Genomic DNA, 144179 nt, shown 5'->3' with positions numbered 1-144179 from the left:
AAACATGAAAACAGACTCAGCTCCATGACATTTCAGAGAAATGGAAATTAAAATCACAACAAGATACAACTACACATTCAACACAATAACTAAAACTAAAAACAAACAAACAAACAAACAAATAAAAACCAACAACAAAAACCCAAGACCCAAAAAAAGAAAAAGCTGAGAATTTCAATTGTGGATGAAGTTGTAGAGCAACCAGAACATTCATTTTTCCCCAAACTGGAAACAATACGAATGTCCATCATCAGGAAAAAGGATAATTGTGTATCTTCATCGTCTGGAACACTACGCAGGAAAAAACAGAGAGGGACTACACAGAAGTTGGATGAATCTCACAAACACTATGTTAAATGAAACAAACCAGGCAGAAAAGAACAAGCAATATGATTGTGTTTATATGAAGTTCAAAAACAGATGAAATTAATAAATCCTACAGCAGTCAGAATGATGGTACCACTTACAGAAGTGGGGGCATTGACTAGGAAGAGAACAATGGAATTTTATAGAGTCCTGAGGATGTTTTCTGTCTTGATCTAAAGGGTGGTTACATGGGCATTTATACATGGAATAATTTAACAAGCTATACACTCAAGATTAGTGCATTTTGCTGTATTATTTTTACCTGTGATACAAAATAATTGTGTTTTTTTTTAAAGCAATAGAAATCTACATAGTGGAGTTGGTACCTACTAAAGGAAATTTTTGCAAATGTAGAAATGTTTTAAAGACTGCCTTCATTTTGCCATAATTCTCCAGAAACACAATTCTTCTCAGTCAGAACAAACTCATTTATTTTTAAAAACAACTTGTGGGGCACCTGGGTGGCTCAGTGGGATAAGCTTCCGACTTCGGCTCAGGTCATGTTCTCAGGGTCCTGGGATTGAGCCCCGCAGCGGGCTCTCTGCTCAGCAGGGAGCCTGCTTCCCCCTCTCTCTCTACCTGTCTCTCTGCCTACTTGTGATTTCTCTCTCTGTCAAATAAATAAATAAAATCTTTTTAAAAATTAAAAAAAAAAAAAATGGGGACTGCTGGTTGGCTCAGAGGATTAAGCCTCTGCCTTCAGCTCAGATCATGGTCTCAGGATCCTGGGATCAAGTCCTGCATCTAGCTCTCTGCTAAGCAGGGAGCCTGCTTCCCCACCCCCCTGCCTGCCTCTCTGTCTACCTGTGATCATCTCCGTCTGTGTGTCAAATAAATTAATTAAATATTTTTAAAATAAGTAAATAAATAAATAATAAAAAATAAAACCAACTTGAGCCATCTAATTAGGGTATTTCCTGAAGATTGAAGATTGTTTACATAAACAGCTTCTGTCTTAAAGATCCTGTTTTTTTTGTGGCCTCAAAGCTATGGCAAATACCTTCCCCAGCCTTCTGGCATTTTCCCTTTATTTCTCCTTTATTTCTGGCTAGCAGAAACTCAGTTTTGCTTTGTATCCACCAGTTCTCCACCTGACTTCTGGAAAGGGGATCCCATTCCTAGAGAAATTATAACTCTGTGAATTATGGCACTTCTCCTTCCCTAGGTAACCTAGGGTCATATCTAGGGAATGTACTCTTTTCACACTCAACCTGTTTCCTTACCCTAAAATTATCTCAAGTATTACTCAAGGGCTGGGGTAAGTCTGGTCAGAGCCTCACAGACACTAAGCCAATCCCCTGGAGTGCACTCGACACCATTACAGGAATCACAGTGTGGTGGAGTAGGGGTTTTGACTGCGGGCCAACACCACTTCTTTACAGCCTTGAGCCCCCGTGTCAAGATTCCCCAGACTTACATCTCCCTGGCACCTCACACCAGACCTCTGCCATAAGGACGGCTGAGGCAGCACTTGGTGGGATTAACAACCCAAATGTCGTTGGCTTATTAGGCCATTGGCCAATGGATGCAGCTGGCACTTTGACAGAGCCCTGAGGCTGGACCCCAGGGGTCTCTTCTGCACAGCTGGGAAGGCAGCTCTGCTAGTCACCCAAAAGAGGCAGGACGGCAGTCGTCTGTCTTTCCGACTTGCCACCCGACTTCCTGCATTCCGTAACTGTCACCTCTCTACTACTTCGGCTACCTCCTCTCAAGTCACAGCTCCATTTTCTTCTGAAGTTGTCGCTCTCTATTATCTCAGACTGCATTTCTTTCCTAATTAAACACAACTTCTGACCTGCCCCTACGCTTGCTCTCTTCCTCCCTCACAACCCTGGGAGGCCTCCCAGGAGACTGGTCCACCATCCCCCCATCTCCCGGCTCCCCTCGGACCGGACGGTACGGTCTTCTCCTTCCCCCTGCTCCTGCGGGCGTATGTGGATTGTTATGTACTGCTGACGTGTGACCTGCTGACGGGGAGATTCGTTTGCTGATCTAAAAGAACCTAAAAACACATATAAATCCATATACGTAGATGGTGGGGATGGTTGCAGGATGAACATACATGATACCACTTAACTGTCCCCTCAAACATGGCTAAGAGAGTAAATGTTATGTTATGTGTATTTTGCAACAACAACAACAAAAATCAACAAAAAAAAGAAATAACATGTTACAGAAGTACATAATAGGGAGAAAAATGTTGACAAATTATGCTGTTTTAAAGATGTTTTTGACAACAAATAAATAAAACCAAACTTCAGATGACCTTAAAAAATAAGTAAAAATAAAAAATAAGTTAAAAAATGTTTTAAATGTTTGTTTTTAAGATGTTTTTGATGACAAGTAAATAAAACCAAACTTCAGATGGCCTTAAAAAATTAGTTTAAAAAAAAATATATATATATAAAGTAAAAAAATAAAAATCAAATGAAAAGTAAAAAATAAAATACGTCAGAGAAAGGAAATGCACCATTAAGTTCTTCTTCAAATGGTTACACCAGTCCCGTGCATAGACAGCTGCACACTGTGGCTTCTGGGTGGCTGGGTTGTCCTCCCCATGGAACGGAAGAGAGGCTCAGAGGGCTGGATTCAGAAGCCTGAGCTGGCGAGTCCCCCCGCTGAGCAGGAATTTCATTCTGTGCTCAGAGGAAGATGAAAAAGGAACCTGCCTTCAGCCTTCAGAGTGCCGGGAGAGACTGCGGGTCAGGAATGATGTCAGAATATGTATTCTAGGCTTGTCCTTGGAGGAAAAGTCTGTATGAGCAAATTATATTAATTTCCTTGTTGGTGCCCAAAGTCTGTGGTTCAGTCCTTTATAGAAGAAAGGAGATGTTGCTGTATTTACAAATGCAGCAAGTGTTCTTGCCTCTGGAGTCCCAGAGGCTATTATTAAAATGATAAATTCCCAGGCTGGTAAAGTAAAATGACACTCTGGGTCAGGAGAAGGGATGACTTTTCTGAATAATGCATTACACAAACTTGTTTACTTCCGACTCTGGTACCAAGACTGGCTTTTTCTTCCTGGGTTTAAGCGTTGTCTGTTCCCTGGGGAAGTCTTGCCCCCACAATCGGAAAGATGTTTTTAATTCCATACTTTCTTGGGTCCTGTGGTTCCTTTGAGCAATTGGCCTCTGTAGCAAGAACTCCCCAGGAACCGGAACGGGCAAGGGGATGGGGAGACCCAAGTTCTGTCCCCGCCGCCCTCCCTGGGACCTGGCCTTAGGCTCCTCTATGCCCCTCACTGGCCTTGCTCGCCCTGGTGCTGGATGGGAGCGAGATCTGACTGGGTCTGCCTCACAGGCTGTTCGCCGGGGGGAAACGGTGGTGAGGGTGGAATGTGATGCCGATGAAAGGTACTCCAGGATTCCTGCAGGACCAGCTGGCGGCCCAGGGGAGGCTATGAATACCCAGGAGCTACTTTGTCTGGAACCAAGAAACCATGTCCTCAGCTCCTTTGGGGCTTTAGATAAAGGGCTCCAGGCCCCCTTCCGCGGCCATTGTGCCCAGTTACACCCCTGGCAAACCACCGTAAGCTGTGGCTGTGGGACAGACGCTGTGGGGATACACAGTTCCTGCATTCAAGCAGCAGTTTCGCGGAGGAATGAAGACACGCGTATGTGAAGCGTTCATGGCGGGTGGAATCTGGTTAATGTCTTTGCCTGGTGTATTAGCTCATTAGGGCTGCCATGACAGCGTACCACAGACTGGGGGATTGAAACAAGAGAAATTTACTTTCCCGCAACTCATCTGATGACCTTGTTTTAACTGAATCATGTCTTTAAAGACCCTTCCTCCAAACACAGTCATGTTCTGAGGTACTAGAGGTGGGGACTTCGACATAAAAATTCTGGGGGTGTACATGATTCATCCTCTAACACCTGGCTTCTAAATGTTATAGAATCTATAAAGAAATGATCTAATTGCCTTTCTTCCTTGGATGTCTACCAGGCATCTGGACCTAACTTATCTAAAACCAAGCCCCTGCTCCTCTACCCTGCCTCCCGATTTCTGCTCAGCCACTCATCTCTCTCTTCTCTGTAAATGGTACCACTCACCCACGCCCCCACGCCCCCGTCACTGTCCTCTGGTGCAACTGATTACACCTGAAATTGTGCTTTTATTTTCTTAGGTGGTTTCTGCCTGAATTCCCTGAACCAGAGTGCTTACAGGCACTCACCACGTGCTTGCTTGAATGAATTGTCAAAATAGTTACATAGCCAGTCTGCGCACAGAGAGGGAGATTTCCATGGGCTAGGGAAGTAATGGTAGGGTCCAGGCAGGGGTGCGCTGGAAGAAGTTGGCTTAACCCAGCCCACGAGAGACAGCTGTCTGATTTTCAGTTGTTAAATGAAGCCATTATTGAAAATTAAGTTAAAGAAAGGTACAGCTCAACTATATGAAAATAAAGGTGATAAATACATGACTCATCATTTCCTAATTATTTCACTTTCTTTTACTCTTATCTATGTTCTTAAGATTGCCTAATTTTATTGTGCCTGATGATAGGAATAATGTATAACTGTGTGTGTGGCTGCTTATCTCTTCCAATTCTTCATTCGGTGATATCGCACTAATAGACTGAAATGACCATAGTGGGAATATTTACTCCATGGAAATCAGTATATGCCACAAATCAGTTTGCCTGCTTGTTTGTGTATGTGTGTTCCTGGGGAGCTGGTTGTGAAATATTTAGCAGCACACTACAGCTTCCTTGTGATAGGTGTCTTTGAAAGGTAGTAAAGATATACAGGGATTCAAACATAAACAAAGATCCTAAAGGAGCAATAGTAATTCATATTTGGAGTGTGGGGTGTGTGTGTGTGTGTGTGTGTGTGTGTGTAGGAATTTAGAGAAGATGAGGAATGGAACCACCCTGGCAGGACCCACAATATGAGACTCGGGGGGTTGGATTTGGATTCTCTAAGCAATGAAACACCACTAAGAAATTTTGGGTAGGCATGTGAAGTGATAAAGCAAAGAGCAAATGCCTAGTCAACAGCCAAAGAAGGGAATGAAAGGGGGAACTTTTAGTACAGAAAACACTATTCATAGCTCCTTCCCTGCTACCGAGTCTGTAAAGAATCTACACAGGCACTTGGAACATGAGAGGTGCAGGTTTCACCACGGGGGAGAATTATTCTTTCAGCTAAAACTTCTCCAGATCTTTGCAAACAGAATGAAATCAAACTATGGCTGCATTTAGGCTATAGATGGAGACCTCCTTCTCCGTGAATAAAGAAAACTCATGGAAAACTAGAGCCAAAAGGTGGAGCAATCCGTTTGATAAAAAGTTCAACGTGATTAACTGTAACCATGAGAGAAAAGCCACCATGACTTCTACTGCCAATAAATCTGCTAATATACCCCCTGCGCTGACCTGAAGAGGTGAGCAATTGTAGTGGTCAGTGTGTTTACTGGGGGTGGGAAGGTGTATGTGTTTCTTTCTACAGTGGAAGCTCATTAGCAGCAGCTGAAAGTAATTAGAGGGCTAATTAAAACAGGGTAATGAGGTAAGTAAGCACAAATGGTATGGTACTCATTGTTACCCGTTCAATGGTGCCCTGTGTGTCTCTCATCAGTGACCAGGGAAGAGCATGTACTCTACTACATACAAAAGGGTTCTACCATTTTTATTATACAAACATCACAATTATGCACCCAGAAAGAAAATGTTGAAGAAAGTAAACTTGCTACCTCTCCCTTTCCATAAAGTGAATAAATTTGACAATGGATTTGAATCCTAATGGCTAATCTTCCCTTTTTGATATGAAGATGGGCATATATGGGAAGATAACAAACAAGTTAAATGGGAATGGGAGAACACAAAGACCTTGAAAATGACATGAGTGTATTTGTGAGAGGAAAAAGAAAACATAAGGCTTGAATAAACAACATGACTGCTTTTGTCCAAAAGGACGTGTTCAATCTCAGAATAATGAAAACACAAAGAAACTTTTCTTTGTTATTTTTCATTTAAGCTCATTTGGCAATATCGATATTGCCTGGTAAAAAGTGTTATGTTGCAAATATTACTTTTCTGAAAATGATAACAGTAGCAGAGAAAATTACCCCATCATTTCGAATTTCAAAACAAGAGTTCGCGTATACACTTTTATAAAAACCCACCCCACAATTTGATGGTGATGATGACCAGGATGTCCCTATTGAAATTTCCATGGAAATGTATAGAATATGACCTAAATAAAGAAACCCACCTGTTGTAAGACTCCTTCAAAATCGGTGAACACTTTGCAAATAGAGAATTCTGAGTGATGGAAACACCAGCTAACGATCTCACAAGAGTTTAGCAGAATTTGCCCAATAATTAATCCAACCACAGGGAGTTTTGGGTCCTGAACATTTTAAGAACTTTCTTGACAAGCAGAGAAATCCCTGAAGAAAGATTAGTTTGATCTACCTAACCTAGTTCATATGATCTGACAGGTTAGAAAGATCATCACATGCTCTCCACTCTCGTCACGCTCCCGACCTCTTGTTCAGCCCCAGGTGTCTTCCTCGTGCCTGTCACATCTCAGACTGGTCATGACAAAAACTCTTTGGTTGCTTCCCCTTCCTTCACAATGGTCAGTTGGTAGGCACGCAAGTCTCTCTCTCACTTAGCCCTTCTCTCAGATTACCTTCTGATGTCTGCCCTCTGGTCTTTGCCCCAGGTAAGCTAAACTACAGCAAGATGCAGATTTGGAAGAACTTTGTTCTTTCATGCTTTCGCATACTAATACTCTGTTCAAAATGGCTTCTCCCTTGCTTTTTCCCATACAAACTCCTACTCACACTATAAGAGTCTGCTCAGGTAACATCTCTTTAAGCTTTTCCTTATTTTACCCTCTCTCTGGTCTGATACCTTAAACACCTAATTATCTCCTTGTTTTTTCTGCTTTTACACCAAGACAATGGGAGACTTGAGATCTTTGAACATTCAGCAAATATTTATTGAGTGCCTACTATCAGCCAGGAGTTCCTCTAAGTGCTGAGGATACAGTCATGAACAAAGTAGATCCCTGTCCTCGTGGAATCTCCATTTTAGCTGGGAAAGGCTGATTAAAACAAAAAACTACACAGTGTTTCCTAACGTTAGGGAAAAAGATCTGGGAATTTCAGATTCTGAAGAGGCAAGATAAAACCTTCAAAATTTACTCCCTGAATGAATCCGAGGACACCTTTTCTAATGACCTTATTTTCATTTCATTGCAAGGAAACCTAAGGCAGAAATGTGCATGGACTTGTTCAAGGAAAGTCACATAGTTTATTGGAAGCAGAGGTGGATCCTCAACCGCATTCCTGACTCCTGGTTGAGTGTTGTCTTAATTCTTCTAAACTATGACAACTCTCAGGCAACTCATTCATGGTACAGCCTTGACTGTAATCAGGATTTTTTTTTTTCAGTTTTATTGAGATAGAATTGACATATAACATTGTTTCTGTTTAAGACATACAACATGCTGATCTGGTACCTGTGTGTTGGCAAAATGATGACTGCGGTGGCATTAGCTAACACCTTTATCATGTCACATTATTAACATTTCTTTTTGGGGGTGACAGCATTGCATATTGACTTAGGAACTTTCAAGTATGTGATACAGGATTATAAACTATAAGGACTGTGCTCTACGTTAGAACCCCTGAACTTATTCATCATAGATCTGGAAGTTCATTTTTTTACCCAAATCTCCCTACTCCCTCCTCCTTTCCCCAAACTTTGGTGACCACCATTCTAATCTCTATGAGTTCAGCTTTCTTAGATTCCACATATAATTCATTCACATATAATTCATTCCACATATAATTCCACATATAATTCAGTATTTGTCTTTGACCATCTGACTTGTTTAGTTAGCATAATGCCCTTAAGTTCTATCTATGTTTTTGCAAATGGCAGGATTACTTTCTTTCTTGTGGCTGAATAATATTCCATAGTATATAGATAGATAGATATAGATATATGTATATATAGATAGATACATATAGATATATGTATATATAGATAGATATAGATATGTGTGTGTATATATACATATATACACTGCATCCTCTTTATCCATTTGTCCATTGGTGGGCATGTAGGTTGTTTCCATATCTTGGCTATTGTGAGTAATGCTGCCCATAACATGGAGGTAGAGATAAAATCAACTCAAAGTGGATTAAAGACTTGAACATAAGACCTGATACAATAAAACTAGCAGAAGAAAACATAGGGAATAATCTTTTTGACGCTGGTCTTGGTAATGGTTTTTTTGCATGGGACACCAAAAGCAAAGGCAATGAAAACAAAAATAAACAAGTGACGGTATAAGGTTATTTGCATGAGTTCAAGTATGGAGTCCAAAGCCCCGCTGACTTGCCAAGCTATGGCTTAGGCAGAATGATTGGCTTCCTGTTAGGGTCACTGCTCTAGAAGGTCACCTTCTTTCTGGAGGAGAAACAATTCTAGAAGGTAGTACTCTGAAATGGTAGCTGCATCTGCTGTATATCTCATCAGCCCCATCATCTGAGATTCTTCTGACGGCAGTGCTGGTTGCCTTAAACACTGAGTGTTCACAGAGAAGTCTGGGCTATATCCTGCAGGGATATCTTCTTCCTCATAATCACGACAGGTGGTTGTGTGAGATTTCTGGTAGAAAAGCAACCTGAATGGAGACTTACACTTGGCGTTCTTTTTCTGAGTCACTGATTTACACCATCTCTGTGAGGATTTGGATGTGCATTTAGTAATAAAGGTAGAGAAGAAGGGACACCTGGGACACCTGGCTTGGCTCAGTCGGTGGAGTACGAGACTCTTGATCTTGGGATTGTGAGTTTGAAACCTCCATTGGGTTGTAGACATTACTTTAAAAAATAAAATAAAATAAAATCGTAGAAGAAGAAGAGAAGGTCTCACCATCAAGCATTTTCTTGTGTGATTCTTCTGCTTGGAATGCCCTCCTTCCTCTACTCATTCAGGCAAATGTATCTGTCCTTCCAGGGCCGCCTTCTCTACAGTGTGCTCAGACTACTCTCGTCTATGCTGAACATTCCTCCCTCTGAATTACTGTTTCTTTATAGCTCTTGGAACATAGCTTTTGTTTTTCATTTAAACAAGTTTTCTTAACCTCAGCGCTGTTCACTATTTGGGCCACATACTTCTTTGTTACCCTGTGCACTGTAGGATGGCCAGCAGCATCCTTGGCATCCTTGGCCTCTCTCCACCAGATGCCAGAGCACTGCTTCCAAGTCATGACAATCAAAAAATTTTTCTAGGCATTGGTGATGTCCCTTGGGAGACAAAATCACCCTGGATTGAGAGGCATTGATTTAAACTTTCATTCGCCAAGGCACCTCACTGGCTCCAACAATAGAGCATGAGACCCTGGATGTCAAGTCTGTGAGTTCAAGTCCAACATTGTGTAGAGATTCCTTAAAAAACAAACAAAAAAAAAAAACTTTAAAAATAAATAAATAAAATAAGCATACTTTTATTCATAGCAACAACAGGAATAGTGCATTGAGAGTTTATGCACTAGGTAGTATGCCAAGCACTTTACTAGATGGTCACTCTTGATCTTCAGATAGGGAGTATCAGATAAAGAATAGTGGTCCCATTTTACATATGGGAACATCGAGGCTAACTTGCCCAAGGTCACAGAACTAAAAAGGGGTGGAGCAGGGATGCAAAAGCCTTCATTCTGACTTTAGGTTGGTTACTTGTAACCGCCATTCTGCACAGCCTGGTCTCCCCTCCTGCCAGCACCCCCCCAGCCACATGGCTTGTTCCTGGCAAGGGCAGGTTTTCCAGAAGCAGCAGGTTTTCCAACACTCCCGGAGCCACCTTATTGTACCACCTCAGCTTCTAACACCAGTCCACCAGTGCCCCCTCCTCCGAGCTGTGGGTCTAAGATCCATGGGGCCCCACCGCTAGGCTCTGAAATAACAGGATCAGCTGAGCAGTGTCCCCCCACTCAGAGATCTGATTTACAGTTTGGCAGGAGCTCTTTCTCAAGCTTCTAAATTTTAAGAATCGCAACCTCTTCCCTTTGTTTTCCCAGCCAAGGTAGTAGCTGCTTCCTGCTTTGGCTGCCTCTGGGATAACTTATTGTTCTCTTTCTGACTCTTCAGGTACCTAGTTAGCAATTCTTGTTACCTAAGGAAGCCTGGGTGGCTCATTTGGCTAAGTGTCTGTCTGTGGCTCAGGTCATGATCACAGGGTCCTGGGATCAAGTTCTGCATTGGGATCCCTGCTGTGTGGGGAGTGTGCTTCTTCCTCTGCCTGCTGTGCTCCCAGGGCTTGTGCACTCTCACTTTTTCTTTCTCTCATTGACAAATAAGTAAGTAAAACCTTAAAAAAAATTCTTGGTGCCTAGCTCACATAGAGACTATGGTACAAGCAATGATGGAAATGACTTATCATCTCATACTATCCCACTCTTCATGGGGGAGTCTCCGAAGACGCAGGCAGCAGGCAAACACAGCACACCGAGCAGGGCAGCTGAATCTAGAAATGAACTTAAAAAAGAAAAAGACACATTTGGTATAGCAATAAATGACAGGCAAGAAACTAAACCGAAGTAAGAGAATGGGCGTTCCTTGGGGGAACTCTGGATCAGCACACTAGGGAATTTCTTTAAGAAATCAATGGGGGTGGGGCACCTGGGTGGCTCAGCAGGTTAAGCCGCTGCCTTCTGCTCAGGTCATGATCTCAGGGTCCCGGGATCGAGTCCCACATCGGGCTGTCTGCTCAGCAGGGAGCCTGCTTCCCCCTCTCTGTCTGCCTGCCTCTCTGCCTACTTGTGATCTCTCTCTGTCAAATAAATAAATAAAATCTTTAAAAAAAAAAAAAAAGAAAGAAATCAATGGGGGAACATCTAGGATGATAAATCCCACCAGTCCATTTTGATTAACAAATGCTTTCTCCCCCTAGTGATGTGAGCATTAATGAGTTTTAGTTGTGGGAAAAGCACGCTTCACACTCATATCGCCAGCATGGCAGTTTTCATATCTTTTCTAAGTATTGTGCTGTGCTCCCCAAAGTTCTGAGGGCTTCAATCACATAGTTTTTGTAATAATCCCCAACTTGATTCAAAAGGCTAAACTTTTGCCCCAAACGTCCTAAATTTTCTTGAGCCGTTTTTATAGTAGTTGCTCTAAAGGGTTTCCAGAAGCTCCCTGTAGGACTAAGAATCCTGCATAAGAGAACTTGCAGCTGACACCGAGAGCTTCCTGAGGAGTGACCCCAGCCCCTCTGACTTGAGTCTCAGGATCCCCACAGCCCTGGTGGAAACCGTCTTCCCATTAGGGGCCCTTTGCAGCAACAACAAATACTCAGACACCCACAGAGTCCCTGTGTCTCTGAAAAAGGACAACTTCTCAGTGGATTAGGCAAGGTCCCCCCCCAACCACCACCACCTCTTCTCAATATTCCCACAGTATTTCTTCTTTTCCTTTAGAGTGTCACATTCGCTAGGTTTCAGTGTATACAACTTGACAATTCTCTGAGGTTCTATGCTAAGGACAAAAGTCTGCCGAAATCTGTGCTTGAAATTTCTGCAGGGATTCTAAGATTTATTAAATAAAAGAATAAAAATCATGGTCTAGAGGAAAGGGCCTGGGGTTCCTTTACTAATACTATCGCCAGTTAGTTCTGGAAAATTCTGAAAACTTCAGTAAGCTACCTAATCTGCCTCAATTACCTCTGTTGTAAAGAGGGAGAAATAATATCTTAAAAGTCCTACGACCTGAGCCGAAGGCAGCGGCCTAAACCACTGAGCCACCCAGGCGCCCCTGTTTATTTTGTTTTGCTCTTTTTCTAAAATGAGACTCACTTTTTGCCCTGGCTTCCAAGAAATTTAGAACAAATTTTATGCTTCCTACATTAATGATGCTATTTCCTGAGAATTGGTAATAGTTATTTTTCCCTAGATTACTAGTATTTTTTCCTCTTCTTGTTTCATTATTCTTTTGGAAAGTCCATGAGCTACTTTTAAAATCCTTTGAAGAGGGCGCTTGGGTGGCTCAGTGGGTTAATCCTCTGCCTTCGGCTCAGGTCCTGATCCCAGGGTCCTGGGATTGGGATTGAGCCCCGCATCGAGCTCTCTGCTCAGCGGGAAGCCTATTCCCCCTCTCTCTCTGCCTGCCTCTCTGCCTACTTGTGATCTCTCTCTCTCTGTCAAATAAATTTTAAAAAATATTAAAAAAAAAAATAAAATCCTTTGAAGAAATAGGTGGAGTATAACCACATTTTTTCATACAGAATTTGGTTACATTACATCATAATTTGAGGTGGCTGCAGTCCTTTTTGAAGGGCTTTTCAGAATAATAGGAACCATCCTTATTACTGGGTGAAACTTCCTTTTTATGCCATCTGTTCTTTCACATTCATCATTCAGGAGACAGCATTGCAAACTTCTCCAGAAGTGATGAACTGAGATGGTGGGCTGGCTCCCTGTAGAGTTGAGCTCCAAGATTTTTATGTGATTTTTCTAGAGAACAAGTCTATAATACCGTCAATAAATGGCATTTGCTTTCCCAACTCAGAAATGAATCAAACACATTGCTGTTTTTCATGATGGAACTGTCAAATACTATTTCAAAGATCTTTCAGCCTTCTTCCATTTATTTTTTTTTTACTTCCTGTTTTATATTTGAAAATAAGACTATGAAAATTCGAGCTTTGAAAATCTCTAAGGGCCTTGTCATAGCTATTTAAAAAAAAAAAAAAAAAAGCTTTAAGCTTTAAATCTCATAGTTAGAAAGGCAGAGAAATAGGAGGACGCATTTGCCCAAGATACTAGAAAGTACTTACTGGCTTCTAATACAGAGTCATCTTTGTGTTCTTTCTCATAGAAAGTGAATAGTTTGCTTTCTAGAGAAGCATAATGATTATAAGATTTAGTGTTTTCTTCATCGCCAGCCATTGTGCTAAGAACTTTGTGAACACTTATTTCATTTAATCCTTATAACAAGTCCTTAAAGTGTGAGAGTAAAATAAGGCTTCTTTTTGAGGAAGGAAAATGTGTAAGTTCAAATAGCAATATTCCTTAATGAAAGGAATCAGCTTTAAATGAAGGAAAACCAGGGGCGCCTGGGTGGCTCAGTTGGATAAGCATCTCCCTTCAGCCTGGGTCACGATCCTCACGTCCTAGGATTGAATCCCATGTCCGGCTACCTGCTCAGCAAGGAGCCTGCTTCTCTCTCCCCCTGCCTGAGCTCTTTCTCTCTCAAATAAATAAAATCTTTAAATGAACAAATATATAAATAAAGGAAAACTATAAGAGGAAAATGATTCCTAAAAGTACTTAGTTCATACAGATTCCATCCTTGGACGTGTGTGGACAATGCTGCTCTGTGGACAAGTGTGTGGACAAGCTGCTGAGTCAAGGCTGGAGATCCAGAACCCATTTGCGGATCGCAAGTAGGACTGGACTGGCTACACCATTCCTTCTATCAGTGAGACATTTGGCCCTCATGCTCTCTTCCTGGTCAATGCAAAGCCTGAAATGGTTTGATTTAAAAAAACAAAAAAACAAAAAACTGCCCTTATCTATGTTTGACTAGATGTCAAGAATTGTAGAACACTTTTTAATCGTTGTAGGAAGTCACTACTAAATTCTATATATTATCAATCCCTTTAGATATAACTGAACTTAGAGTGAATTTATTGGACTTTCTTTTCTCTGTCTCTGTCTCTATTTCTCCCATTTTTTTTCCTTCCTAATGCTGAACTCAGTGCTCTTTAAAACCATAAGGAACTCAAAATAATTCCAGTATTTTAGCTAACATCCGTTTGGTTATCTCTGCTCTGGAAATCTGTAAAAATCTAAGGCAGCACGAAGTTTTCTTTATTCTCAGAGTTAAAATTACCCAGTCGAGGAAACCAAGACCTGGAGAACATTTTTGAGAAAGTCCCATAGTAGGTGAGATTTACAATTCAAACCCAGGTCAGACTGACTTGAAAACCTATGTTTTGCCAAAAAAGCAAAGCCTATATTTTACAGAATTTATCATCTTGTAAAATGGGATAACAATAGATAACAATGCTGAGAGCTAGTACTTACTACACATTAGATCTGTTTTAATGATCTAAATATATTAATTCATTGAATTCTCACATCATCCCCATGAAATAAGTGCTATTATTATCCCCATTATACAGATAAAGTGTTGATGCACAAAGCTGAGATTCAATACCTTGCCCAAGGTCACAGAGCAAGGGGTAAACTGCAGAGTCCAGACTCTAACCACAGCGTTATATAACTTACAACAATTCATTTCTACCAGCAATAACCAACTGGAAAATGTTGTAACAGTAACATAGCTGTTGGTTAGAGGAATCAATCCAAGAAAGAAAAGATAACTATGAAGAAACGTTCTTAAAGATAATTCTGTTTTTTAAAACCCTTAAAAACGACTAAAATAAGAAATAGGTCATGTTCATGGGTGCTACCTCACAGGGTTGTTGGAAAGATTGAATAAGTTAGGGGCACCTGGGTGGCTAGTCAGTTAAGTATCTGTCTTGGGCTCGGGTCATGATCTCAGGATCCTGGGATCGAACCCCAGAAATGGCCCCCTGCTCATGCTTTTTCTCTCTCTGTGTAAAATAAATAATTTTTTTTTAAAAAGGGTAAATGAATTAATACATGGAAAGCCTTTATAGCAGCTCCCAGACATAGGAAGTGCTCAATAATACTGATGAGGGAGCATGAGGCTGGCTGAAGACAAAGCAAAAGCTTGCGCCTTGCACCCCCCCCTCTCCATCCGCTCCCCCTCAGTCATATGTATAGCATCCCTCAGGCAGCCCTGACTGCCATGAACAATAAGCAAATAGTTAACTTGCAGAGCTCACAATCCTGCTAGACAGGAGTCTCCCTTGGCTTATAAATGTCCTAAATCTCACTAACAAAGACGATTGATAGCAGGATTGTGACATCCCTCCAAAAAGTCTCCCAACTATCTTAATGTCTAAAGACAACATTGATCAAGCCACAAGGGCAAGGCCTCCAGTAGGCCTCGGATATCCTAGCACTTCGTAGGCCCTCTTTAGCATTTGAAAACTCAAACCTTCCTTCCCCTCACCTTCCCCCAACTGCAGGGTACATAACCTGCCATCCCTCACAACCCAAAGCAGCAGCTCTTCCTGCCCACGGGTCCTGTCCCCGTGCTTTAATAAACTACCATTTTGCACCAAAGATGTCTCAAGAATTCTTTCTTGGTCATCGGCTCCGGACCTCAGCCCACCGAACCTCATCTAGGTTCTAGAACTTCATCAATACCAGTTATAATTTTGGGGAATCCCACTCGCCACTTAGTATGACCTTGGACAAGGTCAAATGATTCTTTCCAAACTTTAATTTCCTCATCCATACATGGATCAGTAACCAATGACTTAGCCCTGCAGTGCGAGAATTAGATGAGCTAACAGGTTGTACCAAACTTGCCCAGGGCTTGGTACCTGGCAGGACTCCAGGGAGGCTGACTGTTTTCCTTCTCTGAGGAAAAAAAAAAAATTGTCTTATTTTTCTTCTGATTTTGCTTCTCCAGTAATCCCTTGGACTTGGAGATTTCAGGCATCGATAGTTTCTTCTTTGCATATTGGTTTCTCAGGGCTGCCATAGCAAAGTATCACAGACTGATTGAGTTAAGACTTGGTATCCTTTGTCTCATGGTCCTGGAGGCAGGAAGTCTAGGTTCAAGGCAGTAGCTGGTTGGTTTCTTCCTAGGGCTTGGAGAGAAATCTGGTGCATGCCATTCTCCTAGCCTCGGGCATTCCTTGCTTGCTGACATCCTTTTTCTAACTGATGAAGTTTTAGAATATAGGTGAGGTTCGGTGGGCTGAGGTCCGGAGTCGATGACCAAGAAAGAATTATTGAAACATCTTTGGTGTAAAATGGTGGCTTATTAAAGCACAGGGACAGGACCAGTGGACAGAAATAGCTGCTGCCCCGGGGCTGTGAGGAGTGGTCCATTATACACTTGCAAAATAGGAGAGGAGCAGAAATAATGTAAGTCTCTAAGCAATTTTGGAAGCAAGGTTTCCAGGACCTTGAGGGGCTAGCTATGGTTGGGAAAAAGGTGGTTCATTACCGGTAAGAAAACCTTTGTCTTGAGGCCCTTCAGATGTGTATCAGTGGGTCACATGCTTGGAAATGATTATCAGCGCATAACTTGGAGGGTATAGAGATAAAGGAAGTTTCCTAAAGGAACTGTTAAACTAGACTTGCAGGATCCTGGTTGGGGTAGGGGTCGGTCAGGCTAGGATTGCCCTTTGCCCTTAGCAAAGCCTTGAGGTGGAGGTAGTTGAGTCCCTAGAGGAATGTTACTCTGCCTGTTTCAAGGGCTTGTCAGTGGGTAAGGAAATTTAATAACTTTTCTTCTGCCTCTATTTCCCACGTCATTAGGACAGTCATATGGGATTAGCACCCATCCTAATGATGAAGTTCTAGAACCTAGGTGAGGTTTGGTGGGCTGAGGTCTGGAGCCGATGACCAAGAAAGAATTCTTGAGACATCTTTGGTGCAAAATGGTGGTTTATTAAAGCACGGGGACAGGACCCGTGGGCAGGAAGAGCTGCTGCTGGCCCGGGTTGTAAGGGTAGGCGTGTTATATACCTTGCGGTTGGGGGGGGCGTGGTGAAGGGATGGGAGATTTCAACAGAGTTTTCACATGTTAAGGAGGGCTTACAAGGTGCTGGGGGGAGGCCTTGCCCTTATGGCTTGATCAATGTCATCTTTAGGTCAGGCATTAACATCAAGATAGTTGGGAGATTCTTGGTGGGGTATTATGATCCTGCTATCATTTACATTCCCTTCTACCTCAGCCTTCTCCAGTTTATGGTAGGGAGGTAGACATTAGAGCTTCAGGAACTGAGAGTTATTTGCCTCTGGAAATTTGTGATATTGATAAGGTAACCTCCCTGTTTAAATCTCTAGGACATCTGTAGAGCAAGGAAGATTCCTGTTCTGCAGGATTGCGATCCCTGCAAGTTAACTATTTATCATTTTATGGCAGTCAGGAGTGCCTGAGGAATGCTACACATATGGAGGGGGGCAGGTGGAGAGGGCGTGCAAGGCGTCAGCTCTTGCTCTGTCCTCAGCCATCCTCCTGCTCCCTCATCACTAAATCTCATTTTAATTTGATTACCTCTCTAAAGGCCCTATTTCCAAGTATGGTCATATTCTGTGGTCCTAGAGGTTAAGGTTCAGCATCTTTGGGGGTGGGGGCAGAACAGACAAATCAAGTCATAGCAGTTTGATAGGTTTTGTTTTGCATGGTTTTAATCTGAGACACTGATCTCAAGTTGCCAGTGTTTTAAGTCAAGTCTTAAATAAAAAATAATGGTTATCCATCAATTCCAGCATTTTATTTAAAACATATTTAATGCTTAAAAATTGCACTGCTCTGTCCACAATAGCCAAACTATGGAAAGAACCTAGATGTCCATCAACAGATGAATGCATAAAGAAGATGTGGTGTATAGATATATACCATGGAATACTATGCAGCCATCAAAAGAAATAAAATCTTGCCATTTGCGATGATGTGGATGGAATTAGAGGGTATTATGCTGAGCGAAATAAGTCAATCAGAGAAAGACAATTCTATTGTAAGGGCCTATTTAGCCAGAGCGATTCCATCGGTTAAATGGTGACTTTGTTGTTTATGCAGTAAAACTTAAACTGACCCTGACTGCCCCGCCAAAGGAACTTACTTAAAAGCATGTCCGGGGAAACCAGTAAAATATGGTTGACCAGTCCCTGATAACAGAGCCCAAATACAAGGGCGGGTCAGATCAGGTGGAGATAACAGAGCCCGAATGCAGGGATGAGTCGGGCCAGGTGGAGACATCCAATCAGTGGGGTGCGCATACTGTCTCTGTAGCTACCAAGGAGTGTGGGCCCTGCTTTTTGGGTGCCAATTCTGACCAAGGTGATAGGCTGGTTCAAATAGCTACTATGGGATGAATTGTAATTCAGTTGGCCACCCCTGTGTGACCTAGCATGACTATGCAACTTTCTTTGTGTGTTACAATCTCATTGGCCAACTGTGTGTGGCCAGGCTCAACCACATGGCCTTTGCTCTATAGAAGTTAGTCTGTGAGGCTGGAAGGGGTCGCCCTCTCTGTAAGGACAGGTTGGTTTGATTCTCCATGCTTGGTGTGAAATAAAGCTTTGCTTGAGCTTTGCTTTGTATCAGTCTCCCTCCTTTGATCACGGACCTATCATTGGGGGAACCTTTCAATATGATCTCCCTGATGTGAGGAAATTGAGAGGCAGCATGGGAGGCTTGAGGGGTAGGAAAAGAATAAATGAAACAAGATGAGATCGGGAGGGAGAGAAACCATAAGGAGCTCTTAATCTTACAAAACAAACTAAGGGTTGGTGGGGGAGGGGAGTAGGGAGAGGGTGGTTGGGTTATGGACATTGGGGAAGGTATGTGCTATGGTGAGTGCTGTGAAGGGTAAACCTGGTGATTCACAGACCTGGACCCCTGGGACTAATAATACATTTTATGTTAATTAAAAAAATATTTTAAAAAATTGCTCTGCTCTGAGCAGCACCAGTTTTGGCCATCTGCTTTATAGAAGGCATCTGAGATGGGAGTGGAGAAGGCAGAGCCATGTGGGTTCTGGGCCATTGTCTTCACTAAGACCAGGTAGGCCCTTAATTTCTTTATTGCACATACAGGGTGGGAGTTCTGGGAAAGCCTGGAAGACTTTATTAGAAAATCTGGATGTTTGCGGCTACTCAACCCCAACAAAACACCTCTCAACCACCATTGGCCGCTGCTCTACAATACTTGCATGAAACTCACTAAATTCGTCCTGAGTAATTTTGACATGGGAAGCAGATGCAGAAGGAAATGTAGATAAAATTAAATGTCCCTATAACCCCCAGGCCGTGGACGCTCACTAAAGGCAGGCAGAGTGTTAACTTTCCTCCAGCAAACTCCCAACTCTCTTAATGGTCACTGCTTTGCTAGAGGGAAAACAGCCTTAGCTTGAAGATACAGCAAGGCCTCAGGGACCGGGTGAGTCTTCTTTCTTTAGCATATGAAAGTCCTTTTGCAACTTCCCTAATCTTTACTTCCCTCAAAGCCAAGGTAAATAATCAGTTGCTCTTCACAATGCTGGGGCCACAGGCGGTGTGGGAAATGGCAGTTCTTTCTGCCCATGGGTCCTGTCCCTGTGCTTTTTTAATACTTTTTTGCACCAAAGAGATCACAAGAATTGTTGGGCATCAGCTCCGGACCCCAACAACCCTACTCCAAAAACTACATCAATTTTGTCCTGTGTTTCTCTTTATATTTTACATTTATATAAAATCTCTTTACATATTTATTATATTTATATAAATCTCTTTATATTTATATTCATGTATTCATTCATGGTGCGTTTGAGTTTTCTTCACCCAGAGAAAACATCAGCTACTTGATGCCACGAGGAAGCTGACTTAAGAGATCTATTTACTATCCTTTGATATTAATGATATTGCTAGCTATACAGTAGAAATGGTGTATTTTAATAGTTTATGTAGCATTTAATTAAGAGATAAAATGTAATGGAATGTGGTTTATGAGCCTCATTACACTTGCTTTAGTGAGTCTAGTTGGTCTTCTGATATGTTTTTTCATCCCCTAATACATGTCTTTTTAATGAACCCCAGCCCCAGAAGATGTTTGCCAAACCATTTTCTTCCCAAATCTAAATATCTAATGAAACAACATTTCACTAAATGAGTATACTGTTGAATAAAATTCCAGCTTCAGAAGTGACTGGGATTTCATGTGGTAGAAATGTGAGGCAGGCTTTACGATAAAGTAAAATTTGTGTCTGGACTGGGTCTCAAATTTACATCTAAATCCCAGTTTCAATGCATATCAGTTTGATCTTGGGGAATTCATTTAGACTCTGAGTCACAGTTATTTTTCATATAAAATGACTATAACAGTACTCATCTTACACAGATGGTGTTTCTTAGGACGATGTCAAAATTAAAAATTTTTTTTTTAGATTTTTATTTATTTATTTGACAGAGAGAGATGGAACACAGCAGGGGTAGTGGGAGAGGGAGAAGTAGGCTTCCCGCTGAACAGGGAACCTGACCTGAGCTGAAGGCAGACAATCACTGAGCCATCCACGTGCCCCAAAATTAAAAACTTTTGCTTTATAAACAATACTGTCAAGAAAGCAAGAAACAACCCACAGAATGGGAAAAAATATTTGCAAGTCATACGTCTAATAAGGGACAGGTGCCCAGCATATGTAAAGAACCTTTTCAACTCAAGAAATGAAAACATGCGTCCACAAAAACTTGTACATGTGAGTCCACAGCAGCATTATTGACAAGAGCCGGAAAGTGAGAACAAGAAAATGTCTTTCAACTGATGAAAAGATACACAAAATGTGGCACATCTAGATAACAGAATATTATTCAAGCATAAGAAGTAATGAAGGGGGCGCCTGGGTGGCTCAGTGGGTTAAAGCCTCTACCTTCGGCTCAGGTCATGATCCCAGGGTCCTAGGATCCCGCCCCGCATCGGGCTCTCTGCTCAGTGAGGAGCCTGCTTCCCCCCCTCTCTCTGCCTGCTTCTCTGCCTACTTGTGATCTCTGTCTCATAAATAAATAAAATCTTTTTAAAAAAATAGGAATGAAGTACTGATCCATTCGATGACATGGATGAAACTCAGAAACGTAATGTTAAGTGAAAGGAGCCAGACACAAAAGACTACCTATTGTAAGATTTCATTTATATGAAATGTCAGGAAAAGGCAAATTCATAAAGAAAAAAAGTCGATTACTGGTAGCCCAGCTTGGTGGGGGAGGGGAATATGAAAAAAAATGGGGAGTGACTGCTCAAACTTTTATGATGTTTTCTTTATGTAGAGACCAGAATGTTCTAAAATTAGATGGCCATTAGGGTTGTGCAACCCTGTGAATACACTAAAATCACTGAATTCTATCCTTTAAGTAGAGGAACTTTATGGTATGTGAATTATATCTTAATAAGCCTATTTAAGAAGAATAAAAATAAACAGCATTTTTAAAGACCCTATAAGGGGTACCAGGCAAGCAGCATATTTCAGTTCCTTTCCCCTGGGCTGTCATAAACCATGCTGGTTTGGCTGATCTGGAGTACTTTTTTTCTATTTCATTAATTTCTATTCTCATCATTATTTCTTTTCTTCTGTTTCTTTCACTTTAATTTGCAGTTCTTTCCCCAGCTTTTTTAGATGAACTCTGAGCTCATTGATTTTCAACTTTTCTTCATTGCAAATATATGCATTTATGAAACATTTTTCTTTAAGTATTGCTTTAGCTATCGTCCCTCATACTGCGATATGTACTATTTTTATTATGCAGTTCGAAATATTCCCAATTTACCATGTGACATCTTAAATGTTTGGAAATACGTTTTTTTCTTTTCAGAATGTGAAAGGATTTTCTAGTTGTATTTCGTTATTGATTTTTACCTTGATTGCATCGTGGTCAGAAAATATAAGTACATATCTTTTGATTCTGAAATCAGCTCTGGCGTTTGTGTGTGTGTGTGGTGGTGGGGGGTTCTCTCTACAGCACCAAGCAATTCTCTGGACACCAGCTGGGTGTCTTATAATTCAGCTCCATTCTGACACTATCTGCCTGGAGATAGCATCAGGTTATCCAAGCTAAGAGCTCAGTCCTACCTGCCCAAGTTGTTAGCCATACTTCTGACCAACTGGCTACAAATCAGAGCTTCCCCAACCTCCTCCCCGGGCTTGGTTAATTTGCTAGAACGAGCAGCTTACAGAACTCTGAGAAAGCTTTTACTTATCAGATCACCAGTTTATTATAAAGGATATAATTTGGGAACGGCAAGATGAAGAGATGCATAGAGTACGGTTTAGGGAATGGGTGCACACCACACTCCCCCAATCTCCACGTGCTCACCAACCTGAAGGTCTTTCGAAATGGTCATGTCACTTTTTGTAGTTCCAAGCTCTTGGCTGAAACTTTCGAACTTGTCTTTTGTCTTTGTGAACACAGTAAGCATAATTTAACATTTGCATCAGGTAACTCTAGTACCTGGAGTCCCTTCCTGTCTCTGTTATCTACAGTTCCATTGGTGTTTGTTCTCATCATCTCCTAGTCTTGAATGCCTGGCTAGCACTGATGATGTACCAGGCATAGTATTTGGGAAAAAAAAGTTTCAGTAATATCTTAAAACCTAGAATTATGTCATCTTTCTCCAAGAGAGGAGTTTTGCTTGCTTCTGTCAGGGGTCAAGTGATATTAGCAATCAGAATCATCTTAATCCAGTTTCATGGATTAATTTATCTTTGCCATCCAGTTGGTTGGAATTTGGTGTTCAATCCCTGTAAGGGTTGGTTTACCTCTTTCTGATTCTTATACGTGTGGATTTTTCTTAACTGGATTCGGAACTGGACACAAATCCATTCCAATGAAATAGTAAGATATAAAACCGAAGAACTATTGGAAGCAGTATTCCCTGTCATATAGAAAATATAGTCCTCACCAGAAGTCCACAACCTAACACTCTTAAGAACAGCTAATACAGTGTTTACTACACACTTGTCCGTTTAAAGCACTATGTACATCAACTCATTAATTCTACCACAGTCTTGAGACAAGGACAGAAGTCCTGTTGTTATTTGAGTCCCTGACTCCGGATGTTTCCAGTGCCTGGCCAGATCCCTGCCCTCACTATAAAAGTCAGAGAGATTGAAAGGCAAGGTTCCTCATCTTGCAGACTTGTGTTTCCTCAGATGTCATAGGCTGAATCAGGAGTGACCTCCTCATGTCTCTTGTTCCCGCTCTGGGCCTTACAACTGCAGGGTCTGTCTTTTTTTGTAAGTAATGGCATTGCTTGCCAATTTCTGCGTTTCTATCTGTCAAATTGGCTGCTACTGACTGACTGACAGAAACTGCTGGAAACCTTTCCCAAGAAAGAGACTTTGTTGGGTTTTTTTGCTTGTTTTGAATAAATGGTCCTGTCTTATACAATACCCCTAGGAAGGCATTTTACAATTCACATTTTTATTGCACATACGACATTATCCGAACCACAAATGAAATTATAAAGAAGAGAAATCCCTCATGATCTCATTACCTTAACAGTTCTTGCATCTTCTTTGTAATTCCTTTAAGTCGTTTTTAAAACATGGTAGCCATCATTCCATAGACACATTAACTGCACTTAGCAATGAACTAGTATTTCTCAAGTTACTGATTCAAAGCACCTCCCCGCCCAAACTTTGGTGGGTACTTATCAGAGAGCCGTGAGAATTGTTTCTTCTACTGTTGGGTCCATGGTCAAAGGAATGAGACTGATTCAAAGTGAAGGTCAAGCAAAGCTTTATTTCGTGCCAAGCATCGAGAATCAAACCGACCTTTCGGGGCCATCTCTTGCAAAAAGGCATCTCCTTCCTGCCTTACAGACAAAGTTTTATAGAGCAAAGGCCGTGTGGTTGAGCCCGGCCACACACAGGTGGCCAATTGAATTATAATTCACCCTATAGTAGCTATTTGAACTAGCCTATCACTCTGGTCAGAATTGGCGCCCAAAAGGCAGGGCCCACATTCTTTGGTAGTCAGGGAGATAGTATGTACGCTTTACTGATAGGATGTCTCCACCTCGTCTGACTCATCCTTGCATTCTGGGCTCTGTTATCTCTCCCTGATCTGACACGTCCTGGTATATAGGCTCTTTTATCAGGGGCTGGTCGGCCATATTTTACTGGTTTCCCAGACCCATTTTTAAGTGAGTTCCTCTGGGGGGCAGGGTCAATCTAAGTTCACTGCATAAACAACAAAATGGCTGTTCTACCGAGGTGGGGTGCTCCGGCTAAGTAGGCCCTTACACTACAAGGTAGATTAACAAAGGGTGGAGGTGAAGCCATCAAGGGAACCAAAAATCACCAAGTCTCTACCTTCGGTCAAGAGCCTGCCTTACTCTACCTGGTCTAAATAGCTTTATTTTCCACTCCATTTCATGTTTTATTTTGAAACAAAGCAGGATGTAAATAATAGTCTTCTCTAATTGTTTTTAATTAATAAGATCATGATTCCCATTTAGAAATTTACATTCAAAAGATTACATGACTCACACTTGTTCTGAATGGTAAAGCGGGCATTTGAGGGTTGGACCGAAAGACAAAAATGTGCTGGTTAGTCATAATCACTTCCTTGGCCCCCAGAGTGGATGGACACCTTCAGAGTGCCTCCAGAGAGCACTGCAGACTTAGTAGAGAAACATATAGATCACCCATTGTAATTTGGCTTTCAGGGAAATAAGAAGTTAGTTTTTAGTACAAGTATGCCCCCAAATATTGCATGACAACCTCATCCCCATACCCCATACTGAAGATGGGCCAAAGTGGCCACTTTTGTGCAAAGAGACTCCACCAAGTCTATACATATGCTCATTCTTTTGCTTTCTGTAACTAACTAATGGCATAGGAAGCATGGACAGAGCTCTTGAGCATTGGAGCTGGAATCAGACATAGCACCATGGTTCACCAAACCATCTACAAGCTGAATTTATCGGAAGGTAGAAAATGCTATTTGTGGAGAGGAGCAGAAGTGCAGAGAAACTGAAAGTAAGAGGTCATGAGGTCACAGGGAGCAAGGCGGAGAGGGCAGCTGCCCAGCAGCTTCCAGACCTCACGAGGCTCAGTCTTGTATGTTACACTATGTTACACTAGGGCCAGAAGATCTTCTTTATCTACGCAAACTTGTGAGCGTTTCTGTTCCGTGTAAGCTAAGTCCTGATGAAGCCTCCTCCCTGCATTGTGGGAGTTCATGGCAGGTGGTGTGGTTCAGCTTTATGGCTGGGTTTGCAAGGTGGGATCCTCCATGGGCTTTGTGATGGTATGTGGCAGGCCCTGCATGCGTGTGGGCATCACAGGGTGTATCCCACCTGCTTCCTTTCTGCTCACCCTTCTAGAAACTTAAAGTTCAGGGATTCAGATGTGCAGACCAGATTCTTTAGACAGACAGAAGAGACCAAAGAAGCACAAAGGGTCAGGAACTTTCTGGAATATGTCTAGAAGTAGACACCAAGAAGTCATCTACCAATCTAGCTCTATTGGTTCAATCACATCCATACACGGTCACACGCCCACGCATGCATACACAACCCACACACAAGGGTAACACACGTACACATGCACACTGGCACTCACACACATACACAAACACAGGGGCACATGCCAGCACACGCTCCAACCATTCTTTCCTCTTCTTTTCTTCCATTTTATTAACATCCCTCCCCTCATGAATTAGTAAAGGACAATGAGGAAACCCAGAAGTAATGAAGGGTGATATCCTTCTCAGGGCACCTAAGTGGCCCAAAGCAGAAAGGTGGGTACCAGGTGGAGGAGACCCCAGCTTCTTGAAAAAAAACACCTTCCTCAAGGTCAGGTCATGGTTTCTTTTCCCAGGGTCAGGATATTGCCAGATGCTTAGCAAATGCACTTCTCTGACCGCTGAGATCTCTGTATGAGCTACTTTGCTGCAAAGAGGCAGAATCTGTCCTGGAAATGCAAATCAGCCAACACAGAGGGCATCAAACACCTGAGAGCACAATGTTCTTTTCGTTTTCACTCTCATCTGAGGTGCGTAAAGCCAGGAGGAAACTACCCTGCTAGGAGAAAAGTTTATAGGCAGCTAAGGCACGGCTTTAGCTCGGACTCTTGAAAATGAAGATTTTGCTCTCAAACTGAAAATGAACAGGCCCTCACACTAGTGGCTGCCCTTAGCTCTAGGGAGAGATGCTCACAGAATTCACAGCTACCATCATTCTATTTATACTCACTGCTTTATTCAATCACCCCCAGATCTAGGATCTCCCTCAACCTCACGGTTTCCATACAGGCGACTCTGTGGACTTTGACAGGAGTCCACTCAGCACCTGCTGTAGACGTGCTCTCTACACCTTCCTTCTTGCTTCCGGTACCTGGCTCCCTTGCAGACTCAGTACTTGGGGAGACTAGCCTTCAGGACACAGTGAGCCTGGGAAACCAGGGCTGACCAGCACATGCGCCCGTGAGACTCTGTTCACCATGCTCCTTTTCTTGAGACTTGGTACATACATGATCTACTCCAGACCAATCAGGATTCCTGCTGGGATGCTGGGGCCGAAGCTGTGCCTTTCCTCCTTCAATTCTCAAATTAGCTTCTAATCCTTCATGATCCACTCATAAATGGAACTAGCACTCTTAGCAACAGAGCAGAAAGAAGGGCAAAGAAAGTGCGACCAGAGAGAGTGCAATGACCTTGCTGAGCTGCTGAATCCATCAGCCTGCTGTTGGCTCTTTGGCTGGACTTTCCAGGAACACAGACTAACAAATTCCCCTTTCTTACTGATTCTAGTTTAGATTGCATTTTGTTACGTGCAGCTAAACATGAATACGAACTATGAATGTGAAACAACTAGCAAATATGCTAGTGAATAATGAGATGGCCATTCCAAAATTGCTAGTGTATATTCATGGTGGCCCCTAACATTGTGCAGTGTGCAACATGCACAACTATACCAGGTGGGCCCTGGGTTAAAGATGCATTTACAAAGCAAACACAGTATTTACATTTAGATTGCTTATATTTGGTTTATTTGAGGTGTGGGCTAATAGAGGTTATGCCCCCTACACTCATTCATTCCTTTAATCATTCAACACAAAATTATTATTGGATGCCTAATATATGCAAGGTCCTGATATCTGAGGCAAAGGGAAACAGCAAGCATAAAGACCCTGAGGCAGGAACAAAGTTGGCACATTTGAGAAACAAGAGTCAATGGAGCGGGAACAGAAAAAATTAGGGTGTAAGTATAGGAAATGAGGCCAAAAAAACAAGCAATGGCCAGTCACATATGGCCTTCTGGTACAAGAAAGGCGATTGGACTTAATTCCTAAGTGTGGTGGGCAGCCATTGATGGGTTTTGAGTAGGTGAATGACACAATCTGATTTAAGCTTTAAAATGCATCAACATGGTTGAATGTTCAACATATGTTGAAAAAGAAGCAAGTCAGGGAAGAATTAATGAGTCCAAAACAAACAATACAAGGGCGCCCCAGTGGCTCAGTCAGTTATGTGTCTGCCTTCAGCGTGGGTCATGATCTCAGGGTCCTGGGATCAAGCCCCACGTGAGGCTCCTTTCTCAGTGGGGAGCCTGCTTCTCTCTCCCCGTCTCTCCCCACTCACTCTCAGGACCCTTCGATCATGACCTGAGCCTAAACCAAGAGTCAGACACTCAACCAAGGGAGTCACCCCGGCCCCCTTTGTGAGTCTATTTTTTTAAAAAAATATTTTATTTATTTATTTGACAGAGAGAGAGAGAGAGAGAGAGATCACAAGTAGGCAGAGGCAGGCAGAGAGAGAGGTGGAAGCAGGCTCCCTGCCGAGCAGAGAGTCTGATATGGGGCTCGATCCCAGGACTCTGGGATCATGACCTGAGCTGAAGGCAGAGGCTTTAACCCACTGAGCCACCCAGGAGCCCCTGTGAGTCTCTTTTTAAAATCAAGGTGAGTGGAGATGGTGGTGTGGGCTGGTAGGATAGCAGTGGCTGAGAGGGAACCCCATGTGGGCCATGTTTTTAAGTCGCACTAATAGGAACTGCATATGTGTTGCATATAGGGACCAAAATAAACAAATGGAGATGGGGTCAGACTTACAGAGAAGCAGGACTGCTTGGAAGGCAGGGAAGTCTCATATCTCCACACGCCTTCAATGCTGCCATGCCAGTGCCCTGGGGTTGTAAGAGGCCTTGCAGAGAACCCAGTACCAGCAGCTGGAAGAGAAGCCCAGGGTTCCTCGGGGCCCCAGGTCCACAGACGCACCTCAGTACCCTGCCTCCAGCAGCCGTCGGAACAGCTTGAGCCTCCCCGCTGTGGGAGAGGACTTCTGCTCAGATTCCGTGCCCGTGGAGCAGAAACAGAGGAGAAAATGAAGATCCAGGAACAAGAGGTAGAAAAAGAATCTTTTGTTTTTTCTAATAAATAATTCTCTAAGTAATTGGGCTTTTAAGTTGTTTGAGCAGAGGAAGGAGGAATAAGAGCCAAAACAAACCCTCCAAACCAACACAGCTAAAACAACTTCAAGAGGGGAAGCGAGGTAGCCTCACCTTGGAGAGCCACTTGGTCAAGGTCAGAGCCCCCTCGTGGGCCTTCTGAGGGCGCTCTCACTCCTTGCTCCGCAGGCCAGTTCCGCTCATCTGGGCTGGGGCAACGGGAGCCAGGTGAGGGCCAGGCATTCACTCCCTGCTCCCACCCAACAACCACTGAAGAAGGAAGCACCCTCAGCACTGTGTCTCCTGCCCGTGGGCCAAGGGGCAGCCAGGAGCACTCATGATAGGCCATGACTCTAGGGGGCGGGATAGTGCTGGGGCCTTGATTTAAAGCTGAAGAGAGCCATGGTTCTTTGTTGGGACCACTAACACAGATTTTGTGTATGGGCATGAGGACTGAAATTTAGAAGCTCCCTGTTCCTAGAGCACACGAAAACAATAATCTGATCAACCCTAATGACGGCTACTCCTCCTACCCACCATTTATGGATCACCGTCTATGTGCGAGGCACAGTTTGTATTTTCCTTACATTAACTCATTCTGTCATCATAGCAACTTCGTGGAGACATCATCATGCTCGTTTCTCATCCAATAATGCTAGCCCGCATGTATCACAGTCTTTCCATCTTCCAGACACTCTGTGAAGGTCATGTGTTATCTCACAAGGAGGAAGGCATAACACCACTCCCAAGCCACATAGGAGACACAGCCAGGGAAGCGACACAACTTGTCCTCCAAGGGCTTCTTACAAGCATCGGATTGGGCCCCCTCCTCCCCCACAATGTGCCCAGAGGGGTTCCGTGCAAGGACTCACATCCTGGGGCCTGTCAGCCACCGCAGGCCAGAATGAAGGTGCTAAGGAGCCCCGCACCCCCATGGGCATTCCCCCCAACAGCTTTGTTGAGCTAAAACTCCCACACTCTCTACTTCTACTCCTCCCATTTGCAGCATAGGATTGCAAGTGTTTCAGCATATTCACAGACTTGTACACCCCTCCCTTCCGTGAATGTTAGAGCATTTGCGTTTCCCCCCAAAAAAACCCTCTTGTACCTTCATCATCATCCCCCTGGCTCCTCTGTCCGCACAGATCTAGGCAGCCACTAATTTACTGTCTTTGCTGTGAGTTTGCTTATTCTGGGCACTTTGTACAAATGGAATTGTACAGTATGTGACTCTTTATGACTCACTTCTTTGGATCAGCGTCATGTGCTCAAGGCTCATCCTTGCATGTGCCGTGTACCTCATTTCTTATTGTTGCCAAATCATACCCCACTGTCAGGCCGCACCACATTTCACGCATCCATTCCTGAGTTGATGGACGTGTAGGCTGCTTGCACTTTGCACCTCTTTTCAATAATGCTGCTATGGACAAACACTCATGTGTCAGTTCTTGTGTGGACCTAAGTTCTCCTTTCTTGTTGGCATTTTTTCACAGGCCTCTGAGATAATGTTAAAGACGGTCATCTGAATTTGACCTTCAGTGCTGTTGGGAAGAGAGGAGGATTTTTTTAGGATTTTTTTAGAGTACTGAATGATAGAAGATAATACTGGTTGGCATGGTTCTGGGCATGCTGAAATGCTTGCTGAAAAACTACTCTTTGAAAAATTAAAATGCTTTGGACTTGTATTGCAGACAAAGGAATCAATTCATCCTAAAGCAAGTAAGTCAAATGCATGACAGTAGTTTAAAGAAATTGCTTCTCAGATGCCTTTGAATGTCTTCTTTTAGGCCACGTATATTTGGCCCAACTTCCCAGTCTATCTTCACTCTCCGACATGGCAGACCATGCTTTTTTCATTATAGGGGGTAATTATTGATGAGAATAATTCATATCTTTTTAAAAAAAATCACAATTTTCATTTGCTAGATGTATGCCCTTTATACAATATTTACCATATTTCCATTTAGCATTAAGTTAATAGCTGCATTTCTATTTGTTATCTTAGATAACCAAGGTCAGGTAATATTTACAATATCCTGCTCAGGATTATTAACATTTTTTTTTGTTTTATTTCGTTTATGTGTTTAAAAAAAAAAAAACAAAAACAGCTAAGCACCAGAGATAAAAGAAATGTGATTCCCCAGAGGGGAGGCAGGTGGGGGGATGGGTGAAATAGGAGATGAGGATTAAGGGGGCGCTTGTCGTGATGAGTGCTGGGTGATGCATGAAATTGTTGAATCGCTATATTATATTCCTGAGGCTAATATACCACTGTATGCTAACTATACTGGAATTAAAAATTGAAATTAAAAAAGGAGGTGTGATTTCTGTGTACTTTTAGCAAATATGTTCTTCATTCTGCCTTCCCTAACAGTGCTAAGGCAGCATCAATAGTTTTTATCACTGTAGAGAAAAACTTAAGATTTTGGAATGAGTGAAAGACTACTGAATATTCTTTTAATGAAAGGCTGAAGGCTCCAGAATTATTTAATTCCTCATGGAGGTGACTCTGACTAGGCTCTTTTACAACTTTGGAGAGGTAGAAGTTAACGTAGTAGCAAATTGACAGCAATGGGAACAGTTCTTGTCTGTAAGACTGTAAATTAGATACACCTCATTGGAATAAAATTGACTATTGCTCTATGCACAGAACAAGTTTTGTAAACTCATTTCAACATTTATTTACTTCATTATAATTTGTGCATAAAATGAGTTCAAATCTTTGACACGTGTTCATCTTATATCTGAAAACCAGGATTCTTACCAATTTTTGAAAATTACCCCTTGACATCACATTTAATTTGCACAGATTTTCAGTTAACTAGTAATTGTACTGAATTGTGAGTTCAGTAATTAGCAAGGCGTAAAATAGAAATGAGTCCTTTTGCCATTTTGGTTGGCACAGCAAGATATGCACAAAATATTTAGAACTTGAAAGCTGGGATACGCTGGCCTAAAATCCAGTCCAAGTAGTGATGAGTCCTTTTCACCCAAATTTCCAATTTATTTGATAGTAATTCAATTCTTCTCTGTTAAGTCTATCTGTTAAGTCTATGGTACCATCCAGTGATGGTAACAGCTAAGTGAGCAACAATTGTCTTGGGGAGCTGGAAAGAACCTATGGAACAAAAAGCCATTCAAAATGAGACTGAGAGTTGGGGGGAAGTTGAATAAGTACAAGATTTACTGGGCTTTAACAGTTCTTCTGATGAATTATTTTATTTTGGCAATTATTTTGAATTTATTTTTTCTTTGTCATCTTTCATAACATCCTGTTCTCAATTTGTAGCAACAGCATTTTATCAAATCTTTCTAAAGAACACTGAGTAATTCTTGTTAAATATATACATAAGCTGTTCTCAGAATTAGCTTCCATGTCTTCTGGGTTCATTTTTACTCCCTCTTATTTGTATTGGACTTCCTCTTCCATCTTGACATTTTCCTCATTTGTCTGATGACTCTTGGTTGTCCACTCATATTTAAGAATGGTTGTTGAAGGTGGATGGTGTGAGGTTCTTTGCCATTGTATTGGAGATTGATTTTTCTAGTAAGTGTCTCCCTTGAATAGGAAGACTATAGAAGAGCTCTGTGTATGTGGGTAGGCCATTGAAGAAGGGCAGTGATTAGAGAAGATTGATTTTTGTGTTGTTGGGCAAGGATCTGGCTATTTGGCATGCTTACCAAGTATCAGAATGAAGAGGACTACACCGAGGCAACAGTATTCTTTCCAGGAAGTTCCTTCAGTTTATTTATGGAAATTTTTCTCTGTCTTTCTTCTGTGTGTGCATCCAACATGAGGTAGCCATATTGCATTAACATTGAAATTCTTATTATATAAAGGACCACATGCTTAACGCTTTGAAACAACACTGTGTAGAAAGCTTCTTTCAATTAATATCTTTTTTCATTAAGATGGAAGTGTCCCAAAAAAAAGACATTCTTATTGCAAAACTTACTTGTTATTCTTCTTTGGAGGTCTTAATTAGTAATAAAATGTTACCAAAATCGTAGTTGTCTAAATAATCCTCAAATTCAGAGAGATTTGGGACTGTTTGGTCTTCCCTTATTGTAACCAAAAAAAGAGGCACCTGCATAGCGGACTCGGTTGAGCGTCCAACTCTTGATTTTGGCTCAGGTCATGATCTCACGGAACTGGGATCGAGCCCTCACTGGGGCTCACTGCTCAGTGGGGAGTCTGCTTAAGGATCTCTCTCTCTGCTCCTCACCCTCACTTGTTCGCGTGCTCTCTCTCTCTCTTTCTAAAATAAATAAATTAAATAAATCTTTAAAAAAAAAAACAAACAAACAACTAAAAAGATTTTAAGCATATATTTTCAAAGACCTGAACTTTGGTTCACAATGTCCTTAATAATGAAAGCCCTTTAAGATTTTCAGAAGTAATTAACTCAATTCCTCTTGCTCTGGGCTAAAATCTTTAAACCTTTTGTGGACATCTTAAGATTATGCACTTCCTCCCTCAGTAGAACATTTCCATACTTATTACACTGTTGGGAATTTCTTTTTTACATCTGACCTGTTCCACTTTGAGCTTGTCTTCTTTCTTTTGTCTCCTGACATTTTTAAGGAGAGTGGAACAACCTGGAAGCATTCACATAATTACCTAAAGAAGTTACTACTTCATTGTCTGACTTTTGAAAACTGCCAAGAGCTATTATCATTAAAGTTGAATAATGTCATAGGATGATAATTAATTTGATACTTAACTGTTCAGTGTCATTTCCCTTCACAAAGATGCAATCAAATATAATATGTATTATACTGGTTGGGAACATGTGGTTTCATGTTGGTCAGACCTTAGTCTCTATCCTGGCTTTACCACTTGATAGCTAGGTCCCTGAGGTACTTTGCTTAACTTTCTTAGGACTCGGTTTCCTCTTTTACGGATTTGGAGAATAATGCTGCCTCCCTTGTATGACTGTGGGATTTCAACAAGATACTGGCCCCACACATACTATGTGCCCTATAACTATTTGTTTTTATTGTTTATTAACTACAATGGACCTATTTTATTAGAGCTGAGCAATGAGATATTATGTAGTAGATAATTATCCTTTTGAATTATCTAAGAGAAAATTTGTCATTCCCATTACTCCATGTGGCCAAATTTGAAAGCAATGATGAGGATTTCATTTACTTATTTTTTAAATATTTAAGTCCAGAAGAAAAGAATACCTTGAGCGTCTTTATAAACTTTAAGCAAATTTTTAAAAAGATTTTATTTATTTATTTGCAAGCGAGAGAGAGAACACAAGAAGGAGAGGGCCAGAGGGAGAAGGAGACTCCCCGCTGAGCAATGAGCCTCATGTGGAGCTCAATCCTGGGACTCTGGGGTCATGACCTGAGCTGAAGGGAGACGCTTAACTGACTGCACCACCCAGGTGCCCCAAACTTTAAGTTTAAGCAATTTTTATTCTTAATTACCTCTGGCTCTGCTCTTTTCACAGAGTTAAGTGACCTTAAGTCTTGCTGAGGGTCACTGTGGAAGATATTCAGACAACGATGCTTGTTGGGTGGCAACTCTCAACTACTACGGCAAAGTGGCTCTCGGAAGTCATTGGAATAATTCTTAGAACATTTTTTTTCTCTGCATTGGATGTCCATTAATGGAGCCTAGTAGGAAGGCAAGGTAGCTGTATAGAATAGCAAGCAAGAGCCGGTGCCTTCGGCTCAGGTCATGATCTCAGGGTTCTGGGATCGAGTCCCGCATCGGGCTCCCTGCTCAGCAGGGAGCCTGCTTCCTCCTCTCTCTCTCTCTGCCTGCCTCTCTGCCTATTTGTGATCTCTCTCTGTCAAATAAAAAAAAAAAAAAAAAAAAAAAAGAATAGCAAGCAAGATACAAAGCCAAGGGATGAGAGAGGGAGCACTACAGTCAGGCTGCCAAAGGAGGCAAATTCTCGGGGGCGAGAGACCATTGGAAGCAAGAATGAAACCTCCATATCTTTCTGCAGGTACCACTCTGTGCTCTCACGGAGGTGGGCTGCTTATGTTCTAAGAATAACAGCTACCCAGCTGGACACCAGAGGATAAAATTGGAACCCTCCAGAAACTAGGGAACATAATCGGCGTAAACATAAAATGATTATACGATGACCTCTCGCATTTGCTCTTTCTGAAATTGTGAACAGATGATGAGCAAAAACTCTACTAAAGGATTTTTAGTAGACACAGAAAATATTATTCTAAAATTTGCATAGGAAAATGAGGGTAGTAAAATAGCTAAAGCAATTTTGTACTAGAAAATAAGATGGTAGAAATTAGTAGACCAAATATCAAGACACATGCCATAGCTACAGTAATTGGGGCAGTGTGAGCACTGGGGTACGAATAGACTCATAGATGAGTGGAACAGAGAACCCAGGTAAGGCTTACCCACAGGTAAGCCCAGATAGTGCTTGACAAAGGTGCAAAAACAAGTCACTGGAGGAAAGAGAGCCTTTGCATTAAATGGTGTCAGACTGGGTGCCTGGGTGGCTCAGTTGGTTGGGCGACTGGCTTCAGCTTAGGTCATGATCCTGGAGTCCCAGGATCAAGTCCCGCACAGGGCTCCCTGCTCAGGGGTGAGTCTGCTTCTCCCTCAGGCCCTCCCCCCTCTCAAGCTCTCTCTCTCTCTCATTCTCTCAAGTAAGTAAATAAAATCTTAAAAAAAAAAAAAAATGATGGTGCCAGAGCAATTGAACATCCATGTGGGGAAAATAAATCTTGACCTAAGTGTCGCACCTTAAACAAAAGTTAACTCAAAGTGGATCATGGACTTAAACGTAAAATGTGAAAGTAGAATTTTTATATTTTTACTACTCATTTATTTATTTATTTTTAAACTTTTTTTTTTTTTGTAAGATTTTTAATTTTTTTTTTTTTTATTTGGCAGACAGAGATCACAAGTAGGCAGGGGGCGGGGGCTGGGGCTGTGGAAACAGGCTCCCTGCTGAGCAGAGAGCCCAATGCAGGACTTGATCCCAGGACCCTGGGATCATGACCTAAGCCGAAGGCAGAGGCTTTAACCCATTAAGCCATCCAGATGCCCCTGTTTTTAAACTCCTTTAGAAGGTAGGAGAAAGTCCTTAGGATTTAGGTCTAGGCAAGGCATGGTTAAACTTGAAACCAGAAGCATGACCGATGAGATAAAAAGTTTGTAACTTAGACCTCAAGAACATAAAAACTTTGCTCTGCAAAAAATCCTGTTAAAAGGATGAAAAAGCAACGTACAGTCTGGGGGGAACGTTTGTGCAAGCCACCGAGGGTTAATCTGTGATTTGGTGAGGTCTGCACTCTGTTATGAAGGTTTGGTAGTTTTTTTGTGTTTATCTCTTATGTCCAGTGGCTTTCATTCTCAGGTTGTACTAAGCCATGCTTTTTACTTAAAAAATAAGTAAAATAAGGAAGTTTTGGTAACTATTTACCTCTAATCAAATCATAACTACATATTAATGCTGTTGTCATTTCGGGAAACTCATTCTCCTCTCACAAATTTAATTACCGACTTAATCTTTTTAGTTAAAACGATGCAGGGCTATATTCAGGAATTGTCCGTACGTCAGTATCATTCTTGACTTCTGTTCCTCAACCCATCAAATGTTTCTTGATACCTTGCTGTGTTCAGAAGGGACTTCTAAATTTAGTTCAGTGGCCGCATTCCATGCATGACACTTGCTCTGTTCTGACTCATAAGGTCTGACGGAAAAAAGGACCTTCAAATTTCAGAAGTGAAATATCATTCCATATTCTCCCCAGTGGTCATTTGTCTTCTCTCCTTGTTCAGTGTTAACAGCTGAGCTGATTGGACTGCTTTCACCTTTTTTATGACAGCAGTTAATCTTCAATCATTAATGTTCCCATGTTGAGGCCCCTTGGTTCCAAGCACAGTGCTCATCAGATCAGCAGCTTGGATCCCTCACAGGAGTCAAGGATCGGTGTTAAGGGAGTGGGGAGGAATGTGTGAGAAGAAATCCTGTCCGATGTCTGCAGATTGTATATCTGAGTCTCCGACATGGATCTCCGAGCTGGAAATGACGATGTGTGGCTAGCTTAGTCTGAAAACATGGGTGCCGACTTCTCCAACTTCTTTACCAAGACGCCTTTGAGGACAGCAGAGTGTGAGTGTGTTTTCCCAGGGATCCATAGTATAACCCCATTTGAAATCCTTAAGCTCAAAAATTTCCCGAAGGCACTGTGCTATATTTTAAAAATTCACATGGCCTTTTGGATCTTACAGCATAATATTTTTTCAAATCTCAAGTAGCATTTTCAGTTACCATCTCCAGCTGAGACTGACTAGCTGTTTACCAATCCTACTTCCTTTTCCTGGGCATAGAGAAGTTTGATTCATGAGCCTTTCTTGCAATCAGTAGCATAGGGCCAATTGATTTAGGTCCCAGGCAATGGGATGTGGGTGGCAGTGATGTCCCCCTCTTCTAGGACTGGCCATAAAACTGCATACAATGTTACTCATGCTTTCTCTTTCTCTTCCAGCGACCATGGAAGTTAGGTGTTTAGCATGATAGGGACACAAGATGCAAAGAGCCAGGATCCTGGAGTCTGCATCTGGGGGAGGGGGCCCACTGTATGGGACTTTGTGACTCGGACAAGAAATAAACTTCATTATGTAACATCACTAAGACTTTAGGGATAGTTTGTTATAGCAGCTATAGTACTTGTCTTGACTAATATGAGAACCATATTTTGGTGCCAGCTGTTCTCATCCAGGTGCCGTTTCCTGGGGTTAATTTTGAAAATGGACTGAATTGAAAAATGACAACCTTATCAGATTTAGTATCTAGGCCATCTCTCTCTTCTTTCTTGCTGTGACAAAACTCTTAGACCTCAAGCTCACAATAATATGTGGATATCAAAAATTGTTGTTCTTGGGGGCACCTGGGTGGATCAGTGGTTAAGCCTTTGCCTTTGGCTCAGGTCATGATCTCAGGGTCCTGGGATCGAGCCCCGCGTCGGGCTCTCTGCTCAGCGGGGAGCCTGCTTTCCCCACTCTCTCTGTCTGCTTGCCTCTCTGACTACCTGTGATCTCTGTAAAATAAATAAATAAAATCTTAAAAAAAATTTAAAAAAAATTGTTGTTCTTTTCTTTCTTTCTTTTCTTGGAACATATCCTTCATGGATATGGGTGGGGGTAGGGGAGTCTTAAAGGAGTCAATCATCACCATATTTATCAAATGCAAAAACTAGGATTTGTAACACTCTTTCCCTTAATGCCAGTTCTCAAAATTTTTCCCAATTTTCTATGGCTATGGCAAGAATGAAACCCTTGAGGGCTCTCTCTTGCCATTTTCAGGCTTTGTGTATCCTAGACAGTTCCCTCAGCCACTCATTCCTCCAACAATCTCTCATCAGCATTTCTCAAATTTTCGTTATCCCCAAACTACTTAATGGCTTACTCAGTGTACCCTTAGACCATTAATTCTAAGTGAATAGAAAGAGACATGATAAGTATTTAAATTATAAAAGTGGAACATAATATTAATGATAAAGATAATTGTTTCATGTCAGTGGAAGAAAGATGATATCACTGCTAACCTGTCACTAAGCTTTGGCTCAATAAATTAAGCATTAGCTTCTATATGCGGTATGTTTCTTCCCTGCTTCTTTATTGCTGGTAAATTGAAGGATTAAAATTAAAATTATAGGTGATTGAGAATTTCAGCAGATGTCTGAAGTCTCCATCTGATAATTCTGGATATCCAGGTCAAACATGGACCCAGAACTTACTGGAGAGATTTAATGAGGATAGGACCTTGAAAACCCTTGAGTCCACAAGGAAACTGAGACCTGGTGGATTGACTGGTTCTAGTTAGGGGTAGTGCTGGTAATTCCTAATCTGCTCTGATTGCATTGAGTTCTGTTGAACAATTCCTCATGTCTCATTGCAGCTTTTAAACATACCTACAATTTCTTCACTTTGTTTTTTCTTTTAAATATTTTATTTATTTGACAGAGAGAGAGAGATCACAAGTAGGCAGAGAGGCAGGCAGAGAGAGAGGGGGAAGCAGGCTCCCTGCTGAGCAGAGACTTCGAGAGGCTTGATCCCAGGACCCCAGGATCCCAGGCAGAGGATTTACCCCACTGAGCCACCCAGGCACCCCACTTTGTTTTTTCTAATGAGAAAGAAAATCATCAAATATTGGGAATGAGTCCCAATTCCTAGTGACCAAGGCATTTGGCCCCCAGCTTGTTTTGCTTTGTCTTCATGCTTACACCTGATCTTCACCATTGAAAACTGGCAGTAGTCCATCCCTGCAGTGATAAAGCCAAGCTTGTCAGGGCAAATGAGGGTATTGCTGAGATGCCCCATGTGCTTGAAATGACAGACATGACCTCTGTCGGCATTATCAGTGTCATGGAGGGATTTCCCCACCCCTATTTCCCAGCTCCTGAGAGCACATTTCCCTCAGCCAACCAGCATTTGTCAGTGGGGGAAAAAGCAGGGTCTTATATTCCCTGCCCCCCTTGGTGACAGAACATGCTAACAATGTCTACACTCAGTAACTGTAAGGTGATCACAGTATGATTTTCACTGCTTCCTTAAACTCAAAATTGCAATCAGGAGGGGCTATGCTAGACGGCTAATTCATCTCTGAAAACCAAGCAACCTTTGGGGGCTACTCTTCTAGACTTGCAAGAATCTGGACGTCTGTCAGAATTGAGCACGACACATCTCCTGTCTATATAATGGCCCCCAAATTATTAATTAATTAATTTTTAAAGATTTTCTTTATTGATTTGTCAGAGAGAGCGAGCAAGCACAAGGAGGGGGAGTGGCAGGCAGAGAGAGCAGCAGGCTCCCTGCTGAGCAGAGAGCCCGATGTGGGACTTGATCCCAGGACCCTGGGATCATGACCTGAGCCGAGAAGGCAGATGCTTAACTGTCTGAGCCACCCAGGACACCCAGGTGTCCCCCCCAAAAAATTAAAAACCTCTTCTGTTACGGGTTTTCTGTAGTACAATAACCGAAAGTCAACCAGCATTTCCTTTGTACATGTGTCATACAGCATTAGCTGAAAGGGGAACTTGCTCCCCGCGTGCCACGTGTGATGCTGTCTTCCACACCACACCACCAGTATTAAACCATCTTTTAATACAGAGCAGTCATCAACACTGGGTGATACCACTAGTACGAACACCTAAAGACGGTGACCTGGGCAACATGAGGACTGGAAGGAACCCTGACGGGTCTTGTCTTCCCCCAATGACAAAATTCATCTATTTTATAGTGAAAACTATGACTGTGGTCTGAGAGCACACTGCAGATAACATGCATGGGGGAGGTCTCATGAAAGGCAATGTAGGGAGCAGTGGCTCTTCCATTAAATTAATTCCAATTTCCAGATGTCCATAGTTAAATATTCCTAGCTAGTTCTGCAAAACAATCATCTTGACAGTCCCTCCCAACAGTTCTAGATTCCCATTCTTTTTTTTTTCTTTTTTTTTTTTTTTAAAGATTTTATTTATTTGACAGAGAGAAATCACAAGTAGGCAGAGAGGCAGGCAGAGAGAGAGAGGGGGAGGAAACAGGCTGCCTGCTCATTCTGCATTTACTCCGTAGGAAGATCAGGTCACGGTTTTGATTATGTCCCTTCATTTTTAATCAACCTCTCCTCCTAAATCTTAGGGGCTCATGATACCAACTTCGAAGGCTGAAGATCACATGACAAAGAACCACATAGACTGATTAAGATGAGAATATACTAGTGCCATTTTCAGCTTATGACATTTGTCAATATCATTTAATCTTGAGAAGACAAATTCATTTAAGAAGGCATTTGCAAGCAAAATAATTATATTTTATTGAAAATTCAGAAGAGTTACAGTACTTTAAGACGGTTTTTTTCCATAGTGTAAAGAAAAATAACTTAAAAAGAATTGACTCAAGTACAATGATTTTTAGTTTTCAAACTCACAAAATAATTTTGAAAAACACAAAAATCCACAGCCTAATTTATTCACGGTATAAGCATTGACTTTCCTAATTGTTATCGATAAAATGCTAATGGAATCATTTTGGGAGTGACCTTTCAACAATCATCTTTCGGTCCCAGTTTAAATGGTATGTTAATATCAGTATCTAAATCACATGGATTACTGGTGTGTGTGTGTGTGTGTGTGTGTGTATGTGTGTGTATGCACACGTAAGAAGTAGCTAATTTTAATATGGCATTTCAAGAATGAGAATAAGTCATCATTTCATTTATCATAGGGTAATAGCATTTCCAGTCATTTCTTAAGCATGTTTTCTCATCTCCTAGGCGAAAACCAACCACTTTTTTTAAGGTGTTGAGCCAAGTAAGCACTAGGGGCATAAATAAGATTATCCATAATACTTCCAAAGTCTTAACTATTATAGTCAGCCATTTAATGTCAGGAAGGTTCTCGTTACACCTTTTAGATCAAAGTTCTCAGATTTTCTTAGGGAGGGGGAACCTAGTACAGCTGAAATGAACAAAACACACTCATTTATAGAAAAACAAAACTCATTTTACATGATCAGTGGTCTATATATTTATCAAATCGTACTCCTCAACAGAAAATACCCATTGGGCCACCTGTCTGCCGCAGCTAGATGTGGCCGCAATGCGGAACTTTAATTCACTGTCCCATTAATATTTTTATAGTGCTTTGCAGGTAGACAGCTTTCCTGTAACTATTCTGAAAATACTGAATGAAATTCGGCTCTGTTAGGAAATTTACAACATGCACATTGCATAAAATGCTTATAAAAACATTCAGTGTGTTGCCTAGATGAGAGGCAGAAATGGTTTTAAGAAAGGAGAATCCAGCAAGGAGAGAATTAAAAACATCATGTGGCACTGGCTGATCCCGTATACTTTTTTTAGTTGATAACATCATACAAATTGGTCTTTCACCAAGGAAAAACCCTAGTTCTTATTTAATTGTGGAGAGATCTGACCAGATTTAATTGTGGGGAAAAGAAGATCCTCTGATAAAAAAAAAAATCCGAGAACCAGTGTTTTGACAAGTTGACTCAAACTGGTGACACGGTTTTGAAGGTCAGAGACTAATGATAACTGACTTAGGACAAAGTCCTAAGTCCTCAGCAGAGGTCAATGAAGCTTTCCTTTCTTTCCCCCATGTCAGTGGTAGAAAAGGCTCTCAGGCACCTGATCAGCTTTCAAAGAAGAGGGCTCTTCATGGTGCCAGATGAAATGCGGCAGTCGTCCGAGCCATAATGTAACGGACCAAGATACCAGACACAAAATTTCACAGGTGCAATTGTTCTCATTTTCCAGGCCCCGAAATAAAAGCAACAGCTGGCCCCATCAAAATATCTTCTCCCAAAATCTTTAAAAAAACGTTGTGACTCATTAAAACTAAATTTTCCAGAGGAAAAATAATGCCACTGATATTTTCCCAAATAAAATACATCATCAAAAACCCTTAAGTAAGGGCGCATTTATGCTTTATACCTAATATTGTTAAGGATTAAGACCAGTCTCTACCGGTTTTAGCCCCTGCTTTCACCATTTCCACTTTTCTCTGGTATTTCAAGTGTCGATGAATAAGGGGACCAAGTACTGGCTGTGGATGCAGCACCCGCTGCATAAGGAAGCCTGGCTGACAGTGCACTCAATGTTTCATTCATGCTCAATCTCGAATTTATTTATTGCTATGATCAACTATTCAGAATTTATTGAATTTGATGAATTAATAAGGAAAATAAACAGGTCAAAGTATAAAAATAAAATTTCACGCATAGACTAGAAATATCTGAGGACAGCTGACAAAATAATAGTGCTTTCTATTAAACAATGGTTTTCAAGTCATTTTATACCAAGTTATACATTTTTTAAAAAACCCTAATTTATTCTTAGAAACACGATTATATAACAGTTTCAATGATGATTACTCTTCCTATAACTTCTTCCACATTCTCTCAGTATGACTAAAAGCTCAATAGAACAGATTTGATATAAAAGTATCACAAACAATTATTGATGACATCTAATGTAAATGTTTAAAAAAAGTTTGATTCTTATGAATTTGTACAAAAATAAAGCTTCTGATATTTTGTTAGAATTGTATTTGATGACTCATTAATGATGCAAAGCAAAAATTACTTAAACTAAGTTAACATTTACATATAAAAATATAGAATACATACACTACACTGATCTTGATGATATATTACAAATAAGAGTCCCATCAGCCTGATTAAAAAGTTCAACATGTTTCAAAGTATGAGTTTTTTAAAAAGTCAAGATCCTTCATGTTTTAAAAGTAAAATTTTTTCATTTTTCAAGTCAACTGAGACTGTTTGGGTTAATAATTGGGCTTGACGAATCTGGGGTAATAAAAGGCATTTCTTTTGAAGAAACCTGGAGTGTCTCAAGATTTAGTAATCTATCACTGCCTTGATTTTTCCTCAGCATACATTTCTTTATAGTTTTTTTTTTTATTCTGCCCATTCAGATCAGTAAAAGGCTATAACAAAGCAAGCCACAGGGCTGGAAGGAATACACAAATCCTGTATTTTGTCAGATAGCTATGTTCTGCTATTGAGAAAGACGGTGCATACAAAACCCAAAGAGGGAGGAACTAATTCAGAGAGTCCGAGCCAGAGAGTACTGGGTACCTTCTACCGGCCAGCAGTTAAACCAGCATGTGGTTTCTCTTTAAAAAAACAAAACAAAAACTTCCTTCTCTTGCTGGGGTTTATATGGCTGTAACACAGGTTTTCTAGAGTTCTCTGATCTTTATGGTCAGGTCACACAGAGTACAGAGATCCCTGGTTTTCCGAGTAGTAAAATATAACTAAACAGATGCAACACTAACGGCTAAACTGGACCTCATTTATTCTTTTTCCTGGATGTGATGTGAAAAACAAAAAATCCTAGATTGGGGATCAAAAGATCACGTTCTGTTGCTTGACCTCAAAGCTGAGTGGTCTTGACCAAGTTACTTGAACCTTTCTGGGCATGAATTTCCTTAGGTAAGAAATAAAGGAACTATGCTGGATAACCCTTAAAAAGTCTCTTCACATCTGACTGAGACACAGAGTCGGGACCTCACACAGTGCCTCAAGAGTTTTCGCTGCGCAGATCAACAACCATCAGAGAATCACGCAGCATAATTCCGGTTGTAGGGACTTCTGATGCTTACATTAGGGTAAATGAATTTTCCATCTTTCCAGGGACAAATCGTAAGTATTTGGCTCTCTAGTAAAAACGTGATTAAGACATTTTTACATTATACACAAAGTACACTTTGATATTCACCGAGATAGTGAGAAGACTGTCAACTAGGTCCTTCTTTGATTCTCTTCTTGTTAGATCCCCGTTCCCTCCTCAACTGGGTGGGGAAAGAGGAGCATGGGTCAAAAAGAGAATCTTGCTTAGAGTATTTCTGATTGAATGAAGAATAGCGGAAGTCTTTTTATTCTTGAATTTTTCTACATTTTAATTTTTAAAAATTTCAAAACTAAATATTTTGAAATTATTGCAAATACTTAAAACCAATAATCTGTCATGATTTACCACTATCAGTAAAGAACTATAGTTGACTACTAAAATGCCATTATTGTACCAAAAGAAAAGAAAATTTGGTTCTATTTATAAGCTCACTGCAATGTATTCTACTAGTTCTTATTTGTATCATTTCCAGAGTCAAGAGAAAAGGAGAAGACTCACGGTTCTGTTTCCACTATTTCAAACCAGATGTAAAGCATGTTGAATTCAAATTTAGAGAAGGATTTTGTGGAACGCCAGCTGTAACTTTAGGAGTAGGATAAATGATTTCTTCAACAGTTACATATGTACCTAAGAAGAAACCAACAACTCCAGTGAACGCTATGGAAATATTTTTCAGGATCATCCATATATTGTAGTGTTCCTTAGAAAATGTAAGAATTTCAACCAGAGGTGGTAGAATCAGGGCCAACGTGCTGCTGCTCACGGCTCCAACAAAGGAAATCACAATGTCCAAACGAGGAATCAGAATCGCTCCAGCACCTAGAAAATGAAAATACATATAATCCTTAATTAAATACCTAATACTTAAATGAAAACTAAATGCAGACAGTGGGTATGATTACTTTCTTTTGTAACTTTTCTGAGTTATTTCCAGATGAAATTAAAAAAAAAAGTACCACTACTTCTGACCGATTTTCTTCCAAACTACTGGCAAGCTTTCTGAAAAGCTCTGATCTTGTATTTTCTTAGTCCTACTTACCCTTCTCCTGCTGAAGGTATCAACAGAGAGTTTGTGAAAACTAAGACTCAGTTTCCTTTCTCCAATGTCACCGATCGACTTGCTGAGGGTTTGGAGCGGCCACCAGAAATAACGCTAGAGTCTGCTCATGGGCAGGCTATGTCAGCTGTGCCCTCCCCCGCCCCCCCCCCCAAACGATGAGGATTCCGTCACCACAGTTCTGGCTTTCGGGACTCCACTGACACGTGCATTGGCTGTCCCTAACTTGTCTCCTAAAGCTATCATCTCCCCTCTGATCTTTTTTATCCCTCTCTTTTTAAGATTTTTATTTATTTTTAGAGAGAGAGAGGGAGAGAGAGACTGTGAGCATGTGTGTGTGAGCGGGGGAGAGGCCAAGGGAAAGAAAGTCAAGCAGGCTCCCCAGATGAGCATGGAGTCCAATGTGGGACTCGATCTCAAGACCCTGAGATCATGACCTAAGCCAAAATAAAGAGTTGGGCGCTCAACTGACTAAGCCACTCAGGGGCCTTTATTCCTCTCTTTTTATTCCTAAGTTTACATACTTCTGTCTTCCTCATTTCTAGCCTCTTTGTCTCTTGCTGAACTTTCCTGCTGTATATATATAATTTAACTTGGGCTCTGGAATGAACTCTTCCATTTCCACTCCTTTATTTTTAGGTTATGGGTTTTTTTCCTTCCACTATTCTTTTTGTGGCCTCAATGCTTTCCAGGAGGATATGGTATTAATCTGGAACTACTAGGTTTCTTAGAAGTACTTGTTATTTATTTAATTTCTTTTGAAAGCTAAAATGCTACAAATTATTTTGAAATGATAAACCTAGCCTCACACCTAGAGGACTGAAGTGTGGCAAGCTTTCCTAAACAAGACACTTGACTCTGAAGGAGTTGCAGCTCTAAACTGGAAATGCTTGATCAAGTGGGCTCCCTGTTGAACAGATGCTTGCCACATTCTCGTAACATGTTTCTCCAGGGAACCATAATCGTAACTCCCGAACAAAAACAGGACCTTTCAAATTTCATGGACAACATCCATTTCTGAGAGGCCACCATATAGCGAGTCAATTCCTGTGAGTCTGACCCATCTTCCCAAGCTTTTGAGTCCTACTAAGAAGACAGTTTGAAAGGATGATTCAAATGCTAACTGGAGAACAGGTATAAGGACTAGAACGCAGGCTGATGAACTCAGGACTCTAAACAGCAGTACTACCAACTTGCACTCAGCGTTTGGAGAGGACTGTGGAACGCCGAAGGATACCCAAGCTTCACATCCAGCTGGGCGTCCCTCTCACTGCCAGCGCCACACAGCCTGCTCTGTGGACACGACGGTCCCACCGGCTGTCCACACAGGTGTCCATCAGGAGCCTGCCCCCAACGCTTATCAAGGGCCCCCAGGGCAGATAAAAAACAGTCCCGTCCTGCATGTCGGCTGGCTTTGACTTGAATTGGGAAGCCGGAGCCGAAGATCCCAGTGAAGGTCAGCATCCGGCGATGCATCCCAGTGAAGCACAAAGGGGATTCTCCTTGCTTTGTGTTCTCTTCATCCAAAGCGCGCCGTACTGTAGCCCTCATATACCACCGAGTAACTTTAACTATTTTTTTTTATTTTTTCAGTGTTCCAAGATTGTTTATGCACCACACCCAGTGCTCCATGCAATACGTGCCCTCCTTAATACCCACCACCAGGCTCACCAAACACCCCGCCTCTCTCCCCTCCAAAACTCTCAGTTCCTCAGAGTCCACAGTCTCTCATGGTTCATCTCCCCCTCCAATTTCCCCAACTCACTTCTCTCCATCTCCCCATGTCCTCTGTGTTATTCCTTATGCTCCACAAATAAGTGAAACCATATGATAATTGACTCTCTCTGCTTGACTTATTTCACTCAGCATAATCTCCTCCAGTCCCGTCCATGTTGCTACAGAAGTTGGGTATTCATCCGTTCTGATGGAGGCATAATACTCCATATGTGGTCTATGGACCACATCTTCCTTATCCATTCGTCTGTTGAAGGGCATCTTGGCTCTTTCAAAAGTTTGGCACCTGTAGCCACTGGGGGTACAGATGGCCCTTCTTTTCACGACATCTGTATCTCTTGGGTAAATGTGCAGTAGTGCAATTGCAGGGTCATAGAGTAGCTCTGTTTTTAATTTCTTAAGTATTTTTAAGTAAAAGAGAGAAGTAGGGGGCACCTAGGTGGCTCAGTCATTAAACATCTGCCTTCGACTCAGATCATGGTCCCAGGGTCCTGGGATGAAGCCCCACATCTGGCCGCCTGCTCAGCAGAAAGCCTGCTTCTCCCTCTCCCAACCCCTGCTTGTGTTCTCTCTCTCACTGTGTCGCTGTCAAATACATGAATAAAATCTTTAAAAAAAAAAAAAAAAAAAAAGAGGGAGAGAGAGAAGCGGCAAAGAAACACTAGCCATTCTGTATGTCATGGACTCAGCTCCTGAGGAGAGTCCCAGGCTTCTAGGAACAGACTCTTGGTAGCAGATGTGCAGACGGATGACTTCGATATAGCAATGGCGGCCAGTGCACAGAAATGGGTGCAGTTACTGAACTATCAGAAGTTATTAAATCCCTGTAACATTTTCTTCAAGCTCCTTCAAGTGAACTTCAGTTACTAATTTTCAAAGGAGACACACTTTCAGAATACAATAGTCTTACATCTAGGATAAAAGGACTCGTACTGCAATCAGCCTTTTTTATTTAGTACGGTTGTCAAAATTCAATAAAAACAATGTGTAAGAAGTTATTTCAAAATGTCGTAAAATGACTTTTTCCTACTGAATGTTTTCTTAGTCATCAGAGTATGGGCTCATTGACTTTACTCATTATGATTTATCTTACTGTTGCTATAATTCATTTAAATGATTACTTTGGAAAATAGGTCTCATTTACTTTTCCCAGCTTTTTCTTTAGATCTAGGCATAAGTTCCACTCCAAGCTGCTCACTGACATTTACAGTTGTCTGTCCCGAATTTCTAACTCTCTCATCCTCTCACCTTGATTGGGCCAAGGTGGTTACTCGTATCTTCCACAGAAAGCTGACCCACTTCCAGTGGTCCCTGGTATCACTCTAGGTAATCGTCAGTTCAGTCATCTTATACTTGTGGTTACAACAATAACGGTGACAATTATAACTGCTGGCTACTTTGTTAATATTCTTTTTTTTTTTTTAAAGATTTTTTATTATTTATTTGACAGAGAGAGATCACAAATAGGCAGAGAGGCAGGCAGAGAGAGAGAGGAGGAGGAAGCAGGCTCCCTGCTGAGCAGAGAGCCCGATGTGGGACTCAATCCCAGGACCCTGAGATCATGACCCGAGCCGAAGGCAGTGGCCCAACCCACTGAGCCACCCAGGCGCCCCTACTTTGTTAATATTCTTAAACCCTACAAAATATGCCCTAAAAGGAAGTCTTTCTTCATTCCACAGTTGAAAAAAGAGGAGCTTACAGATGGTAGGGAACTTGTTTAAAGACATCAGCAGGTAACTCGTAGGTTTCAACCGTCAGGTCAGTGTGGCCCCAAAACACACACTATTTCCCACTGTACCCAAATCAAGCTGCTTCTCCACAGGTCTCCATGATTACTGCTCCCTGGTGAGGCATTTTATAATGTGAAACCTTAGGAGGAGATTACATACATTCCTTCAAATAGTAAGTAAAATTAGCCACTGAAATTATTAAAGACCAAAACAAAACAAAACCCATTTCTATAGGTAGTCATGGAGATTTAAGCAGTTAAATATACAAAAGTTAGCAGAAATAAAAAACCTGAGGAAAACTAGAACCAAAGTAAAATTTCCATCAACAATGTAAGAGTCCCTTATGTATCTGATTTAAATATACTTATATTTTTAACCACTGATGCATTTTCAAAATAATAATCTGATTAGTTCTTTTAAATGTAATAAGATCTGCTCTATGTTTTCCTTCTACAGTAGTAGAATAACAGAATTTTAACTCAAAAAGTATCTCAGCTATGTAAACAAAACTGATTTTAAAATATTAAAAAATATACTTTAAGTAGCTTCATTATATGACACTCAACAAGAAAAACTGATGATGCTATAAATGTGTAGTAATACTTACACGTAATAGTGACCAAGAAGGACCTTATGGCAAATTCACAGATTTGTTTCCATTTAGCATGAAATTTGGATGTGATCATTGGGATGATGATCTCTGCCGGAACATAGAACTGAATTGAATATGTCACAAAGATGCCAAAGGAATATAGAATTTTTACTGATTGATACAACCTGTTAAAAAAAAAATTCAAAATTCAGTCATTCTTTTTTCCCCGGATTTACTGAGGTACAACAAGCAACACCGTTAAACAGGTAAAGTGTACAACATAGTTTTAAATATACGTTGTGACAGGGTTCCCACTATCGAGTTAATTAACACTTCTATCACCTCACATATTTGCTTTTTTTTCTTTTTGGTGAGAACACTTTGATTCTACTCAGTGAATTTCAGTTATATGCTACACTGTTACCAACTGTGGTCACCACGTTATACATCAGATCCTCAGAATTTCTTCATCTTACAACTACAAGTTTGTACCCTTCTAGCAAACTCTCCTCTTTTTCCCCATTCACCAGCCCCCTAGCAACCATTGGTTGACTCTGTTTATGTGAGAGAGATATATATATATTTCACATAAAGTCAATGTGAGATCAACTATGTGTGTGTGTGTGTGTGAATCTTTTTTTAACTTTATGGACATGACACAGAGAAAGAGATAGGGAGAGAAAAAGCACAAGTAGAGGGAGCAGCAGGCAGACGGAGAGGGAGAAGCAGGTTCCCCGCTGAGCAGGGAGGCTGATGTGGGGCTCCATCCCAGAGCCCTAGGGTCATGACCTGAGCTAAAGGCAAATTGCTTAAAAGACTGAGCCACCCAAGTGCCCCACATATTTTTTAATTAATCAATTTTTTAAAAAATGTACTTATTCTAGAGAAAGAAAACATATGTGAGTGAGCAGGGGGAGGGGCTGAGAGAGAGAGAGAGAATCCTCAACCAGAGGCCCTGTTGAGTACAGATCCAGATGGGGGGCTCGATCCTGGGACTTTGAGATCATGACCTGGGTTGAAATCAAGAGCCAGCCACTTAACCGACTGAGCCACCCAGGCGCCCCATATGTATTTTTTTAGATTCCACTTATGACGAATGCCACACAGTATTTGTCTTTTCTTTCTTTGCCTGGATTGTTTCACGTAACATAATGGCTTCCAGGTTCATCTACGCTGTTGTCTTTTTTAAAGATTTTATTTTTATTTTTTATTTGAGAGAGAGAGACAGTGAGAGAGAGAATGAGTGAGGAGAAGGTCAGAGAGCGAAGCAGACTCCCCATGGAGCTGGGAGCCCGATGCGGGACTCGATCCCGGGACTCCAGGATCACGCCCTGAGCCGGAGGCAGTCGTCCAACCAACTGCGCCACCCAGGCGTCCCCTGTTGTCTTTTTTAAAAAAATATTTTATTATTTGACAGAGAAAGAAACAGCAACAGAGGAAAAACAAGCAGGCGGAGTGGGGAAGGGGGAAGCAGGCTCCCACTGAGCAGGAAGCCCAATGCAGGGCTCAATCCCTGGACCCTGGGATCATGACCTAAGCTGAAGGCAGATGCTTAATGACTGAGCCACCCAGGCGCCCCTACACTGTGGTCTTGACATGAATCTGGCTTTCTTCTTTTTATCTTTAATGTTAACATAGGTTAAGAAATCCAACACAAACATAGGCCAGTATCTTACTAATTAGATGCTTATTAAAAAAAAAAAAGTCAGCGGGTCTCTACAGAATTTCTAGATGACTGGTGGACAGTTCATTCTGACAAGCCCAGAGGGCTTAAATGTGGCAATGCAAAGGTTTGGGAATATTGCTGCAAAGATTTCATTTTAGGCTAACCCAGTGTTCTAAAGGCTAGACTGTGTCCCATGAAGAATCAATGTTTTCTCAACTCTCTTTTAAAAACTAGGCATACTATTACGTCTCTGATAACTTACTGATCTATATATAGAAGAAAACTTCACATCGAACTCTGAATTACAGTTCTCCTTAAAAAACTCGGTAGGTATGTCATTAGTGGCAGAAACACCATCACTCTTAAGTCCCAAAGGAGAGCATTTAAATGGTTTCAACTTAAAGAGTTCTCCAGATTCTATAGGAATTCCACCTATGTTAAAGTTGCATTAGTAGGGAAATAAAGTTTGTTAGTTGGGTTGATGCCCAGTGCTTCAAAAACAGCACAGCAGGGACGCCTGGGTGGCGCAGTTGGTTGGACGACTGCCTTCGGCTCAGGGCGTGATCCTGGAGTCCCGGGATCGAGTCCCACATCAGGCTCCCAGCTCCATGGGGAGTCTGCTTCACTCTCTGACCTTCTCCTCGCTCATGCTCTCTCTCACACTCTCTCTCAAATAAATAAATAAAATCTTTAAAAAAAAAAAAACAGCACAGCAACGTTCAGTTTTACAAAGATCTTTAGATTTCTACATGGTAGATAGTCTCTTGTCAAAATCAGCACCCATGTCTGGATAGAGTCTTTGGTTAACTTCCTTTTGTCTGGCTTTTTAAATGTTGATAGTGGCACAGAAAGAAAATGCAGTATCAGAGGACTCAGATTATAGAAACTATTCTCCTGGGTTACAGATAAGAAAACTGTTTTGTTTTTTGAAATTTCGAATATTTTACAACAGTTAAAATAGAAAACCCAAAACAACTGGAGAGGAGACTGAGGATGGAACACGCCGCAGCATTAGGGGTAGTGGTTAACACCCATGTCCTCTTGAGGCAGAATCATCCCTGACAGCCCCAGTCTTCCCGTGTGAGAGTCCTGCTTTCCCACCTGCAAGGCCCATCTATGCAAGGGAAGAGTGTTTCTTAGGAAAAAAATGCAATCCTTTTAAAGAGAGGTGAAATATTCCACTTTTGGTAGAGAAAGGCCTCAACATTTAATTGGACTTTAAGCTTATTTCTGATGTCTTAAGATTTCAAGTAGCAAAGATTATAAACAGTTCTCTAAACCATGGCCACGCGGGAAGGAATTCTGTAAGTGTCCACCTATGATACGTGCGTTAGAGGAGTGAAAGAAAGGAAAAAAGTTGAATAGAATCAGATTCAAAAATACTATAAACATAATTACAGAAAGAAGGAACTCCTTAGGGCTAGCAACAATAAAATCTTAATTTTTAAAACGATTTCAGGATATATTTCTCAGCTTGAGGCTTAAAGTTGAAATATAAATGGTCAGGGGGCGCCTGGGTGGCTCAGTGGGTTAAAGCCTCTGCCTTCAGCTCAGGTCATGATCCCAGGGTCCTGGGCTCTCTGCTCTCTGCTCCTCGGGGAGCCTGCTTCCTCCTCTCTCTCTGCCTGCCTCTCTGCCTACTTGTGATCTCTGTCAAGTAAATAAATAAAATCTTTAAATATAAATGGTCAGTTATTGCAATGCACAGAACAACTGAAAGACTCCTGCCTCATATACTGATATGTAACAGCAGATAATTAAATGAATATTCTTATCAGTTTATTATTTGAACATTCCTTTTGTTGTTTGTTGTTTATTTGTTATTATTTGAACATTCCTAATTATCGTTTAACTTACATGTTTTTCAATATGGTTAACAATATACTTAAAAATACATCATTATGCATGTAGGTATAATTACTTTTCTATTGATTTAAAACAAGTTATACAGACTTAAGAATTTGGTTATTACTAACACAAGTCAGTAAGATTATGTATCACACAGAGAACAAATTGGAAATAAAATGGTATGAGACTTTTAAAAACTAATATACATGCTATTTATCAACAAAAAAGAGTAATGAAGATGTTTAAGAAAAGCATTGCAGTCTGTTGAAATCAATTGTTCTATTCTGACTTCTCTGTTTTAATACTAGTTTCATCTATATTTTCAATCACTCTGTTTTTCTCTAATCAGGTTTTCTATAGGTATTATCAACCTTGGTTCTCCTTTTGGTGTGAAGCAGGCATCTATGTACTGTTTTAGAAATGAAGAGTTGAAAGAAGATTCTACCCTGTAAACTCTCTCTCCAAAGGATAAAACACCTTCTTAAAGTCACAAGAATTTATCTTCAGATAGAGAACATAAATAACTTTTAAGTAACATCTAATGCACATTAAAAAGCATTCTAAAAATCACTGCCAAAGGGTTTTGTTTTTTAAGATTTTATTTATTTATTTGACAGAGAGACAGAGCCAGAGAGCACAAGTGGAGGTGGGTGGGTCGGAGGGGGACGGCAGAGGGACAGGGAGAAGGCAGCTCCCCGCTGAGCAGGGAGCCCAGTGTGGGGCTGGGTCCCAGGACCCTGGGATCATGACCTGAGCTGAAGGCAGATGTTTAACCAACTGAGCCACCCAGGAATCTCCTGTACTTTTCTTTTACTATTTTTTAGATTCTATTTATTTATTTACTTTAGGTGGGGAGGGGCAGTGGGCGAGGGAGAGGGAGGGAGCAGACTCCATGCTGAGTATGGAGATGGACATAGGGCTCAATCTCTTGACCCTGAGATCACGACCTAAGCTGAAATCAAGAGTTAGATGCTTAACCAACCGAGCCACCTAGGCGCCCCCTAATAAAACAATACTTAATCTAAATGTACAGATATGAATATCTCACAAAATTTTTTAAAGCCCATCTGGGAAGAAAGCTGCTGATTCTCCTCTCAAGGGTGAATACAGCAGCTACTCTTGGAAAGACTGATGACTCAACTTGCCCTCTTAGACTTTTCAGGATACTCACGTTAAAAATCTTGAGCTTAGTTCTGTTAAGAAGGAGTCTGTCTGAGGCCTAGCTATAATCCTTACCAAGAAGCTCACCTCATCCTAAGCTGAAAAATACCACCACAAGCGTTATCTAGTATACACAACTAGACTGACGGCTGTGACCCACTCAACTTGCACAGCATGTTTGCCGGACTCTACGTCCTGTGAGGAAGAGATTCTCACCTGTTCACCGCTGTCTCTCTAGTGCCTGCAGTGAGCACATAAAAGGCATATGATAAATATCTGCTAGATGCCTTTCATTCTGAATTTAATATAATAAAGAACAGTCATTTTGAGAGAAGAGTCAGAGGCAGTTTGGCCCAGGATTCCCAGTCACAGGCAACTTTAATACTGGAAGGAGATAATTAAGTCTGTCCTAGAATTTTGAGACCCATTAAAACAAAAGTTTAATGAGAATAAACAAAGAAACAAACAGAATTTGTTAGAAAGAGGACAAAGGGAATAGTCCAAGAGATAGGAACCTTATTTTTCCAGTTTCCTTAAATTTATTTCTCTTACTGCTTTTTTATTGTACCTCTTGGCGAGTCTGTTCTTGCCCAAATATTTTCATTTTAGGTAACGAGCTCCTCAGAGTTCAACACTCTGCCTGCCTAGTAGGTTCAGCGATTACCTGCCATTACTCATCAGCTTTATTTGCAGAATGTTCAGGCTCCCAGCTCCGGTAAGCTGCAAACGCGGGCTTAGACATGGGGTTGGTTCTGTTACTTTGGGCGGGGGCGGATGAAGGGCCAGTTCAATTATCTTAATAAATTAAAATGCTACCTTATCCCTTCCCTGTTCTTACATGTTCCTCTCTATTTTTTTAACTGAATTATTCCTATCCAACACATGCTTCACAAAGAACGTCATGTGTGAGAGCAGAAACACCTTTCTGCTTCTTAGCCTTTTTGTGTGTGTGAAAACCTAATACCCTTGATATTTCTTAGAAGTGCTATGTGTGCTGACTAAATGAGTAACATATGAATTCACTCCAGGCCAGTATTTTTCAAACTAACCATGACCCACTAGTGGGTTATGGTATCAATTGAGGGAGTTGTGAAAAGTTTTTTTCTTCATTTTCCCTAAGATACAGACTGGAATAGAGAATACCAGTGGACACTGTATGTAGAAAATATGGGTTTTTATTTAACCTTTAAATACACCTTTAACCTTTATTTAACCTTTTACTTTACTTACTTTACTTTACCCTACTTCAGTGACTTATAGGAGTGTGGTCAGTGGGCACCACAAAAACACATATATACAGACACACACACTCTTATTCCTAGAAGGTTTTAAAACATTTCCCTTTTTTTACTATGGGTTGTAGTTTAAAAAGTTAAAAAGCCACTAACTGGAACCAAGAAGGCATGGAAACTGTGATGGGGAAAAGGCGGAGGGGTATGGAACAGACCTTGTATTTCAGACCGGTAGAAAGTAAGCAACACAACACAACTGAACAAAGGAAATCACAACAAAAGTGAAAGACGTTTGTTCCTACGATGTCACTCAGCAAGACAGATCCCAGAATAAATACGTTTGCTATCTTAGGTCCTCTTGTGAACTTGTTACACCAGTGTTCATGCTCAATAATCACCCTCCACTCCCCACTCCTCCATGCTATGCTTGAAACAGGCTACTTGACGGGTCTAAAGACTCCCAAGAGAATGCTTTTTTTTTCCCTCTTGGCTGTTATTTGGGTTCTGTTAGTGGAAGTCCTGGAAAAACGCTGCTACAACATCACTCGACTTGGACCCCTATCAGTGCCTTGGTTCTATTATCAGGTAACAAGGGACATGCTCTTCAACTCAGAATGCTAGGTAGCAAACATTTACCAAGGCCTCTTGAGCGCCGAGCCACGTGCTAGATCACAGAGGTATATCCTAAGCCTAGAAGCTGCGGGGTTCCTGTCCTCAAGGTGCTAATGATGCAAATTTACTTATCATCTTTCAAACACACTCTTTGCTTCAAAGTCTAAATGAGACAGACTGAATACTACTACTCATTACTGGTTTGAAAAGATGACACCTCAGTCAATAAACAGTAAATAACTTGGAGCTTCTCTAATCCATACTTGCTTTATCCTGCGCTGCTTTCTAACCCAGCCTTTTCTTGTAGGACGACCCCGATGAACTCGGGAGAACGTACGTCACGGGGCATTAAGAGCCCCGCACAGCATCCCAGCAGTAGTGGCTGAGAGCGTCCCAGGCTCCGTGACAGCCATCGGCTTTTATACCCACAATAACCAGCACCCTGCCCCTTCTCTGACTTCCTAGGCCTATTGCCTGAAGCACGGGGAGGGAAAGGAAGAGACTGACCCATAGCACATCAAGAAAGAAATTTTAGATACAATCCTATGATCACACCGGTCCAAACTTCTCATTCTACAGAAGACTATCACTGTGAAGAGACGGGCTTCTCCTCCACGGTATCCCTCAGTCATGGCTGTTATTTTAACTGGCCCAGATGCACAGACCACAAAGAAATGAACAGCAGGCCGCAGATTCAAAGTTACGCTGCCTTTGATTTCATCACGGAAACACATATATCCTAAGGCAGCTAATGTTACATTCAAGGTTGTAACGATTCCTACACCTCCCACAAGGAAAAGGAACTAGCCAACAAGAGCTCGCTAAAGGAGAATTATGTATCTTGACTTGCTTTCCATTTTATTCCAGATTTTTGTTTCTTAGGATATGTGTACTATATCCTTTCCTCTAAATGAAAAGCAGGCGACTAGCTAGGCTTTCTTGAACACAGATGATGATGTAATGGTCCCTTTTTAATGGAGACTCGCAACTAGTTCTGTTCTAAGTGTAACACCACAGCAAAGAGGGATAAGGGGAGAGGCGGGAAAGCAATGCAGATAAAGGCAAGGATTACACAGAGCTACTCCCAGGGCATACACGGCTCCCTCATGACTCAGCTGTGAACACCCAAAGCATTCCCTGCTTGTCTCCCCCACACTGCTTCGCCATGCTCTGAACTCTCTGGAGATAGGCACATCTTAACTTGACATGCAATGTAACTCCCCCTTCGGTCCCTGCTCTTTTTAAATACTTCTGTAAGGAAGAGTATGGAAGAAAGTTCTGAGACTATTTCCATCTATACTTTATATTTGACATTAGAAGTACTTGTCAATTTTATTTCTGAAATTGTTCTTCAGATTTATTCTAAATATTATTCTTAGTAGGGAAAAATACTACTTTCTAGACATCATATAGTATTGGAAAAAAATAAAGAACTATGATACCATACTTTTTAGCAGCCTTGATCATCTCTTATATTAATCTGTTTAAGATTCTAGCCTGTATTAAACTATTATAAAAAGAGACATATTTGGAAGAAACACAATTATGTAATCAACTATAATGTAAGTTAATGAAATGAATGCTTAAAGTTACATATCTTGTCTGTGATCATGTCTCTAGTCTGAAACGAAAGTATAACATTTGACACGTTTCCATCATGAAATAAAAATGTGTCACAGCTAAAGTAGAATTATAGTTGAAGAACACACTGCATGTTTGCCCTTTGTGAACCTGGGAACTATTCGAGGTACATTCTATCACAACTGTCTTCCCATATGCATTTGTTCTTACAACATTTTTGACTCCAGTAAAAAGCCGGGCTCAGAGGACTACTGAGTGACGGATAAACGCCCAGCTACCAATAGGAAGCCAGTTAGAACACATAATATTTAAAAACATTGCAGGTTTCAGACTTCTATCCAAGCAGCTCAAGGAGCAGTGGGGCATTAATTGAATCAGCATTTTAGCATTTATTCTTTGTATTTATCAAAACTAAGGAATTACTTTCCCTTTTATAAATAAGGAAACATGTCAACATGGTAATTGCTGCCAATAATCTTTTTAAAATCCCCAGAGACTAAACTCTGGAAGAAGGAAAAACCCCATTACTTCATTTTGTAGAATATGGTTCTAATATTAAGAGAATATTAAGAGGCACCATATTTTTTTTATGTAATGTGTCCCATCTGTGTTCTGAAAGGATCTGGGGTACATACCTATTAAGGCTGACCAGTAAAACAGTGAGGGTCATAAGTGGTAGCTTTTATTATTTTATTAGGAATCCAGGGTGTTGGATTACTTGGCAACAAACATGGCAAACATGGCAAAAAAAACCAAAAATGGCAACATTTTTTTATTAGTGAGTCCACGGTAATTCTTTGATCTTTTTAAAGAATCCCAAACAAATCTGTAAAATCACAGAGGGTCTCTTCTGAAGATTATGAAAAAAATTCAAGGTTACACAAATAAGAAAGCACAATAAAATTTTTAAATGTTTAAACCATAAATCCAAAAATACACCTTTATCACCAAATATCAGTAAGCTGTATCTAAGGGCTAACAAACTTGTATCTACCTACCATACATCCTGGGGAAGATTCAAAGTTATGCTGCCTTTGATTTCATCACGGAAACACATATATCCCAAGGTAGCTAATGTTACATACAAGGTTGTAACGATTCCCATGCCAATATTCAAAGCTTGGGGGAAGCGTTTTGATTCTTTCATTTGATTTTCCAGTGGAAGGACCTAAGAAGAGAATGCAGGTAATACAAGTAATTGAAAACAATCTAGTATTCCATCTTACACATATATGTATATTAATCTCTCTATAGTTTATATGCACATTTTATTTCCTTTAAAATAAGACCTAATTCAATCAGAGAAAGTCCATTATCATATAATCTCTCTGATATGAGGAATTTGAGAGGCAGAGTGGGGGGTTGTGGGGTGTAGGGAAAGAAAAAAATGAAACAAGATGGGACTGAGGAGAGAGACAAACCATAAGAAACTCTTAAGCTCAGGAAACAAACTGAGGGTTGCTGGAGGGTGAGGGGGGAGGGCTGGGGTGGCTGGGTGATGGGCACTAGGGAGGGTATGTGCTATGGTGAGTGCTGTGAAATGTGTAAGCCTGATGATTCACAGACCTGTACCCCTGAAGCAAATAATACATTGTGTGTTAATGAAAAGATAAAAATAAAAAATAAAATAAGACATAATTACTGAATATTTTTCTTGGTGTTATACATATTTTTACACTACAGACTTTTCAAATCCTTAAAATAAAAACATCTGAAATTAGCTCTTAGCAGGCAAACCTGTCAGATTTTTTTAAAATAAACTTTTTTGGGGGGGAATAATTTTAGATTTACAGAAAAGTTACAAAGATAAACAGAAAACTCTCATACACCCGACCAGTTTGCCTAATTGTTAACATTTTAAACTACCAAAGTACGTTTGTTACAACTAAGAACCAACATGGGTTCATCACTATTAAACTCCACATTTTATTTGCATTTCATCAGCTTTTCTACAATGTCCTTTTTCTGTTCCAAGGTGCCTTCCAGGATGCCACATTGCATTTTGTTACCATAAATCTCCTTGGTCTTCTCTGATCTTTGATGGTTTCACAATCCTTCCTTATTGTTCATTATCTTGACAGTTTGGAGGAGCAGCGGGTAGGTGTTTGGTATAATGTCTCTCTGGCAGGGTTTGTCCGATGTTGTCTGATGTCTGCACACTGGGGTTGTAGGTTTTAGAACAAGATACCATAAAGGTGAAATGCCCCTCTTACCACACATTTTACCAACATGATTTGTCACTGGTGAAACTAACTTTGATCACTTGGTTTAAGGCTGTGTTTGCCAGGTTTCTCTGCTTATAGAGGTCTTCTCTTCTTTCTCATCAAATTCTATTCACTGCAAGCCAAGTCACTGAACACAGCCTGTACTCCAGGGACTGGGGAGAGTAAGCCACACTTCCTGAAGGGAAAGTACCTACATAAATTATGTGGGAATCCCCCCATATATGTATTTATTTAATCACCTATTTATATTAGTATACATTCACGTGTATTTGTTTTATATTGTGGATATGAATCCAAGACACTTATTCATTTTGTTGTTCATGTTGTTCCAGCTTTGGTCATTGAGAATGACATCAGGTTGCTTCCTGTATTCCTTTGCATGCCTCCGTTCTTTCGGTTTTTTGCTTGTTTTCTTTTTAGCATTTCCGTACTTTCTAGAACTACAAGATACTCCAGACTCATCTTGAATGTCCTTGTTTCAGCCCTAGAATCAGACATTTCTCCAAAGAACTTGGGTTCTTTTGCTGTAATGTGGTACTTAGAAGTCAAGATCAGGGTGCTGGGTGTGCCCGTAGCTACTGTGTAACTCTCAGCTGGTGTGCTAGGAAATACGTGTGTGCACACTATCCCAGCTATACTCATGTCTGTAACTGCTGCTACAGCTAGCCACCTGTAGCTACTGTCTGTCAATGCAGTGAGATGAAAAAGTTATTTTGATTATGTGCGGGAAAAAAAAAACCTTGAAAGAAAAGAAAGAAAGGCTAATTGAAGAGTTAAGTTTTTTAGGCAAATCTTCAGAGGGTCTGGTCAAATGATTAGACCATACAGTTAAAGATACTAAGAAATAGGAGCAGCAAGAGAAAAACAGCAGCAGCAAGCACACTTACAATGTGCGAGGGGTTCTTCTTTTTTAATTAAGTTAAAATAGTCATATAACATTAGTTTCAGGTGTAAACATAAGAATTTGATATTTATATACACTGCAAAGTGATCACCACAATAAGTCTAGTTACCATCCATCACCATACAAAATTACAAATTTTTCTTCTGTAATGAGAACTTTAAAGATTTATTCTCTTGGCAATTTTTAAATATACAATAAAGTATTATTGCCTGAACTTACCATGAGAAATGGGCAAACCTTTAGTTAGGCTCACCAACTAAAAAGGAGAGAGGGCTCAAATAAATAAAATCAGAAATGAAAGAGAAGATACAACTGATACTATAACACGGAGTTTCATAAGAGACTACTGCGGATAATTAGATGCCAAAAAATTGAGGAACTTGGAAGAGATGGACAATTCCTTGAAATATACAATCTTCCAGGACTGAATCACGAAGAAACAGAAAATCAGAACACTAAGATTACTAGTAAGGAGATTAAATCAGTAATTAAAAAAAACTTCTAACAAAAGTCCAGGACCAGATGACTTCACAAGCAAATTCTAAATTCAAATAATATTTAAATACCTCCTCTTTCCAGATACTTCCAGAAAACCAAAGAGGAGGAACAATTTCAAATTAACTTACAAGGGCAGCATTACCTGATACCAAAACCAGACAAGGGCACAGAAGAAGAAGAACAAGAAGAAGGAGAAGAACAACAAGAAGAAGAGGGGCGCCTGGGTGGCTCAGTGGGTTAAAGCTTCTGCCTTCGGCTCAGGTCATGATCTTGGGGGCCTGGGATCAAGCCCCACTGCTCAGTAGTGAGCCTGCTTTCCACTCTCTCTCTGCCTGCCTCTCCGCCTACTTGTGATCTCTGTCTGTCAAATAAACAAATAAAATCTTTAAAAGAAGAAGAAAAAGAAAAAGGAAGGAAAGAAGGAAGGAAGGAAGGAAAGGGAGGGAATTATAAGCAATATTCCTGATGAACATAGGTGCAAACCTCAACAAAATATTAGCAAACCAAATTCAACAATACATTAAAAGGATCATATATCATGATCAAGTGGGATTTATTCCAGGGATGCAAGAATGGGTCAGGATCTACAGATGCATTAATATGATACATCAAATTAACAAAATAAAGTTTAAAAATCATATGATCATCTCAATAGATGCAGAAAAAAACAGAAAATTCAGTAATCTGTTCATGATAAAAACACTCAATGAAGTGTATATACAGGTAACATTACTCAACAAAACAAAGCCTTTTAAAACAGGCTCATAGCTAGCATCAACTCAACAATGAAAAGTTGAGAGCTTTTCCTCTATGATCAGGAACAAGTCAAGGATGCCCATGCTCGCATTTTTATTCAGGTTAAGTGCTCCTTTAATTCCAAATGATAACTTTGCCAGATATAGTATTCTTGGGTCAAAGTTTTGTTGTGTTTTTGTTTTGTTTTGTTTTGTTTTCCTTTCAGTACTTTGAATATATCATGCTACTCCCTTCTGATTTTTCTGGTGAAAAATCAGCTAATAGCCTTAAGGGGGTTCACCTGTATGAAACAAGTTGCCTTTCTCCTGCTGCCTTTAAGATTCCCTCTTTGATTATGTATCTCTGTGTGGATCTCTTTGGGTTCATCTTATCTGGAAATGCCTGTGGAACTGGATGACTCTTTCCTTCCCCAGGTTAGGGAATTTACCAGCCATTATTTCTTTATTATTTTTTGGCATCTTTTTCCCTCTCCTCCTTCTAGGATCCCTATACTGCAAATGCTATGCTGCCTGGTGTTATCCCAGAGGTCCCTTAAGCTCTCTTTCTCAAAATTTTTTTTCCTTTCTGCTGCTCTGTTTGAGTGAGCTCCACCGTCCTGTGTTCGAGGTCACCGATCAGTCCTGCTTCATCTGGTCTGCTTCTGAACTCCTCTAATGTATTTCCAGTTCAGTAATTGTTTGTATTCTTCAGCTTTATGACTTCTTTTTGGTACTTACTTTTCTTTTGCTTTTTTGAAGAACATCCATTGTTCTCCCAGGTTTCACGAGCATCTTTATGGCCATGACTTTGAACTCTTTAACAGGTAGATGACTTATCTCCATCTCACTAAGGTCTTTTTCTGAAGTTTTGTCTTGCTCCTTCATTTGGAACATATTCCTTCACCTTGTTTTTCTTAACTCTCTGTGTTTGTTTCTATGTATTAGCTAAAACAGCTGCATCTCCCAGTCTTGAAGGAGTGACCTTGTAGAGGAGATGAACTCTATCATTCAACCTTGCCCTAGCTCTTGGTTGTCTCTTGGACCTTTGTGATTGTCTAAGTAGCCTAATTTATTCTTGATAAATTTCAGTTGTTGAAGATGTGCCAAGGCCTGCCAGTGTTCCAGTGTAGGGATCTCAGTCAGTACCAAGTTTCAGGATGATGGAAGTCAAATCCTCAGGCAGTAGCTTTTAAAGTATGGAAAGACACAGTCCTATGGGACTTTGTAAATCCTGCTGGCCTGTAAACCAGGAGATCTGGAGGTGTCTGCCAGGGGAACAGTTGCAAAGTCAAGGCTTCAGATATAAGCCCCTTTCTGGGGGGTACCAGCAAGCTGTAGCAAGACCAGAGGGCACAAGACAGTATTTCCCTGTTTATATTCCCTGAGAGCACTTCCACAGCCTCAAGATATGTGACAAACCTAAAGCCTTTCCCTCGGGTTAAAGCTTCTGCACCAGCAAATAGGCCTTTTTCACTGACCGACTTGTGGTGCATTTCAGTCTGCTGTCTGTGTAGTACCCTCAGTGTGGCAGGCTGCCAAGAACTGTCTTTCCCATTGTTCAAGTCTCATGGGGCCCTGGCACACAAACCCTCCTACACACCAGAGCCAGGTGATCAAGGGGCATCCCCAGTGTGGACTACACTTGCCCACAGCTTTATTTAGGAAGGCAGGGCAAGGACACTGGGGGCAGGGCATGACCACCAGTGTTAGAAAGGCAGCAGGGAACTGCTGTTGTTTGTGAGTGTCCACCTGGACAACCATGAGAGAGGGGGGACCACGGATAGGGTGCTCGCCAGTGCCTCCATCCCTGGGGAAAGTCCCAGCTTGTCCCTGCCCCTCCAGCAGTTGCTTTTAGACCAGCAAATGAATCCCCTTCACATAGAGTCTAGGTTCCTTTCAAACTGCCGCTTTCATGCCAGTTTCTGAGTCCATACACAAGCGCTTCAGAAGGAGTTTTTCAGATCCCAACAGCCCTTTGGATCCTTTGAATGTAAGCCTAGTTGGGGGCTTATCTCTCAAGGGCAGGTTTGAAGGGCTGGGATGCCTGATGTGGGGGCACAAACCCCTTGCTCAGGGAAAAGCTCCAGGCCTGTAAGATCCCTCTCTGTATTGGGTCGCTGCAGCAGGGGCAGAGTTTCTGGTGAGAACATATCTCTGTCTCCCCCATCCAGATGGTGCCTCCTCCATCCGTCTTGAGGTGGACCTTTTACTCCTTTGCTGTGGAGCAGCTGTTCAGCTAGCTTCCAGGTCCTTCTCAGAGGCCATTATTCCACATGCAGTTTTAGTTGCAGTGTGTCCATGGGAGAAAGGGAGTTCAGGCTCTTCCCTTCTTGCCATCCTGGACCACCCCCTGCCAGGGATTTTTCCAGATGCTTTGCAGGCAGCACCTCATGTAATCCTCACAATAGCCCTATACCACAATGTGGTATGGTATAGCAGCTCTACTTCTTAGGTAAGTCAGATCCATATGGAAATATTAACTAGTTAATAGGAGAGAGAACCATCTGGATGTTCTGGAGATAATCCAGACCTAAAATAAGGGACTATGGTTAAGAATGGTGCCAGCGCAGCTACAAAAGGAGGAAAGGAAGGAAATTCACATTCATGTAGGCTCCCTCTGGGACTAGCAGCACTGTGGGTGTTTTAAATGTAATTTCATTTATGGGGAACTATGAAAGAAAAATAAACATGCCTTGATTACCAATGGAATGGGGGGAAACAGGGACAAAGTGAAATGAAACGTTCCAATGTTTCAAGCTTGAGTGACTGAAAGTAAAACTAAGAGAAATAGGGAAATGAGAAAGTGAAGCTAGCTTTGGATTAAGAAAGTCTATGTCAGCTTCAGAGCTGTCGAACTTGAGATGTTAAAGAACAACTTAACTGGGTATGTCCAATAGTTAACTAGAACTTACTGGTTAAAGATGGAAATGAAAATCTGCAGTTATGTCTGTAACCGTCATAAATGGAACCATAAGAATTCGTGAGAATTCTCTAAAGAAGAATTAAGAGAGAGCAAGAACCCAAGTAAAATGGTATAAAACTGTCTTCTAGGTCATATTTCATCTGTGGTTCATATAGGTATGTGTAAGTGTTTTCCCTCCCGTACTAAACCATTAGACACAGAGAGAGCAGAGAGTGATATTTTATTTTCCCCAAATGTACACATTCCAGGCTTTAAATAAACTGGAAGCATCTTAAATGGAAATACTTAATATCTGAGGATCCTCAGGGTGCTTGTATTTCTTGGTAGTAGCTTTATGATAACATCATTTCTCAAAACAAACATGATATGTATAAATCTAAAGGGAGAATTTATATTTGATTCTTCTATGTAATGGCAACTTTGTAACAATTTCAATTCCCTTAAAATCATCTAGTCTATAAAATGTGATGCTTGGGCTCTTTCTGAATAATTTGGTCTTGGCAGACGAGATAGAAGACAGATAAAACAAAATTGGCCGTGAGCTGAATTTTGAAGCTGGGTGATGCTGACATGAAAGTTCATCTACTATTCTCTGTTTTGTCTTAGGCTTGGAATTTTCCATAATAAAGTGTTAAAAATCTAAACTAAACTATAATTCAAATATAAGCTACCAAACTACAAAACAAAAAATAAAAAATGCATTTTTAAATGTAGTTTGACTACATAAATCTTTGTGTTGCCTTAAAAATAATAATAAAGAGTAAATCCTTACCACTCCTATGCCTTCAAAAGCAAACACAGCAGTACCAAAAAAGAGTGGGTATTTTTTCCAACCAGCCACTATTGGAAGGTTGTGGGGACTTGGCATATTCTAGAGAAAGAAAAACAAAATAAGAGAAGTTAATGTCTTTACTTATTTTCAAGAATTTAAAATAAAGAGCAAAATCATATACTTCTGAGTTTTACAACAGCAAATGTATGTTATAAAAGTGAGTAATTCTTTCAATAAACACTTTAAGCATCCTATGTTAAATGTAGCCAAGCTGTTAGGACTTCACTGCCAAAAGCCATTGTTTCCCTCATGCCCACACATTCCATCTGGGCTAAACGCTCCTGATTACCTGCTGCTACCTTCAAGTCCCGGGCTCTTCACTCCAGGTATGGCTCCTGGTACAACAGGAAATACATAAGCATCCTCAGTCTGAACTGAGAGCCACGGTGTCAAACCCCACTCACGGTGTCCAATGAAATCCATTTTCTACTTTGTTTCCATTGCTCTTTCCGTCTCCAAGGTACCTGCTCCTAACTTTGGCTTTTTTACATAACTCTACTACTTCCTAGTACAGGTCTCCTCCTGGTCTCTGTGTCTTAAACTTTACCTTGACAGTTCTCATTACTCTCATTATTTGTACATATTCCTTGACTTTGGCTTTGATTACTTGGTCTTGACGCATAGCCTTGTTCCAACTTTCACTATCTGGAAACTCACAAATGCACATCTTGTTCAAGAGCTCTGGTTCCACAACGGCTCTATTTTCCAGCTACGCCTAGACTGGTTCTCACTCTGCCCTACCTAACTGGAAGTGGGATTCAAGGCAAAGGAAACAGGATGAAAAAAGAAACTGAAGTGTGAAAGCACATGGATAATCTGGGAAATAAAGAGGTCTAGAACATCTGAAGCACAGGGAGACATGTTTGCTATAGTGATGATACATGATGGAAAACACAAGCTATGGTCAAAGTGAAAAGGGTAGTAAGTGTCTGAGTCATTCGAGAACATCAACTGTTACTCAAGGCTCACACTATCCCCTCTACCTAAGGAGCCTCCTTTTCTGCTCCGCTAACTTTTACAAGCTCAGCCAAGGATTCATGAACTATGGAAAGCCTTATGAGACTTTCCGGCCTGTCCCCTTCCACTCTTATGTACAGTAAGAAAATGTCGACAGATTTTGGAATTTGGTGGGGGGGGGCAGGTATGAAACAGAGTTTGTAATAAACTGCCAGTGGAGGTTTTAGAACAACTGCAGCAATAATATACAAAATGGGTTGGATGAGAAGAGAAGAGAACAGGAATGCTTGACCTTTTCTGAGTCATTGGCCCCTTTTGAGAAATGAAAGCTATACAGTGCTCAGTAGAAGAATGCATATATACATAAACATTAGATTTTGCAAATATTTTGACTCCATCTGCAGATCCCCTGAATCCCATCAATCAAAAAAAATTTTTTTAAAGGAATACTTCTTTTATGGTTGGGCTCCCCAGACAATGGACAATGAAATCAACTGAGGTCTTCTGATAAAGAAGTTACGGACTAGGGCAGTGGCAGTGAACTGAGATGGTAGCAGCAAATAAAGGAAAATTTAAAAATAAAATAAACAGGAAAATAAAAGCAAATAAAAGAAAATTTAAAAATTATATCTATACTCCATCTGGAAGCTGGTTCAAATCTTAAGAGCGTAAACAAAACAGTACTGAGGTCTTTGTTTCATGTTGCACTGTGTACTGAGGCATGATCTTAAATCTCACAGCTTCCTAGGGTGGGTATTACTCTATTCTGCAGCAAAGTCATAAAGCCCAGAAGCATATTTACCAAAATCTAAAACCAGACCTGAACACTAAGCCTGTGCTCTATGGCACACACCTTTCAAGCTGATCAGTATCCCCCAACCAGAGACCAAAGTTGACTCAAAGGTGATCTCTGGTATGCCACATAACGAGGCAGGGGTCTTTACGTACCACTGCTTTCACCTCCAAAGTAAACAAAGAATTTACTTATTAAGAAACACATATGACAGTCAAAAACATATTATACTTACCCTAACGACATACTGATAAATTATCACAAGGCTGACAGCCATGGAAATGTTGGCAAGGAATGAAAGCACAAACAGATTCTTTAGCTCACGAATGAAGACCAAAAGAATTACGAATGGTAGAAAGCAAAGCATATATATCCTTAGGTCAATATTTCTTCTCTCGCAAGGGTTTGAAGAATTGGTACTGTTCAAAAGAAATACTTTACTCTCCAGGAATCCTTCATGAACCTATATAGCATTACCAGGAGAATAAGAAAGAGGGGGGGGGAAATTCCATCAACTTATAAATAAAAAAAATAAAGAAAATTATTATCTATACACTCTATGTTAAATTCCTTTGTGATTAATCAAATATGTACCTTTTTCAAGATAGTCTAGCTTCTTAGAAATATATATTTATCAAGCTTAAGGATAATTAAATAGGATAATCTTCTTTGAAAAATAACTTCTTTTATCATACTGTAAAAAGAAGGTTCACTAGAAAATGATGAGGATGAATTTACTAATTTATTTTGAAGCTTTGTACTCATGATCCCTGCAAAGGTTCAATTTGTTTTTGAGATAATCAAAAGTGGATGCATACTTGTTAAGAATGACCATATCCTGGGGCACCTGGGTGGCTCAGTGGGTTAAAGCCTCTACCTTAGGTTCAGGTCATGATCCCAGGATCCTGGGATCAAGCCCCGCATTGGGTTCTCTGCTCAGCGGAGAGCCTGCTTCCTCCTCTCTCTCTCTGCCTGCCTCTCTGCCTACTTGTGATCTGTCAAATAAATAAATAAAAATCTTTAAAAAAAAAAAAGAATGACCATATCCTACTACAACTTATTTTCTTCAGAGGAGGAAGCAAGCTCTAAGTTCCTCTAGGAAATGTACAGTTGTCAAAATAAAGTTTAGAAATCACAGTCTAACTTTAAAACTGTTTTATAAAACAACTGTTTATAAATTATCATCACTATCAATAAATACTTAATAAGAATCCACTAAATTCATTGATGGCCATGTGTTAGATGTAGGTAAATTTCTGCTAGAGCAGTACACTTCAATAAATCAGTTTTACCTTAAAATTTATTCAGCCACTTCTATAAACCAACATTCAGTATTCGAGAGATATAATAACTTATAGTTTATATATATTAAAAATAGTCTCTTATCCAATTAATTCTGTGATCCAATTTACTAAACTAGAAATGAAATTATAAAGGATTTTAAAAACATTCTTAAAAACTTACAGCAGAGGCAGATAATATTGTAATTTAAATACTAGTGAAAATCTACTTGCCCCCGAACACTGTACCCCCTCCCCACTGAACACATGAACGTGATCAAGTCTCCAGATACATCAATACTTAAGAACCACAGCCTACAGTAATAACAGGAAGCAGTTTTTGAGGACTGAACTAACGTGGTACACATCTCATCTCATCCTCAAAACAACTCTCTGAGGTGGGTGTTAAGAAAACTGAGGTTTAAGGAGGGTTAAAAAAGCTTACATAGTATCAAGTCAGTAAGTGGTAGTTCTAGGATTCCAGCCCAGGCACGAGACTAGAATTCAGCTTGTGACAACTGCATGCTTTAACCGGACTAAATACCCCCACTGCAGAGGGGGCCCTGCCCAAGGAGCCGCTTGGCCTCTACTCTGACATCCCTCTCTCTAAATATACTAAGTATTAAGAGGCCCGCAAGTCAGAAGTTTAGAACAAAAATTATAGTACGATTAACAATTCAAGTGTTTATTTTAATTTTATATTTACAACTTACGAAAAGCAATGTTTAGCGTCACTACAAATGTATACATCATCTTAAACTGCAGGGACTATATTTACGAGTTTAAGCTAGATAGACAACTTGTAACTCGCACAGTGCTAACAAACTCTCAGGTTACATCAGAAACCACTTAAGAAACTGCACACCTCATATTTATCTTGTGACTGGTCATCACAACTTTCTATTTTATATTTTACAATTTGAAATAAAAGATTGGTAATTCACGTTACTTGGTTTTAAGATTATAAATTTTTTGTTGACTCAATTTTCCCAATTGCAAATTTATTTATAGCCAAATGCTTCTGTATCTAAGAAGTACTGCCCATAATCAGATTAGATAATGATCAAAATTAAGCTCTAACAAGGATACCTGGCAAGAGAAAATCAGTTACATAACCAATTTTAAAAAGGGTAGTTTGAATGGTGAGATGGTTGAGAATATGAAATTAATTCTACCACAAATATCTCATAATAATTTAGTATTCTTTGGCAGAAAGACGGTTATAAAAATTGTCAGGATTAAAAAATAAAATAAAGTGTAGATACATACCCAGAGCAAGATTCAGGTAAACATTTGAGTCCTTTGGTGCCCTCTAGAGACAGATATTGGCTATCTAATAGGACTTCCTATGATCTCACATGTTTACCAAAATGCAAAACACTGAAATAAATATTATAAAATAAAATTACTAAATTCAGTTGTTTCCATTTAAAGCTTAAATTTACTAACATCTACTACTTATGAGTTTTCAATGATTCAGTAATCTAATGGTTAGAATTCCAAAAGTAGATTATGTTCTTCAGCAAAGCGAAAATAAATGCAGAACTAAAGACCCTGTATTTCTAAACTACTTCACATTTTGCAAAGGCTTTCACAAACCTTTTGTCAGCTGAGCCTCATGGTAAGTTTAGGAGGAACAATGGGAGATTTTGTTGCTATTCCCATTTTACAAGTAAGGAAACTAAGGCTTCACCAAGGATAAGGGGATCTTGACCCACGTGTAACTTAAAACAGAGAGTAAGGATTTGAATTTGGACCTTCTGTCTCTGAAGTCCATGGTCTTAGGTTAACATTATATATTTTTTCTCTTACTGTAATATCCCTTCCCCACTCTTCATGCCCATATATACTATTTTTATCCTTCGAAATTTTCTAGAGTATCTTAGAGTAAGAACAGAAAGGAGCTACCCACAATGGGCTAGAATCCTGGAGGCACTACCCATCCTTCCCCCTCCCTCCCCCCAATGCTCATAATGACTTAATGGGACTAAAAACAGCCCTGCGGCAGATACAGAACAGGAGGTTCCCTGTATGTACTCCCATCTCCCTGTATGGCAACTAAACCCCCACTTCTCTGATTTGATCAAATATTGCACCTTTGATTTTATGTGGATTAATGCAGTAATAAACTTAAGAGTTTTAAACTGTAAGAGTAGTAGTCGGTAAGTTGGAACCACCAGCGTGTCTAGTGCTGGAGACTGCCATCAGGTGTGGGCGTGGGCTTCTCTGAAGCCGCTGTCTCAGGGACCATCTGTCCGCTCTGCTGAGGTGAGGGGTTCACTATTGCTTTCAAAACCTCTCTCAAGTCTGAGCATCTTTTTCCATGTTGCTTTTTATGCCTCAAAAGGACTTTTGTCCTTCTATCTACAGCAGGCAATTTCCTTCCTCCTAGAAACTCACTTTTTCTACCTGGTCTGCTTAGAATATGTGCAAATAATTTACATCCTTCCAGTCAACTTTGGAAGCAACTGATTCTATTCTGCAGGAAAACGTCACCAGCCCTAAGCTTACAGACATCTATTCTGTCATACTGCACACACACACAGCTAAAATCAGTCATGATCCTGTCCAGTGACGGGTGGCAGCCGGGTCACAGACCTAGGTCTCAGCTTGAGTCACACGACTTAGGGCCCACTGCCCATGCTCTGTGAGAGTCAATTTATGCATTCAAAAAACGAGCATTGTACATTACAGAGTAGTTGTAAAGACTAAATGAAAAATGTCATACTTTATTAACATAAAATTATAAGGCATTATTAGCATTATCCATAAATTCAAATCAAGCTTTTTGGAAGCTCTCTTGGGAAATATTAGAAAAGACACATTATTGCCAAGTTGCACAATCCTAAAAAGGGATCATTTCCCTTGTATTCCACATAAATGACTGGTAAAATGATGTGTCTGATCAGTTCTTAATACCAGATAGCCTCTTGACTGAGTTAATAGTCCAAAGAATAAGCAACTTGTGGAATTAAACACTTGTAAATCAAAAGCACATCACCTATAACGAGCAATGCTAATGAAAGCATCGACTCTCTTATTTATCGACTCTCTTATTTATAAAGAAAGGCTGACTCAATGAGCCTTTCCAATATTAAAAATCTAAGCTAGAGGCTTTAGCAAATTATGTCCCATACACCAAATCCAGTCTGCCACCTAATTCTGTAAATATGATTTTATTGGAATATTACAGCTTATATTTGTTTATATATTATTGTCTATGGCTAAGCTGAGAAGACCATATGGCCTGCGAAACTGAAAATATTTACTATCTGGCCCTTTCCAGAAAAAGTGTGCCATCCCTGCTCTAACTACAAAATGAAGCATATTTTATACTTGAAAAAGTAAGCCAAATATATACTTATATTGCTACATACAGACTCTTTAGAAAACATATTTACATCATCATTTTGCATTAAAATGCCTACAAGTTCTACATACTACTATGTAAGATGTCTACTACTGCAAAATGCACGTGTGGACAGTTAATGAACGTTACTGATGAAAATAATGATTAAAGAAGAACAGGGCGTAATGTACTAGTTACAAGCTAGAGCGCATAAGGAAATGTGTTTCGGCATTGTTTGGATAGGGGAGCTTTTTTTATTTCAGTGCTTTGCATGTTTGTTCAAGTTGACAGTCTCTACCAAGACTGCAAACCACTTTCTTGTAAAGCAAATCCTTAAAGTATGGAGACAATTACAGAACACTGCACATTTTTGGATGTAGTATCTTTCCAGATAATAGCAGTAACTACTGGATTTTAGTAATACCCACTTTTTACTTTACTTTTTAGGTTACTGGCTAAAGCCTTATATATTAGTTATGAAAAAGCAATATGCTCCCCAAACATCTGTGTTTCTGCTAAATTTCAGGTTTCTAAGTCAGTTAAATTATGTCCAGTTCAGATCTAACAGAACAAACATTACTGATACATAATGGCAAGAAAAGTAAAATCAACAACAGTAGTAGAAAATCCAGCTTACAAAAAAGGAGACTAAAGGAAAATTTATAAAGGAACGTGGCTTATGAAAGGAACACATTTCCGTGTTCAACCAGGGCTTACTCTGAGGAGATCTGATGCCATAACTATAGAAGTGGGAGAAACTGATCTCAATAGCTGGAGGAAAATACTTACTTGTTTTACATTTTCAGCTAAGAAGACAATATAAACACTACAGAATCCCAGCTGTGTTATCACCAGAAAAAAGTCAACCACACTCCTGAAAAGAGATACCCACAAATAAGATCACTAAGAGCTGCTGATATATCAATATATTTTCCTCTTTTCAAACTATTTTAAAACATTTTGTTATGGCTTACATTCTTTTCACTTCCTTCAAATAAGAAATAAACAAAATATGTATTTTCTACAAATGGCACACATTTATGATCGGTAGGTCACTAGAATTATTATTGAGCAAAAAGATGTTCCATTAAGTTAAAAGGTGAAAATTTTCCTATCATTTATTTCTGAAATTCAACAGTCTGAGTATCTGCTTATAAAACAATACGAAGAAAACATTTCATCTTTTAGATCAGGCCCGTCTCTCCTGCTTCTTGAGAACTTTTCCTGATTAACCCAGGGTACTTCCCAGCCCTCCCGGCTGCATGTCATTTGCAAGTATCATGAGTGAGCAAGCTCTCCATTATCCAAATCACCAATAAGAACATGGAATGGGAGAGGACTGGGGGCATGGCCCTGAATCATAAGACCAAAGACCTTCCAGTAGCTTAGCTCTGTTCTTATTGTTTAATGAGATACTTAAGAAAATTCTAGCTACATGAAATAGTGCACCGTAGTGGAAAGGGAATGTCACCAGTCAAATTAGCATAGTTTGGGAACGGTAGTTCTAAATCTGCATACCTGGTAGTAATACGCAGCCCACATTTCTCCATTTTGTTTGGAGAACGATGAGTGGTTACAACAGCATGCACCTACTAATTCATTACAGCTTTTATCTGACCACGGATGTTAAGGTGTCAAACAACCTGGTCTACAGATCTATACACCTTCCTTCTCTCGTCTGAAACTGGAAGGGCCCTTGCCCATCTTCACTCTTGTCCTCACTACAGCTCTCCTAGCTCTTCGGGGATCTCCCTCGTAAACAATCTTGGTACCTATAACAAATTCAAGTCTCTCTTCTCTGATAAGCTCCACTTAAGTATTCCCTTAAGATCGTTTCGTCCACCTTGGATTTTAGTATCCTACTAACAATCATTCCAGCCACATCTACTTGGAAAGTCATTCTTCTTGATAGAAAAAAACGGACAAAGCTGTGTCTACTCTGGGGCAGAAGAAGGAAGAAGATAAAGTTCTGGGGCAAATCCCAGAGCATTAGGCCGTTTTCTTCTTCTTCTACTTGGCATATCAAGAACTCTGAGCAGTTCATAAACAAATCTCACTTCCTACAAATCTCCAGAAAGGCCATATTGAACCATAAAGTCTCCTAGCACTGTTTTTTTTTTCCCCCTGCTCTTAATTTCCCTTACACATATCACTGGTACTACAGTGAGCATTTTGTTGATTACCCATGCTTATTTTTCCAGTCCTGTATTCATCTGGCTTTGATCAGTCATGTATACCAATGATAAAGTTACATTTAAACAATAAGACAGTAAAATTAAGATTATGCTAAAATACACACTTCATATATCTCATAAGCATATAGCTAAATACCACAATTTAATCTAAAATAATGAGACTGCAACATTTTTCTTGCTTTTGCTCCTTTCCTTAAAACATATTGGCACGATTATGTCATAGGTTAGCCAGATGCTTTATAAATGTCATTTTATTTAAAATACTATAGTAATCTTGTGAAGTAAGTATCACCATAAAGTCATCTGATGGTGAGAAAACTAAAACAAAATGACAAATCATTTGATTCAGGTCATAAAACTGAAAAATGGTAGAGTTGAGATTTGAACCCAAGTCTGTGTAACTCTAAAGATTATATTTATTCCCCCAGCTTTATCATACTTCTATTCATGTATCTTGCCAAATTAGTTAAAAAATGATGTGATTTCTGTAAGCAGATATTAAAAACATAGCAAGTGCTTACCGTCCCCATGCTGCTTGCTTCTGAAGACAGCTCCAAGGACTTACTTCCATAGCAAAACTCACAGTGTCACTATAACCTAATGTTGACTTTTTGAACCTGTAATTTAAGGACATATGTGCATATGAAAAAGGAAAATTTGAAGTTGGCCTATAAATCCAATTCTTGAAAAGAACATCAAATAAATAGGAATTAATAAATGCAAGGCCATGCACTGACAGAGGAGTTTTCGAAATTTCAAGAACTGCATACTCAAAGATATGTATAATGAAATTTTAAATGTTATTTTTACCAATATATTAGTTTTTATCTACTGTTAAAGTTTACATATTGTAGAAGTCATATAATGTAATATTTGTGCTTCGCTGACTTAAATACGTAAGTATTTCAATTACAAAAAGCTTCAACTACATTATTCACTGCCTGATTATTTATTCTTAGAAGGGCATTATTTTATACATCAGCACAGGGCTTTACAATTTATTTACATATAAACTATCTTACCTAATACTCAGCCCATGAGCTAGGCATTATTTCCCCTTGTTCTATTCCCCACTTTTTTTTCAGGTATCATTGTTATTTAAAGATCGTAAATGACTTGCCCAAAGTTGTAATAATATTTAACAACAATAACAAAAAGACTTAAGATTAGAGTATTAGTTTACTAGAATAGGCAATATTTAGTTGTTAAATAGTCCATTGTGCAAGTAGAAACATTTCATGATACAAAAACAAAGAAAAAAGAATATAATTTTACTGACTATTTGCGAATCCACAGGTCAGCAAAGAACACCAAGGCACCATACCCTAAAATGAATTTCTACCAAACAGAAGACCATCACTCTATAACTGAAAGGAGTGCTGAGGCCTCCATGTCGATCCGGATTTTTTTTAATTTACATGGAAAGAAACCATCCCATTTCACTAAATAGAGCTGTATTCTAAAAGAAGTGAATATATTCTGACCAGATTTCAATCACAGGAAATACTATCATTTTCCATATTCATTATTTTAGACTTGACTACTAACAGATTAGAGGAAATATGATTGTTAGTTGCAAAGCACAGGTAAGACTAGCTGATGCTTTAAATAAATACATTGCTTTAAAGGAAACAGAACACACTTAACAAATCCTCACTTACCTCTGACACAGAAAGTGACTGCAGCGTACCAAAATGTGCATGCAGTGAACCGAAATAATTCCTATAAATACAAGGCTGATTGGTCCAAGCTGTGGGGAAAAAAAATGTATAGGATTAAATATTTAAGTTTAACAAAAATTAACCTGTCTTACTATGAATGAGACAACGGACTACTCATCTGTGTGATTCAATTTTGCTGGACAAAATGATTAGTCATTTGCATACAGGAAAATTCATGAACTTGATACTGAACGAATTTCAGTAATACTTAAGACAAGTGCGTATGACTCCATCTCCACGGCTTGCTCAGCCGACCCTATGAGTACAGACTACAGGCGTGCAGTAAGGTAGGAGAGACCTCACCTCCAGTAACATCCGATGGTAAGCCTATGACCATCAGTGTCCCATCGTGATAGTTAAATGTGACTATGAATCATTATCTGAATGACTAAAAACTGCTGTACCCATCTGGGGCTGTGCTTGTTGAGCACTTGCTATGTGTGAAGAAGATTATTTTTAAAAGCGGTACATAAAAAATTTCAAGTATTTGTTTACTAATATTGAAATAATGCCTGGATTATTGCAACCCAGACAAAATACTGTCAGAATTTATTTTTATAATCAGAAATAGGTTAAGTTTCTCTAAATTAGGGTGGGCAAGTCAAATGCTGAGAGAAAGGATAGTTAAAACTGTTCTTAGCAAACTGGTAAGGTTTTAGACCTCTAATAAAAGGTTAAGTAGGGACACCTGGGTGGCTCAGTCAGTTAGGCCTCTGTCTTCAATTCAGGTCATGATCTCATGACCTGAGATGACCTGAGATGACCCATGACTCTGGATCCTGGGATCCAGCCCCACGTCAGGCTCCCTGCTCAGCAGAGCCCGCTTTTCCCCCTCTTCTGCCTCTCCCTCCACTCATGCTCTTTCTCTCGCTCTCTCTCAAATAAAATCTTTAAAAAATTAAAAAGACTAAATATAATTTCATTAGTTCACAAGGCAATTCTCCCTAAGATTCTCTGCAATGACAATAACTAGTTCTAACAACACTTTGCGCATTTGTTTTCAAACAATATTGTTATCCCTTTTCTTTAAATCTGAAAACCGCATATTTTATTCTGAATCCAAAAAACCATAAAATTTCACCAACTCAAATAATCTACTCTATAAATATATTTGTTGATATGAGTACATGGCTTACATCCCCAGAAATTCAAAAAAGTAATAAGATAAAACCATACTGGGAAAAATCAAATATTATTTTAGGCTTTCTGCCGAAAACTATGAAGTATTTGAAAGCTAAGTGATTAAACAAAAAGTTAAGTAAACAGAAATGAAAAGAGTAATTAATTCTCATTTTTGCTGAATATATCACTATCACTGTTTACACAATCTTATCAGTACAATCTCATTGTTACCTGGTCAGGTCATATGTGACTAGGCCAGCGGTTAGCTTGTCATTTTTGCTGTAATTAAGAGAGATAACTGTAAGTTAGATAGAGTTCACAAAGATAATTCTTACCACTATGCCTGCATTTTTTATTGCCAGTGGAAGCCCTAACAGGCCCGTTCCAATATTTCCTTTAAGCAGATGCATAAGAGTTTGCACAAATCTGAAAAGTAAACATTGTTAAGATTTTAGGAAAAAAGCTAATAAAATCACATGATCACAGTTTTAGCATTAGAAAGGAACTGAAAATCATCTCCGCAAGGAATCAAGTAACATTTCTACTCAACCAGAAGTTGAACAGGCCAGAGGTCGAATGGGCTCACGTGCTACCTCTGCCATTCACAAAAGGAGACACAGAGGGTTATTATGGAGAGTAAATGAGATATTAAGTGATACTATTTTTGTACATACTAAAGAAATACATAAAAGGTAATTTTCTCATAAGATGCCTGGCTGCTATGACATTCAGAATAATGCTGAAGATTATATATGGCTAGGCTATTAAAACAGAGCAATTTATTGACACTGTCTATGAAACACAGTACTAAACACATTTGATCTATGATTATCAACCTAACAGCACGTTAACTAAAAGAAAAAGCACACAAGTCTTAAAACTATGTGTATCACCAGGTAAGATAAATACTGATTAACATTTAGACATCATGTACTCCCTAAGGAATTCCACCTAAGTTTCCAAGAGGCATCTGAAGAAAGTCTCTAAACCAAGAAAAAGTAAGTTCAACTAGGAAGAATAGTGCAAATCTTAAACTGATGAAATAGACATGCTTGCCTAAATTTTTTTCAGTTTATACTATTTTGATCAACTAAAATCTAACTTTGCTTAACTGTCAGAGATAAGAACTTACTCAAATCTATTAATGATGACAAAATAACAAAAACAGTTCTACAAGGTTCCACTGCCTTCCCACCACCATGACTTTGTTTTATACCCTTCACTCAGCATGAAGAAGTGTTTACTACCTCCCACTGTCTAACTCTTAACCATTTCGAAGCCACAGCTCATAAAATTTCTATTCCTTTCAATCAGATCTCCCTTCTTGCAAGATCCAAAGCATGGGACCATCACTGCAACAATTTCCATGTGCTGCTCTGTCTTTTAGATGCATTTCTTCGTTCCCAAATGGACTACAAATACCTTGAGGGTAGGGACAATATCTTACTCATCTGTGTGTCTTGTGTAGTACCTGTGCTTTACCTACAGAAGGTTAAAAAATATATACTAAATGAAAAGGAGACATTTAACCCCGTAACACTTACGAAATACCCTCCTGGTCATCAAGCTGGTAGTGCTTCTGAACAGGAAGGAGCTCTTGTTCCTGCTCTTCATCTGATGTCCCATCAAAATTCTGCTCATTTATTAAGGGCCTCATTACATCCATATCTTCAAAAAGAAAAACAAAGTACTTCATTATGATTTTTAACACTGAGTTAAAGCTGGTATAAATGCATTTTTTTAAAAGAAGAGCCTACCACTGGTACTAGTTAAGTCACTTAATTTTTCCAGTCTAAGTTAATTCCCATTAATGCTTTGAGTTTTAGTGTATTTAAAAAACGAGACTCATCTGCTGATTATTTTGTTTGGACAAAGAAGGGCAAAGCTTAAGTATTCAGTGCAAATCTTCTTCTACTTTGTCAACATGAGGTTTTTAGCAAATGATCACAGAGTTATGAGATTAAAAAATGTGAATAATCAGGGCACCCGGGTGGCTCAGCTGTTGCATCTGTCTTTGGTGGGTGTCATGATCCCAGGATCCTGAGATCAAGGCCCTCATCAGCCTCCTTGCTCAGCGAGGAGCCTGCTCCTCCCTCTCTCTCTGCCAGTCACTCTCCCTGCTTGTGCCCTCTCTCTCTCTCTCTCAAATAAATCAATATAATCTTTTTTAAAAATCTGAATAATCAAATGAATTTTTACCTCTTTTAGTTTCAATCATATTGTATACATACATAGTAATCATGTTTTTAAATACTTTAAGAAAATTACAGTGAGGATGAGGGGAGGGGCAGAGAGAGAGGGAAAGAGAGAATCTTAAGCAGGCTCCACAGGAGCCCAACATGGGACTTGAGCTCACAACCCTGAGATCATGACATGAGCTGAAATCAAGAGTCAGATGCTTAACCAACCAAGCCATCCAGGCACCCCCCCACCCCCACCAAAATGTATTCTCATTTTTAGTCAAGATTTATGATGACATTAGTCATCACTGTCTGCCTTGTTCTAGTAAAATTCACTAAACTCAAATTTATTGAGATGACTGACATGCATTAGCAAGGTTTGAAGTACAGGATATTTTAAAGAAGTGGAAGACTGTTCCATTCAAATACAATAAACCTGTGAACCAGAGAACTGGGGTAACTATGACTGACTAACACGGAATTTTTTTTTTTTAAAGATTTTATTTATTTGACAGAGAAAAATCACAAGTAGGCAGAGAGGCAGGCAGAGAGAGAGAGGGGAGGAAGCAGGCTCCCCGCGGAGCAGAGAGCCCAACTCAGGGCTCGATCCCAGGACCCTGGGATCATGACCCAAGCCGAAGGCAGAGGCCTTAACCCACTGAGCCACCCAGGCGCCCTCTGACACGGAATTTTTAAAAACTTTTTATTTTGCAATAATTTAAAATTTACATTAAATTTGCAAGAGTACCAAAAAACTCCTATACACCCTTTACAGACTTACTGATTTTTAACATTCTGCCATGTTTGCCTTTTCTCTCTCAACTGTGTATCACTTTTTCTGAACTGAGTAGGTTACACGTATAACACCACTTTACCCCACAGTCAGCACTTTCTCTCTAAGAACAGAAAGTTCTTGAATGTTCACATCACAGCCAACACTCAGTTTGACGTTGATGCAGTACATTCACCTACATTTCATATTCTAACTTCATCAATTGTACCAACAAAGTTCTCTCAGCAATTGTTTTCACCGCAGGATCATGTATTGGATTTAGCTGACTTATTCTACTGCTGACTTTTGCCATTATGTCTTTTATGATGTCCTTAATCCTCCTTTTTTTCCTTCCTTAATCTTTTACTATCCTTGTTTGTCAGGTTTGTCAGACAGTCTCTGGGGACACCAGGTGGCTCAGTTGGTTAAGTGTCCAACTCTTGATTCCAGCTCAGGTCTTGATCTCAGGGTCATGAGATCAAGCCCCACTCTGGGCTCCATACTCAGCAGGGAGTCTGTTTTGAGACTGAGATTCCCTCCCTTTCCCTCGCCGCCCCCCCACCCCCACAAAACAAAATAAATAAATCTTTCTAAAAAATGGTATCCTCTGTGGAACTAGAGGGTACTGTGCTTAGCGAAGTGAGTCAATCAGAGAAAGACAACTATCATATGATCTCCCTGATATGAGGAAGTGGAGATGCAATGTGGGAGAGTTGGGGGGTAGGAAAAGAAAAATGAAAGAAGGTGGGATTGGGAGGGAGACAAACCATAAAAGACTCAATCTCAAAAAACAGACTGAAGGTTGCTGAAGAACCTATGACCCGCAGTCCCACTTCTGAATATTCATCCAAAACTACTGAAATCAGGGACTTGAAGAGAGGCTAGTACTTCCATGCTTAGTTTAGTGCTAGTCACAAGGACCAGCATGTAGAAACAATGGGCACTGACAGATAAATGGATAAAGAAAGTAGAGGTCTACTTACAATGGAATATTATATAGTCTTCAAAAAGAAATTCTGCAATATGCAACAACACGGATGAACCTTAAAGACATTAGGCTAAATGAAACAGGCTAGTCACAGAAGTTCAAATACCATGATTCCACCTATATGAGGATCTAAATTAGTCAAACTCATAGAAGCAAAGACTAGTGTGTTGGTTGCCAGTGGGGAGGGAAGAACAGGGAGCTGCTAATCAACATGTGTAAAATTCCAGGCATGCAAGGTGAGTAAGTTCTAGAGACTGGACAGACAACATTGTGCCGATGGAGGACAATACGGTACTGTACACTTAGTATCTGTTAAGAGGCCTAGATCTCATGTTAAGTGTTCATACTACAATTTAAAAAATAAACCACTGGGGGAAAAAATGCTTGAAAATAGTCTATGCTGAAGTCATTTAAATATTCTTCCTCTAGGGCCACCCAGATGGCTCAGTTGGTTAAGCATCTGACTCTTAATTAAAGCTAGATCATGATCTCAAGGTCCTGGCATCAAGCCCCACATCAGATCTGCACTCAGAAGCAACTGTACTTGAGATTCTCTCTTCCTTTTCCTCTGCCCCTTCCCCAATCACTCTCACACTCCTAAAATAAATAAAGAAATCTCTTAAAAATATACATTCTTCTTCTAATAATGTTACTAATATGTGTGAAGTAAAATCCAATGAATTATCAAAAACTCCAAATGCCCAGAGTGTAAATTAATGAGTATTTTCTAGAATTCAAATTCCCCAACTTCATCTTTGGGTAGTTTTTCTAACCCTCTGACCTGCCAGACATTCTACGCAGACTATTCTGTGGGATTTCAAAGTGGCTCAGTCTAAACCTGCACACGGTGAAAATTAAGCGATTCTCAGTATTAGGGAGCTATGTCACATTTATTCCAGTGTTTTTTAGTATTACAAATTATGGTCATCTTTGGTTTGAACAGATTCTTATCATTTTCTGTTATGCTCTGTACAAAGAAAATTGATACTTTATCTTGTAAAACCACTAGGGCTGCCTAACAAGGTACTACAAAGTGGGTAGCTTAAAGAACTGAAATTTATTTTCTAATAGCTTTGGAGGCTAAAAGTCCAAAATGAAGATGTTAGTATGGTTGGTTCCTTCTGAGGGCTGGAAGAGAAAATTCCAGGCTTTTCTCCTTGGTTAGAGATGGCCGTCTTCAAGTTCATAGGGCATTCTCCCAGCACGTGTGTCTGTGTCTTAACTTCCCCTTATTATAAAGACACAAGTCATACTGGATTAGTGTCCCACCCCACTCCAGTGTGGCCTTATCTTAACTATTTACATCTACAATGATCCTACTGTCAAATACGGTCACTTAAGGACTGAAGAGTAGGACTTCAATACGAATTTAATTGATAACAATCATAATTATTTGTTACATCATCTTTAAATAGAATCATGTTAATATTTTCACTCCAAATTTCATTTCATTGCCCTTGCTGATTCTTGAGTTCATTTGCATTTTTTTCATTCAGTTATTCAAATTGTCAGTTATTTGAACTAATTTCTTTCTGCCAGAGGCTGTACAGTATGTTTTGTGTATACTAAGCACACTATTTAAGTTCTCCATAAAGACAGTTATCACTACCAACATCTCAAAAACTGAACAATCTGTTATTTGAAGCATACTTCCCAAGAAGTACTGACTTGCAATGGCAAGTCAGGAAAAAAGTTTTCTTGCAACTTAAAAAAAAATGAACTCTGAAGGATAAGTTTACTTTTAATGTCATCACCAGATAATTTATTTGTCATAACTTTTAGTTAAGCCTGAATTTCTAGAAGTGTTAAAATAATCTATACTAGTTATACTAGTTCCATAATTCACAGAATCAAGTTTGGTTGTTGTTGTGGTTTTAAGATTTTATTTATTTATTTGACAGACAAGAGATCACAAGTAGGCAGAGAGAGAGGAAGGGAAGCAGGGTCCCCACCGAGCAGAGAGCCCGATGCGGGGCTCGATCCCAGGACCCTGGGACCACGACCTGAGCAGACCTGAGCAGAGGCCCCAACCCACTAAGCCACCCAGGTGCCCCAGAATCAAGTTTTTAAAATGGGATTATAAGGTGTCCTCAAATTCCCAACTAAAAGTTGGCTGGGCTCCCAGTCACTCTTAACAAATTTACACTGAGTAGCAACTGTCTTACTTAATTTTAACAGTGTAAATGCCTTATGGTTTAAACTTTTCCTCACTTCTTAAATTCATTATTTCCCAACTTTATGTGGTCTAGGAAACATTAAATATGACTTACTTGAAAAGTAACTTTTATTTCTTTGGTCTCAATCCATTTGTCTCACCCTTTACCTTTAAAGCCTTAATAAAAATTTAATAATTCCAGGAAGCTTCCTGAACTACAACAATGAGATTAAAGAGTCAATTTTTTAAAAGTTGAAACTATTTGAAATAAAATTAATTCTTAACAATGTCAGGAATTTAAGAAGTACACATTTATAAACTGTTTTGAATAGACCATTAAAGCATTGTGAAACATTAGCTAAGTTCTAAGTATATGCTTAAATGTTAAAAACTACATTAAAAAAAAAAACTCTCTAAGTTTTTCTCTGCGACTTCACCTATATTATTTGGTCGACATTACATACTAAGAAATGTGCATCTGTTAAACGAAGTAAAATAAGAGTAGGTGAAGAAATTGGGTTTTAGGCCTGATTACATTAACTTGAATGACTCTAAAGAATACATTCAAAGATACCTAACTACAAGTACTTGAGAAAGTGATACACTTACATACCCAAGAAGTTGCATCTTTAAATGGCAAGAGCCCACTGAGGCCTGGATTTCTGAGGATGAGATTTATTAATAAATAGAGTCTCAACCAGTCACTTATGACTTTCAGAAGCTCCAGGTAATACTTCAATAAAAAATAAGAAATTGTATTTTTGTTCCAAAGTTTAGCATACAGTATAGGAAAATGCAGTAAAACTGTCTTCTTATATTTAACTCTTGAATTCTTTGCGAGAGGTTTTAACACTGGCATAAGCCATGAGAATGAGTGGAGCATATGCACCTGCTTGGTTATCTTCAGAGTTACTGAATGCCTATGTAGATGGCAGAAGATCAGCTGGAAAGCTTGAAAAGCTTCTCTGAACCGTGCTAGGGACTCTGGACTTGATCTCAGAGGCTGTGAAAAGCCAGAGAAAGAATTCAAGGGGAAGCGGTCAGATGTGCATTTGGGTAGCATCACCTTGGCAGCAGTGTCAGGAACAACTGGAAAAACGGCAGGACTGGTCTCAGCAAGGCCAGTCAGCACACAACGCAGGCAAGAGACCGGTGAGGGCATGAATGAAGCTAGCTTGGTTGAAGAGAAGAGAATGGTTATTTAGAGGAGAGACACAACAAGACTAGTTGACCAACTAGACGGGAAGATAACGGAACAGAGGATGCTTCCTAGGTGACCGCAGTGGAGAAAACGGAATGGATGCTAATGTCCCTGAGAAAAGAAACACAGGGAGACAGTGTCATGTGGTCCACAGCCCTGATCTCAAATTTAGAAGCCTGAGCTGAATCCCAATCCTACCAGCACTAGTTCTGGGAATCTAAGCTAGTCTGGTGACTTTAGTTCTGCCATAAGGAATGATTTCTCTTCCCTTAGTGGCCTTTTTTCTCTTGCTTCTGGCCTTCACATATGCTGTTCCCTCCTGAATCATACTCTATTTTCCCGTTCCCTGTTCTTCCCATCCAATTGTGTCTAACCACTTAGTCTAACTATTCCTTGCTCAACTTTCAGGTCTCAGTTTAGACACCACCACCTCCCAGTAGCCTCCTTCACCCCAAGCCTGGCTCAGGTCTCTCCTGTGGGTGTTCCCACAGCACCCTACAACTGTAATACACTATATTGTAATGGCCCATTCTATTTGTCTGCATTCTCCATGAAGTGACAGCAGTGATGTCCGACTTGTCTGCTAGTGTACCCTCGATATCTGGAATGCAGGAGATGAGGGACAAATAAATGCATAAAAGAGAAAGCAGCCTGTTAAGGAGGAAATACGAGTTGAATTTTTAAATCATGTAAACTGAAATTATATCCTGAATGAGCAGTCAGAAACAGGGTCTAGAAGTAAGAAGAAAACTTGGGGCTAAATATAAAGATTTGAGAATTACATCAGAAGGTAGTTAAGAAATAACTGGGATCAAAAGGCAGGATGACATCACTCAGAGATTGTATGGAGTACAGAACTGAACACCAAATAATAGAGACCCACTAAAATTTTAAATTCAAGTAAAAAGTTGGCAAAAGCAACTGAAAAGGAATGATCAAAGGCTGCACTGAGTTTGGTACAAGAGATATTCAAAATTGTAAGCAAAAGATTAAAATTTTCAAATCAGTCTTGTCAAGATCCGCAACCCCTTTCCGGTGAGCAGCTTCTAGCTCAGGGTCAAGGAAGGCACCCCCACCCACCATGTCCTTCCCTGGCTTGTTGCACACTGTGGTGTCACTGTTACCCTCTCTGATCTTATCTCCTACTACTCTTCCCACCGCTCATTCCTCTGAACTCCAGGTCAGAGAGGTGGGGGGGACAGTGGGTAGAACTGTGTTCCTCATCTCTCCTGGACTCATTCCATTGCAGAAAACCAGAAAGATGTGTATGTGGAAGCCATCAGCAGGATGTTTTAGACTGAATGTTTGCGTCCCCCTAAAATTCATGCATTAAAACCCCATCCCCCAATGGGATAGTGTTGGGGGATAGGGCCTTTGGCATGTAATGAGGGTTAGATAAAGTCCTAACATGACCTTCTAAGAAGAGGACACTTCTTAGCACGTGAGGACACAGCAAGAACATGGCCATCGGTAAACCAGGAAGAGGGCTCTCACCAGGAACTGAATCAGCGGGCATTTGCTCTTGGACTTCCCCCTCCCTCAGAGCCCTGAAAAAGAAATGTCTGTGGTTTCAGTCACCCAACTGAAGGTATTTTGTTCTAAAAGCCTGAGCTGAGTAAGACAAGGGAGTTGCCTTTCTTGGCACAAGAAACTCTAAAGGCCTTGCCTTTGGGTCTGCTAGAGAAGAGAGTGGTGTTGAGCACAAGGACGGCTTTGGCCATGTGAGCACCGCCGGGGGAGCACCAAGCAGGGGCCATGCAGAGGCGCGAGCACGGCTCGCTCAAGAGCCTCCACGAATGGAATGGCATGGCCTCTCCCCAACATCTACTGCCAGGAGCCCCCATCACAGAAGGCCGGTGCCTCCTGATGGAACATACTCAAGCAAGAGGGTGCCATCCTTTCCAGTTCAGTTTCACAAGTATTAACACATATGTGTCAGGCATTCAAAGATGCTGGGAAAAAAAGCAATTCCTACAACTAAGAGAAATTCTTAACCTCATGGAGCTCAAATTCCAGTAATGGAAAGAGACAGTTAAGTGAGTAAAATAGGGAGCATGCTAGTGTTCGATACTCAGAAGGAAACTAGGGAATGGGAGGGAGAGCCTGTAGTTTCAGTTAGGACAGTCAAATTAGCTCTCCTGGAGAAAGAAGGATTTTCAAGAAGACCTGAAGATGTGGTAAATATTGTGGATATCTAGGGGAAGAGCAATTAGGCAGTGGGAACAACAAAGGCAAAAGCTCCAAGGGTGTAGAGAGCCCTTAAGTAGGAAGGAGTCCAGAGTAATCAGAGAGGAGAGGGCAAGGAGGAGGAGGGTGAGAGGTTAGAGAAGACAGACAGCACACCACTTTGCAGACCATTCCGAGTGACAGGAAAGCCACCTACAGCAGTGTTGTACAACAGAAACATAATGTGAGCCAGAAATAACTTTTTCTAATATTTACATTTTTAAAAAGAGGGAAAAGCAGCAGGTAAAATTAATTTAATGACAGATCTTATGCAACTCAACAAATCAAAATATTATCATTTCAAAATGCAGACAACATAAAAAAATTACTAACCAGAATTCTACATTCTATTTTTCATAGTAAGTCTTGGAAATCCCGTGTGCATTACACTTACAGCAGATTTTAATTTGGACAAACCACATTTCAAGTGCACACAGGGCTAAGGACAAACCACATTTCAAATGCACATTTCAAATGCTGGACAACACAGCAATACAGAGTTTTGTGCAGAGGAGTGATATGATCTGATTTTATTTTAACCAGGGCCTATCTTCTCATGTGTAAAATGGGAGTAGTAACTTCTACTTCACAGGGGTTTTATGGTAATGAAATGAGGTTATATTCAGGAAGCACAGAGCCTAATCCTTGGGATGTAAGTCTTTAATAAATACTAGTTTTCTTCCTCTTCCTACACAAAGATGGTTTTTTGGGGTTTTTTTTTAAGATTTTTTTAAAAGACAGATTACAAGCAGGCAGAGAGGCAGGCAGAGAGAGGAGAAAGCAGGCTCCCTGCTGAGCAGAGAGCCCAAGTGGGGCTCAATCCCAGGACCCTAGGATCATGACCCAAGCCGAAGGCAGAGGCTTTAACCCACTGAGCCACCCACGCACCTCATTTTTTAAGATTTTTTAATTTATCTGAGAGACAGACAGAGAGAGAGCACACAAGCAGTGGGGAGGGGCAGAAGGAGAGAGAGAGGCAAACTCCCTGCTCAGCAGGGAGCCCGATGTGGGACTTGATCCAGGGCCCTGAGATCATGACAGAGCCAAAGGCAGAGGCTTAACCTACTGAGCCACCCAGGTATCCTGAGAGATTATTTTTTCTTAAAGATTTATTTATTTATTTTTACTTGAGAGATAGTGCATGCATGGGCAGGGGGTTCAGGAAGAAGGGGCAGAGGGAAAGAGAATCTCAAGCAGACTCTGCTCAGTACAGAGCTCAATCTCAGGACCCTAAGATCAAGACTTGAGCTGAAACCAAGAGTCAGATGCTTAACCAACTGTGTCACCCAGGCGCCCCCACGATGATATATCATAAGCAAATTATGCTGTATAGGATTTTAACTGTTGACAAGAAATTGTCAGTGATTAATAATTCGGAGCATTTATGAACCTACAAACTGCTATAATAGGCAAAATTTGAGTAGGCAAAATGTGTTACACCAGCCAGAAGGAAATACAGACTGGGGAAGACACAAACACTTAAAAACTTAACATGGTAAAATCTTTAACAAAATTAAGAAGGTTTGGAATAAAAATCTGAACACTTATGCAACATAATTAAAAGTTTCAAAATACAATTTACATTACACACAAAGTCTACTATTTGTCCATGTCTTGCTGTAATTTTTCACTTAGTACTTAGTACTGAACTGGCAGTTCTAAAAAGTGCTAAGTGATCACTACAGGTAAGAATTAATAATGAGAGCCGTATATGATAAAACACTATTAAGCAACGGAAACCAAACCACCTAAACACAGTTATTTCTATTTACAAATGGAAAAATTATAGATGAATAAGAGACACTAGCTTAATTTAATATTATATACCATACATGATATAACATATATATACATTATTGCGGCATAAAACTGGAACATTCTTAGGTTAGATAGTACTTGTTTCATCTCTACTACTGTCTTCCCAGACAACTGTCTCAACCTCAATCTCCTAACCCAAAATCAACCTAAATTTTTATTTGTAGTTAGAATTAAAGAAAACCACATTAATCTAGCAATAGGTCTTGAAATCTTAAAAATGTTTATCCTTCCACTTCTGACAAGCCAGTATATAGAAAAAAAGAATTTCTGCACAAAGATGTCGACTGAAACATCATAAATGTTGAAAATTTGGAAAACAACCTAAATGTGCAGCAATCAGGAAATTGCAAAATTAACTACAGACCTCCACTTTATAAAGTATTACAGTGATGCTAAATTATAGTTTTGAAGTCTGAGTAAAACAGGGAAAAGTATATCATACTGAGTGTGAAAAAGCTGGACAGGGGCACCTGGGTGGCTCAGTGAGTTAAGCCTCTGCCTTCAGCTCAGGTCATGGTCTGAGGGTCCTGGGACTGAACTTCACATCTGGCTCTCTGCTCAGCGGGGAGACTGCCTCCCCCCCACCACCCTCTGCCTGCCTCTCTGCCTACATGTGATCTCTCTCTCTTTGTCAAATAAATAAATACAATCTTTAAAAAAAAAAAAAAGTGCTAGATAACCACAGTATTAATTCAATGATGTTTTAAAAAGTCAATTTAAAATGGAAGCAAGGAAATATACCAAAAATGGGAACAAGGGGTGCATGGGTGTCTCAGTCAGTTAAGCATGGGTTTTGTGTTTTTTTTTTTTTTAAGATTTTATTTATTTATTTGACAGACAGAGATCACAAGTAGGCAGAGAGACAGACAGGCAGAGAGAGGAGAAAGCAGGCTCCCCGCTGAGCAGAGAGCCCGATGCGGGGCTCCATCCCATGACCCTGAGATCATGAGCTGAGCTGAAGGTAGAGGCTTAAACCACTGAGCCACGGGCTTCTTAATTTCAGCTCAGGTCATGATCTCAAAGACATCAGTGTGAGCCTGTGTCAAGCTCACGCTCAGTGCCCAGCTGACTTGAAATTCTCTCCCTCTCCTTCTGCCCTCCCCCCTGTTCTCTCTTACTTTCTCTAAAATAAACAATTTTTTTTTAATGGGAATAAGTTAACAAGGATGGAGATGGGCAATGGAATCATGAGTACTTTTTACTGTCTTTCTCTGGCTAATCCAAAAAAAAAAAAAAAGGAAGTAATAAACGTTGTACTTTTATTATAGCAAAATAAAGGAAATCACTTCTATTTTGATGGACAAACTAAAACAAAGTAGAAAAGTTTTTTGTTAACACAACATAATGTAGCTATCTAAATCTATAAACTACTACATATATAAGATAGAAACAGTAACTATTTTATTCATTTCTGAAAAACATGCACAGCAAGAAACTTCCAGAGGTCCCCACTGCCTATGAAATATAGTTCTTATGCTATACAAATGTTATCTGTATATTATTTGTATATATAACATTTGTATAGCTTAAGGAAACCTGTATCTTAACATTTCTACCAGTGCCTTTTACATACATACCCAATTTTTTAAACATCTTTTTAAAATTAAATAATATTTGGTCACTGTAGAAGATCAGAATATATATATAACTAAGCAACATTTCTGAAATTAAAATTACCTCACCACCCAGAAATAACCACTGGTAACATTTTAGAATATACACAAATACACTCACCTCCTGTACATTATCATTCAGTCCCATGGCTTTAAATACTATCTACATGCTGATGACTTCCAAATTTGTATCTCTAGACCAGACCTTTCACTAACTCAAGAAATCAATCCCATTGCTCACTCAACACCTGTTTGAGTATCCTCACTACATGGCGGCTGGCCTTCCCTCCAAATGAGGGATCCAAAAGGGAGCAAGGCACGATGTCTTTTAGGATCTGGGTTTGAAGTCACACATTTTCATGTCCACCATAATCTATCCACTAGTAGCAAATTATTAAATCCAATCAACACTCCAAGGGAAGAAAATCAAGTTCTTCCTTTGGATGAGACAAATATCAAAAACTCTGTAGACATTCTACAAAACCACCGTAACATCTGAGTTGGTGGCAAATTCATTCTTCAATATACTCAGGTCCCTGGAGTCATCTCTGTTTCCTGTTTCACTCTCAACCCTTTCCCAATCTGTTAGGAAATCATGCTGGTTCTACTTTTAAGTATATCCAGAGTCTAACCATTTCTCTCCACTCCCACTGCTACAAGCATACTTCAGTGAGGAACATGTGCATTTCTTTCTTGCATTTCAGAAATACCCATCTGCTGCTACTTCTGCCCCTTACAGTCTATTCTTCCCACAGCAGCAGTGTAATCTTTTTAGAATTCAAGTCAGATCATGTCATTTCTCTGCCGAAACCCTGCAATGGCTCCCCATTCTCTCAGAATAACAGCCAAAGTCTTTACACAACCCCGAAAACCTGACATAACCTGGCCACATCACCATCTTGATCATCCCACTTCAGCCATCTTAACCTCTGTGCTATTTGTCTTTATTCAGCCATTCATTCTACCTGGAATGTCTTTCCCCAGATACCCACCTGACTAGTTTCCTCAGCTCTTCCAAGTCTTTACACAAACCTCACCTCTTCAATATGATCTATTCTGTCCATTTCATAAAATACGGTAACTGTCCAGCCTCCACCCTGACTCTGACTTCTCTTACTCTGTCCTTTTCTCCACAGCACTTTTCACTTAACATAATATATAATTAGTTGATTATTGTCTTTACTCTTCATTGTCTGTGTCTTCTTACTAGAATACAACCCCACAAGAACAGGAATCTTGATCTGTGTTGTTCACAGATGTATCCCAAGTGCCTAAAACAGCGTCTGGCACACAAGAGAAGCTTGTTGAATATGTGTTGAATGAACAGACATAACTTTTAAGAGATAACTTGGAACCTTTCTCAGTTAATAAAAACATATATGGTAAACATCCTCCCACACTACTTTTAATGGCTATTCAGCACATGACCATAAGGCTCTATCACAATTCACCCATTTTCCTTTAACTGGACAGTTAGATAGTTACTATATTTTCTCAACTACAAAGAATGTGGTGAACATCTCTCAATGTTAAGTATTTGTTACCTGACTTATTACCTTCGGAAATACTTCTGTAAGTAAAATTGCTGGGTCAAAGGATATGTACCTTTTTAAGGATAAAGACACTACACGCTCTTACCAGTAACGCAGGAGAATGCACATTTCTCCACATCCTAAGATGTGTTTTTAATGAATTTCAAACAGTCAGATAAACCTGGGTTCATATCTGGGTTCTGCTATTAATTAACTTAAAATTACCATAATGGGGATAATAATAGCATCTACCTCACCCAATTGTGTTAAAGATTAAAAGAAACAATGCATATGTAAAGCACTTAGCTGGCTGCTTGACACACAGTACACAATCAATAAAATGCTAAGTTTATTTCTACCCTTATTACGATTTGAAAGAAATTACCTGCAGAGTGCCCTGCCCATTATTACAGGAACGCCAACCTATTAGTCACTATAATGAAGTGTTGCTTTAAAAAGCTCAACTTTTAAAAAACCATTTAATCATTCAGGACCGAATTAAAAATATTCCTAAATAGAATGCGTATCACTGGCTGGGGAAAGGACAGTACTGCCCTGACCCTTGCTTTTGTTTCCCTGCTGATGGCAGGAAACCATAAACAAGGTTTTGCATTCCCAGGGGCCAGGAAGATAAGACCAGATAAGCCCGCAGGACGGCAGGAAAACAAACTTCGGCAAGTGAGGTAGCTACAGGTATCTCCCGTCGGGTACGGTCCGCACGTCGCGCTCGCCCCTTCGGGGGTGGCACAGGGTAAATGAAGGATTCACCCAGGACTCAGGATGGGGCTGCGGCGTGTGAAAGCCGTCAAGCACCCCTGGAGAAAACAGTGAGAGTCACAGCGCAGACTCTCGCTTGCCTTTGCATACACAACGCACCCCAGCCCCCAACACACACACACACACACGCGCGCGCGCGCGCTCCCATCTGATGCCCTTTGTAGGCCCCTCTCGTCACCGGCCCAGCTCCCCAGTCAGCGCGTTCCTGCGCGGTTGCGGTCCCCAGGTCGGTCACCTCCCCAGCCTCAACTGTTCGGGGAGGTTTGCTCGGCTGGGTTTTTATTCCAAACCCGTGCCCGACCCACGATCCCAAGAGCCCCGACCAGAAACACCCAGTGGCCCCGGGAAGGCCACCCGCCACTGTCGGGGTCCGGCGACCAGCCGCTCGGCGCCGGATGAGGCCCGGCCACGCGCAGGGGGAGGGGCGGCGGGGGCCCGGCGCCAGCAGCAGCCTCCCCGGCCGAGGCCGAGTGCCTGCCCGGAGCCCCGGGCGCATCCCGCGGGCACGCGGCCCCGCGTCCGGCCCGCACGCAGCACCCACCGAGCTCCTCGCGTCCCGCCGCCTCGGCCGCCGCCGGCGCCGCCGCTTCCATCTCGCCGGGGTCTCCAGGACGCCGTCGCCCCGGAGCGCGCTCCCCCGCCGCTGCGTGGCCCGCGACAGGCGGAGGCCTTCCCAGCCGAGCGGCACCCACGCCCAGCGCCCGCCTCCCGGCCCCGGGCACCCCACCCGCGCGGCGAGGAGCATGCGCAGTGACGCGGCCCGGCCCGCCGCGGTGCTGGGGCGCGAAGGGCCCCCCTGGGGCTCGCGGGGCGCTGCGGGCGAGCCGCATTGGGGAGGGAGACCGGAGTGACGGAAGGCGGGTCGGGGCGGGGTGGGATAACCGGAGAGAAGGGGCGCTGCGGAGATCTCCGGGATGGGAGCTTAGACCTGGCGGGAATCCAGGCCTCTAGTTCCCTGGAGGACGTTAAAGATGACCACGAACTTAAATTGGAGGAGCCCATCTACTTGCAAGGCTTTAGCATTCTGTATGGTACCTGGGAGGACGCAGAGTAGGAGGGGACTGTCCCCTCTCCGTGTTGGAGTTCTGACTGTTCCTTAGTTATCCATCTTCCGGTGCCCCTTTTTTAGAAGAGATGCAGGATGCACTCCCATTTAGGATTTAATTTAATCAAATAGTTTCACTTCAAGGATTTTTCAGGGCCCTTCAAAAATACTTGACATTCACTCGGGACTGAAAGAAAATTAAGAATTATACTGATGTGCTGTCAAATATTCTTAAGCATTATACATAATTCTGATGACAGTCCTGTGAGATAATTCTAGTATTTATATCCATTTTACAGATGAGGGAACTAAAGTCACACAAAGCTAAGTAACTTGCCCAAGGTCGGTGAACTAATAAATGGCAAAGAGGGAATTCTAACTGCAGCCAGAGACAGGGCTCTCAACCAATACACAAAGCTGACCTCGCAGGTGTGTACCAGTTCATTTTGATGAATCAATAGATGAAACAAGCTTTGGGTTTGAAAGGAAAATATTTTAATTTCGAAATGCTTTCAATTTTTTTTTCATTTCATTGTTCTTTAAAGTCAGACAAACTTTTTCTATTGGTCTGTTCCATTTAGGTGGGGTCTTTTCGGGAAAGTCTTTTGCGGGGGGGGGGCATCTAATTTCTAAGACCACTGCTGTAAGTACATGGTGACAGTGTTAAATATTTAAAATTTTAATATTAAAAAGGTACACAGTTACATAATATCCAATTTTTCCTCCTTGTTGCATCCTTTGTAGGTTTTACTAGTGATAACGATGATTTGCCACAAACATTTGTTTTCCCTCACATCAACCCCAATCACTCACACATCCATATGCAACCCCCAAAGAGAGGTTTGATTTGAAATGTCCCTGACAAGTAACACAGATGTAGGGAAGGCAGAGAAATAAGAATTCTATTCTAGATCATGGCTAGAGGAATAGTCCCGAAGGTCTAGGTTAGAGATGAGTGGAAAATAAAACAGTCATCAGACCGGTAATTGTCCATAAAACCACCCATTGTGATGAGAATACTTGGGACAGTGTTGTGACAGAGAAGCATTATTCTTTGAGTGTTAAAAGGAATCAAAGCAAAAAAAGAAAAAAAAGAAAGGTGGGATGGGGGTGCTCAAAGCCATTGTCCTCTAATCTCAGCATCAGGAAAGCAGATCTGGTTGGGTGGGGGGAGTCGGGGGAGAAGGCCTGACCTGGGCTTCTTTGAAGAAGACTAGGCTGAGGCAGGCAGCTAGACTCGGTGTCTTTGCAGAGTGATATGGAGATCAGCCAATGACAGGGATGATCCCAAGACTCAAGAAAATGATGGTTTTCATATACCACTACTTGAGAAGATACTGTCACTTCTTCTCCAGGTCTTACAAATTGGAAGAGGTTATGGGGGAAAGCTGTATCTGGATAGAGACATAAAGAATCTAACCATTTGAATAGCCCTGGCCCTTTCTCTTTTCTTTCCTCACTTTAACATCCTAGGTTATATCTTGATTATTTCCTCCCTTATGACCATGGCACCTTGTTTTTAATCTCTGTTATAAATTATCTCCCCTTGTATTATAATTATTTGAGTCTCAGCTCAAATAAGTCAAATTCAGTTTGAGTTCACAGCTATACTGTGAACCCCTGCAAGAGAGAGGCCATATCTTTGTATGTGTTTTTGGCTCAGTTAGGGCCTGACAGAGTGCCCTGCACATTTGGTGTTGAAAGTTGTTGAATCTAGCCTCATAAATACATAAAAGAAAATATTTAGAAATATTTAATGTCTCCAAACGTGTTGATGGAGCAATTTCCATGTGCCAAGGAGATGGTGCTAGATGTAGGGACTGTAATGGCAAACAACTCTAGGATAGGCCCCACCATCCTGGACTTCATAGTCCAACGCAAGAGAGTGCAAAGGAAAAGAACTACACAAAATGTTGTGTAATTACATTGTTGAAGAAGGACATCAAGTGCTAATGAGAAACGTACTGCAGACTGGGAAGGCACGACAGTCTCCTAGGAGAATATTTAAGCTGGAATCTCAAGGTAAGAAGGACTTGGCTGGGTGTATGTAGGGAAAGTGAGTGGTTCCGGCTGTGAGAACAGCTTTCCCCATTTTACAGATGGAGAAGTGGTATGTTTTTGACATGCTGATTTACACCACGGGACATCTAGCTAGTGGTGTCTATTATATAGCAGTTGAATGTATAAAGTTTCTTTATGTGTAAAATTTTACCAACCTCACAGACTGTCATGAAGATTCAATGAGATAAAGCATATAAAGCACTTATACATTGCCTAGTTCATAAAAGGGTCAATAAACCAAGTGTGTGATTTAGGAAGGTTTTGTTACCATGGAGAGAAAGGCCACCTCAAACTAGCTTAAGCCAAAAGGAGAATTTAATGGGGATACTGAAATCCCTAGGACAGAGATGTGCCTTCGCTCAGAAACAGCAGCTCCTCCTGCTCTGGGACTCTTACCTCCTTCTCCACTAATCACCTTTCTCTGTGCAGCTGCTTGGGCATCTGCGTTAGTTTGTGCAGCAGAATTCCACTGCTTCTCAGGTTTGCCTGACAGCAAACATGCTTCCTAAGAACTCTCATTTTCTTTATTTTATGGTTTAGAGAAATACTGGCCTCTTTTCCTCAGTTCTGATTTTAAAATTTTCCCAGAGAAAAATTGTGTTTTACTCTGTGTAAAAATAGGTTTAAAACATACTCACTTAACCCAAACACTGCTCCATACTTCTTTAAATTTATGCATGTGCAAATTTTCATCACCCTGAATCAGGTCCCTACCCCAGACTAGTCAAGTGAGTGGTGGAGAAAGTCATACATCAGGGTCACAGTAGGTGCTGATAGAACCATGTGGATGACAGTGTGGAAATGGGAATGGTTTTCAAAAGGAGAATTTGAGCAAACCAAATCCTGGGTGCCTGCCCTACTTTGATTCCCCTCTATTTAAAATATTACCCATTATTATCTTAACACTGTTTAAGCCCTATGCTTTCAGAGGATAGGGAGACAAGTTTCTCACCATCTTTTAAATAATATGTGCTTGAATGACTTCTCTATTCTGTTAATGAGCTTAAGAAACATGATGACATAAACATGAATAAACATAAAACAAGAATAGGATGCCATAGAAAAAGAAATGTTTAGGGAAGGAAAATAGAACAAAGAGTCAAAATGAAAGGAAAATAGAAAAAGTAAGAAAATTAAAGGTCCATCCAGCAGATCTACGATCTTAATTCAGAAATTTAAGGGCTAACACAAAGAAGGGGGAAAAATCAAAGTAATAATACAATGGAAATTTTCACAATTGAAGGACGTTTGATTAGAAGGATCCACTGATTGAATGACCAATACAGCAGATGAAAACAGACTTATGCCAAAGATATACCATCATAAAATTTTAGAACACTGACAGAAATATCCTAAAATCTTCCTGAAATGAAAAACTAAAAGGAAGGGGCTCACGTTCAGTTCAATACTAAAATTCAGTAGCAATACCACAAGCTAGAGGATAAGGGAGCACATTGCATTACAACTTCTGAGGGAAAACATGTCCAACATAGAATTCTGTATCTAGCCAAACAGTCCATCAGGTGAAAGGGCTTTTTATTTTTTTAATTTAGTATTTATTTTCATTATGTATTTAAAGGATCAAATAAGACTCAAAACAAGAAACAAGTTCTGACCCCCTTTCCAAGAGGCAACCACTTTGAACTTTTTTGGTAGTTTCATTTGGTATTTACCTCCATATTTCTAAGTAACATACTTATAGCACTATTAATTTTTCAGTTTTAGAAGCTAGAGTCTAATATGAAACTGAGAATTTAATCTTTTGCATCAACTTCATACAGAATAGTTTTGCCCACTCCAACTACTTCTTCAAACAGAGTCATAACACATCCTGCATTAATTTTGTATTTTGTATTTTTTGTATTATGGCTTGCATGTATTTTTCACTGCCAAGGAAAATGGTGCAGTATACCTATATTTCTTTTATCAATGTTCTTTTGGATTTGTTTGTTTGTTTTGTGGAGTAACCCTTCCTGGTAACTTCTGTCCTCCTGCTCCCATTTGGACTAATTGCTCTCCTTGGCCTTCAGCACAACTGTGATAACTGGAATTTCCCTTCAGCATCCTCTCAGGATTCCACTCTCCTGTGTTAAATCCCTGGTTTCTTGGATCCCAAGTCTCCTTATTTCTAGGTTTACTCCTTAATTTTTATAGAGCATTCCTCTACGGCTTTCTAAGGAAAGGCACATGGAAATAAACAAAACTCTTTGTACAGAACTTATATAAAGCTCTTTCAAGCTCCCATATGTCTTAAAACTGGTCCCTGCCAGTTACTAATTTTTATTAAGTCAAATATCCCAAAAGTCATCTATAATGTGACGTGTATTATCTCTATATTCCTATATTTTCCCCATGTGTAGTTGGGTTTTCTTTTTAAAGATTTTATTTATTTATTTGAGAGAGAGAAAGAGAGAGAGCAAGGGGAGGAGCAAAGGGAGAGGGACAAGCAGAGTCTGTGCTGAGTGCAAAGCCCACCTCGTGGCTGGATCCCATGACTCTGAGATCATAACCTGAGCCAAAACCAAGAGTCAGATGTTTATCCAACTGAGCCACCGGGGCGCTCCTTTGTATAGTTGGTTTTAGGGCCAATCAGCCCTATGACTAGAGAGACAACAGTTTCAGAAGTTGAATTTTTAATGACTGGGAAAGACTATGATTGAAGCAGATTTCCTAAAAAGTTCTTTGAAGTTTAATAGTCAAAATAAGAGGGAACCTTCTCATTAAGGATTCCTGACCCAAAAGAAATAGGTTTAAAACATACTAATTTAACCAAACAGTGCTCCGTACTTCTTTAAATTTATGTATGTGTAAATTTTCATCACTAATCATAAATTGTCTTTTTTTAATTTGGATTAGGAAAAGCTAAATTTCTTTAAGCTTTTATTAAAATGTGCCTTTTATTAAAAACATGGTTGGGGCACCTGAGTGGCTTGGTTGGTGAAGCATTTTTCTTTAGCTCAGGTCATGATCCCAGGGTCCAGGGATTGTGCTCAACTTCTCTCTGTCTCAAATAAATAAATAAAATATTTTATAAAAAGCATTGAATTGAAATGCTGCCTGTTTCACTAACTGACCTGAGAAAGGTTCTCTAGATAAGTGTGACACTCCAGAGAAAAAGGAAGTTCAAATTGAAGAACTGGTTGACAGAATTATATTTATTCCCAGACTTCCAAACTTAATGTTTTCTTTTTCCCCAGTAATTTGGAGCAACACTGTTAAACTTATACTTGCAAAGTATTAGTGTTATTGGAAAAATCCTCTTAACAATAAGCAGACTGAAACATATTTAGGAAATGTTGGAAAACTTTATACTTATAAACTTTGAACATTTCTAAAAAGCTCTGGAATTATCTGCTTCCCAACCCCCAAAGATGGAACTAGAATTTGAAACCTGATCTGTGTACTCTTTTCTGTAGTTCAGTCATTATAATTAAAATCTATGTGCCAGGCAAAATACTATGTACCTGCTAATGTTCCATTTCCCCCCATTTTACCCTCCAGATCTACTTTCCCCACTTTTCCATTTGGCTCTGGACTCTGGAAAACTACCCTATACAGAATGCTTCAGTGGGATTCCTGACCTCAGGCCTCCAATGAGGTTTGGTGATTGGAGGTTGAGGAAGGAGATCAGAAGAGGTTAAATTGGTAAGAAATTCATTCCTCTGGTGCCCTCCTTACTAAGTCACTACAAGTTGGTTCCATCTCTCTATGAAAACCATAGCTTCCCTCCAGCAGCCTTTCCTAGGTTACCTGTAAACACCCCTTCCCTTTCCCTGTCCAGAACTAGAGGCAGGAGTACTTCTCCCCATTGCCTACTGGGAACCCGGGCATTATTCCTGTTGATTTTCCTAAAAATCTGTCCATCCTATTGTAAATGGTTCCTCTACTGGGCCCCTCTCAATTCACAATTTGTGTGAGTGTGTGTTCCATTTCCTAGAGAGACCCTTATAAATGCACATACATCATCTTGTTTATTTCTCTAAAACAAACAAACAAACTTCAAGTTGTATCTTCATTTCACAAATGAAGAAACCTTGATGAAGAGAAGTTAAGCAAATTGCTAAAGATCCAATGACACTGTATCCACAAACGTTTATTCAGGGAATGGGAAATCACATTCCCATTCCAGAAAATTCTCCAACCTTAGAATCCTATGAGCTTTCATTATCACCTCAATAACATTTGTTGGGAATGGTTATTTATACAGGCCAATAATTGTCAGTCAGAAGGACAACTTCTGAAGATTCAGCTCCTGAAGCAGCTGCTGTCATGATTTTGGCCAAAGAATAAGGCCTCTGACCAAACAAAGAAAGCATGCCAAATGAAGAGGTGCATGGGCACCAACAGAGGGGCCCCTGTCAGAAGTCATCTCACCCTGCTTAGCTATCTTTCATCTCCGGCTTCTTTCCTTTTCTTCAGGGCCAACTGGGAACAGCCAATGAAGTAGTGTTATAACACTTCATTTTTTAAAAATTTTATTAACATAGAATGTATTAGTTGTTTCAGGGGTACAGGTCTGTGATTCATCAGTCTGACACAATTCACAGCACTCACCATAGTGCATACCCTCCCCGTCACCCAGCCACCCTATCCTTCCCACCCTCCATTTGTTTCCTGAGGTTAAGAGTCTCTTATGATTTATCTCCCTTCCTGGTCCCATCTTGTTTCATTTTTCCCTCCTTTCCCCCCAACAATCCCCTGCCTTGCCCTCGAATTCCTCATATCAGAGAAATCATATGATAGTTGTCTTTCTCTGATTGACTTATTTTGCTTAACATAATACCCTTTAGTTCCATCTACATCATTGCAAATGGCAAGATTTCTAGTTTTTTGATGGCTGCATAGTATTCCACTATATACATACATACCACTTCTTCTTTATCCACTCATCTGTTGATGGACATCTAGGTTCTTTCCATAGTTTGGCTATTGTGGACATTGCTGCTATAAACATTTGGGTGCACCTGACCCTTCAGATCACTACATTTGTATCTTTAGGGTAAATATACAGTAGTGTGGTTGCTGGGTCATAGGGTAGCTCTATTTTCAACTTTTTGAGGAACCTCCATACTGTTTTCTAGAGTGGCTGCACCAGCTTGCATTCCTACCAGCAATGTAGGAATGTTCCCCTTTCTCTGCATCCTCAACAACACCTGTTGTTTACTGACTGGTTAATTTTAGCCATTCTGACTGGTGTGAGGTAGTATCTCACTGTGGTTTTAATTTGTATTTCCCTGATGCTGAGTGATGTGGAGCACTTTTCATGTGTCTGTTGGCCATCTGGATGTCTTCTTTGCAGACATGTCTGTTCATGTCTTCTGCCCATTTCTTGATTGGGTTATTTGTTCTTTGAGTGTTGAGTTTGACAAGTTTTTTATAGGTTTTGGATACTAGCCCTTTATCTGATATGTCTTTTGCAAATATCTTCTCTCATTCTGTTAGTCATCTTTTGGTTTTGTTGACTTCTTCCTTTGCTGTGCAAAAGCTTTTTATCTTAAAGATTTTATTATTTATTTGAAAGAGAGAGAGTATGAGTGGTGAGGAGAAGCTGAGGCAGAGGGACAAGGAGGCACCCCGCTGAACTGGGAGCCTGACATGGGACTCAATCCCAAGACCCAAAGATCAGGACCTGAGCCAAAGGCAGACACTTAACTGACTGAGCAACCTGGGTGCCCCTACTTCATTTTTTAGTCAAGGAAATAGGCTTAGGTAGACAAAGTGGCTTGCCCTAAGTCTAACAGCTGGTAGTCAAGCTCACTTATGACTCTTGGATATACCTCTACACCACTCTGTCTCACAACTGCTTGACCTGAGCTCCCTGAGCAGGAAGGTTATGGGTGCCATTGAACACTTCTGACCACAGGTTGGTGGTGTGGTTTAGTCATGAGAGCATTGCACAAGTCTACTATCCATTCTCATACAGATTAGGAAAATCATCATGAAACCAGGTAATTGAGCTTCTCTTTTGGGCCTTAACTCTGCCATAAATATCACTACCAACATATTTAACATTGTCCTCTGAAAATATTACTCTTTGAAGGATGATAGAAAAAAGGTGACTTATGGCTAGCGCTAAGAAGCACACAGTATTTTCTCACATGTTATTTATTACTCTTGTTATTTAATATCCATGGTAGAAAAATAAAGCAAAACAAAACAAAACAAAAAACCTTTAAAGCTTGTGCTTAAATAAATCTCAAGGGTACTTGTACACTCTCAAAAGAAAAAGTGCTTTCAAAAATTCGCTTCTTTTAAGTATTATGTATTGGTGAGACATTAACCTACATGGAAATTATTCAACTTGACTTGTCTTCTAATGAAACTACTGTCATGCCAAGTATAAAAATCTAGTTTTCTCTGGACACAGAGAATTCATGGTCCTCACATGTAAGTTTAACATGGTAAGTCTTCTCTGTTTCAGGCTTTTAACATCAAGATTGATCTGGGATTTAATCTGACAGGCTGTACCTGTTGGCTTTTTTATAGCCTCCTTTTCATCACAGTTGAAAGAGAATGTGTTAAAGACTTACTTATGGAAAGTAGGTCACCTGAGACACAGGTCATGCATGAGGAATCCTAGAATTCCTGCTACCTGGAACCCTTTTCACAGTGATTTAAGGAACTTACTCACAACTGAATGACCTTGTTGAGTGATACCAGCCACACTGGGGAGAAATAGAACCATTCCTCATTAAAGAAATCTGTCTAAGAGATGCTGATCCCCAGTGGGCCTCATTAGAGAAAGTAAACACAAGCCACATAACTTGCTTTCTGGTAATAAACAAATGTGATATAGAAGTTATAATGTTCCGCTCAGGATAAAAGAGAAGTTCCAGCTAGGACTGCATTCCAGCTCATGTGCTCAGAAGTTTTTAACACAAGAAGTCCTTGGGAAAAGATACCCATTTTCAAAAGGAAATGTCACTCGTCTGTTTCCATTAGGGCCAGGCTGGTAGACAATCACATGATGCTCTGTTTATATGGTCCTGCTCCTGTCAGTTTTGTTTTTCAGTCATAATAACACATAACTGTTCATTGTCTGATTTTTCTCTCATGAAAACAGCTAAGCACTTTGACCTGATTTTCTTAATAGACTGCATCCATTTTACAATAAATTGGATCATTGAGGGGCGCCTGGGTGGCTCAGTGGGTTAAGCCACTGCCTTCGGTTCAGGTCATGATCTCAGGGTCCTGGGATCGAGTCCCGCATCGGGCTCTCTGCTCAGCAGGGAGCCTGCTTCCCTCTCTCTCTCTCTGCCTGCCTCTCCATCTACTTGTGATTTCTCTCTGTCAAGTAAATAAATAAAATCTTAAAATAAAAAAAAAAAGTAAAAAAAAAAAAATTGGATCATTGATTGACTACTTAAAGATGGGCCATTACATTAAGTCAGAGAAGTGAGAGACTGACCAAGGAAGAGTTCACTTTGCATAATATAAATATTTCCTAATTCATCCCCCAGTCAGCTCTTTGGGCCTCCATTAGTTGTGTCAAGAGACTCTCTATCATCTAATGAGTTTGAACTTCACTGGAGATCATTCAAATGTGACTCTTTAAGGAAATAAAAAACAAAGTTATTTATATCACAACATTTAGGATCTTTTAAATAAAACTCTAATTTTTGTCTTTATTTTCATCTTAATTACCAAAACTTGACTCTGAAATATGGAGCTCCATGGGTAAAATTTACTTGGCCTCATATCTCCTGGACTTGGATGAGTACAGTAGGGATGGAGACAGGGTGGACTTTCCATTCATGGGCGGAGGGGGGATAGGTTTTCCACAGATAAGAGGGTACTTCCTGGAGTTGACCTCAAATGACAGCCTCATGCTGCACTAAATAGTGTGATTCAGTTGCTATGCATGTTCTACAACTTAATGTGTTGATGTGTCCTGGAATAAATGAGGCCTCTAGCCAAAACTGGGCTGAATTCTAGATTGTTTAACTAAGGGATCAAAGAATTCCCCCCACCCCTGCCAAAAAGGCTTCCTGCCTATATCCTGCGGTCCAACCCAATAGAAGAGCATATTGTTAACTGCTGCTATTCTCAGGGATTGGCTCCTTCCTTGCAGGACTCTTGAAACCCTTTCAACTCTTTTATAATAATTTGTTGCTAAAACATCTATCATCCTTGTAGCCATCTTCTGTTACTGTTGAGAAAGAAACAGAAACCGGGAAATGGGTTTTACAACAGAACTTTCCACCATGTCTAGAGTAACACACAACCATATCCTTATGCTGTAAGTGACTGTTCCTGGAACAAATTGCTATTCCCATGCCCCCATTTTCCCTCTCCTTTCAGGAATTGGTGTCATTAGCATTTCTGCTGTTAACAGAGACTATTCATTGTCTCTTTCCTTCTTTTATTGAAATACAACTTTTAGCAATACACATGACAGCCTGGCCATCTCTGTTATCTGACTAGACTCTGGTCAATGAGATATGATCAAAGAATATGTGCAACATATGAGTCTTGCTCTTATAACCATGGAAATAAATGCAACACTTTAGGAATGGTGAGTCAGCATAAGAGAAGGAATCTGGGCCCTTCATGATTTCCTAGAATAAAGCTTGTCATACCGTCTTGGACTTTTATATGAGAGAGAAATCTTATTCAAATCATTGTATTTTGGATCTCTGTCACAAATAGCTAATCAATACAAGCTTTCATTCAGATGACTACAAGGTTCAGGCTAAATCATATGAAGAAACGATTACAGACTCTTACTCAAGTCTGTGTTAGTCTAATAGAAAATGTCAGGAGAAACCTTCCTCCACAGAAATCCTGTGTGAAATTTTATATGTGTTCATCCAGATCTACAAAGAAAATCAGTTTACTTTGCTAGCAAACTCTGAATTTACAATGATACTTACCAGAATTCTTCCTAGACAGATACCTTATTACTTAGACAGTAAAAGATCTTGGGCAGTATCACATTCTATTGACTTACTTCTCAAAGTCAGGTCCATGGACTGAGAGCATCCTTATCTTTTCAAACTGCAGATCTCAGATCCCCATCCCAGGGATGAAAAGTAGAGCATACACTATGCTAGGAATACAAAATTTGTATGGGGACAGATGGTAACTACACTTCTCCTGTATATAATTGTCAAATCACTATGTTGTACAGCTAAAACTAATATATACATCAACTATACTTCAATCTGAAAATAATAATTTTAAAAAGGAAGACAAATTCTTGGGCCTTAATGCAGACCTAGTGACTCAGAAACAGGGAGGGTATGTCCCTGTGATAATACACTAACACAGCAATTCCTCAGCAAGTCTGATAACACGTTGCTCTTTTAAGGCAATATTTCCTGCAACTTATATTTTTAATTAGTAAGGTCTCTGTAGACAGATGTTATGTGAAAAGGGCTCCATAGTCAAATAAGTTTGAGAAACACCAAGTTTAAACAGTTTAAAATGCAGGGGCACCTGGGTGGCTCAATGGGTTAAGCCGCTGCCTTTGGCTCGGGTCATGATCTCAGGGTCCTGGGATCGAGTCCCACATCGGGCTCTCTGCTCAGCAGGGAGCCTGCTTCCCTCTCTCTCTCTGCCTGCCTCTCTGTCTACTTGTGATCTCTCTCTGTCAAATAAATAAATAAAATCTTAAACAGTTTAAAATGCAGAGTTTCTCAGTCTACAACATGTTAGTATGCGTGGCTATCTCTAAGAGGGTGATATAGAATGCAAGATTTAACAAACTCACTTGACACTTTTAGGGAATTAATTCTTAGCACTAGTTTCAATGGACCAAACTTTGGGAAATGCTCTTCCATACTTTCCCAAAATCCCTGAAATAATTTTGGACTGAGGATACAGTTTGCGATCTGTTATATCAAACCTGAAAGTTTCCAGAGAAGCCAATTCAAACTTCGGAGTCATTACTTCCTTATGACACTCCTTTCCAGGCATCTGGCATCGTGTAGAGTCACTGTGATTCTGTATTCCTCTTTGTCTCACAGCTACTCCCCTCCTTCTGTCCTAGAATTACAGGAATTGGCATCCCCTAAAGCAACTTCAGTGGCCCATTCAGCTTGAGAATTATCTAACATTTACGAGCACTTACTCTGTTCTAGGCATTGTGCTATGTACTTTCTTCTGTGTTATCGCATTTAATCCTCACACTAGTTCGGTGAAATAGATATTGTTATCAATATTTTACAAAAAAACCCAAGGCTCAGAGAGGAAATGAATCTCAAAGTCCCATAGTCAGTAAGAACCAGACCCAGACCCAGACCTAGAACCCAACTCTGATTTGATGGATTTCAAAGCTTCTGCTCATTTTACAATTTTACCGCATACTTAAGACTTTCAGCAACACCATTTGAGCCAAAATATTAACTGCATGCCCTCATCTTTTTTAAGAAGTCTGATCTGAATTCCAGATTAGCATAGAGGTTTTGGGGGGAGAGGACTGCTAATATATTCAGAAATGAGGGCAAAGCCTAGATAAGTTTTGCTAAAATAAATAGCTCTTCCCTTTGGAACAAAACTAAAACGGTTCTATGTGTAAAATAAGCCTTCCAAAAATCAGTAAGCACTCACCGACAATTGAATCACATGGATGGGGAGAGGGACAATTGTATATGACTTGCATCCCCAGGGAATTTGGGAAAACAAAAGTCCATGTTAAAGAACAATGTAAGACCATATATGCCAAAGATGAATGGGATTGAACAACTTCTCAGTGCCACAGGGGTTAAAAATAAGTAGGGACACCTTCTACTTGGGCTACTGATGAACTTCAGCTCAAATCTCAGAATTGTAGTACAGAAGGCTAAACAGTTTCTGAGAAAAGAGAAAGCAAGGGGTTTGGAGGACAGTGTGACTACACAGAGCAGTCCACTTCTGAGTGAGCCTTGATAATAAGGCAGGATTTGGAGAGAACCTGGGATAGCCACTTGGCTGGAAAGTCAAGAAAATGTTGGATGTGGTCATTGTGACTTTCAAGTTGAGGTGTCAGCCCCATTTCAGGCAGAGCTCTGCCTACCCATCATCACAGGGCAGTATTTACAGGGGAGGCCTGACTCTTGGTCAGTGGAAAGCATGACTTGCTCTTCTAACTGAAAAGCCTGCCCTTACATCAGGTGTCAGTGCAGGGATCTATTGGATTCATTCCAATCTGTCACTTCAGGATTAATTGAGCACATCAGAGTATCACTGTACTTGTTCTCAGCACTCACTCCTTCCCTTTTGTCACTCATCTGGAGTGGAAAGAAGTGTCTGTTGCTGACTTCATTCCCAGGGAGGTGATCCATGCTCTAATAGGTGAGGTCCTAGTTTGCCTGAGATCAACCTAATTGACTCTGTTGTTTCGGATGTCCTAGTTAGAACAGGTCATATGGCAACCCTAGTCATAGCAATAGTTTTCTTCCAACATGGGAGCTCATGCCCAGGAAGTCATAGGAAGTCATTCTTGTCCCCTATTCCAGCAAGGCAGATCCACATCTCTGGTACTGTTCATGGGGACAGGTTGCCAGGAGCCAAGACCCTCACTTTTTGGAGGAGTCGGGGATCTGGTAAGGCCACTGCTCTTTGAAACTCAGCCTCATTCTAAAACCACTTAAATAGCCACATGGCTGATCATAATGACAAATTATCTGGATAATTTTAGTTTTGACAGTGCACTATGTTTTCAGAGAGCACTGGCAACAGATCAGTCATAGATTCTACCCTGCACAACAGCTCTGCTCAGAGGAAGACTTGATTACCTGGTATTGTCACCCAGTGAACTGTTTCCTTCTTACAGTGCTCAGAAACAGCTGGAGAGGTGTGCTAAGCAAATATCAGAAACAAACGTTACGTTAAGCAAACAACGAGAGGTAAGAATGCAGGATAGGGAAGAAGCGCCATGCTACACAGCTGTTTCAAGGGCAAATAGACCTGTGGGCTTGCAAAACTTCTCCATTGTAGGAATGAATATATTCACTTGGCTAAATGGAGAATGCATATGTGAGAAAGAGATTTTGTGGAACTAGCAAAGTGTAGGAAAAGAAAAAAGCAAAAAGTCATGAAGACAGATACTAGCAGCATCCATCTCAGCCTGTGCAAGAGAGTCAGTGACCTGTCCAGTATCTCTGGTTCTGTGAGTGAGGCACTCTTCACCCAATGCCGCTGACCTGATGTCAACTCTCCTCTTAGCTCCTGTGCTCTGCATTTGGAACAACCTTTTTGATTATGGCTAAGCTTCTGTCTTGAGAAGACTGTGTTGTTCAAATGGAACTTTGCAGTCTGTCTCTATGCAGTCATTTCTTCTTGTGAGTGGACTCACAGGCCTCTGGTTTTGATTGGACACTTTGTGGAGTTTGCTACTGATCATAAGCACCCCTGCCTTCTGATAATAATTTCTCATCAGAAATTAATGAGCAACCTGTTGGAGCAGACATGGCTAATTGCTTCTGGGATGTCCTCATTTATTGATACACTGTGACGATTGGTCCATGTTGGCCCTCTTTGACTTATTTGGTTTATATACCATTGACAAATAAAAATAATCAATATTAAAAGCTAAAAATAAAAGATACACTGGTTTGTGTATGTCTCTAGTAAGTACTGGTTAAGGATTAGGGAACTAATCCTTAGAGAAAAGTTTTCTGTCCATGGATGGACAAAATTAGGGTTCTAGGTCTGTGTGGGTGTATCGAGGCCATGATCCTATAAAGGGTCATTAATGGATTTTCCTGGCAGATATGCTCTTGACATCATTGCTTGTTCTCTGTAGTAGCCACTGTGGACACAAATGCTTATCTTTCCATACTGCTGTGTGGATGGACAGAAAATGGTGGAACAAATACAATACAAACCTTGACTTTTAGTCTTCTGTCCCAAGGGAAATTAATTGGTTAATTTTCGGAGTGCAAAAGACTAAAAATAGCTCACATGTATTAAGTTTTAACTGTGTTCCATGAACAATGCTATGCATCTATTTGCATTATCTAATTGACTCCCACAACAATGTGCCTAACGCCCAGTGAGAATAAGCTCCTGGTACCTTGGCTGTGTCCACAGTCTGTGTCATAAACACTGTGGATTTACCCAGTTGTGACCTGTATATCCCACGGTACCCCTGATCTTGGCTCCTCACCCTCCGTTCCCAGCAGTGGCACTGCCCAGGAATCCAGGTCTGATCCTGACCTTTCTGAATGTCCTCAACTGTGGTTACTCCCTCCCGTCAGAGTAGTCTGGGGATGACTCATCTGGGTACAGGCTGGCTACAGCCCCTGAAGCCAGTGTCCCCTCCAGGCTTGCCCCAGCCATTCTGTGAGGGCATCAAACACCTCACTAGAACACCTCTTTCTGTTCCTTTCACACCTCCTGTGGGGCTGGCCCCCTCCCCCCTCTCCCTGGGAATCAGGAGACCAGGTTTGCACTACCTGAAGTATATCAAGCAGCCCAGCTTCTCTTTCCTACCTCCTTCCCCACTGGAATACCCAGCTTCCTGATGCTAATCCTTAATGCTCTAATTTTTCTGTTGAAACCATCCCGGGAATGTTTTCCTTGATTTGCTAGAAAGTGCTTTAGAGAAACGTAGTTCCCTTCTAAATATGGGGGTTTTATTGTTGTTATTGTGGTTGAGATAAGGATGAGGATGATGGTGATGTCTGTTCAATCAGCAGGTCTTTAATGATATCTTTGAATATTATTTTTGTCTTCTGGAGAAGCCCGACTGATTAAACTAAAACAGGCAACAAACCAATAACACTATGATTTATGGTGACTAACTTGTCTTGATTTGCCCAGGACTTTCCCACATTTAATACTGGACGTTCCTTACCTTGAGGCCCATCAGTCTTGGGCAACTGGGGACAGTGGGTCACCCTATGAGTGATCTTAGACTTATCATTAGAGAGTCTTCAAATTGACCCTTTAATTCATGTGAAAGTCTTTTCTAAGGAAATTTTCCATTCTGTAATCCACTGAAGGATAATAATAATAGTAATAAAAATATATAATAATAATAGTTATTAATGTTATATATAACTATCACTATTATCAAAAACTATACCAACACATTTATTGAGTAATTGCTACATTCTAGGCAGTGTGATAAATGCTGTGAAATCAGTGTCATTATTCCCATTTTCAGCTAAAGAAACCTAGAAGAGTTAACAGAGTCCCACATCCAGGCATCACCTTTGGTATGTTTGATTCCAAAGCCCATTCTTTTCATTATTTATGGAGTTAATATTTTATGTTAGGTAAAAAGAGAAAGAGATGAAAAAGTTGAATGTTTGAGGGAAGTCTAGTTCCAATGTCATTTATCTGGACAAAATCAAGAAACTGACAATGTAGCTTATAAATACAGCCAGACAAATATTTTGGTAAATTTAGAAGGATACTCCCTTCACCCGAATTCCTATCCTAAGTCTAACTGAACACATCATTTTTTATGGTAAACGACTCAAGGCATTCCACTAAATCAGGAAGAAGACAAGCTTGTTATTCAATTCAACTGTTGTTATTCAATTTCATCCTAGAAGTTTTAGAGTCTAAAATAAGAATATTTAAAAGATAAAATAAATAAACATTAGGAAAGTGTCAATGTAATTATTCATTGCAAACCCTGGTTGTCTCCCCTGGAAAAAGCTATGAAAGTCAGATGGAACACTGCTAGCTCTAGTAAAAGATTTTATATCTCTATCCGGAAAATATGCTTTAACAATATGAACCACAGGGAATTTCTCATTGGTAATTATGAGGGAGTTTCGTTTTCTTCTTTTTCTCATGTTGCAGATGACATGCTAGGGATCAGGAAGTGGCCAGAATAATTATCCAGAGAAGTTACCTTCCTGAGCAGTAACCTTCCTTTGTGCTACTGAGTACCGATCTTGCTGGAAGAAAAGGGATCTAGGGATTGATGGCAGCCAGTCTTAGAAAGGAGGCCAGAGAGTTCCTTTGTCTGCACTGAAGGTAATATTGGTCCTTCCATGGTCAATGGCCCCAGAAACAGGGGACTTCTAGATCGAGAAGAGACCCCAGGATGAGAAAGCCCCTCCCCCCAGCTCAGAGGTCTGCAACTATTCCAACACCTTGAAGGAGGTATGCTAGGGGAGCTGAAGCACAGAGGAAGTATTTAGCGTGATGATCTAATTTATTGACTCACTTGGCCCATTTTGTGAGACTGGAACGGGACTGTTAATAATTACACCGGGTGTCAACACAGACTTTATGGGTCAAGCAGCACACGCGCTGACCCTTGTGAATGTTTGGGCCAACGCCGGGGCCTGGGGTATGGCTGGCCAAGGCTGGCCACTGAAACAGTGGTCACTCCTTATGGTCCCAGCTGCTATTGTGGGGGAAGATTCTGGGTGACCAGAGGAGTCTCTGCTTCTCTCTCGTGGAGACAGTGTTTGCTAATGCTTGGGTTGCTCTAAGACTCGGAGACTGGAGCTTGGGCTCCGTACTGCGGGGAAGAACTGTATCACATGTATGTACTCATGTGGGCACACATATGCACTTACTGAAGGAGATATACTTACCTGGATTTTTAAACTGTCGGCTGAGAACATATGCCATTTCTATAATAACAGTACCCTGAATTTCCCCGGGCCACACTGGTCTATGGGTACCACCAATCTGACCGCCTTGTCACTCATTTCCTATTCTCCATGGCTCATTTTCCCACATGGCATGATTTCCTAGCCCCTGAGAAACATCAAGAGGTGTCACGTGCTTTGCGATCTCCACCATCCGAGCCACCCCAGCCGTTGTGTCAGGAGCCAACATCCTTCTGGAGGCTTCACCAAGCATTCGGTATGCTCGGTATACCTTTGACCTACAGGTCATCAAAGCCTTCTTTCAGAATAAAAATTGACGGAGGTGCGTAGGTCATAGGTCACTGTGTGAGAGGCAGGGAGAATGGCTCTCTGTTTTCTGTGTAACACTATAATAGGGAAAAAAACCAAAGCAGGCCCGCTTACGTCACAGCCTGCTCCAGAGAGCCAAGTGGTTTTCCTAATTGGGCATCGCTCTGCTCAGGACCAAGCAAACTGTCAGGAGTCTGGGGACAGAATCAGATGCCCACCTCTTGCTCTGAGCCCCACTGCCCTCTGATGATTAAGGCTTTATACTGTGAGGATTAAACTCATTTGGCCTGGCTTCTCAGCCATGAGCCCTGGAAAATAACTCCATTGGGTCACCCAGAAACTCACAGGATGTTCCCAAGATAAGGGAATCTCCCCCAGAAGACCCAAACAAAGATTGACATGATTCTAAAGAAAAAAATTTTTTGAAAGAAGACATATGCTATGAGAAAGGCCAATTAGAATTGAAAATTATTTATAAAACCCTATAAAAGGCCCTTGACTAAACTATGAACAGGCTTTCTCAACTTCCTCCTCTCCTGGGCAGGGTGGTTAAGCCGTGAGCACATTGAATATGTGGTTAGTGTTACAGAGACAGGAGCTCGCCTGTGGAAGGCTTCACTGAAGGACATCTCTAAGAAGTAGGGTGTCTCAGGGCCCTGATTATTTATGATTTATTTATGACAGGGCCTGAACACAGTAAATGTTTAATAAATGTTAGCTCATTTTATTATTGTTGTAGTTGTTTCTATAAACTCAAGTGATTCATTCAGTATGTCAAAAGACTAAAATCCATTGTTTAAAAATCTGGGGTGTAATTATCTCAGGAGAGCAACAATGACATCTCAGGCCATGTATCATAGTTTTAGCAATAAGTACTCTCTCCAGAAAGGCGGGGTCTTCTTCCAGAAGGTTCTCAAACACAATCTGTTCCCAAGGAACCATGATTAAGGTAATGCTATGGGCTCTGCTGTCACCTAGTGGAAAATTAGATTCTGATAAAACTGTTGTCAGTAACAACCTCATAGTGAACTTACCCTTTCCCAACTGATGGCCATTAACTTGCATTACACAGTTCCTCAGAGTTGCAAACCACAGCCAGGGGCCACGATGTCTGTGTGGACACGCTTCCACCCCTCACTGCAAACAGCCAAGAGCACGTGATCTGGTGCAGCTGCCCAGTCCGAAGCCGGCAGCCGTGGAGAACTTTCTTGGCAACTGCCAGGTCTCCAGCTCCCTGGAACACTGCCAGATCCTAAGAGCGGACGATCTGGCACGTGGTATGCCTTTGGAGAGTAACTACTGAATGAGTCTTTGCCACAAGAATTACAAACAGACCAAAACAGACAAACCCACACACACTGACAATAACAACAACAAAATGAAAAACACAAGGCACGGAATCACTTTTCCTTTTAGAGTTGTTAGAGTGCTTTCATAAATTACCTTAATTTATTCTCAGAGAAACCTATGAAATAGGGCACATCTTCCCATTTTAAAGATGAGCAAATGGCTGCTTGGGAAAGATAGTGTCAGGAAGTCAAGCAAAACAAAACAAAACAAAAAACGAAACACATTAAAAAAAAAAACACCACACACAGACACACACACACACACACGTGTACACATGCAGGCGAAGGCGTCCTCTGACTAAATTCTGAGCTCTACCCACAGCAGTACTCTGCTTTGCAGATTCTACAAAGGGAAATAATAGGAAGGAGGGGGACATTCTGGTTTGTCTTTTGGAGAGGAGAGCGCTGTAGGGAAGGAAAGGCTATCCAAGCAAGGTTCTGGGGCCTGCAGGCCGCTGGATGGGAGGGGACATTCTTCCCCCGGCTAGGGCTGGGACCACCACTGTGTCCAGATGTCCTGGTCGCTAGTTTATCAAGGATCTTGCCAATCCAAGCATCACTCCTTTCTGCTTCTCCAACCTTCCCCTCTCCTTAGGCAAATCACTATCAGTTTTTTTTAATGATTTTATTTATTTGACAGAGAGAGATCACAAGTAGAGAGAGAGAGGAAGGAGCAGGCTCCCTGCCTAGCAGAGAGCCCGATATGGGACTCGATCCCAGGACCCTGAGATGATGACCTGAGCTGAAGGCAGAAGCTTAACCCACTGAGCCACCCAGGCAGCCCCACACTATCAGTTTTAAAAATCAAAATTAGGGTGCCTAGGTGGCTCAGTCAGTTGAGCATACGATTCTTGGTTTCAGCTCAGGTCATGATCTTAGGGTGGTGAGATCGAGCCCCGAGTGGGGCTCCATGTTCAGAAGGAAGTCTGCTTGAAGATTCTGTCCCTCTGCCTCTCCTCCACTCTCTCTCTCTTTCATAAATAAGTCTTTAAAAAAATCAAAATTAAGACTCTGCCTTCACCCAACTGTTGCTATGGTTGCTATTACATTTTCTCCTATTCTTCAAAATAGGCTTATCAGAAGAGTGGACTCAGCACATTCTCTCCCCACTAACTACCCTTCTACGCAGCTCAAAGTGGTTTCATCTCTGACGCCACGCCCCTCCCCCTGGAAATCGCTATTGCATAGGTCACCAAGGACCACCTATTGGCCAAACCCAGTGGACTTTGTAGGTGTCCGCTCTACTCCTTGGTGCATTTCACACCCATGGCTTGGCCGTGGCGTGCATACTGACATGTCCTTCTGTTGCCCCTGGACCCCACCAGGTTCTCCCAGGACATGGCTTCCCCTGGGTCTCCCACCATTCACTCTCAGTGTCCTTAAGTGTCACTCTTATTTTCCAAGATCCTCCCAGAACTCTCAAGGGAGTAACACCACCTGATAGTTCTATTTCTTTAACCTAGACCTCTCCTCTGAGCACCTGTCTCACGAGACCTTCCTGAGACTCCTCGGATCCACTGATTCCAAACTGTACCATCTCCATCTTTTTACCCATCCCAGCTGCCCAAGCCAGGGAACTAAAAGTTATTATTAACAGAAAAAGGTAATCGTTTAAAAAAAATACTGGATTTAAAGGGAAAATATTTTTTATTATGCTGGCTAGTTAGGAAGAGAAATTCACCTACAGACTTAAAACTTTTGTTTCAGGGATGCCTAGGTGGCTCAGTCATTAAGCATCTGCCTTTGGTTCAGGTCATGATCCCAGGATCCTGGCATCGAGCCTTGCTTTGGGCTCCCAACTGTGCAGGAAGCCTATTTCTCCCTCTCCGACTCCCCCTGCTTGTGTTCTTTCTCTCACTGTTAAGGAAATAAATAAAATCTTAAAAAAAAAAAAAAACTTTTGTTTCACATCTTAATTTGCAAAAATTTCAAACATAAAAAAAACTTACAAAATTCAAACGGAGCTGGGAATAGCCTTTGCTGAGATTCACCAATTGCTAATATTTTGACACATTTGCTTCATCTTTCTCCATATATAACTGTTATTGTTGTTATTTTTGTGAAATCATTTGAGATAAAGTTACAGACATTTTGTCCATTCACTCCTAAATACTTTAGCATCTATCTTTTAATAAAAGAGACATTCTTTTACAGAAAGCAATCATCATTTAGAAAATTGAATGGCAATATAATAATAGTATTATGTAATATGTAGTTCATTTAAAATTTTTTTCCGTGTCCCAATAATATCTTTGTTAGCTATATTGGGTTTTTCTTTCCTAATTGAGCATCCAATAGAGAATTATGTTCTGCATTTAGCTCTTTAATGTCCTTTAATCTAGAATGGTTCTCCAGCCTTTCTTTGTCTCTACTGACACTGATATTTTTGAAAAGCACAGACCAGTTGTAAACTTTATAGATTTAGGTTATACATCTTTGGCAAGAAAATTAAATAAGGGGTGCTGTGTCCTTCTCAGTATATCTTTTCAGGAAACATGGTATCAGTTAGTCAGTGATCACTTAGTTATAGTGTTGTCGGCTGTAAAAGCACTTTCTTTCCTCTGGTAGTTAAGAATCTAGGAGGACAGGAATGGCTGGTTGGCTTAGTCGGTGAAGCGTCTGCCTTCTGCTCTGGTCATGATCTCAGGGACCTGAGATCAAGTCCCACATAGAGCTCCTTGCTCAGCAGGGTGCATGCCTGCTTCTCCTTCTGCATGCTGCTCCCTCTGCTTGTGCTCGCTCTCTCTCTCTTTCTGACAATTAAATAAATAAAATCTTAAAAAAAAAAAAGAATCTAGGAGGACAAATTTTTCAGACTGTGTTACTATGCTCATCCCCCAACAAACTTTCACCTACTGGTTTTAGTATTCCTTGATCATTCTTATCTGAACCAAATATTGCTATGATGGTTTAAAAATGATGATTTTGCCCCACAGGGGACATTTGGCAATAGGGACATTCTTGTTTGTTATAACTTGGCAGGGAGGGAGTTACTACTGATATGGGGGATAAAGGCTAGGAATATTGCTAAACATTCTATGATATACAGGACAGCCCCCTACAACAAAGCCTTATTCTGCTCCAAACCCTGTGATGATAACCTGGCCTCTGGGGATTATTATCTAAAGGGCAACAAGGATGCCTGGGTGGCTCAGTGGGTGAAGTGCCTGCTCTTCGGCTCAGATCATGATCCCAGGATCCTGGGATTGAGCCCTGCATTGGGCTCCCTGCTCTGCGCGGAGACTGCTTCTGCCTCTCCTTCTGCAGCTCCCCCTGCTTCAGCTCTTTCTCTCTCTCAAATAAATAAAAATTTTAAAAAATGAAATAAAATAAAATAAAGCTTAAAAAATAAAAATGGTGATTTTTTTTAACTTTAGTATTCCTTCTACATTTATTAGTTGGTGTTCTATTTTAAGGAAAAGCTATCCTGTCATCCTTATTCATTTCTTTGGGGTTTTTTCCCCCTTTTTAGTATCATTAAGGACTCAGGGATTCTTATGTGTTTTTTTTTTCTCCCTCCAGTGCCATAACTCATTTGTCATTATTCTTTATTATTATTTTGCTTAAATTGTCAGTGATTTGGCTAGTAGAAATTTCTTCAAGTATTTTTCCTCTTTTTGACCTCCCCCACCTTTTTTTAAAAAAAGCATTTCATTATTTTCTGACGCAAAAAAGTCCTAGTCTTATCTTGTACTTTAAAATCAGCTATTTTTTTTTTAATGGGAGTGATATTTACACCCTAAGATCTAGTGCTAGGTCATTCGATTGCTGCTAAGGTAGCATTACTTGAAGATGCTTTCAGCATACAGAGCTAGGGAATATATATACATAAGCATATATTCCTTTTTTATTTTATTTTTTTTAAGTTGCCTCCACACCCAGAGTAGAGCCCAATGCAGGGCTTGAGCTCATGACCCTGGGAGATCAAGACATGAGCTGGAAAAAAAAAAAAAAAAAGACATGAGCTGAGAGCAAGAGTCAGATGCTTAACCAACTGAACCACCCAAGTACCCTTTCTTTTTAATTAAAAAAAAATCATGATTTCATACTGATACCTTACCCCTTATTCCATAAACTGTATCACCTTTTGCCCCCATAGTAAAAAACCTGCCTTCTGGAAACATCATTATATTTGCTCAGTCCTAAAATAGATACAAAATAGCTTCAGAATCCCTACACCCATAGCACTATCAAAACATTTGTATTTCTTTTTCCCTTTAGACCCAGGGCATATATGGAAGTACTATGTTCTAGCTGACTTGGCTTCATTCTCCTTTATTGCCTTCTATGTAGTTCTGTCATCCATTAGGTATGCTGTTAGTTTTATTTATTTCTGTCCTTATTCACTTCTGGGCCTCTCTCTCCAAACTTGTTGATTTACTTTAATGTTTTCAATATGTAAAATACAACATGCTTCCAAAAGTCAAAACTACACACAAAAATAATATACCACACTCAAGGTAAATAATTCTTTCAGTTTCTGGTTTATCTTTCATAAGTTTTGTGGGGGTTTTTTGTTTTTTGTTTTTTTTACAAAAAGTGGAGATACATGTATATATTTGTGTTTCTTCCTCTTTCTTACAGAACAGACAGCATAGTAAATATATTCTTTCCTGCCTACAGAATCTGATCAAGGAAGGCTTTGTACAAAGTACAAGTTGAAACTTCCGCTTGTTCCTAAAGGTAGGAAGCCAAGACTGATGGCTCTTATGTTAAGAAAAACAACTTAATAGTACTTTTTTAAGTGGAAAAAAAATAGAATGGTAATTCTCAAAGTATGATCCTTGGACCAGCTTCACAGCAACACCTGGGAACTTAGAAATGCAAATTTCCCAGCCCCATCCCAGATCTACGGAATCAGAAACTCTAGGGTTGGGTCCCAGAAGTTCTGTCATGTAATAAGTCCTCCAGATAATTTTGATGCGTGCTGAAGTTTGAGAACTAGGCTCGTCTAGGAAGGAGAAGTTGAGAGAGAATAACACCTACCTCTCATGGGGTGCTACTAACTTTTGACCAAGAATGGGTATGAGTGTCTTACAGGACTATACTCCTCATATTATCCTCACGATCGTCCCAGCCGGCAGGGGGCTGTGATGAGTCCGCATTTACAGATGGGGCAACTGTGGTGTGGAGAGAGTAACTTCTTAAAATCATATAGCTAGTAAGCTGTGAACACCAGATTTGAAACCTGGGCAGACTGCCTTTGAACCCTTGATTGCAATCATTACTCTGTGCTACCTCTCTCCTTCATGTCAGATAAAATGAGAACTAAATTTCCCTCCCTACCAGACTGATGGGCTGGCTGCCTGGAAGACAGTTAATGAGGGTGTCCTTTACTGAGAGAGTTGAGAGAAACGCTTGGCCAGAAGGAGGTGAAACAAATCCAGGGAATGACGGCAAACAGGGCTTCATAAAAAAGCTGAGAATGTCCACTGGTGAAATAAATCGTTGTGGCAGGGAGAGCAGAGGTTTAATGTGAGTGCCGTTAACCATTTGATTTCACATTCATTCCCATCTTGTGTTTTACAGCATTCCCTTGCCATCACCCCCCCCACCACCACCATCATTCAGGAAGCGTCCATTATGCACAATAAGCATGATTGGTTGTTCTTTAGGCTGGAAGGCTGAGGGATGGAGTCCTGGCATGTGGAAACCTGTGTGGAGAGGCTCCGTGGCTGCAGGAGTCCAGGGAATGAGCGGGGATAGAGAATTCACTGGGGAATGGGATTCAGTGTCCAAGTTCTCCTGATGGGTATTTAGTGAAGCCATGAGACTCACCAACATTATGGTGAGGCATGTATCATGTATGGAAAGTAAAAGAAAAACCACCCAATTTCCAGTGCCGAGCATTGGTAGGAAGAAGCAAAGGCAGAGAGTAAGAGAAGAACCATAGGTATGTGTTCTAATATTCCTCTTGGGAATGACTCATTAGGTCAGTGCCCTTTCTCATTTAGGTATCTGGGGCAGGGCTTAGATATCTAATGGTGTGGCAGTTCAAGCAGAGAGAGGCCCTGACATTTAACTTTCCCGGGACCTTTCAGTTCCCACGTTGAATGGACGCTAAGTCTAAAGCCCATGGGTCTGCCATGCGGAGATCAGGACCCTCCCTGCAGAGACCCTGCAGAGATCAGGAGCAGACTGTCAGATCGACAGGCTGGAGAGAGAATGCGGTAAAGACTCGGGGTCTGCAGCTAGCAGAGGCAAGGCCCAGCTAGCCAGGGTTTAATTCCCGGGTCTGACCCAACCTGGTCTGAGTCCCAGTGACACTAGCCCCAGTCTTCAGCAGCTTGGTTGGGTAAGCGTCCAACTCTTGATTTTGGCTCAGGTCATGATCTCAGGGTTGCGAGATCAAGCCCCATGTTAGGCTCTGTGCCGGGTGTGGAGCCTGCTTGAGATTCTCTCTCTCCCTCTACCCCTCCCCTGCCTCTCTAAAAGATAAAAAATAAGAAGAGACAGAGAAGAGATCACCTCTCTCCCTCTCTCTCCATATGAGGACACAGCAAGAAGATAATCCTCTGCAATCCAGGAAGAGGGCCCTCACCAGAAGCTGACCATGCTGCCACCCTGATCTTACCTTTTCTCCTCCAGAACCGTGAGAAGGAAATTGCTGCTGTTTAAGCCACCTCATCCTTGGCATTTGGTTACAGGAGCCCTCACAGTCTAAGTGAGTGGTCTACATGAGGCTCTTCTAGGGCAATGGAAGGAGTGAGGCAGGGCTGGAGCCCTCCTCTCTAGCCTATTCATGAGGAAAGGGATGGGGCACAATTCCTCTGTGCCCCCAGAGTTCTGCCATGCAAATGCAGTTGAGTTTTCTCACTTGGCCTGTCGTTTATAAGAGAAAACTGCATGCCCTTGCTTTGAAGGCTGGTGGCTGTCTGAGTCAAGGGACGGCGAGGGTGGGGGAACATTTCCCTTCTTCATCTAGAAGCCTGACTCACTAATGCTCTCACCAGCCTGAAGCAGAGCGCCCAAGCGGACCTTGGTGTCCCGCCCAATCCTGGCATTACCAGGCTTGTCCGCACAGGGGCAGTGTAACCTCAATAAGCAGGTGCTTATCACCGGGCAGCGTGGAAAACGGCAACGCAGTGGCCCCTCTTAGCTAGGATGCAGCACCTAACCTGGGTCCTTTGGAGATAAGCACAGACGTTTCTACCATATATTCATTCATTTTTTTTTAACTTAGTAACTGTGAGTTCAAAGCCTAATATTTGTAATAGTTCTGTGAGAGGTGCTGGGGATGCAGAATTTAAAATAATAATAATAATAATGTAGGGACGCCTGGCTGGCTCAGTCAGTGGAGTGTGCAACTCTTGATCTTGGGATTGTAAGTTTGAGCCCCATGTTGGGTGTAGAGATTACTCAAAAATAAAATCTTAAAAAAGTAATAATGATCATAATTTACATTATGCTCCAAGACCTCCCCAAGGTCAGAGTTGAGTGAAAGGTTTTAAAATGGTGAATCCCTCGCACCCATGTTCAGTGCATGACTTAGTAGTAGTGGAAATGACGTGTTGTGTGATTCCGGACAGAATCCTTCAGATCTCAGCTTAAATGAAGCTTCTGTAGAAATGCCTTCCTGGCCCTTCGGCCAGGTTATGTACCCCTGTTCTGTGGTGTCTCAGATCCCTGGACTTCTCTATTATTGTTGTTATTCCTGTTTAACTGTCTGTCTTCCCTGACAGGTGTAACAAGCGATTCAAAGGAACCAATTCTGTCTTTCTTTTCACTACCTCCCCAACCCCTATCATAGTAAGTACTCCATAAATAGTTACTTAATGAAGACTAACCCGACCTACAATTGCTCCACGACACATCAAGTGCAAGAAACGTCATGGTTTTATATTTCTACATCAAAACAAATCTCAATTTATCCAAATGAGCCACCGAGTCTAATATTTATAAATTATTTTTAGAAATACTCTTTCATCTCCTGTGATTCGTACCCAAATCCCAGAGCTGTGAGGTTATGCAGTTGAGAGAAATGGAGGTGAAAAGCCATGGGTCCGTACCCCTTGAGATTGATCCCCATACGATTGACTGTGGTCACTGCCAGTTAGCTCGCTGCTCGGCGTGGGCTATCCCTCTTCCTCTCATAGCCATCGCTCTGGCCCCCGATGTCTGTAACCCCATCTTAGGCCTGCTCCTCTCAAACATTGCCCACAAGGCATGTGCAGGGGCAAGGCACGGCCCAGAACACGTAGACACCCCGCCCCCACCCCAGTTCCTGAGAAGTCAGCTCCACGGAGGAGCCACTCTCTACTTTCCCTCTCCTCCCCACTTGGATAACTGTCTGAAGAGACCTTTGTGTCTGTCCTTGCTATCATCTGGGGAGGAGGAGAGAAAGATACTGTCCAAATTAACACTGATGAATTACAGCTTCAAAAAGGCAAGGTACCCATTAATTCTCAATGACTCTCCCTGTGTATATATTCATTCCATGAATGAATGTGTATTTTTATGGAGCAATCTTTTATTAGGACATTCCATACGTCTATCATGAGGTCACTGAAATTCTGTAAGTCAAGAGGCACTGATCACTTCTGGGCTCATAACTTCTTTCGACCTCAGAAAAGAACATCTATTTCCTTGCAAGGATTAATGGGGATAATGTCTTTGAATGCACTTTGGGAACTGAGAGTACTATACAAATATAGAATATTGTTGGTATTAACCAGTGACTTATGTTTACAGAGTAGAGGTGACAGGATAAATGATCTCTCTGGGGTCCTTTCCAATTCTCCCTTGATAGGAGAGAATTATTTTGCTAAAAACTGTCCTTCAGGTAGCCATTATTCTCAAATACTTTGTACTCCCTAGAAAAAGTCATGTATCAGTGTTGGCTTCTTTTTCCGTCTTTCTCACGGGCTCCTAATTCAAACCTGCAACTCGGAGGTGCTCAGGCTATGACCGCTTGTGAAAGGGATAGACAAAGCGGTTTTACAGGTCCCTTTTAATTCTAAGATTTCATGATTTCTGAATGCTAATGATACCAAATACTTGATTTCTCTTCCATTCACTCATTCATCCATTTATTTGTTTGAACAATACGTATTGAGCACTTATTCTGTTTAAGAAACCTTAAACAGGCTCAGTCGGTTAAGCGTCTGCCTTCAGTTTAGGACATGATCCCAGGATCCTGGGATGGAGTCCTGCATCGGGCTTTCTGCTCAGCGAGGAGCCTGCTTCTCCTTCTGCCTGCCACTGCCCCTGCTTGCGTGTGCTCTCTCTCTCTCTGACAAATAAAATAAATTAAATCTTAAGAAAAAAAACAGCCAATCATCGTAAGCATTTCCGATAATTATAATCCGCTATGAACATACCTATTTAGTAGCTTGAGAACCCCTGAAATTAGCAGACTGAATTTAGCTCACAGACTGCCCCCCAATTCCATAGTGTCCACTGCTGTAAATTGTTCATTCAGAGCCCCTTACCAGCTACTCATGCTTTTCTCTGCTTTATCTCAGTGTCCTTGGATGCCTTGCAGTTAATGTGCCTCCACTCCTATATCAAGGTTCTTGACTGTTAACGCTGTTTATTGTGTTTTTATTGGTGGTTAGAGGAGAGCATTCAAAAACTCTGAGATAAAACACTGAGAAACAGCATAGAGATAAAAGCAACAGAATAAAAACCCGGTGAAATATAAAATCAAAGTGTGGATTTCTTGAGGTATGACCCATTTCCCACCCCACCCCCCAACTGAAGAAATTAACCATCTTGACCTGGCTAAGGACAGAGTTAAATCTGGGGCAAATATTCAGGATTAATGGACACTTTGACATTGCGTGCATAGAGATGGCTTAATTCTGAAGGAAGACGGGCCATCAAGATGCTATGTGTGCTGTATTCCTCTTACGTTACCTCCCAAGCCATTCCTTCCTTCTATTTCTCTGAAAACTGATCTGCTCCACCTTTTTAAAAAAGTTTATAACCCCCTAGTGTGGTTTGAGTGGTTATTTTTACAATGGAGTCTGTCCTCATACCTTTTATATCCAGGGAAGGAACCTGATGTGTGAAATTGGGAACTAACACTGAGAGAGACAAAATGGGCTCTCTGCTTTTCCATATGATTTAGGAGCTGTTCGCAACCATACTCTAGCATCTGGATCCCAGAAGCAAACATTAAGACACACGTAGTAATGACTATAACAGGCATTGTTTCCCCACCCCAGGACAGGCACAGCTTGGGGTGCTTGACAAGTATCACACTTTTACTTCTTCTGTGCATTTCCTGGATGAGAGCCCTGAGGCACAGAGAGGTTCAGTAACCTGCTTGAGGTGAAACAGAAGGGAGTGGATCTGGGCTGTCAACCCAAGGATTCTAGTTACAGAGTCTGCAGCTCACTGCTGCAGTCTCCATTCCCATGCTTTCTGGCTCTTGACCCCATCTATTTCTGCCTCCTTTTCATCACCTAATTATGACCTCACTTTTTGGGGAACTGTCTGCCTTCTTCCAAATTTGTCCCCCCCCCCAGTTTGGAGTACAGTTCCATCTGCCCTCACCCACTATATGCACACTATTGCCAGCATCTCAGAGAAACAAACCTCCCCTCCCAGTGTGCCCCCTAAGAATTTTCTGGCATGGAACAGCTCTCCTGAGGAAGTGGGACTTAATAAAAAAAACTTTGGCAATACAGGCAATGGGGAACTACACTAAGAAAGACCTTTTTAAGGGGCACCTGGGTGGGTTAAGCCAGTGGGTTAAGCTTCTGCCTTTGGCTCAGGGTCGTGATCTCCGGGTCCTGGGATTGAGTCCCACATCAGGCTCTCTGCTCAGCGGAGATCCTGCTTCCCCCTCTCTCTCTGCCTGCCTCTCTGCCTACTTGTGATCTCTCTCTCTGTCAAATAAATAAAAAAGAAAAAGAAAGACCTTTTTTAGTTAAAAAGAGTACACAGATCATAAGTGAGTAGCTTAAAAAATTATCACCCAGCAAACATAGCTATGAAACCGGGTCGAGATAAAAAATGTTATCAACACCCCCAGAAGTCCCCCTCATGCCCTCTTCCAAACACTCTCCCTCCTACCCCAAAATGAACCATTTCAAAACTCTACATTGGCTTTGCCTAGTCTTGCATTTTATATAAATGGAATCATACCTTACACATTCTTTTGTATCTGGCTTCTTTTGTTCATTAGTAGTTTGTAAGATTCATTTATGTTGTTTGGTGTCACAATGGGATATCTACTTTCAAGGATGTACAGAATTGCACTGTATGCACTGGAGAGGGTATGTGCTATGCTGAGTGCTATGAATTGTGTAAGACTGATGAATCACAGACCTGTACCCTTAAATAATACATTATATGTTAATTTTAAAAAGTATAGACACAGATTGAAATTAAAATATTCCTGTGACTGTGAAAAAAAAAAAAAGAATTCCACTGTGTGAATCTACCACAGTATATTTGTCAATTCTGCTGTTGATGGACATTTGGGTTGTTGCTGGTTTGAGGATATTATGAATCAAGCTATTATAAACATTCTTGCACTTATCTTTGGTGAACAAATTCATAACCTGTGTTGGATTTATGCTTCAAGTGTAAAAGGAGAACTTTTAACCCAGGAGGCATGATGGTAAATAGGACATATTTGACAAAGAGACCATAGGAAAAAGCACTTCTGACTAATGAGAACATCTTCAGGCCATAGCCCTAAGAAATATTCTTTTTCCATTTAAATTCAGGGAGGCTTGTAAAAGCATGCTACTTGGAGAACAGAAGTTTCTATAGAAGGTGTCCATGGGCAGAGAGAATTTTTTCAGTGTACATTTATACTTGAGTGATACTAGCTTGCCATTATGTGGTTTCTACAATAGTAAAAAAGAATAGAACTAGAGCAATAGAGCTCCATGGATTGGAATGTGTGTGGTTATAGTTCAAAAGTCTGTCACTTCAGCCACATAGTCTGAAAACTGCCAGGATTATAGGGAAGCATTTCATCCAAAGAGACAGGCATGGGTGGGAGTTTTGGAAGATAGCAGAGTAGGACGATGAGCTCCCCTCATCCCACAATTTCAACTAGATATCATCCACATCTGAGTCAACAAACTGCAGAGTAACTCAAAGATTGGCAGAACAAACCTCACAACTAAATATAGAGAAGAAGCTACATCTGAAAGTGAGGAAGGTCAGAAAGGAGGAGAGAGGCTGCCTGAAGGAGGGGACAACAGTGCCTGAAGAAGGCAGAGAAATGGGCCCTCGCACAGAGGGGAGGGCTAAATCCCAGAGGATTTGGCTTTGAAGACCAAGGATTTGGTTCTGCCTCTGGCATACTAGTAGACTAGAACTATCCTAACTCATGGTTTTCCAGAGAATCCTCTCCAAATAAGATTTGCAGGCAGTAAGCAAAGAGTTGTCTTCTACCACTATTTCAGTTCTCTTTTCCTTTTTCTACATGACCATTCCTGGCCACACATACAAATTAGTGTGGCTTTTGTTGTGGAACTAACCTCAGCGTGGCATTCTATTGCTTATATGAAATGGGGTATTTGTTTTGTTTTTGCTGTTTTCCTACTAAAGTTGTTTTCTAAATAAATATTTTCAACAATTATTTTGGAAAAAAAAAAGGGGGACTGAATTCTATGAGTATGTAAAACCAGTGGGACTTGGAACCTGAAGCATTAGAAGTCAGCTTACTCAGCACCAGATGAGCTGAGGGGGTGAGTGACCATGCATCCCTGCGAAGTGATAGTAGTCTGCATGGTGAGGCAACATTAAAAAACACAATGCTGGGAACAAACAGGAGACAGAGCTATTCATACTGATTTTGGAGTGTGTCTGGGGACTTCTTAGGGAACAAAAGAGCTGGCAGGGACCATTTTCCTCCTCTTCCCCTGTGAGAGTCAGGACTGCACAAACACTTGCTACCTAGCCCACTAGCCATCCCCTATGCTCACAAGTTCTCCTGAGGACTTGCCTGCTCCGAGCCTGCTAACCTTGACACTGGGCAGGGGCCAGCAAGCTTCAGGGGACTGGCATAGCACTAGTGGCCCAGCACAAATTTTGCTAACACCATTGCCCTGCTCCCAAGTCCCCCAATAACCACACCCCCCCAGAGCTGGCCTGCCTGGGTTCTGCAAGCACAGCCCTCAATAGCCAGTGACTGGACTGAAAGGAAAACAGACTCAACAGCAGGGCATAAGCAACACCCATAAGATGTTCTCCTGAGGGGCCAGGTCCCAATGAAGAGGGGCACTGCACTGCAGAGCTCTCCAGAATCTCTTCTTTATAAAGTCACTCTTTTCAAGAGCAGAAAACCCAGGTGACTTCCTTAACACAGAGAAACAGACACAGAGAGGCAGACAAAATGAGGAGATAGAAAAATTTATCCCAAACGGAAGAACAGAACCAGGCCACACCCAGAGACCTAAGCAAAACAGATATAGAGAATTTAAAGCAATGATCATAAGGATACTCACTGGAGTTGAGAAAAGAGTTGAAGACATAAGTGAAAGAAACCCTTAACAAAGAGTTAAGGAATGACAAAGCAGAGATAAAGGGCACAATAAACAAAGTGAGAAACACACTGCAGTGACCAGCAGGATAGGAGAAACAGAGGAACAAATTAGTGACCTACAAGATAGAGTAATGGAAAGTTATTAAGTTGAAAGAGAAAAGAATTACACAAAATAAGAAAAGACTCAGGGAAATCAGTGACTCCGTCAAACATAACATTCATCTTATAAGAGTCCCAGAAGAAGAAGAATGAGAAAAGGGGGCAGAAAATATATTTAAAGAAATAATAGCTGAAAACTTCTCTAATCTGGGAAAGGAAACAGATATCCAGAACCAGGAGGCACAGAGAACCTCCAACAAAATTGACAAATGCAAACCCATAGCAAGGTATATAAGTAATTAAGTTTGCAAAATATAGTGATAAAAAAATTTTAAAAGCAGCAAGACAAAAGAAGTCAGTAACTTACAAGGGAAAGCCCATAAGGCTGGTAGGAGATTTTTCAACAGAAACTTAAAAACTAGAAGAGAGCAGCATGATATATTCAAGGGGCTGAATGGTAAAATCTGCAACCAAGAATCTTCTATCCAGCAAGCTATCATTCAGAATAAAAGGAAAGATGAAGAGCTTCCCAGACAAACAAAAACTAAAGAAGTTAGTGAACACTAAATCAGCTCTGCAAGAAATATTAAGAGGGACTGTTTGAGGGGAAAGGAGTAACCAAAAGTGACAGTAGAGAGGTAGAAAACACAAAAGCAATAAAAATTAGTATCTCTGTAAAAAAATCAGTCAAGAATTGGGGTGCCTAGGTGGCTCAGTGGGTTAAGCCTCTGCCTTCCACTCAGGTCATGATCTCAGGGTCCTGGGATGGAGCCCCGCATCAGCATCTCTGCTCAGCAGGGAGCTTGTTTCCCCCTTTCTCTCTGCCTGCTGCTCTACTTGTGATCTCTCTCTCTCTCTCTGTCAAATAAATAAATAAAATCAATCTTTTAAAAAAAATCAAGGAACTCACAAAAAAAGATATAAAATATAATAGCATATACCTAAAACATGTAGAAAAGAATAGGTTCAAACTTAAACAACCATCAATTTCATATAGACTGCTAATGCAGAAGAAGTTATACACAAACTTAATGGTAACCATATATCAAAAACCACTAATAGACATGCAAAGAATAAAGAGAAGAAATCCAAATACATCACTAGAAAATCAGCAAAATAGGAAGGAAGGAAGGAATCAGAGAAAATCTTCAGAAACAACTACAAAACAAGTAATGAAATGGCAATAAATATATATCGATCAAAAATTACTTTGAATGTAAATGGACAAAATAACCCAATCAAAAAAACACAAGATGAGAGAATGGATTTAAAAAAAAAAGTAAGATCCATCTACATGCTACCTATAAGACCCATTTTAATCCTAAAAACACCTACAGATTAAAACTGGGGGGATGGAGAAACATTATCATGCAAATGGATCTCAAAAGAAGGCCTGAGTAGCAATACTTATATCAGACAAAGTAAACTTTAAAACAAATACTATAACAAGAAACAAAAAAGACACTAAATAATAATGAAGGGAACAATCCAACAAGAAGTATAACAAATATTGTAAATATTTATACTGCCAACATGAGAGCATCCAAATATGTAAAACAATTAATAACAAACATAAAGAACCAATTAACAATAATACACTAATGCTGGAAGACCTTAATACCCAACTTACATCAACGGACAGATCATCTGACAGAAAATCAACAAAGAACCAGTGACTTCAAATAATACACAGAAAAAGATGGACTTAACAGATGTATTCAAAAGACTCCATCCTAAAACAGCAGAATACACATTCTGTTCAAGTGCTCATGGAACAGTCTCCAGAAAAGATCACATGTTAACCTGGAAAATAAGCCTCAACAAATTCAAGAAGATTGAAATCATACTGTACATCTTTTCTGATCGCAACACTATGAAGCTAGAAGTCAACCACAAGAAAAAATCTAGAAAGACCACAAATATATTGAGGTTAATCAAGATGCCATTAAACAATGAATGGATCAACCAGGAAATAAAAGAAGAAATTAAAAAAATATAAGAAAACAAATGAAAATAAAAACACAGCTGTCCAAAACTTCTGGGATGTAGCAAAAAAAAAGTTCTAAGAGGGAAGTTTATAGCAATACAGGCCTACCTCTAGAAGCAAGACAAATCTCAAATAACAACCTAACGTTGCACATAAAGGATCTAGAAAAATAACAACAAAAACTAAAACCATCAGAAGGAAAGAAATAATAAAGATCAGAGCAGAAATAAATGATACAGGATCAAAACAAAACAAAACCAGTAGAAAAAAAAATCCATGAAATCCATGAAACCAGGAGCTGGTATGTTGAAAAATCAATAAAATTGATAAACCTCTAAACAGATTCACCAAGAAAAAAAAGAAAAAGAACTTTAAAAAATGAAATCACAAATGACAGAAGAGAAATAATAACCAACACTCTAGAAATATAAACAAGTATACGAGAATATTATGAAAAACCATATACCAAAAAACTGGACAACCTAGAAGAAATGGATAAATTCCTAAAAATATATAAACACCAACAGGAGGAAATAGAAAACAGGATGAGAAAAACATAAGATGAGAGGATGAAACAGGAGGAAATAGAAAATTTGAACAGATTGATAACCAGCAAAGAAATTCAGTCAGTAATCAAAAATCTCCCAACAAACAAAAGTTCAGGACCAGATACCTTCACAGGTGAATTCTACCAAACATTTAAAGAAGAATTAATACTGATTCTTAAACTATTCCAAAAGAAATACAAGAGGAAGGAAAATTTCTAAGTTCATACTATGAGGCCAGTGTCAGGCCAAATCTCTGATAAACATAGATGAAAAATACTGAACAAAATATTAGCAAACTGAATTCAACACTACATTTTTTAAAAAGAGAGAAAAAAAGCTTCTGCACAGCAAAGGAAACAATCAACAAAATTACAACCTTCTGAAAAACAATCTGAGGGGTTTGAAGTGGCGGGGGGGGGGGTGGGAGGTCGGGGTACCAGGTGGTGGGTATTATAGAGGGCACGGATTGCATGGAGCACTGGGTGTGGTGAAAAAATAATGATACTGTGATGCTGAAAATAAATAAATGAAAAAAAAAAGACAACCTTCAAAGTGGGAGAAGGTATTTGCAAAGGCATATCTGATAAAAAGTTAGTATTCAACATATATAAAGAATTTACACAACTCAACACCAAAACCCCACAAATAATCACATTAAAAAATAGGTAGAAAACACGAACAGATATTTCTCCAAAGAAGACATCCAGATGGCCATCAGATACATAAAAGGACACTTACATCACTCATCATCAGGGAAATAAATGCAAATCAAAACTACAATGAGCTATCCCTCACACCTGTCAGGATGTCTACAATCAACAACACAGGGAACAACAGGTATTGGCCAGGATGTGGAGAAAAAAGAACCTTGCACTCTTGGTAAAAATGCAAACTCATGGAACCATTGTGGAAAACAATATGGAGGTTCCTCACAAAATTAAGTATATATAGAACTATGCTATAATCTAGCAATTGCACTACTGGATATTTACCAAAAAAATACAAGAAGTTTGATTCAAAGGGATACAGGCATCCTGATGTTTATAGCAGCATTATCTACAATACCCAAGATATGGAAGCAGCCCAAGTGTCTATGGATTGAAAAAGTGAGATAGATAATATATACGTGTATATGTATATGTAGATATATACACTATCTATGTATTATATGTATGTAATGTACATATATGTATACTTATATACATATATAATGCCATTTACAATGACAGGGATAGAGCTAGAGAGTATAATGCTAAGTGAGATAAGTCAGTCAGGGTAAGACAAATACCAGGTGATTTCACTCATATGTGGAAATTAAGAAACAAAGAAGCAAAGGAAAAAAAATAAGAGACAGAAAGTCAAGAAACACTCTTAATTAGAGAGAACAAACTGATGGTCACCATAGGAGAGATGGGTGACGGGTTGGGTGAAATAGGTGGCGGGGTTGAAGGAGGGCAAGTGTAAGGAGCGCTGGCTGATGTGTGGAAGTGCTGAGTCACTATATCGTACACCTGAAACTAATATAACACTGTGTGTTAACTAACTGGAATTAAAATAAAGCTTAAGAGGGACGTCTGGGTGGCTCAGTTATTTAAGCGGCTGTGTTCAGCTCAGGTCGTGGTCCCAGTGTCCTGGGATCGAGTCCCACATTGGGCTCCTTGCTTGGCGGGGAGCCTGCTTCTCCCTCTGCCTCTGCCTGCCACTCTGTCTGCCTATGTTTGCTCTTGGTTCTCTATGCTTGCTCTTGGTTCTCTCTCTATGACAAATAAATAAATAAAATCTTTAAACAAAAATAAAATAAAAAAAAATAAAGCTTAAGAAAAAAAAAGAGAATGGCATGGACTGAGTTAGGCAATGCTTAGAGTGAAACATAAAAATACAAACCTAACAACAGGATGAGAGCAAATGAAGAAACTCCAGGCAGGAATCATCACAAGCAGGATGCTGGGCACCCCAACTAAGGCATATACCATGTTTCTCCCAGGGGAATGCACGTTCCACAGGGGCAATGAGAAGGAAGCAAAGATAAGAGATGGGATGGGGTGCCTGGGAGGCTCAGTTGGTTAAACATCTGCCTTCAGCTCAGATCGTGATCTCAGTGTCCTGGGATGGAGCCCTACATGGGGGCGGGGGGGTTCCTGCTCAGCAGGGAATCTCTACCTGTTGCTCCCCTTGCTTTTGCTCTTTCTCTTTCTGTGACAGATAAATAAATAAAATCTTTTAAAAACACATTATAGAAGAGAGATGGGGAGAGCAGCACACAAGAGGTATTGTATGAGGTATTCTGGGTAAACCTGTGCCTGGATTCAGCTGTGCCTGAACCCGACACATCCTGACCTCTCAGTTTCATGAACAATACCGTTCAAGGGAGGTTTTCTACAGCTTGCCTTCAAAATGATTTTCACTAACAGTGGAGATACCTTATGTGTTGAAAAGCCCATCCTCTTACCTCCTGTGCTGTGCTGCAGGAAGGGCCAGAGTTAGAGAAGAATTTAATAAAATATATATGATTAAAATTAGTGGAAAAAAATAGAATATACTGGAGAGCCAGAGGAATGTCTAGTATTTGTAATAAATCATGGGCAAATAATGGCTACTAGAGAAATAAAAGGGATAATATCTTAAAAGAAAGATATTAAATTTGGTCCCTTCTAGGTATCTGTGTGCATAGACATCACTCTGGATCAGAGCCTTTTTATCTGGTATGGCAAGATTTATGTCCCTTTAATTTATTGGAGTGAAGTTCTCAGCATGGAGACCAGCATAGAGACATTGCTACGGCCAGGTGATATAAATCAATGATTCTCAACCACAGACCTGTGCTAAGGGGACTTAGAAATATTGCCCTGGATCCATGAACTGACAGGTATAGTGTATGGCTGGAAGTAGATCTCCATAAAGCTTTGTTTCTGAATGAATGAAAGAAAGAAAGAATGAGTGAGTGAGTGAATGAATGAATGAATGAATACACACATAAAACATTACCAGTGAAATTACAAATGAAACATTTGGCTCACACAGATATATTCTAATGCTTTAGATGATATTGTGATTAATAAAATAATAAAATTTCACTAAAAGGCTTTATTGATTTAATAAAAGCTCCTTTCCCCCATTAATAGATTCTACTAAACAGTAAGATCTTTAGTAGATAACTACTAAAATACCTAATACCTAATCATTATCTTATGTTAAAAATGCATCATTAAACTTGGAAAGGTTGGGGGCCCCATATGGATGATAAGTTTCTTGAAGTCAGAAATATGTTCACCCCCATGCCCCTATAATAGTGCCTTGCATGTATTCAAAATTATATCACGGGTATAATACAAGGTGGATAATAATCATACTCCATGAGAATACTCCTCTCACCATTTAAAATTCATGGCTTAAAACATCATTTTATTTTATTTTTAAGATTTTATTTATTTATTTGAGAGAGAGAGACAAAGCATGAGTATAAGTAGAGGAGAGAAGACAGAGGGAGAGGCAGACTCCCTGCTGAGGAGGGACTTGATCCCAGCACCCTGTGATCATGACCTGAGCTGAAGGCAGACGCTTAACCAAATGAGCCACCCAGGTACCCCAACACGTCATTTTAATGTTAAATATACCTACACTGCTACAAGTGCATATACATACCTTTTTAGACTTACGAAGTATTCACTTGTGGGGTAAGAAATAGAATATTGCCAAAATTCTAGCCCCTTCCTCTAAATGTGTCATAACCTGATCACAAACCCTTCCTTTTTCCTAAAGGTAACCATTATCTTAGCTTTAATGATAAAGATATCATTATTTTAAATCTACATATGCATCCCTAATCTAAGTAGTTTAATTATGCCTACTTTTGAATTCTCTACATGGAACATATGTATTCTTTGGTGTCTTGCTTTGTGGCTCAGTAGTAAGTTTGTATGATTCATCCACGCCATTGTGTCTAGCTGCAGTTTTTTCTTTACTATTGTTTTTATTTTTATTTTTTGCAGTATAATTCATATGCCTTAGTGTGTCTATGTTGCAATTTATCCAGTATACTGTAGATTCACATCTAAGCAGTTTCCAGTTTGGACTAACACAGTGTGAATGGAATCATTTAGTTAATTTGAGTTTCATGGAATTAACGGATATGTTGGGTTTAATTCACCATTTATTTTGTGCCTCTATCTCACCTACCTTTTCATGTTTCTCTCCTTTATGTACTTTTTTGGATTATTTTCTATCATTTTTATTTTTTCTACTATTAGTTTAGAATGTATACCTGCTGTTCTGTTCTTTCAGTGGTTCCCTAAATATTTCAAAATCTATACTCAAATCATAAAGCTAAAATTAATCAATACTTTGCCCCATTTTAGACAATATGAGAATATGAGAATATTTTAATCCAATTTTCTTACCCACACAACTTATGTGTTATTCTTATCATGGGTTTTAATTCTTTTTTTGTTGTCCTTAATCTAGGAATGTGTTATTGTTTAGATAAACTCACTTATTTATCACTTTCTTTGCTCTTAATTTCTTCTTGCTTCTCTATCTGGGATTGCTTTTCTCTGCTTGAAGTACATTGTTTAAAATTGCCTTTAGTGAGGTTCTATTAATATTAAACCCTATAATGTTTTCTTGGGCTAAACTATTTATTTCCCCCTTATTTTTTAAAGCAATTTCTAACTGGGTATAATCATAGATTTACAGCTATTTTTTAATCAGAAGTTCTATCTAGTTTTTTTTTTCCAAATAAGAATATGTTAGTTAGGTCATAAGAAACAAGGCAGAGGATCATAGGGGAAGAGAGGGAAAAATGAAACCAGGTGAAACCAGAGAAGGGGACAAACCATAAGAGACTCTTAATCATAGGAAACAAACTGAGGGCTGCTGGAGAAGATAGGGATGAGGGGCTGGGGTAACTGGGTGACGGCCATTGGGGAGGGTATATGTTGTAATGAGCACTGGGTATGGATCACAGACCTGTACCCCTGAAACAAATAATACATTATATGTTGATTAACTGAATTTAAAATTTTAAAATGTTAAAAAAATTAAAAAATTAAAAGTACATCCTAAAGTATGTATATAAAATATATGTTTATATGGCTATATACTCATGCAATATGACTATATATATATATGTATATATATTAGCTCACATTTCATAGTTTTGTTCCCTGAAGATATTTTCAAACATGTCTTTTATTTCTTCTAAAATGATTATTAGCACAGTTGTTTTATTATCTTTGGTAATTTCAATAACTGAAACTTACGGGCCTATTTCCCTTTTCTGGATCTAACTCATGGGGTCTTTTTTCTTTAGATGCTTGATTATTTGTGATACTATGCTGGTCATTGTTCTTGAAAAATTACTTGTGAGGGGTTCTTTGAGGCCTAGGATGAAGGTGTCCTCCTCCAGAGAAGATATGAATTTGCTTCTTCATAATGCCTAGGAAAGTACAGCCTGGAATTACTTGATACCAAATTTGTGTCTTGGGGTATTTTATACCACCTAGACAAAATTAATTTGCACAGCAAAACTGTGTTAAGACCTATTAATCTGAGACTGTTTCCTCTCATCCCCACCCCACATACACATTCTGCCCAGCAACAAGGCAACCCAACCTTCTGTCCCCTTGGAAGAGTGATGAGAACAGATTTACTCTGGTTCACTCTTATTCTGAAGGTATAACCCTTTGGGATTCCAACTTAACTTTGTGGCAGTGTCTTTAGATCCCATAGTTTGGACAGGTTCTGGGCTTTGTTTCCCACCCCCACCCCACCTTTGTGATAACATTAACAACAAAGTTCAAATTTTCATGGATTGTCAAATGTCCTTAAGATAAAAGTGGATTTCATGTTTTGCAAACTTCTCCAGGTTCCTATTTTGTCATAGATTTTGGTCTAATTGTTTCATATACCTTGTTAGATCTTTAAATATTTTAAGTAAGATTTAAAAGCCACATCCATTTCTAGTTGTTTTCAGTAGGAGTGTTGGTATGAATAGCCTGTCCAGTATAAGAGATTTCTAAAATCAACACGAATTTCTCTCATCCCTATGTAAGCCCCTTTGCAATGTGTCTTAGTCAGTTTTCCCATCAGGAGGTAGAGTGTGTATCTCCACTGTTGAATCTATGTGTCTGTGTGGCTTGTTCTGGCCAATAGAACACAAACAAATGGAATGCAAGCAGAGATTTGAAAAAAGACTTATGCTCTCTTGGTGCTCTTGGAAACTTTATAATCACCATCATATGAAAGGACCTAAGCTACTATACTGGGTATCGAATTACTGAAGATGAGGCTCATGCGGGACTCTATCTCACCACACTGAGATCATGAGCAAGAATCAGAGGCTTAACCCACTAAGCTATCTGGGCACCCACCCTCCCACAACATTTTTTAAATGGGATGTTTCTCATAAAAAAAAAAAATCCAGATTTCAAACACTTCCCTTATGATATCCAAAGCTCTGCCAACGCAGGGCCTGACTTCCCATCAGGCAACAACTGACTGGTGTGGAGACCTTGAACTCTCCCTAGAGGGGGCGGGTACCCTACAGTTAGCCTGAGCCCCAACACTCTCTATTGCCTCATTCATTCTGAAGCTCTGTATACTGTTTTACTAAACTGCTTTCCTCCTCTGTTTATCTACTGGACTCCACATTCCACTTATGTTGCATCTCCTGGTTTAAATGTTTCATTATTAAATTAGTCAATGGAACTGTGGCTGGCCATTTGACAGCTTCAGTCCCTCATTCTTCAGACTGCATCCATCCTTTCTTTTCACCTTATCTCCCCATCATTTTCCTCCCTCACAGCTAAAATTCAGAGTTCCTTTTACCCAGGTCACAGTGACATGAAAATTTTGACTGTTGGGAAGCCTACATACTATGGTTTACACTGAAACCTGTGTCTTCTAGAAATAGCATATTGTCTTCTTATGAATTTCAGGGACTTATACTCTTCTTTGCATAGGCCAGGAGAGCTTTGTGAGTCTGGTAGGTAATATTCTGAAATAAAGGAATACAAGAGAGTAATTTTTTTTTAATCTTTGATGTTTATTTCATGTAATCTTTATTTAGAACATTATCCTTCCAGGTAATTCTGTTAAAAGAAATCTGTGACCCCTTGCTTCTTCCTTGACCATTATGAATCAGAAGAGTGAGGTACAGCTTTGTAAATGTTACTATTCGAGAATTCAGAAAATAGCCCTTTAAGCCTCCATCTGGATCTCTGTATTGTTGGGCGAGGCAGCACAATCATCAAAAAATAGTCCTCTGACCCCTGGCTTTGAAATTGCGTACACAACGCTGGGGAGCAAAGAGCTGTTTTTCATCTGCATTTATATATTCAATTTAAATCACACTATTAATAGACTATTTTAAGTGCAAAATTTGGTTGATGTATTATTTTCTAGTTAATTTGAGTTGCTTCATTTGTGCATGTTTTATCTCCCTCACGTGGCTAGTGGTTACTTAATGCAGTTCTAGACCATTGATTTTGCTCAGGTCTGTGTAAAGATTGAAAGTGAGAGAAACTTGAGGGAAGGTCACTTGTAGGAGACTCCTGCAATAGTCTAGGTCTGCAGAATCATAATGACGTCGGCTAGCTTAAAGCAGTAAGAATGGAAAGAAAGACATACATTCATTACCTGACTAAAAGGCGATCCTTTAGAAAAATCCTTGAGAATATAATGCTAAGTCAAATAAGCCAGAGAAAAACAAATATCATATGATTTCACTCATTGTGGAATATAAGAAACAAAACAAATGAGCATGGTGGGGGTTGGGGGGAGGAAAGAGAGAGGGAAACCAAGAAACAGACTCTTAATTATAGAGAACAAACTGATGGTTACCAGAGGGGAGCAGGATGGGTGAAGCAGGTGACAGGGATAAAGGAGGGCACCTACTGTGATGAGCACTGGCTGGTATATGGAAGTGTTGAATCACTGAATCGTACACCTGAAACTAATAAAACACTGTATGTTAACTCGACTGGAATTAAAATAAAAAATAAGAAAAGAAAGAGAACCAGGAAAATCCTCGAGAAAGGAAGCCAAGAGGAATTTCTTCAAGCATTGAAAGGACTTCAGCAAAAGGTTGTTTTCTAGAATTCTAGTTTCATGAACTGTTACAAGAAGACAAGTTTGAAAATACTTACTCTAGAAAAAAAAATTTGTTGTGCTTCAATCATCTCAAAGATTTCAACATGTTGATGTGCTTTGTGAACCTGCAAGAGTGTGATAAATTAGGTCACATGCACCAAATTTGTTTGACTATGGAATTCTTTTTGGAGGACATCTCATAGTATTAGTGTTCTGTGGAACAAAAAGAAGACAACCAAGACACTGAGGACTTGCTAATGAAGTGCTGGCCTGGATTCAGAGGAGAGAAGCTTCAGACAGAGCTTAAGTAACTTCGGAGAAGGTACATTCAGTGTTATAGAATGCCATGAGACAACACCCAGATGTCCCTTTCAAAGTCAAAGGGAAGGAACTCACTCTATCAGCTTTGAGGAATGTTGCCCAGCAAACAGCTTACAAGAGAGGCTCTGTCCAGAAATTGCCCTCAGATGAGGGTAGTTGCCTTGCTCAAATATACAGTGCCTCCCCAGAGGCAGCCTGCATCCAGTGATAGTTGATATGAAGGTACCAAGTCTCAACTCCTTGCTTTGATTCAGATTATCTCTGATGGGTCATTCCAGTTCAGAACCCCACCCCCCCCAAGGTTGACTGAGATCTCTGTTATAGCGCATTGCCATTCAGTTTCTCCTTGAGTCTTATGAGTCAACTTTCAGTCAGGAAACCCACTGGTTAAAGGAGGGGCCAGTACATAAGGATGGAATTGGCAACATTATGGCAAGTGTGTGGGAACAGTGATTCTCCTGGTTCTTCCCCCAAAGAATCTACAGCTATTTATTCAGGCTACCAAATACTGAAAGGAGAATACTCAGACATTTCAAGGACTATGGTACACTGAGTCAAGTTGATATTGATCCCCATACGATCAACTGAAGTCACTGTTGTAACTATGTCATAATGGCCACTTTATGAAAGTGAAAGTGGGGTTTTATGGGGTTCAAGTAGTAAATGGAGTCATGATCTAGGTCCTGGTTCACAGTGTGTTCACCAGCTCCATGGACCCACCCAGTAATCCAGCAATCATTTCTCCAGTACCCATGTTATAATTTTCATGGACATCCTGGTAATTGGCTGAAACTTCACATTTATTCTTTTGCCTATGGGGTAACAGCAATTATAATGAGGAAAGCCAAATGGTAGCCTCTGAAACCTCCATTCTTCACAGACAAGATTATAAAATCCAAACAATACCACTGCGTGGGAAGAATGGTAGAGATTAGCACTACCTTTAAAGACCTACAGAATACAGGGGTGGTAGTCCCTCTCATATCCCTATTCATTTAATTCACTAGTCTGATCCCTAGGGATGGAAGTGGACCATTACAAACTCAACAAAGTGGTCGTCTCAGTTTCAGCTGCTGTGTGAGTGGTAGTATCTGTGCTAGAGCTGATTAACACAGGCTCAGGTTCATAGTAAATATATATTGATCTTATCTGGTGAGTGCTTTCTTTTCCACCTCCATCATGAAAGACAATCAATTGAAATTCAAGTGGGATAGATAACTGTATACACTCTCGTCACAGGACTATGTTAACTCTACCATCTATCGTCATAATATAGTCTGAATGGATCCAGACAATATAGACTTTTCATAGTACCTTGTATTACTTTACCACATTTATGATAATTATGTTTATTGAACCAGATGAGCAGGAGTGGTACATCAGAAACTTTGGAAGACTTGGGCAGATGTATTTTCACCAGGGAGTGGAGATGAACTTTTCAGAGATTTAAAGACTCATATCAGTTAAGTTTTTTTTAAATTAATTTATTTATTTGACAGGCAGAGAGCACTAGTAGGCAGAGAGGCAGGCAGGGGGGGCGGGGGGAAGCAGGCTCCCCGCTGAAGCAGAGAGCCTGATGCGGGATTCGATCACAGGACCCTGGGATCATGACCTGAGCTGAAGGCAGCGGATTAACCCACTGAGCCACTCAGGCGCCCTCAGTTAAGTTTTTAGGAGTCCAGTGGGGTGGGCCATGGTGGCACATCCTCTCTCAGGTGAAGCACACATTATCACTTGTGCCTCCCGCCGTTACAAAAGAAGCACAACATCCAGAAGTCCTTCTCAGATTCTGAAGGCAACAACTTCCAAACTTGACACTATTACTCCAACCTATTCATCAATAGATATGGAAGACAGCCAGCTCTGAGTGAGGACTAGAGCAAGAAATGGCTTTGCAGCAGTTCAGTCTATGAAACAAACAGCCCTGCAATTTGAGCCACACAACATGACAGATATACAGTGTTTGATGTATCTGGTCACAGGGAGCCCATATGAAGTTCATGACAAACCTCAGTAGGAAAATCACAACAATGAGCACCAGGGTTCTAGAACAAGGCATGCCATCCTCAGCTAAGAACAATACATTATTTGAAAAAGCCGCCATAGAGCCTAAGATGTAGCTTATCATGTGACCAAAACTGTCTATCATGAGTAGGATTCCACCAGTCTTGCCAAGTCATGAAGTCTGGCAGCTCCAGAAATAATTCTCCAAAAGACAGAAGTGGCACATCCGGGACCAGCATTAACAGAGCCAAAGGGTGCAAGTAAACGGAAGAATCAGATCACTCAGACTCCCATGTCATTCATCACTATTGCACTGGTGCCTCTCCTTTAGCTCACACCAACATAGGTCTATTATGACCTGTCGATGAAAAAATAAATAGGATAAGCTTGGTTCATGGATGAGCAAGCCCAGTATATGGATGAAGCTGAAATTAGATTGTCACTGCACTGCAGCCCAAATCAAGAATGACCATAAAAGATAGAAGTGAAGGGAAATCTTCCCTAAGAGTGAAGTTTCAATAAGTGTACCTGGTCATAAACTTAGTGTAGAAAGAGAAGTGTATTATCCTGATATTAAATGTGTATGTGTATATTTAATATCAGGATATACACATCACACATTCTCATGGGTTATGGCAAATGTCTTGATTGGTTGGTGAGACACATAGGAAAGAGGGAAATTAGAAGGTCACAGTCCAGAAGAAGTGGGAAAGAGACATGTATATACCTTATGGAGTGGGCACAGAGTGTGAAGACCTTTGTATGATATGTTAATTCACACTGGAAAGTCTTCACCACAGAAGAGGCACTAAACCACCAAGGAGGCAGAATGACTTGGCCAGTCCAGCACTGGTACAATGGGCACATGATCAGAGTAGCTATGCTTTCGAGGAATAAGGTCCCAGAACATGGGCTTCCCCCTCTCTAAGACCAATACTGTTGCTGTGAAATGTCTAACCTACCAGCAACAGAGGCTAGGATTGAGCTCTCAGTATTAAATCTTTCTTAGAAGAGACTAACCTTCCATTTGAAGGCAAAATAATTACATGGGACCTCTTTGACCCTGGCACTTCATTCATTCCTTGACTGGAATTTACATATTTCTGACAATGAGCTTTTCTTTCCCACTCATATGACTTCGTCCAGCACTATCAGAGGGCTCATGGAATTACTGATCTATTAGCATGGGATCCCACATAAAGTTGCAATTGACCAAGGGACCCACTGCAGCAAAGGGATTCATACCATGGTAGCCATTGATCCTATTTTATATTGCACCACTGAGAAGACATTGGCCTGATAGAGCAATGGAACCGGTCTTTGAAGACATAATTAAGGCACCAGACTTGAGATGAAGCTTTATGAATATGAGATACATCCTTTAGGACCCATTATATACCCTAAACCAATGATCATTATAAGGTACTCTGTCCCTAGTATGTAGGCTACATGGGTCAAGGAAATAAGGAATGAAAGTAGTAGTCCCACTTATCATAACCCTCTGTAAAGTGCTTGAAAAATTTATGCTTCTATTTTTATAATCCTAGGTTCTACAGATCTAGAACTTCTGATTCCCAGATGTAGAATATTTCCATTAAGGGACAATTAAGGGTCCCATTGAACTTTAAGTTATGGCCGTCATCTAATCTCTTTGGGCTTTTGCCAAGACCAGTAGGCAAGGAAAGAAGTCACCAGCCTGCCAAGGGTAATTGACCCTTATCATTAGGAAGAGAGATGGTTATTGTTATACAACAGGAACAAGAAAGAATATGTTCAGCATCCGGGTGAACCACTACAGTGTCTCTTGTCATTCTAATAGTGGCCATGATCTAAGAATTGTATGTTGACCCCACAGGAATAAGAGTCTGAATTGACCCCACAGGAATAAGAGTCTGAATCACTCCACTAGGTCATCCACCTAGACCAGCAGAGGTGCTAGCTAGGTTGTGAGGAATTTAGAATGAGGAGTAGAGGAGGGTTATTTGCAACCTTATGATCATTTGTAGCTGTGGGTCTTCAAGTTTAGCCTACTAATTTTCATCTTATTAGTTTCCCCAAGAAACAAGAATCCTTAAGTTGTTGTCCCAACAACTTAATGATGGCATGAGTTTATGAGAAGCAAGTGGATTCACGTAGAAGAAGAGATGGACTTGTGAGAGTGTTGTTATATGCTACCCAGATCCCCCAGTGGCCAGGAAGCCTTCCCCAGGAATCATTTTTGCTCAAAGGGAGCTGTCTCACTCAATATCATGCCCTCTTCCTAGGGGGTAGACCGGATCCTAGTCTACATGGGGAACAAAGGCCATAGGTCCCTTGCTCCAACACGACATCTCTGAAGGGTCATCTCAGCATCAGAGCTTCCCAGAGAATCAGCTGAAGGCTCTGTTACAACTGTATTACGGTTCAACTTCTCCTTTTGTTTAATCCAGCTTTCCTCATTCCCTGACAGCTGTTGTAACTGAGAGTCCTCCCCATAAAGCACGTGCACATAAATCTTAAAGTCTCCTTTCAGGGGAACCCATCTCATGACAGATGTGAAATTTAAGGGTTCTCTCTATACCTTAGGCAGCCTGATGTAAATCAAGTATCTACTCACAGTCTGATGATTATGTTACACTAAATCAAGCTGGCTTTAATGGACACTCTTTGTCCTTATCAATTTCCTGCGGATGCGGTAGGAACCCTGAGATTTCTCTTTAATGTGGCAGAATAGCTGTGTGTTTCAAAAGCTAAAGGAGTATAGTGTGACAGGAAGGGTTTTTGGCCAAATGTTAGAGAGATCATGGTCCTGAGGCTGTGGTCAGAGAAGGATGATTGTTGAGTATCAAGGAATTCCGCTGGTTGACACTCTCAACTGAGAATGGGAAGGGTGTGTTGGGTTCCTAGGGAAGACGTATGTCAGCAGAGAAGCAGGTACAAAATACCAAAGATAATCCCTTGTTCTCCAAATGGTGAACCTCTAAGTCCTATATTTTATATTCTTGTGATGATAATGCTAGTTTACTATTTTTAAGCCAGACTTAGCTGAAATTAAACATTTTTGATGACCTTTAACATACACAAGTGCAACCCAAACTTAAAAATTCCCATGATCCAGTAATTCTATCTTTGGTAAACACCCCCAAAGAAATTCTTCTACATTTGAAAGAATGTTTATGCATCATTATTCACTGTGTCCAAACTCTGAAGCAGCCCAAATATCTATTAAAAGAAAAATGGGTGTATATTTATTTGATGAAATATTGTCACAATCAGCAACAGAATACAGTTGAAATGAACTATAGTGAAATGCAAAAATATGGATAAATTTAGCAACAGAACATTCCCTAAAAAAGGAAGAACCAAAGGATTACATAGGGTATGATCCCATTTTTATAGCAGTATAGAAACATCTAAAAAAATTTTGTAGAGTTGTCTTATAAGAATACATATAAATGCAATAAAACATGAAATGCAGGCTGATGGTTTCCTCGGATAGGGGAATGTCAAGAGATGCTTGATTAGTTGTAGGTTGTTGTCATGGACCTAGCTTTTACGCTAGTGGTCAGTAGGTCTATGATGTTTATTATATTATTAAGTACTTTGGGATCCAAATGTAGATCACTGATGTGAGTGTATCATGAACCAAAGATTACGAATAATACAATTACAGTCCTGAAGGAGGAAAAAAATAAACCCAAAAGATGACCATATCTGATTTTTCACCCGCAAAGTTACTCGGGTTGTCAGTAATACCCAGTTATGTACCCAGAATAAATACTCAAGTTGGCTCATTGGCCTCTGTTCTAGATGCTTTTCACCATGCAGAGGCCAGAAAGCTAAAAGCTACAGTTCTCAGTCTTCCTTGCAGGTAGAGCTTCACAAATCAAGTATAGTCAAATGAAACTTTGATTTAGAACTAAAGCCATGTGGGACGAGAGACAAGATGTCACACCGCTTGGTTGGTGTGGAGACTGTCGTGGGCAGAGAGGCAGGATCTCCAGGAGCAGGTAGCTAGGATTTTAGCTTTCTGAATCTTTAGCCTCTTGGCCACTGCAGAAGCAGCTGCTCCCCTGCCCCAGATCTACAGTTGTTTTGGGAGTCGTTCTTGCAAGTTCAATCTGGGAGGCAATTCTTTGCTTCCCAATGGCACAATAAACCATAAAATAGCCTTTAATAAATCCCTTTCTCTTAAACTTGCTGAATAGATTCTGTTCTTCAAAACTGAATCCTGGCTGATACAATGCCCATGACAGATTTTTTCCTATTTCTCTATTAGTAAGATAATATTAAAAGAAAAACAACTGTCATTGATCAGTCCTTTTTTACTCAAAGCTTTCTTCTGATCAAAAAGGACCTAATCTTTCCTGTTCTTCAATTTTAAATAGGAGTGACACATCTAAATGGGATATACGACAGATAAAAGTTTTTTTCTTTCTCAGGGTTCATCTCATTCTTGAGATAGACAGTATATGTCTTGGTCATACCAAATTGCTATGCACGAATCATACCTCTTTATAGTGAAACAATATGGTGCTTGTTGAGTATTAAAATTCTACAAATGTAGAAAGGTGTGTGACACTGTGATAATTAAATAAAATTCAACTTGCTATTAAAGTCACATCTACTCAGATGTTCCTAATACAGAATCATTAATGAAGGAGGCTTATTATAATCCCAAAGTGACAGGAAGTGTATGTGATGTGGATACTTAACTCAGATAGGTCACTTATCCAGCAAAAAAGAGACTCAGTGGGGTATCGTTCATCTTCCGAGAATGGCTTAATCTCAAGGCAGGAGTCCTGCCTGATTATGCAAGGTGGCCCTTCACTGAGACCTGCCTAGACTGGACAGTCTCTGCAAATGACATTTCCTGGCAAGGACCCTTCTGTTTCCCATGTGTTGAATATGTGGCAAAAATGACAACCAAGAACATGAAAAATTATAATAATGTAATTAGAATTAGACCACTACTTACTGCCAGGCTCATCGTCCTATGATAGTTTTCTGCTTGAGTGTCATTGAGCCATATTAAAACTATATAGTAGAAGACTTTTCATTAACCACCCCACAGCCTCCAGAAGGGCTAACCATACCTACGACGGGTTCTGCGGGGCATGCAGGAGTGTGTGTGTATGTGTATGTGGTAGGGGGAACAAGAGGGAAAGATCAGTTACAGCTAATTTCATCTGTGTTGAACACTTGACTAGAGGAAACTCCAGCAGAGAATTTAAATTCTGATCCACAGAAAACCAACATCAGTGGCAAATCTGATGCTTAGTTGGGGATAGAGACTATTGGGTCATGAGATAAGCAAGTAAAAGAAGTTCCTGGTTAGAAAGAGCCAGAGTGAAGCAAACAGAAAGAAAGATACACAGACATGAAGAGGCTCTGTAGCCTCAATCCCTCTTCTTCTAAGAGAATATAATCTATTCTAAACAGTGCTTTAGAACCATGCATAAACACACATCAAGGCAAACTTCACAAGGCATCCGCTCAGATACTGACCAGGAACCACATTAGGTAAACAATAATTGCCATGACCCCCATTATGACTTCCATGGGAGGTGGACACTTTTGCCTTCATGGGTCCCTCTTCCATAAAAAAAAATTATATAATATATTTTATGACTGCATTGGTTAAAGGCAAACATAATTTCGGCTGGATTCATGATTGTATATCATTATTATTATTATCATTTTCCCCTGATTTTAAAAGAAATTTCAGTTAGGATATCTCACTGAGCCCTGAAAGCATCATGGACCATTTGTGCATGGTATTATAATACTGTGAGCCTAATGGGTAAGTCAGTCCTGCAAATTTCTAATACTTTTGAGGATTAGGCATAGGGACTTTTGTAGGAGCATAGGTTATAGCTTCAATCCTCCC

At 40.4% G+C, this 144179-nt stretch overlaps 1 protein-coding gene across 3 annotated transcripts; it reads right to left on the bottom strand.

Annotated features, from left to right (window-relative positions):
• Positions 1 to 40150: 40150 nt before the first annotated feature.
• On the bottom strand, positions 40151 to 92199 carry SLC36A4 (solute carrier family 36 member 4). Of its 3 annotated transcripts, XM_044258322.1 has the most exons (12): positions 92085 to 92198; positions 77826 to 77949; positions 76617 to 76707; positions 75100 to 75188; positions 73960 to 74055; positions 72033 to 72117; positions 66850 to 67077; positions 64805 to 64903; positions 57747 to 57916; positions 48664 to 48833; positions 44260 to 44354; positions 44096 to 44162 (listed from the first exon to the last, which is right to left on the bottom strand). In XM_044258322.1, the coding sequence occupies exons 1-12, from the start codon at positions 92134 to 92136 to the stop codon at positions 44151 to 44153; spliced, it is 1311 nt and encodes a 436-aa protein (XP_044114257.1). In that variant the 5' UTR covers positions 92137 to 92198; the 3' UTR covers positions 44096 to 44150. The 3 variants fall into 3 exon arrangements, with proteins under 3 accessions (XP_044114256.1, XP_044114258.1, XP_044114257.1); XM_044258321.1 differs by having other exon boundaries at positions 40151 to 44354; positions 92085 to 92199; XM_044258323.1 differs by lacking the exons at positions 76617 to 76707; positions 92085 to 92198 and adding an exon at positions 76513 to 76560 and having other exon boundaries at positions 40151 to 44354; positions 77826 to 77913.
• Positions 92200 to 144179: the final 51980 nt, after the last annotated feature.

The sequence above is a fragment of the Neovison vison genome, chromosome 7 (assembly GCF_020171115.1).
Source record: "Neovison vison isolate M4711 chromosome 7, ASM_NN_V1, whole genome shotgun sequence".
Lineage (NCBI taxonomy): Eukaryota > Metazoa > Chordata > Mammalia > Carnivora > Mustelidae > Neogale > Neogale vison.
Note: the sequence above shows the minus strand (reverse complement) of the source record. Positions and strands in the feature narration are given on the sequence as shown.

What these genes read in the sequence shown, in the direction of transcription:
- SLC36A4 (XM_044258321.1), bottom strand. Translation starts at nt 92,136, where the DNA reads ATGGAAGCGGCGGCGCCGGCGGCGGCCGAGGCGGCGGGACGCGAGGAG. An exon ending in AAGCAAGCAGCATGGGGACG is followed by an intron (nt 72,118 to 73,959) that starts GTAAGCACTTGC and finishes ATCTCTTTTCAG; the next exon opens with GAGTGTGGTTGACTTTTTTC. An exon ending in CTTTTGAAGGCATAGGAGTG is followed by an intron (nt 57,917 to 64,804) that starts GTAAGGATTTAC and finishes TTCTCTTCTTAG; the next exon opens with GTCCTTCCACTGGAAAATCA.